The 142,500-nt window shown below is 40.4% G+C and overlaps 3 protein-coding genes, 1 long non-coding RNA gene and 1 pseudogene across 5 annotated transcripts in view; 2 read left to right on the top strand and 3 right to left on the bottom strand.

Annotated features, from left to right (window-relative positions):
* Positions 1-8,768, top strand: part of cxcl12b (chemokine (C-X-C motif) ligand 12b (stromal cell-derived factor 1)) — a 9,674-nt gene extending 906 nt beyond the window's left edge. Inside the window, exons 2-4 of the mRNA XM_027168731.2 lie at positions 2,529-2,646; positions 5,083-5,166; positions 6,820-8,768. Coding sequence (XP_027024532.1) covers positions 2,529-2,646; positions 5,083-5,166; positions 6,820-6,850 — 233 coding nt within the window. The 3' untranslated portion in view covers positions 6,851-8,768. The remainder of the gene's footprint in view (positions 1-2,528; positions 2,647-5,082; positions 5,167-6,819) is intronic.
* Positions 8,769-52,578: 43,810 nt separating this feature from the next.
* On the bottom strand, positions 52,579-79,417 carry LOC113657032 (B-cell receptor CD22-like). The gene is made up of 12 exons (XM_047812384.1): positions 79,174-79,417; positions 78,338-78,670; positions 77,988-78,209; positions 75,737-76,084; positions 75,442-75,657; positions 74,522-74,857; positions 74,224-74,442; positions 73,863-74,119; positions 69,875-69,881; positions 52,898-53,322; positions 52,748-52,802; positions 52,579-52,666 (listed from the first exon to the last, which is right to left on the bottom strand). Exons 1-10 carry the CDS (start codon positions 79,226-79,228, stop codon positions 52,979-52,981), a joined length of 2,337 nt encoding a protein of 778 aa, XP_047668340.1. The 5' UTR covers positions 79,229-79,417; the 3' UTR covers positions 52,579-52,666; positions 52,748-52,802; positions 52,898-52,978.
* Positions 79,418-82,175: 2,758 nt separating this feature from the next.
* On the bottom strand, positions 82,176-94,001 carry LOC113656954. Its single transcript, XR_007140428.1, has 5 exons — positions 93,505-94,001; positions 85,386-85,735; positions 85,073-85,291; positions 84,780-84,857; positions 82,176-82,199 (listed from the first exon to the last, which is right to left on the bottom strand). It is a non-coding gene; the product is annotated as an uncharacterized LOC113656954 (long non-coding RNA).
* Positions 94,002-97,786: 3,785 nt separating this feature from the next.
* Positions 97,787-119,731, bottom strand: LOC113657027 (annotated as a pseudogene).
* A 6,228-nt stretch (positions 119,732-125,959) lies between these two features.
* LOC125141051 lies at positions 125,960-129,132 on the top strand. 2 transcript variants are annotated; one of them, XM_047812595.1, is made up of 3 exons: positions 125,960-126,223; positions 126,391-126,451; positions 127,016-129,132. In XM_047812595.1, exon 3 carries the CDS (start codon positions 127,391-127,393, stop codon positions 128,300-128,302), a length of 912 nt encoding a protein of 303 aa, XP_047668551.1. In that variant the 5' UTR covers positions 125,960-126,223; positions 126,391-126,451; positions 127,016-127,390; the 3' UTR covers positions 128,303-129,132. The 2 variants fall into 2 exon arrangements, with proteins under 2 accessions (XP_047668551.1, XP_047668546.1); XM_047812590.1 differs by having other exon boundaries at positions 126,391-129,132.
* The last annotated feature ends 13,368 nt before the right edge of the window (positions 129,133-142,500 follow it).

Raw genomic sequence — 142,500 nt, 5'->3', positions numbered from 1 at the left:
TACACAACTTGATATCATTTAATATTTCGACTTAATGACTCCTGATTTGTTATTTTAAAATGTGATCAAATTTCTCAACATTTTTATTGAGAAATAAAACACACATTTTTTAAAATTCTGTAAGAAATCAGCTGATAATTCTAAAAATTAGTTTTAAGTTTCTTTGTTCTAGTTTTCTTTACTTTAGCTCAATAATAATTAAAAAACAATTTGTAGTGTTTACATTAAAATAATAAAATATTTCAAAACAATTCTGTGGAAATGAGAAACTCAGTTAAAATATTGCAGAAACATTCGTTATGACACTGAATTAAATACGAAGTTTCTTTCAAAACAAATAAAGTTTAAAGTCAGATTAACTTAAATAACAGACAAAATCTTATCATAGAAAATTAAAAGTTTTGTAGAAAGTCATAAGTTTTTTAAATAGCATTTTCTTTTTTATGGTTATAATGCATTATGAATGAATATGTTGTGTTAGTTACACGTTACATATGTGTGCTTTAGGTTACAAGATTCAAGTATTCGAATAAAACCAGCCCGGATTTGTGTATTTCAATAAAAAAGTGAATACATTTATATATTTATTTAATTCATGTGTAGACTGTGATACTTATAACCTTGTTATAACTCCTTATAAGTTGTGTTTGTCAGAAATTCTGAACCAAAAAAAAAAGCAAAAAAAAAAAAAAAAAAGATGTATTTATTCTTAATGCCCTACTGGTGTTGAAAATAAAGCTTATAATGCATTATAATGCATGTTAATTGATAATCCTGAATTGAGAAACAGTTATCCCGATGCGTTTTTTTAACAGCATGTTATGTCAGGAATGTTAACGTTTACCAACTAGTGTGCTAGATTACGTTGAGGACTACAAATGGCTCGAAGGTACAGAAGGTAAAACTGAAACAATAAAAATAAAGTAAGGCGTTTTTCGGCTAATCAGGATTCGCAGAAGAAGACCAGGACGACACTAAGAATGCACTTCAGCCTGTTAATCAAACACGTGCGCGCACACACACACACACACACACACACACACACACACACACACACACACACACTCAGATACGAACACAAGGCTTGGGACCTGGTGAGAGAGAGCATGGAAACCCTTCAGAGCATCAATCAGAACCTGGAGGATGGTGTAGTATAGCGTGAGGCTCCTCAATGCAGCCTGGGTAACTTTAAGGGCTCTTGACGACAGTAGTGAGCAAGAAATCCACTTTCCTCATGTGGGAACAAGAGACCAAGAGCAATGGCTTAATCTCATTTTAATGATCCACGCTCACAGGTGGAATGGGGTGATGGTATACTATCGCTTTATGTCGACGATTCCTTTTACGAACGTGAAGACGGATTGATCCGGAGTCGTAAAAACTCTCGTCACCTCGTCTCGTCTCGTCACACAAAAAAAAAATTCTAAATTTTGAGCAGCGATACAATTGATGGATTATAACATTACGATGGTCACATAACATTATAAGTGTCACGGTGTGGCATTACGATCAGCGTACGATTACATTACATGTTTTATAGCGTTAAGATCTTATAACTGCAAATTATATATATTATATATCTGTTATAAAGAATTATAACGTTATGATCATTGTATTAAAGCGTTACGATCCTATCTTAGTGTATTCTATGTGTTATAACACATTATATATGTATTATAGCCTATTAGAACCATACAATACTACAGTGCCTTATAGCGCATTATACATGTATTATAGTGTGTTATAAAATCATGGTCTTATTATACGGATTGTAGAGCATTATATAAGTATTATAACACGATTGCCATGTTCCAGCATTATTATTATTATTATTATTATTATTATTATTATTATTATTATTATTATTGTCATAGCGCACCATTACAAACCGCATATATGATGATGATTACGTACGTATTATAAGGTATTATAAAATTACCATCCTAACACGCTAGAATTCTACACGCATTACAGAAGATTGTGACATAACGTTCAACTATATAATGTTCTGATCCTATTAGAGGGCATTATGAACATTTTTATAGCGCATTATAACATTCGGAACCTATTCTAGATGCCATTAGAGTGCATTATGTATGCAATATAGAGTATTATAACATGAGGGGTTTTGTATTCTAACACATTATAACACATACATAATACGAATGTTCTAAGATTACAATCCTATTAGAGTGTATTGAGTGTACATGTTATAGCATAAGATCACAATGGTCATGTTGTTGCATCACAGTCGCTGCATTATGACATTACATTTGTATCGCCAGCTCATTGTAACGCTTGCTGTGTTACAGCAGAACCTTTTCAGAACCTCGTCAGGACTGCAATATAACTGTACATTCACCGTACAGTGTATAATCACACTTACGATATGACATCACAATTGTCATTTCTTCTGAAACCATAGTCACTACAGTCAGACACAGGACTGTTAAGCTACGCCCGGCATCACAGTGATGCAGGTTTTCCTGTCATAATGTGTCTTAAAGGTCGAACCCTCTGTTTTACAGCGAAGCCCATCAGCCTGTTGGAGAGATGCTGGTGCCGCTCGACGCTCAACACCGTGCCACAGAGGAGCATCCGTGAGATCAAGTTCCTCCACACGCCGCACTGCCCTTTCCAAGTCATGTAGGTCACTAACACATGGAAACACCTCACAAGTCACAGGGGTTCATTAAAAATACCACCACGTATCATAAAATTGCCATTTCACTGTGTATAAGAACATTACAGGAAGCTCTAAGGAGTCAGAGAGTGTGTGTGTGTGTGTGTGTGTGTGTGTGTGTGTGTGTGTGTGTGTGTGTGTGTGTGTGTGTGTGTGTGTGTGTGTAAGATCCTTATCTTATCCTTAGCTTGAGATAAAAGGAAGTCACTCACTGAGAGACAGCATGTGTGTGTGTGCATGTGTGTTTTCTTCTTCTGGAGGAAATCTTCATCAAGGGTCAAAGTGATTATGATTGGATTTCTACTGACCTTCTTAGATATAACCCCCCCCCACCCCCCGGCACTAATCTCTTTAGCCGCTAACATTTGGTATCATTTTGCTAACCTGGAACATATTAATGTAAAAGCAAAGCGGTTACTGTTTCGATAAAAGGGCCCGCAGGGGTCGTGGCGAGTCGGAAGGTCAGATCAGGACAGAACTTTAGCCTGAGGGGGGGTTTCTCTTTCTCTCACTCACACACACACAAGCCAAATAGTGTTTATTTAGGAATTTAGCCTTGAATCTCAAGGATCTGGAGCTTTAAAGACAGATGAAAGACAGACAGCTGAAACACAAACTCTGTCCAAACCCACACACACACACACACACACTCTTGTTTGCTGTTGGTATTAGCCGGCTGTGAGGCACTTACTACCTGCTGTTCCTGTCTCCCTGTGCAGACATGCTGCCGGCTGACGAATTAAAGTCTGGAAAACGTGCATAAAGCCATGAACACAAACAGAAACGAAACAAACACAGCAATAATTTAAAGCAACAAACACATAGATCCAATTACGCTAGAAGTTCGTTCGTGTTAAATGGGGATTTGAATTGCCTGCTGGAGAAGACCATTTGGTCCCAGACCACAGGAGTGTGTGTGTGTGTGTGTGTGTGTGTGTGTGTTTATGCTTGTGTGTGGGTTAAGCTTAGTGTGGATGTGGTTAATTTGCAAAGCGGTGTGAGTCGTGGCCCCTCTGAGCTGTTAATTCTCAAACATGACCTTTTGGCACAAAGGTGCGATATGCATATATGTGTGTGTGTGTGTGTGTGTGGGAGTGAGGCAGACACACAAGGAGGCAGAGAGGGAGAGAAAGCATGTGTTGCAGTTGTGGCATGTGTGTATGTTTGTGTGTGTTTGTGTGCGAGTATCAGGGATGGAAGTAAAAATTGATGGAAATTTCAATTAACACAAAACAAAACCTGTTTCCTCAGAAAGCTTCATTTAGTCTCCAAGTTTGCTGCTCACATGGTAACAAGTGTTCAGCAGTTAGCTAATCAAGTAATCGGAACTTAAATGATCCTGTAAATGACCGATTACCCATAATGCACTAGGTGTTTCACTAGTTAATACATCACATCTACTTCTGTTCTAATTTCGTAAACCAGGCACGCCAATGTGGGCGGAGCTAAATGCAGTACAGATGACTGATTGGTCGAATACCCAAAGGTTTTGTTTTTTTTTATATTTGAGTTAAAAGTTAATTTCATGAACTTTTTCTCCTTGAAACTCCTTTTTTTTTCTGGAATGTTTAATACTTGATTTAAAAAGAAACACATCAGTAGCTTTTTTAAGTAGCTTTATTTTGTTTTTTTGTTTTTTTAATTTTAACACATCAGTAGCTTTTTTTTAAAGCTTTTTTTTTTTCCAGAAAACTTTTTAAATGCGAGTCCTTTTTTTCTGTGGGACTTCACCCAGAAAATTCACTCAGAAAATCAGGAAAGCATTCGGAGACTGGATGCTGGGAAGGTCCTCTAGTGGTATTTATGCATAGGGACAGTTTCAATCAATGCATCAGTTGGTCCTATCAATGCCAGGTTCTAGATAATTGCTTATGTGTGTGTGTTATGTGTGTGTGTTATGTGTGTGTGTGTGTGTGTGTGTTGCCCTGCATGCACTCTGTAATGGACTGAAGCGTCTCCTACGCCAGTCTAAGGGTGTAATGGAGCAGCAGCACCGATCTGATAACACAGAGTTCAGGGCCTCAGAGGGAGAAACACACACTCTTTCATTCATTCTCTCATTCTTTCGTCTAAACCCGAATCCCTCGCTTTAAAGTGACTTACCTGATCTCATTACCAGTGCAAAGCCAAAACCCAACAGCATCAATTACATACCATACTCTCTGTCTCCCTCAGCATCTCTTTTTTTTTTACTCCTTTGCTTTATCTACCAGAGAGAAGGGAGCCCTACATGTAAATCTCTCTCCCTATCCCTCCCTCCCTCCCTCCCTCCCTGTCTCTCTTTTCATTCTCCACCAAATCCACATTGAAGAGCCAAATTGACTCCCTTCCTCCCTTTCTCCTCTTTTGCCCTCGTTATCACTCTGGTGCGCTCACTCCGACCTTTCTCTCGTTTTCAGAGCCAAGCTGAAGAACAATAGAGAGGTCTGCATCAACCCCAAGACCAAATGGCTGCAGCAGTATCTGAAGAACGCTATTAGCAAGTAAGTAAGAGCTTCTGGAGACAAAGGCCAATGAATTGAGGTGTTCCAAATTACCAAGATCTATTGACGATTATAGGGAACTGAAGCACAAGGCATTGTGGGTATTCGGTGGAGGTTAGAGTTTATCAACTCGTACACCACCTACAGGTTCAGATTATTTGTGATTAGTTAAAAAAAAAAAAACTAGTAGAAAACATTATGAAACACAAATTGGAACAATAATTCTCACCAAATTACTTCTAATTTTTAACCATTTAGCTCCACCTACTAACATCAGACACCACCCCCCCCCACCCCAAAAAAAAAGGTTAAGGCTCATAACAAAACAATTAATTAACCTAAACACCCTCCGCCACCCCACTCCTGCACATGGCATTTAAAATAAATACATAAATAAATAAATCACAAGGCTGCTTACATTATTAAAAGTAGCTACTTTACTTTTCCAAATTGGAAAAACTCCGTTCTGTAATTTAAACATACGGAGGTCTTAAATTCAGAGTTCTGACTCACAGTTTGAATGCAGCATAGCTACGCTCCGATGGAAGTTAGTTAGAAAAAGAAATTTTTATAAACAGCAACGGAGCTACACGACATCGCAAGCAACTCGAGGCGAGTGTGTGATAATTTAATACGTCACTACGATCTGACTTTCAAAAAAGTAAAACTGCGTTTTAAAAAGATTAGCAAAGATTTTGAATTTCTGAAATATCAGAAATTGCATTTTGTGGCTAAAAAATTTGAAGTTAGAATTAAAAATTCTACCAATTCAAAGACACATTTTCAAAGAAGATTCATCACTGGCTGAAACGTTGAACGTTTTGAAGATGTAAATTTTAAATTAAGTTGCGTCACCATTATCATACTGTATAAATTCTAAATTTCTTCCAGGAAGAATGAATTAGAAATTTTGCACACGTGTAATTCAAAAAACTTTTTACGATCCACATTTCAAATGGACGGTGGATGCATCCACGATTTAGACCATGCAGCATACATTTAGCCGTTACATTAGCTATGTGTTACAAATGATTTTTAACTAGATTTCGCCTTAAGGCTCGTTCTTCATTGTGTACGTTCATTATCCACACAAACACCTGGTTGGAAAACTCTGATTCAAAGGTGTAAAACGCAGACATCTTGCCCGCTATATAATCGTTTCTGCCATGTTAATAGCTGTAATGAGGCAGCGGTTTGGTGTTATGAGTCTCCCGTGGAGCGAGGAGCAAAGTCAGAGTAGTAAAAACTTCCCTAAGCGCCGTCTCTGATTAAACAACTGAAATAAATATATTTAGATGATGTTTTCAAATTCCCCCAGTTACACACACACACACACACACACTCACACACACACACATAATGTAAATTAAATTACAGTAATGTGACTTTAATAAAGAGTTTCACTAGATAAGACATTAATGTGTGTGTGTGTGTGTGTGTGTGTGTGTGTGTGTGTGTGTGTGTGTGTGTGTGTGTGTGTGTGTTTGTGTGTTTTACAGAACAACTGAATTTGAATTTATGTACAATTGTTTCTGTTCACATGGGAGTCATTAAACAGATTTTTCCCCAATAACAGCACATTAACTGAGTATATTATTACAGTTTATAAACTCAATTGCTTCACACTCACATCTCTCTCTCTGTTTATTGCAGGATAAAAAAGACAAGACAAAATGAAAACTAAAGGCGGCGGTTGGTGTAAGAGGCCGGCCCGTGACTCTGACCTCTGTATTGCATGTACACACCTCCCTCCCACACAAACACACATACACACACACACACACGCACCATCTGTCCCTGTGTGGACTGCTTGCACAAACAGCACTTCGCCTATGAATGCCTTTATTCCTGCACCAGAAACCCACCAGACACACACACACACTGCACCATTTTGCCATTGTGAGATTTCGGGTTTCTGCAGGTCTGTATACTGAACTGAACTGAATGGCTGAATATGGATACAAATATTTTTGTGTGTTTTCTGTATGCATTCGCTTTGTGCCTTTTTTTTTTCCAGAAGTTGCTGATAAGTGTCATGGTGAATTAAGAAGGAAAAACAAAACAAAACTGGGTAGCAGTTACACTTAAAACTTAAACCAGATTGAACAAAAATTAAATGTTTTTTTTTCCAGGAAGCCACAGTATGATGCTAATGTAGCTAACACAAAGTGTGTATAGCTACCAGTTTAGCATCGTGTGTAGATCATCATTCGTCATTCAGCATCCAGACTTAGAGAAAGTTTTTGAAAAAAAAAAAAAGAGTCACCCAGACCACCATGTGGCTCAAGTGGCTTACAGTTTGAAGGCAAAGCTTTGATTTAGTTATTCAGCTAAACTCTGCTAACTACAGTATATGTTAGCAACACTAGCTCTCTTAGCTCTAAAAAAAAGCAACTACAAGCTAAAAACCACACAAGGCACAGGAATCTGCTCGCTTAAGACAGTTAATAAGGGAAATCTTTTATGAGGAAATGAATCACGACGACACTTTCAGTGACTTCAGTACAGTAAGATTCTAGTTTTTCTTTCTTTTAGAGTCACAGGATGATCTTCCCTGCACAGACATAATTTTTTTTTTTTGCTAACATTTTCTATGAGGCCGTATTCACGTTAACGAATCAGTAGAATTCTTGGATTTGGTAGCATCATGTGTAACACTTGCTGTTAAAAGTGCTGACACCCGGATCCTTCCATTAGATTTTCAATAAACGGCGTGAGGTATTTCCAATATACTTTACCACATGGAAGCTGTTAGTATAGAAATCATGTTTTAGATAAATTATAAATCAGATAAATTATGTGAGAAAAACATTGTTTGCGTAGCAAAACATGTTATAAGAAACTTTCTTGACTTGTAAACATGCTTACAATGAATTATTATGACATAACTGGCTTCCTAGAACGTGTTAGCATTATATATTTGCTTAAAAGAAGACATAGTTTGTTTGTTTTTTTTTCTTTTTTTTTCAATAATGTAACTTTCACATCAATGCAATCTCTATTGGCAGCTGCTAGTTTTATTATTATTATTATCATTATTTCCAAATCCTGTGCTCATGAAATATTATATACGTATCTCCTAATCTCCTTCCAGCCAGACGTGTTCTTCTGTTGTGTTTGCACACCTGATCATGATGTAGGATTGTGGTTTTGTCGTAAAGGGTTGGATCAGTAAACGGAGACAAATTTCAATCCTTTGTGGAAATAGAATTAAAAAGAGTTAGAGGAATAGGATTAAAAAATATGGGGGTGGGTGGTGGGTGGGTTTACCACACAAAAAATCCATCAAAATAATGAAATGATTTTAATGAACTTTTTTTATTGATCCAACTTTTTACTTTGACCATGTATTGTATAACAAATACATCATAATTATGGACCAAACATCTGATTCTCAACCTGTAAATAGTCAGAGAATCAGGTGATGATGTAACATTTGGCATCGTATCATGTCAAGAGGCTTCCATGATTATGAACATATTTAGTGCTGATTTACTATTTACAAGAATTATCTCACTTTAAATACAGTTTATTTTCGTAAAAGAGAACCTACGGGGGACGTTTTGTTATATGGAATCATACAACTCATGAGGGAACAAAAATTACCCCCCCCCCCCCAAAAAAAAATCTAATCACACGTTTCCAGAATAACAGCCGCAATTGCGCCAGATGACGAGCAACTCCTAAAGCCCAGCTTATTAACCGTGTAATTGTAACGGGATAATAATAACATGTGGATATGATTTCCGAGGGAATGAAACGTGTTTTTTATCAGGACACTACAATAAGCACTTCACTGCTGTACGTTGAATTTCACTTTACTTTTATAAAATAATTAAAAAAAATTTAAAACACACAAAATAGGACTATTAAAACTGCTGTTTCCTGTAGGGACTGAACCGTAAAACATGAAAAATTTTAGAAGGAAAGTGTGTCTGCTATAAAAGCTCTTTACTACATTTATTAGGTTTTTTTAGAAGCCGTTGTTCCTGAGGCGTCCACATATATCCCCAAAAAATGTCTAATAAAAGATAAATAAAATATCTAACTATATAAACGGTCATTTTTAATTATTGCAACTAAAAGCATCAAATTAATTTATATTATTTAATTTTTACTCGACTTCCATATAACAAAGTTTTAGGAATTGGATTTACAATTCCTTTTAACTTAAAGTAAATTCAAACAATATAGTTATCTAGGTGTAGGAGTTTTATTTTGTTTTGTTTTGTTTTTTTTGTAATTAACTCACTTTTTAGAGACTTCAACAGTCTCACAGTAGAAATGACTAAATTCGTGATTCATTCCCATGTGCAGAAACTTAAAATTTAGAAAATGTACTGAAATTTATAGATTTTTTTGCCTTTGAAAAAGAAGCCTTTACAAATGTTCAGCAGTTGGAGAAAGCCGTTATTTATTACAGAGCACATTTCAGCAGATAACACTAGGTCTCAGTTATCAATCTTAAGATAAATTGTACAAAAACTTCAAAATAGTTAATTTAAAAAAAAAAAAAAGCAGCGCCTAAACATTTCTAATGATGCAGCTGAGCCAATTTTTCCAAAATATTTGGAAATTTGGTGTGTTTTTGAAATTAGCGATTTAATTAGCGATTTAAACATTGTCGTCTAATCCGTATAAAATTTCACAGTGAATCATCGCAAATAAAACAAAATCAAAGTTCACAATACCGATTCTATGTAAAGATAATTTTAACAATTAAATTATGTAAAACTCATGAACTCTTGGGGGCTACAACCTTGTTCTCAGATTGAACAAAATTTACAGGTTTACGGATAAATTTGTTCTCCAGGCAGATTGACAAACGAGGCCTAATGTTCTCAAATCTTTATTCTTCTAAAGAAAAACTTGACGTTACTGAAATACACACGCATCAACTTTTTTTTTTCAGGAATTTTGTTTTATTCTGTGAACTGAATGTCTGTGAAGGTTCTCTCTCATCAGCTAACCTGAATGTGTAGATGTAGTTCTATTAAAACTAACATGGATTGGACCGTCACCTGTGGAAAAATGATGAGATGCAAGAATTCATTTCCGAACCTGCGAACATTCCCACATGGTTTTCCAGCCGTGATGCAAAAAAGCGATAAGGTGCTATCGAATGTGAAGTAGACTCTATGAGGCAGCTCTCTGCATAGGGATCTCCATGTAGGATTTATTATTTTCTTATGGTTATATTTCTATAAGCTCACTGTTTGTAATAATGTATTGAGATGAATCTATTTAGTCACTTTTTTCATTAAAGTTATTAAAAATGAAAACAAAATCAAATGCGTTGCCTTTGTTTTATTTATGGTAAAAAAGAACTATATGAAAATTTCCACAATTTCCACAGGATTATAGTTAAAGGTCAAATTCTGTGTCTGTAGTTTTCTTAACTAAATTTTGTTTTGTTATTTTGTGGTATTTTATTTTATTTTATTAGCTGATGTTGTTCCAATAACCTTTAGCTAATAAGAGAAAAGTAACATTTTTACCAATTTTAGTTTTTCAAAATTTTAAAAACAATACACAAAATTAATCTATAAAATTATGCTGAATTTTTTTCATAAAATTAAGTTTGTTCAAATAAATTTAAAATAACGTGTGTAATAGCTAAGAACACTACCATTTAACAAAAAATGCCTTTCATAGAAGGAATGATTTATTTCTTGTTTTGAAATAAAAATATAAAAGTTCAATTCAATATATAAAAGAAAATATATATAGAATACTAATACGAATAAAAATAACAATAAAACAAAATAAATGTGTATATACATATTTATGTAATTCATAAAATATTCATACAATAATCAACAAACTTTATTGTCATTTTATGAAAATATTTTTTTTTAGGAAAAGATTTTGTTTTTCAAGAAAACTTCCTGCAGTGATACCACTTTTAACACAAAATGTCATAGTGTCAAATTCCCGATTAATTCGGTTATTTCAAAAGAATTAAAAAAAATAAAAAATCATAAAATTGATTATGCATATTAATTTTATTAATAGATTTACATTAACATTAGAAAAAAGGCATTGAATAATGGCTAATGGCATAAGCTGTAGGTATTTACTTTAATAATAAATGTAAAATTCATACATTTTTATTACCTATAAACATACAAATCCATGATTATTTTACATAAATATTTTAGATGTTTTTTTTTTCAAGTTTTCTCAGATTTTTTATTATTCAGTTCCATTCAGTTTTATTTGTGTAGCCTCTTTAAAACAAATTCATTTTCTACCGCTTATCCGAACTTCTCGGGTCACGAGGAGCCTGTGCCTATCTCAGGCGTCATCGGGCATCGAGGCAGGATACACCCTGGACGGAGTGCCAACCCATCGCATGGCACACACACACACACTCATTCACTCACACACTACAAACAATTTTCCAGAGATGTCAATCAACCTACTATGCATGTCTTTGGACCGGGGGAGGAAACCGGAGTACCCGGGGGAAACCCCCGAGGCACGGGGAGAACATGCAAACTGCACACACACAAGGCGGAGGCGGGAATCGAACCCCCAAAATTGGAGGTGTGAGGCGAACATGCTAACCACTAAGCCACCGTGCCCCCTACTTCCATAAATATATACATTCTAATTATTAATTTTAAATTCATCCCTTATGAGTGAGCAAGAGGTGATAGTGGTGAGGAAAAACTTACTGACATGATATGGGAACCCATCGCCATCTGGGTGACACCAGAGACTGTGATTATAAATAATTTCTCTTTTATAACTGTGGACTATATAGTCACTGTCGGGGGACCTGAGAGAAAACTGTTCACATAGAACTACTTAGAACGCATAGAGACGGTTTCTCCAGGGTTTCTAATCTACACAATCCTATGTATCGCCAGGCTGTCCATGTGATGCCAAGTGATAAGACCCCAACCAGAAGAAGGCCATCAGGATGAACCGGGTAGTTCCATAATTAATCTTTTAAAACAGTCACATTAAAAAGAAACCCCTAGAAACTCTTGTACAGTACGAGTGATTCCAATAAGATCCAAGCTACCAGTAACTGCACACCACATGCATCACTGTAATCAATGTTACAGTATCGGACAAGTCAAGGCACACATCTACAAATATCTTTTTTTCCCCTCAGAATTCCCAGTAAAAATCTCCAGACCTCATACTGATCATCAGGTAGCTAAAATCAGAATGGATCTTTTAAAAAATTAAACACAGGGTTCAGTGCTTAATTAGGGTTCAGTGCCTAGTGTTACAGTAGGTTTCCTGTTACTGTACGAATCGGAGCATGTTAAATAGGACTCAACACTCGTGCAGGGAAACAAATGCTTTCTAAAGCGATTAGAGTCCGCCTGATAAGCTCATGAAGACGACTCCCGAGTCGGCAAGGCTAATAATCGTGCAGGGATTTCATTTCTAGAATAATTGAGCAGCTCTGAGGAGACGAACATGTTGAAATCGACCCCGAGACCTCCCATTTCGCTCTCCCATCTGTCTAAATCCAGACTCTAATTACTCCACACACACACACACACACACACACACACACACACACACACACACACACACACACACACACACACACACACAGGCTTGATGATATCCAGTCTAATGACCTCTCTGAGTGAAATCAAGCACTCTCTCTCCCTCTCTCATTCTCCATGCCCAGTATGTAGTCTGAATCAGTACAGGAAGTGAACCACACGCTCCTGATCACAGCACTGCTAAGTCGGTCCGAAAGACCTCAAGGCCATATCGAGTGATTCAGAGACATTTCATAGACATTAAACCGGCACCTGAGCACTAAAAGGAACCAGACAGACCTGCAAATCCAACTGTTGTGAAGTCTGACTCACGGTCAATTGTTCACACAGACTTGAAATTTGTAACCTCCTTCTGTACATGTTTGACTGTGAGAACCCAACAAGAAGATCCACACCTAAGGATAAGATCATTCCCAAAACCCAGAAGAAGCTAGGAGAGGATTTATAGAGGATTTATAGAGTAGGGATTATTGAGAAAATGCATATACACATCACAGAGACCACTGCCTATTGTACCTTATTTGGTAGCTTGTTAATATCTTGATAGCTTGTACGTGAATAGACTGGAATAAATATTCAGGCATCAGACGTAAGTGCAAACTGAAGCTCTGTGCAGAATTCATGCGAGAGTTAAAACAAGTGGGGTGGAGTTTGTTGAAATCAGCATGTCTTAGTTATGCACAATTGTGACCTCAAACTTAATTCAAACTCAATTTTTTTCTGCGATATCAGCTAACATTCTTAGCTCGCTTATTTTTAGACATCTACTGTATGTCAATGGGATCCTGAACGGTCACGAGATCTTGCAGCCACCCGAGAGAAAGGATCGATGGAATGGACAGCATACTCTAGGAAAAAAAACATTAATTAAAGAGATTACATTAATATCGACTATTACCTCTTTCATTATTCAGAATTTTCACATATTCTTTAATAACTCCCAAACTCCAAGATCCAATCCCAGACACTTTATTGTAGTCTCACTGGGCCTTTGTTTGCCTCTCATTGAATAAGAGCGGTAACTGGCATAAGAACAAAAAAAGCACTTGTCTACACGTTTCTTTGATTAGACACAGGAACGAATCTTTAATGCACAGTAACTCATTTGGCATGGATCACTATAATCCCCTGTATCCTTCCAGTACAAACCGGAAAACATTCACCATATAATATAGCTTCCTCTGACACTTCCTCCATGTGCACCATGACTATGCCACAGATCTGACCTCAGAGTTCTGGTATTTCCTATGATTAGGAATTCAATCAGTAACCAACGGACAGGTGATTAGAATTATTTTCTAACTGTATACAATATTAAACACTAAAAACTTTGATTAAAACAAAGTCTCAGAGCTACTAAATTGTAAAATGAATCATTATTTTCAGAAGCAAGATCACAGTGTCAACGCTCTTTACAAAAAGCTATTTAGGAATTGAGCCAAGTGAAATTTCTCAAGCGGGTGGGTAACATCAATTTTGCAAGAGGAGAAGGTTGGACCGCTGTGTCTTTGAGAGAAATTCCATAACCCATTATCTCACTGGATAGCTTCATGGATACAAATAGTTTCCAGACTTCGGACCAAATAAATCCATGTGTTGGTCAAAAACCATGAGTTTCTGTTTAATCTGTCATAACAAACTAGCAAACACTCTTCAGACTACTGCATCAAATTTAGCTGTGAGTTAATAGCCTGCTAGCTAGTTAGGGAAAATTAGCATATGGTTGTTATCAAGTGTATTATCTTTACACTTTTTTTGTTCTATGAACCTTAATATATAAGAACCTTAATATAACCTTGATATCGGTCTTAAACTTAGTTAGTAGGGTTGTGCAGCATAAGCTACTGTAGCATCAAACCACCAATGGCTAAACTGATGAATCCAAGTGTGTTGATTCAGACAGCGTTATCAAGTTATGACTAGCAGGTGAATAAATAGTATTTGTACTAAAAATGCAAAAGCACAATGTTATATTTTCGAGCTAGATTTGTTGTGTCATATATTTATTTTTAAAAATGAAGTTGCATTCAATTTTCCTGTTGTGATTAAAGCATTGTATTTATTAAAGAAAGTCAGCGTATCATTGTCTAAATCTGTGAAAACAGTGAAGAAAACCCATCACACTATATTTTTAAAGGATATAAAAAGGTCTATGATATAAATATGGAACCTAGCATGTTAACTATGAAAAACAATATGAACAATAAGGTCCATGATGCTAGGAGGGCCAAAACAAACTGATAAAAAAGTGCAACACAATACAGGTGAACACATTAGGGTAGTCAACTAATGACAGTACTGAGGTTGAGACCAGAAACAAAAATCAAATTGAGTGAATTCAAAACAAAAACCATGACAAAATCTCAGAAAATCAAGAAAAAGGATTGATAAAGTTTCTCACAAAATTGTAGCTTTATAAGAAGCTAGTTAATAACGTTTGCTATCACAACATAGAATACAGTGTGTGAGGAACAAACAGGACATGGGTTAAAATTTGAAGTTCCTCAGATGTTCACACAAAAAATAATGCAAAATATTTTAGGATTTTTTTTAAAATCATTGTTTATTGTTCAATTTAGACTCCACTCTGCAATACAATACTATTTAGAGTATCCAATATCCCAAACTCCACCATCCAATCCCAGACACTTTACACTCACTGGGGCTTTGTCTACTCTTAGTGAAGTGAAGAAAAGTACAGCTACTGCTCCGGCAGATCCCTCAGGTCCAACAAACAGCAGCTTCACCTAACGTAACTGTAAACAGATCCGGAATGTTCCAGTTCTTGATGTTGCCTTAACCCAGAGAGGGCAAGGGGAAGTCACAGCTCTACCATGAGGCATTTTTTGCTCTGTATTCACATTTCAGTTCATGGACTACTTCAAATAAAAAAGAACCACAGGTTGACAAGAAGTAACAAAGGAGAGAAAGAGAGAGAGAGAGCGAAGGTGAACAGAGCGAGATGGTTTGATTTAGCCTCCGAGTCCTTACTGATGAGATTTTAACGAGACGATTCGTCACCAGCCGAAGGCCGTCCTGTTTTTCTTATGCAAACCCAGGAGCTTCCTATTACCTGAAAGGTTGAACATTATTCATGTGATCATTTTTTATTTTAATAGATTAACATCTCAAGTTTACGTATGTGTTCAGTCATTTGGGCTATAAATCTTTTGCTACACATAAATGTTCCTTTGTAAAGAACTTAAACAAATTGGTGGCCACTGAGGTCACAAGACTAAACTGAACTATAAAAGACACTATTGCTACTTCTCTAAATTAACTAAATGTATAAACAAATCTATGTTTTGTCAGGCTAATCATACAAGAGGCCCACATCACCAGATAACTTTAGCCATTAATAAAGTTAGCAAAACTTCTGAATCCAGTTATTACAATGATACTCTCTTACACATTTCTTCTTTTGTTGTATTGTGTTTAATGATAGCATGTTAGCATTTAGCCTAGCAAGATAACTGAAATTACAACATGACTAATGTTAATTGATCTAAATTTGTAGCTAGCTAAATCAGTGTTTGAGAAATTAGCAATCACTTTTCAGCAGCCATCTTTAAAGCGATAAGTGATGTCAAATAATGGGAACCAGTGTTAGTTATTGAAATAGACAAAGGGATCTTAGATTTTTACGATTTTAAGATTTCGATTTTTACGATTTCTGATACTTTCCTGTCTTCACCTCATTTCAATTCACTTAAATATTTTCCTTTTTTTAATATTGTTCAGATTTGTTTTCTTTCTGAATATACAGTATATTGAACTGAAATTTGTACTGTGCTACCTAGCAGCTAGCTGCCAATCTGAGTGTGCTGATTCTTGCTAGCCATAACTAGCTAGTGGTTGATAAGCCAGCTACAAAAAGTATAAAAGCACAAGGTTTTCTTTTCTACTGATTATTTGGTCACACGTATACTCAATACATATTGCAGAATATTGCAGGAAGTTTAGCATGTTTGCTGGCAGAATATTACTGTAGATTACAGAACAAATGACGATGTTAGAAATGTCCAACATATAAAAAAAATCCACAAATGTCTTTGATCTAGAACATATTTATAAACTAATAAATAGCAAGTGAGTAAAATTGTGCACTATACCTATATCTATATCAGAGTATTCAAAGAGTGCATATTTACTTTAGAAACTAAGATACTTTTAAATAAAGCAGCCCACCCAGCCTTTGTTGGTTTATGACAACAATGAAGAAAAACATAAAGATGCCTAGATATTTCAACATACGTCTGGATTACATCGTTCTGCACATATCAGAGTGTTTGGAACAGACCGTCAAGCTGACCACTTCAGATGATGTCCTGCCAAGGTTGAAAAACCTCTAAACATCTGGACATTTACTTGGCTCGCTCAGCCAAATGTGTCCTTCTGAAGTTCTTCTGATTTAACACTGTGAGAGGTATTGTAGAGGAATTTCTCCCCACTCAATTGAGGAGAAAAATCAATATAGTTTGCAAAATTACCCCTAAATAAAAATAATAATAATAATAATAATAAAAAAGCTAGCCTCATCACCATAAACGCTACATTTGGTGGAAACCTGAACCTGTGTTGATAATATTCTTATGTAGCATCATGTTAAAGTATAAAATTCATTTCAGTATGACACGTTGCGTTTGTGTAGATTCATGACTATTAGATCCATTTCAGTTCCATATTCAAGGCACTGCATTTAGAGGAAAAGATTCTGGGTGAAATTCTTGATTGAACTATATATGGGGCAAGAAAAACAAACTGCACATATTTGGTCTTTCTCTGAAGCAAGGTTGAAATTTGGAGTGCAAGATCAGTGCCAAAATATATGCTAACATCTTGCAAAAAAAATAATCATTTCATCCTGTTATACTTTGTGGTAAAGCATTTAGAAAGGGTCCAAGACACAGAAGATCATTTAAATGGTTTTATACATGCTTTATATTGACCTTGAACTAAAACACTTAACAGTTTTGTCCATGACAGGCCTTTCAAGGCAAGTCAATTTCACAGTTCATAACAGAACCAATAGTCCAGCACAAGATACATAAAAGCGCTTGTACTGTACACTCCAATACACTAGCTATTAATCCTATAGCCATATAACTGTAGACCCCCTTGCAGAAGAAAACAACCTGCTGTGTTTTTACATTTTTGCCTCCCGTGGATTAAGGGGAAGTTATTTTTGGAGGCGCTTGCAACCATGAGCTCTCGGCAAGGGTCTCGTTTTGTGGTCCCCTTATCTCTGTGGGGACATTTAGTCTCCTGCAAGAGCAATTACACAGTGGATAAATCATCCCACACACAGATCTGTGGACCTTTAGTAGTGCCTGGGGAGCCGATATTAGCAATTTTTCTCTGGGGTAGGGTCCAAGAGTTTAAATTCACTACCAGAGACAATAAGTAATAATGTTATGCTAGTATACATTTAAAACAAATTATTCCATCATTACTCAGTGCTATATTAAAGACAAAACTAATCTAAAGCAAAACTCTAATTGTTGGTGGTTACAAGAGGTGGCACAAGAGGAGAAACAGTTCAAATAACAACCGACTTTAGAGTAATAAAAGTAATTTAATTTCATCAGTCCTCCTAGAGATTTTTTCTCCCTTACAATATTCATGTTCAATAAATAAAACTTCGCAAACGTAACACCCAAAATAAACGAGATTATTTGAAACAGTGGGTCGACGGGTGACACCCAGACAGAGCATGCTCAGGTTAGAGGTCATGTGATCCCAACCTGGGCAGCATGATGAATCTTTTCATTCCCGACAGCCCCAGGGTACGGCAGAGAAGAAGGGGAAAACGTGCCATAGATCATGCAAAGGAAAGTCAAAACACACACTCCTCAAAATTCTATGTCCAAACACGGAAAAACCTCCCTGTCTCTAAGAAGATTTAGTCCTGACCTGAAAGTACAATCGCAGACGAAAGAGGAAATAACAACAGAGAATAATAAGATAACATAAAATATAGTCGATATTTCATTAAATCAAATGATCAGTTATTTATGCATAATTTAACATACAGTCATGTTTACAGAGACCGAGACAGCTGGATGAAAAAGAGGGTTTCCAGCATCAGCTCTATAAAGAATAAAAAAATCATTCTCATGCATCTTAGTTCACTACGAATGATTTAATTTACTCATGGAAGACAAATCTCTTAGCATTCTTTAACAACCGTAAAGCCAGCCAAGTCTCACGATCACAAATCTGATGGCTGTTTATTCATTCATTTATCTTCAGCTTGGTCTGGGACATGGGGATCTTCGGACACTGGACGCAAGGTGGGAATACACCCTGGAGGGACACCTTGCACATACGTTAACAATTTACCATAGACAATCCAAACACTAGCATTTTGGCAGGTGGTAAGAAACCAGAGAACCCAAAGGAAACCTAACTGTTTGTAGAAGAAAAAGAAAAAATGTGTATTTGTCACACATATTTAATTCTTATATCGTAGCTTAGGAAGTCAGAGAACAGAGAACTATGATACAGTGCCCCTGGTGCAGAGAGGGTTAAGGGCTTTGCTCAAGGGACCAAAGGTGGCAGCTTGGTGGCACTGGGTTTTGAACCCCTGACCTTTCACTCAACAAACCCTGTTTCAGTCAGGACCACTTTGTCAAATGAGCATTTATTAGGTGATAGCATACAGTTAGTGTTGGCGGTATGGTTCTGTTCTGGGCAAAAATCCACGCGCCCGTCTGAGCGCATGCATGGACAGAGCAGGGAGAGCAGCAACTAGAAAATAGAATAGACCCCCCGTATAACAGAACCATTAATCATGCATAGTATTAATATGCTCACTTACATGTTTTGAAAATAAATAAATAATTGAAGTAGAGAGGGACAGAGAGAGAAAAAAACTAATACGTGATGAAGATTTATAACGTAAATTGGTACAACAAACATGGGTTCCGGCTGGGTGGAGTCGGGGTTGGAGGAGGAGTTTAAATCGCGGCAGCAGCGATGCGATAGAAAGCTGCTCAGTGAATGGGAATTTAAAGGGTTGGATAATATGGATGTCATAACCGGATTGGTGCGCGTCATGAACAGTTGATTATGAGCTGATGCAGCTTGACGACATGACCTGCCTGAACTAACGCGATGCTTGATTTGTGCCACTGAGCTTTGCTTGCTTTATGATAAAATTACTCTTTTCTGCTTAAAATGATATCTCTGCCACTAGACTTTGCATAAAAATTTGTATACTTGAAAAATAAGGACACAAAAATAGATACAGAGACATCTGATGATTGGGTAGGACACAGTACCAACAACACACAGTTGAGATAAACTAGCAAAAGCAATTACTGAAAACTCCAAGACAGACACAGCATGCAGTTTTATGACAGAACCTGTAATTCAGATGCTTAGTAGATGATTTCTGCTTGCTGTTGTACATGGAAATCTCATGAGATCAGCAGTTTCTGAAATATTTAAACCACTCCCATCATGCCACTGTCAATGTCAATGGGATCAGATTTTTCCCATTCTGATGTTTCATGTGAATATTTACTGAAGCTCTTGACAAGTATCTTCATGATTTTATGCACTGTGTTTCTTTCCACATGACTGTCTAATTGGATATATGCTTGACTGTGTAGGTTAAGAGGTCTGCTGAGTGCATGTACCATATTTATATTTGTACTCTCCTTTATAACGGTTCTGCTTTCTATACTGGAACTTTCTGCTGCCCTCACAAACATATGACCTCTAATGTCCCTAATTACATCAGGCTTGGCTAAAATTTGTACTTCACTATTCATGGCGCAGATCACTGATCTGATCTGGCTAAAGACAATTTAGCAACCTAACAGTCTATCAACCTCACACACTACAGTATATAATAATTAGACAAATGTCAGTATCTTGCATAAGCACCATATCCATGTAAACATTTCCACATTTTGGAATACAACCAAAAAATTTTTAAAGTATTTTCAGTTACATTTTAAGATTCTCATTCAGATTTACATCTGAGCTTTGGTCATGCACACATTCAGGTTCTTGGTTCCACTGTCACTTTGGGAGAATGCTTATTGTCATGGTCGTGTTGTAAGGTAAACCTTAGACCCGGTCTCAAGTCTTTTGCAGACTGCAACAGTCTTTTTTCTTCTAGGATTTTTCTCCCTTATTTGTTTCCTAGTTCCTGCTGATGAAAAGCATCGCCTTTACATGATGCTAACACTACCATGCTTCACAATGGGTATGGTGCATTCAGGGTGATTGAACCTGTTAACCATGATACAAAGCCCTACATTTGGGTGAAATGCAAAGAACCCTGACTTTGGGTACATGCTACAGTTGTCATGTAAACCATCTTGAGATCTGATCTGTGGATCTTTCCAGCTTTTTCCCTTTGGTTCTTTTCTTTACTCTCCCACACAACCTTTGGTGGACAGCCTCCTAAGCTACATCGTGTCCCAAGCCACAGTGCTTATTATCCTGAGACCACCATCCCTAGTGAAGCATGGTGATGATAGCATCATGGAGAGAGTTACATTTGGCCATTCATTGCTTCTCCGAATAACCCCCTCTTTACCCAGGCACTCACTCTTAACGGTCATCCTTCCTGACCGTCTTCCAGGAAGAGATGCCTGACGCCTTTTTTTGGGTACGAGGCAGTGGACACCCTGGATGGGGTGCCAACCATTTGTTGGGCACAATCACACCCAAACCATGGACAGATTAGCCTACAACACAACTACAATCAGACTACAACCCACATTTAGACAGTGGAGGAAACCTGAGTACCCTGAGGAAACCACCAAAGCCCAATTAGAACAACCAAACTCCGCACACACTGGGCAGAGGCGGATATCTAACCCCCATGCCTGTAGGTATGAGGCAAACATGCTAACCATGAAGCCACCCTGCTCATGAAATATAATCCTATTTACTTGTCAAAAGCTATACAAAACCATGACAGAGATTGATTGGGGGAAAAAAGACAATATGGCCTTTTTAATCCTGGACTTGCTGTAGTTTCCAAAGCCAACATTTCAGCATTCACCCAAACTCAATGTCCCATCAGACTAATTTCTATTCAGAAAAGCAGCGTGTCATCTGATAGTAACCAGAACACAAGTGAACACAATTTTCACAGAGCTGCATAACAAATCTGACTCCTTATACATATATAGAACCGTGTATGGTCATTTGTTTGTCTCATCTTTGTCGCCAGTCTCTCTTTGTTGCGTTTTCTCTCATTTTTTTCCCAGGTCAATTAGATAGCAATCACATCAATCATGTCTTTAAGCGTGATGGTGCATGAACATTTTTGCATGACAAAAACAGGCATTTTTGTGTCATGGTATTCTCCATGTGACTTCTGTGACATCTGGATGAACACAAGTCTAACATGTGGAGAGTTTCCCTGCCAGAGCGGTGTCACTATGCGCTGATAAATGAGGGGTTAATAGCTTGGCTTGTTTACAAAATTTCAGATTCGAGCTGTATCCCAAACGCCTACAAATAACAGTTGTCAAGAAAATGTAAGTTTGAGATGGAGTAGAGAGAACCTTTTCAAGAACACCGGAGCTTTAGGCCTGTTTTCTTCATCCCAGGAAAACCACAGGAATGTTTTTGTTCACAGAGTTAACAAATAAAATTGTCCAGGCTCTATAATATGTAGTGAACAAACGCCAGGTTCTTTATTTCACTGGGTCTGCGAGAGGAACATATTACACAGAGTCAACTGTTTTATCTCTAGCTACTTTTAATATGTCAAATTTGGCCTGAAACTTTCCCTACTGAGCTTTTTTTGCTAAACAGGGCTGGTTTGGGATATGTTAGCTAATCACTGATTTTCCAGACAGTGTCAAAAAATCCAACACATTTCCACTACTAACAAGTGTGTTGTCTTAAGCACTGCAGAATTGTTTTGCCTCATAGAGACTACTTACACTTATTCAGGGCTCCGAAGTTTTGAAGACAGGCAAGCGTGACAATTGTTAACAAACAAACAAATAAATAAAAATCAATAATTGTATAGTTGTTGTGTTTGGTAATGATCACTGACCACATTTTAACCAAATACAAAGTATTTTTTAATTTACATTTATTAATGTGTGTGTGTGTGTGTGTGGGTGTGTATGTGTGTGTTTGTGTGTGTGGGAGAAAGAGAGAGATTATGACTGGTGGTGTTTATTTTAAGTGTTTGTTGCCTTTTTGGACTCCTTTATCATGTGTAATGTTGCTCCCATTTAAAACAGTTCAGCTCAAGCCCAGACATTTTTAGGGTCATGATTGAGGACAATGTCCCGTCCAGAGACAAACTGTTTCGTGTTGATACCCTTGCTAATGAATTTTTTTGTTGTTTATTGGTTGTTGCGTTAAATCTTTCCCAGATAGTGCTATTTTCTGATTGGCTGTTGTGTAGCCTCTTTTTTTTTGATTGGCTGATAAGTGTCAGGCTCGACTAAGAACTGAGACGCGCTTGATTCCTGCCCGGTTCCATAGAGACAGCGGTGTGGACTGATACATTTTGGGTGCTGCGGCTTATTAAATATATGATAAATAGTCAAAAAGTTTTTCTGCATGAGAAATACTGTATGATGTGTGGCGGAAGAGCTTGACAAAAGAACAAAATGCGTGACTGTCACTCTCAATGCGTGACACTTGACAGCCCTGACTTACACTTATTAATACACAGATGAATAATAATGCAAAGTTCAGAATGAAAGTGCTTCACTGAATCCACCACAAAAAATGTTCAGAAACGTCTCTAGGTTACGACCGTAACCATAGTTCCCTGAGGAAGGAGACGCTGCGTCGAAACGCTATGGGAACGCCCTCTGCGTGACCGCGCTCTGAACCACGTGTGTAATCTGACCAATAGGCTTTGGAGCGTGACGTCATCGGCGGGTGACGTCGCGTAAACAGGAAGCTACAAATGGCTGCGAGATGGACAAGACGCTAGCTCCTGTGAGAGAAGGTAAGCGCCGCAGGGATGCAGGGAGTGTGGCACGGAGTTCCTCAGGGAACTATGGTTACGGTCGTAACCTAGAGACGTTCCCTTTCAGAACTCGAGCTGCGTCGAAACGCTATGGGAACGAGTGTCCAATCACGCCACACTGACCAGACCCTGCTTAGAGAGTGAGGGCCTCCGCACCTGCACGTAGAACAGAGGAGCCCGGGGTGGCTCTGAGGTCAAGGACATAGAACTCGACAAAGGTCAGCGGGGTGGACCAACCCGCAGCGTCACAGATGTCTTGGAGTGCCACTCCAGCGGACCAGGCCGTAGAGGCCGCCACACTCTGGATGGAGTGAGCTCGGACCCCGAACGGTGCGGGGAAGCCAGAGGGCTTGGGAGCCAACAATCGCATCCGCTATCCATCTGCTCAACGTCTGCACAGCGGCCAGGAAACTCTTACTTTTAGGGCCGTAGCAGACGAGCAGCTGCACCGATTCTCTCCATGGACTCGTCCTGCGGAGGTAAGTGACCAGTGCTTGCACTGGACACAGTCGGTTCTGTCGCTCCTGTTCGGGGGCTGTAAATGGGGGAAGCTCTGGAGCGGAGAAGGGTCTCTCCTACCTCGGTAGAGAGACCAGCCGCTATGAACTGTGCCCCCTCAGGGGCCACAGCCACAGCCTCCACAGCTCTGGGTGGGGGGTGCACCAGGGTTCCGCCCGCCTGTGAGAGGAGATCCCTCCTGGGAGGAATTTCCCACGGAGGGCCCTCGAGTAGGGACACCAGATCCGCAAACCATGGCTTGCCCGGCCATCGAGGTGCTACAAGGAGGAGACGAACTCCATCCCGGCGAACTCTCTCCAGAACTCCAGGGAGCAGTGCAATCGGAGGAAAGGCGTACAGGCGTAGCCTCGGCCACGACTGCACCATGGCATCCAGACCTAACGGGGCTGGGTGAGAGAGAGAGAACCAGAGGGGACAGTGCGAGGTTTCGCAAACAGATCCACCTGGGCTCTGTAGAACCTCCGCCATATGAACTCCACCACCTTGGGGTGGAGACGCCATTCCCCAGGCCTCGGCCCCTGCCTCGACAGGGCATCTGCTCTGACATTCAACCGTGCCGGGATATAAATGGCCCTCAAAGAGAGGAGTCTGTCACGAGACCACAAGAGGACCGCCCGTGCTAACTTGTACAAAGGGCGAGATCGGAGGCCCCCTTGGTGGTTGATGTAAGAGACCACCACAGTATTGTCCGTGCGGACCAATACATGGCGATCTCTCAGGTCCGGGAGGAAGTGTTGTAACCCCAAAAACACCGCCATCATCTCCAGGCAATTTATGTGCCACGAGAGACGTGGGCCGCTCCACAGACTTTGGGCGGAGTGGCCACTCATGACCGCACCCCACCCCGTGAGGGAGGCGTCCGTCGTTAGCGTCACGCGGCGACATGGAGCCCCCAAAACGGGGCCTTGGGACAGAAACGTTCGGTTTTCGAAGGGCACGCCGCGAGACCTTGATGGAACGATATGGGTTTCCCCTAAGAGAAAACCCCCTGCCCCGGAGCCACCACTGGAGGGGCCTCATGTGCAGGAGGCCGAGCGGGATTACGCTGGACGCCGCAGCCATGAGCCCTAGCAGCCTCTGGAACCGCTTCATAGTGAGTGGCTGGCCTTCCCGCACTCTCCTGACTGAGGTGAGGATGACTTCGACCCGAGCAGGTGACAACCGTGCCTGCATCCGGGCCGAGTCCCAGATCACGCCCAAAAAGGTGGTTCTCTGTGCTGGAGAGAGCACGCTTTTGCTGGCGTTTAGCCGAAACCCAAGCACCTTCATGCAGGCGAGGACGACATCTCGATGACGTAATGCCTGGCACTCCGACTGAGCCAGAATCAGCCAGTCGTCGAGGTAGTTTAAAATGCGGATGCCCTGGAGCCGCAGCGGGGTCAGTGCTGCGTCGACGCATTTCGTGAAGGTGCGGGGCGAGAGTGCTAGGCCGAACGGGAGGACCCGATATTGGTAAGCTTCGCCCCCAAAAGCAAACCTCAGGAACCTCCTGTGTGCAGGAAGGATGGAAACGTGAAAGTACGCGTCTTCCAGATCTATTGTGACGAACCAGTCCCCTGACCTGATCTGAGCCACGACCTCCCTGAGGGTGAGCATCCTGAACCTGAGCCTCCTGAGAGAGCGGTTCAAGGAGCGTAGATCTAGAATGGGACGCGACCCGCCATCCTTCTTCGGAACGACGAAGTACGGGCTGTAAAAGCCTGACTCTCGAACCGAGGGGGGGACCACCTCAATGGCTCCTTTCCTCAGCAGTGTGTGCACTTCTTGTTCCAGGACCAGAGCCTGCTCGGGTCCCACCAGGGTGGGACACATCCCATTGAAACGGGGAGGAGAGGACGCGAACTGAATCGTGTAGCCGTCCTCTATGGTCCGCATGGCCCACCGGGAGACTCCTGGCAGCTCCTCCCAAGCTGTCAGAAAGTTCCTCAGGGGAACCAGCCCCTCAGGGCTGGCCTCTGACCCACTCAGAGCAGCTGGGGCAAAGCCCTGCAGCTGATGGTGCCTTGCGAGAGGCGGCGGACCCTCCCCCTCCACAACGAACCTTCGGGTGGAAAGGTGGGGAGCGAACCACTGGAGGGAAGCTGCGCCCTGAAGCACATCTTGTGGCAGGGCAGACAGACCGGCCTCCATGACCCGAACGGCCGGAGCCACGTACTGCGGCCGTTGAGACCTCCTGAGAGGCGGCGGGCCTCCCCCATCCGTACAGAGACTTTGGTCGGAAGTGGAGGGAGGTGCCCGCTGGAGGGGGGCCGTGCTCTGAAGCACATCCTGAAGCACAGCCTGGTATGACTCAACACACCCATGGTGTGGAGGCAGTCCGCGGCCTGACGTAGCACGTAGCGGCTTAGTAGGGAAAACTGGAGCCTTTAGCGACGATGCTACGTTAGGGGAGAGATAGCTAGCCAGCGTTTCTTCCACACGTGGAATTGCCCCGTAGCCACACGCCTTAGCCCCAACCACATTCGCGTAAAGCGAGGAGTGACTAAGCGAAGTGCGCATAGAGTACGGGGTTTTCCAGGATCTGGACACCTCGGCGTGCAGATCGGGAAAAAATGGCAGGCTCTGGCGCCGAGGAAGTGAAACAGGGCGCAGGAAACGCTCATCCAGCTTACTGGGTGTGCGCTGCTTCTGCTGCTCCACCGGCCAATCTAAATCCAGTTTGGCTACGGCTCGTGTCACGACCTCGAGGAGCTCCTCATACAGCACAGGCTGTGAGGAGCCCACGGGCTCGCTAGCATCCATCAGCTCTCCTTCCTCATGTAATGCCGTGCTGCTCGCACCGGGAGAAGAAGCAGCCATCGGGCCTGCTTCTCCGCGAGAGCCGGAGCTCGATTCAGCAGACGAGGCTGAAGAGGACTCATCCGCCTCCAATCCCGCTGCTAAATTGGCCTGCGAGCCCCATGAGCGCCGGCGCCGCTTTGCCTCGGCAAGAGCGGGACCGGAGCCGCGAGGGAGAGCGCTCTTCTCGAAGAGCGCTCTCTGGTAGCGAAGCATGCGCATAGCCATGCGGCTGCAATGCGAGCAATTGACTCCCTCGAGAGCCGATTGTGCATGTTCCACTCCCAAGCAAACAACACATCGATCGTGCGAATCCTTCCCGGTAATAAAACGGGGACATGGAAAAACACACTTTTGGAAGTTCTGTCTGCTAGCCATCACTCGATCAGAAAAACACAGTATCAGAAAACAGCGCTTACCTGAACGAGCAGAAGCTAGCGTCTTGTCCATCTCGCAGCCATTTGTAGCTTCCTGTTTACGCGACGTCACCCGCCGATGACGTCACGCTCCAAAGCCTATTGGTCAGATTACACACGTGGTTCAGAGCGCGGTCACGCAGAGGGCGTTCCCATAGCGTTTCGACGCAGCTCGAGTTCCGAAAGGGAACTTTAGAGCTATTATCGTCACAGGAACCTTGTGAGAAACCCACACATTTCAGGGACCCATTGAATTCTCTGATACTTTTACTCCAGGCCCCTTTTACTTCTTGACCAACCAGGACCTTCAGCATTTTAATTCTTCTTTGACTTTGTGACAAATTTACAGGAATATTTTCGATAACTTTTGACACCATGAACCCTTTTAGTAACCCACTGCCTTTAAGCACATTTCTATGGTAACAGAAACACTGTTTTCCCTGAAACACTACATACGCTACTCCCTGACACACCTAATTCATCAGCTACAGTACTTAGCAAGTCCTCCATCAGCTAAACCGGGATCTTCCAGCAAGAAAAAGCTTACTCAGTTCTCCTTGTCTCTGGCATGTACAGTAACTGCACAGATAAAGAAAGAAAAGTCTGTAAAAACAAACAAATAATAATAATAACTTGGGGTTGTGGTATCCTGAGTAGCAAATCGGCTAAATCTGCATGCTTAGCTTAAACCTACAAAACACTGTGATGCTAAGTGAATAAGACCCCTACACTGGGGTGTAGGTGCACGTCTTGCACAGTTTTATCATTTCTGGGAACTCAAGAGCTAAAAATAAAGTAAACTTTTGGCTATGTTTCCACAAGAAAAAAACTTTTTTTAGCAGCTAAAACCTGAGGCATATTTCTATCACAAGATCCTTTTGCAGAATTCAGAAAATCACAATATTTACTGCAGGTATTCATTCATTCATTCATTTTCTAGCGCTTATCCGAACTTCTCGGGTCACGGGGAGCCTGTGCCTATCTCAGGTATCTGGACGGAGTGCCAACCCATCGCAGGGCACACACACACTCTCATTCACTCACACACACACACACACTACAGACAATTTTCCAGAGATGCCAATCAACCTACCATGCATGTCTTTGGACCGGGGGAGGAAACCGGAGTACCTGGAGGAAACCCCCAAGGCACGGGGAGAACATGCAAACTCCACACACACAAGGTGGAGGCGGGAATCAAACCCCCAACCCTGGAGGTGTGAGGCGAACATGCTAACCACTAAGCCACCATGCCCCCCTACTGCAGGTATATTCACTTAAATTATGAAAGGATTTCAAAAACCCAGGAACCTTTTCAGAGTCTTTAGCCATGTTTTCACATCAGTAGCACTTTTAAAATCACTGGCACTTTTAAAATGTTTCTTTTCAGAAATCAAGAACTTCCTCCAACTTTGACAGAAACTTGTACAATAATTTGATACAACAAAGGAACTTTTTTAACGAACTTTAGCCATACTGTATGTTTATGTCAGGAACCTTTTTAAGATCCCATAATCTTTAGTCGGGAATTTTTTTCATGTTTCATTTCACAGGTTTTCTTCCACTCAGGTCTCACACCAGGAACTCTTTTAGAAAGAAACTTTAGACATATTTTCATTTTTGTTCACGGTCCTCAAATGATGTGTTGCCCAGGTCATGTCACTTGAGTTATTTTATAAAATAATCACCTGCTGTGTGACAAGAAAAAACTGCCCATAATCTGTCAAGCACTTTTTCAGCAGTGTCCAGTCTCTTTAGTTCCTAGCATAGACATGCCTTTTAGTGTGCCCTTGAACTTCTAAGACTGCGCTCGGATACACCTAATTCATCGCTCTGTTTAGCAAGTCCTCCAACAGCATCTTTGATTAAAGTCTTGATCCTAGACTCCAGTCAGCTTTCTTGGACTCTGGCATGTAACTTTTCCATGGGAAATGGACAGATCTTCATTCACTGAGAAAAATATGTTTGAGATACTAGCGCTGGAAGGTCAACGAGAACTGTACAGACACTAATGGATGGTGGCAGCGGACCTGCTATCCGACATAGACAAGTCGTCATGTAAAACATGAGAAAACAACTGCACTCTTGGACCCCATCAATCCACAGCTCAGAAAAATGAGGGTCATTTAATGTACAGAGAGAGAGAGAGAGAGAGAGAGAGAGAGAATGACTGAGAGCTAAATAGATCAACATCAACATTACCAACATAATACCTCGAAAAACACCAGCCAAAATATGACTAATACAAGATGTTGAAAATGAGTCAGAGTCTACAGAGAGGCTTTTTTTCTTTTTTGGCAGTGACTCGTAGCAAAGTACTATGCTTTAAAAACCTGAAGAAAGGCACAGTTTTAAAATTTAGTCTGTTTAATATTTTCCAATCATGGTGGCACTAACAATAACGGCACGCACTTCCCTGGCCATATCCTGTTGAGTCGAGCTCGTCATGTCTCCGAAGTTATCCCAGAAAGCTGGAAATGTCGTAAAAATAGAGAGAGAAAGACAGAAAGAGAGGGAGAGAAAGGGAAAAAACAGTTCAAAGTCCGTGGGGGAAGGAGAATGAAGAATGAAGGCGAGCATCACTACAGCAAAAACACTCCTGATGACACTCTCGAGCTTTTCCTTTAACTAAATCACCTCCTAGCGTCACATTACCACACGATAAATCATAGCTTAAGTAGAAAAGCTCATATCTATCAGTCTTTCTAATGTGACGGAGAGATAAGCTATGACAATGATCGCTCTCGAGCACCTTCTCTATAGTCTTTTATGTCGAAGTCTATCAATTTTGGACAATTCTAGACATTTTTGTTGATTTAGTGGCACAAAGTAAAGTCATTTCCTGCACAGAAACACCTACTAAACCTGATTATTAGCTGATAAATATGCTAAAGACGGAGAAAGAAACCTCACAGAATCCTGGACTCCAAACACATATCTGAGAAACCGCCAATTTACAGTGTTAGCGTCTTTCTGATTTAGCCAAGATAAGCAGAAGTGTTTTAGAATTAATGGACATTAGTAGAGTTGGATTTGTTCATTTCTTACAGCACTGTTAATCTAAAACCTAAACACTATTTACATGAAAATAAATCTGGCCGAATAATTGCAAAAGCCTTTGAATTAGTGCCCTTTGCCTCCCGCTTGTCAACACCGCGATAAAAATCAAATGTTTTCCCGATTCAGTTATATGATTCGTTCTGTTTTAAATCTCACAGCCTCTATCGGGCTAATTTCGATGATGTTACGACGGTATGAAGCCAAGCCAACCTGCTAAATTAAGTTCTAAGAGGTGTGTTTACTTTGGAGGCAACACAGCACTAGCAATTTAAAATCAACAAGAGCGTGGCCTCAGACCCAGCCGTCATGGGGAGGCGGTGGGGATTGAAACGGATTCAACTTCCCTTTGGAAGTACTTCATTTATCCAATTTATTGTAAGAGGAATCGTGTGATGAGGAGACATCTGACTGACAGGCGCGTTATGCTAATTATGTGTAGCTAGCGCTTTGATCGTCTCATGGAAAGAAACGTGATACGCTAATGTCTTTTTATTTGAATCCTTTTCAATGGAGCAGCAGTTTTGAAGTGAACTATTTAAGTGTCTAGCTAAAGAAGAGGATACTGAATGCCTTTCTGTCTGATGTTCTTTTGAGCAGTTGCCAAACTTGCAGAAACCATGATATCCTACGATTTAATCCACTGTGTGTAGTGTCTTCTGTATAACATGTGGAGCAAGATTCAGGAAAAGTCTCATGGTTTCTTTTAACATTAATTCTTTTATTGTTTAATAATTGCTCACTAACTGCCTAGCTAGCTCTAACTTGTTTTTTTCTTTCGATGAATTAGCCATTATATAATAAATTACTTCCAATATGTAAATGCTCAGATGAAGGACTGCTTTATTTTGACTAAAACTACATGCTATGAAGGCACGAGGTAGCGGTAAAAGAGCCGACAGGCTAATAGAGACACAGCGTTTGCATTCTAAACTGAAAACATCAACGTCTTAGACTATTCTGTTTATTATTATTATCTGTAGCTAAATGTTATTTACGATTTTTTATCGAATCAATATTTTTTGATCGAAAAATTCACAGTTTAGATAAATGAACTACACTTCGAACTAACCGGAGAGTTGAGTTTTATTTTCAAGGCAGTCTAATTGTGTTTATGGTTATATAATAATAAATTCTGACTATACAGATTATGGCTACATTTCTTCTCGCTACGTCAGAACCTTCTGCTACCTCAAACTGTTCTGTGTTGATACATGATTTAATTTGCTCTTGATTTGATCTATTTAGTAGCACGAACTATTTATTTTAAACTGGAGACTTATTTTAGACTGTTGAAGGTTATGAGTGTCATGTTGTTGTCGCACTGTGGGTTTTTTTTTATTTTATGTATAGTGCACATGATTTTTTTTTACAGTATATCCTTAATAGAATAGAATAGAACGGGGGCATGAAAGCCTTTAATATCGTCTCATATACAGTACATTACAGCACAATGGAATTCTTTTCTTTACATACACCAACTGAGGAGGTTGGTTTCAGAGTGCCCCTTGGGCAGGGAGGGTTGAGGGCCTTGCTTAAGGGCCCAGCAGTGGCAGCTTTGCTGTGCTGGGCTTTGAACCCCGATCCTCCGATCAACAACTGTTTTCTATCAGTTGATTCTTGAATTTCTAGCAATATATCAGCTCAGAAATCTTCCCCCTGCACATTCAGCAAGCGAGTACTCGGTTAAAATCACTTTTTGAGCTCCAAATTCTTCCTACGCAAATAGCATATAAAAATCCCAGATCCTTGATTGTAATAAAACCCAAAGGATCTGTTCATTGTAACCCATGCTGGATGTCTAATACTTTCCTGCTCCATCCGAAGCCGAACCGTGGATGGAATACGGCGTGATGGACGCCTGTTGGTTCAGGATATCAATATCTAACATACTGTGAACACACACTCTGGAATAAATCAGAGAGAAGGAAACTGAGGGGGGATAAAAATTAAGAATGACGAGTCCACCACGTCCAGAAACTAGTCGAAAGAGCAAGTGTTTCCTTTGCGCTCTGCCGTTACGTCCCTCTGCGTTGTTCCATTTCATGACAAGTCCATATGGTTCCCATACATCACCGAGCCCATCACTGAGCCCACTGCAGTCACATGGGCTACGTTCGTCCCCTGGATCAGATTTAAGCTACATGACTACACAAACAAGACAGGTGATATTCAATACAGCTACAATGATACACTTATTACTAATTTGTACAAAGCCAAGTTGAACTTTAGCTTTAGCAGGAAGTCGTTTTTGGCTGCAACGTTTTGAACCATTGAGGGGAATGATTGACTCGCTGCTGGGTTCTAGCTGAGGGGAAAAAAAGGAATTCAAAGACTTTGATTTCTCTCCAAACTGCAGGTGGCGAAGCAACATATTTATTTATTTTACTACTTCCAGATAGAGTCGGGAAAATGTTAGCCCGATGTTGGATATTAGTTTAGATGAACGCAGAGGTTCAGGAGTCAGCGATAAGGGGATCTTGTTGTTTTTGCAAATTTGAACAAAAACATGAATTATAATACAAAACAGTAGACACTAGACTTTATTCTCGAAAATCCAACATACGGTCGGATCTGAATCAATATTGTTTTCTTGCAGTTCATCAGCTATTGAGAAATAATATGACAGATGATTAAACACCATTTATTTTGTTTATCAATTATTATTTGTTACATATTAATAAATGTAATAATTATTTAAAAAACAAATTATTTATTTCATAGCAAATTACACGACACTATATATCTAGTCCTAACACATAGAAATGAAGGTGAATAGAAAAGCCATTACAAAGTGCTACAGGAATAAAATAAAATATTGGTAGAGAAATTTCGGAACTCTCCTGATTTTTAATGCCTTTAATTATTTCTACTTTTGTAAGGTTTGATATTAAAGCAAAAAAAAAAAATTACTACTAAAAATATTATTATTATTATTATTATTATTATTATTATTAAAATTATTACTAAAAAAAATAGCTACTGTGACTGTGATTTAATCCAATGTATGTATTTGAATTATTTCTTTCTTTATTTCTGTTACACTAATAACCCAAGAGTCCAATAGTAAAAACAAAATCCGTTTTGTTCTATCTTAAGTTTTTTTTTTTTTTTTTTTTTTTTTGTAAATTTGTCTCTTTATAAAATGTTTAAACGATGAGTAATGAAGCGCCCTTCTGGAGGACCAGAGCCAGATTTTTCTGCCGTGTGTTTCCACCGGACACGGCGTTAAATTCACTCGCAGCTGTACAAATAAACTGTGAGGGGTCAAAGGGCATAAAGGAGAAAGTGCATGGGGGGGGGGGGGGGAGTGATGGAGAGCCGGAGACAGACGGTAAAGTCGAGCGTTAAGACTTCAAATTGAAGTTCAAATTTAAATGTGGAGTACCATACAGTATAACCTATGGTAATACTTCAGTTTTCCTCCAAGCCATTGTGAGGATTTGATTATATGCTTTGGCTAAAAGTGTTTTTATCTTTTAGTATGAAAACTACTTTTTCATACTAAATGTTTTGGCACATTTCGAGCAAAACGCAACATCTGGAAACACATGACATAACATTAACAATATAAACGAAGTGTGACATCGGCGACGTTCTAACATCTCGTACGAGCCAGATACGCATGTTGCGTAAGGAGGCTGGAGCTGTGAGAAGGGTGGACAAAAACCAGGGACCAGAGACCCACTGAAAACACAATCAGAGATGATTGCTGAAATAGTATTATATTTAACAGATGTAACAGACTGCTTACACCAGCAAGACGGAGAACAAACATCGTGTACGATGAAGCAGATGGATAAACAACGTGTTATAATTAACTATTCAACACTCTTATAGCAATTCGCCAAAACTAATAACCGTTTCAAACAGGAAGAACGTGAGAAGCAATACATGATATTTGGAGGATTTTTTCTCCAAATGAGTTACATTTAGACATGACCATGGTGGTTTTACAATCCTCCCTCTACCTCTGTTTGTGTGTGTGTGTGTGTGTGTGTGTGTGTGTGTGTGTGTGTGTGTGTGTGTGTGTGTGTTATTTATTTTCTTGACTATAAGTATGACTGGGAAGTTGTGTGTTTGCCTAGACCGGGACAGGGCCGTGTTTACCTGTCCAGTGTTTATCAGGGAAAGGCCTCGGTCTCATGAGACACGATCATTCAGACATTGTTTTGGGAAAAGAGACACAATAGGATATAGTGTGTGTGTTGAACTGACTGTACTGTGTAGATGAGTGTATGTACCAGTAACTAGGCAGTATGGGGCTATGAGCACGGCATTACGGAAACAATGGCGACGGCAGAACGGTGACAGCAGGAGACAGGAATACACAATAACACAGGAACACCAGCACGCATGCACACTCACACACACACACACACACACACACACACACACACACACACACACACACACACACACACACACACACACAAATATAATACACTCAAACTGTTCTACATCAGCAAATAGGTCTAAGTGTGTGTGTGTGTGGGGGGGGGGGGATAATGGACACACACACACACACACACACACACACACCTCAGCACACACATTCCTGGACTATAAATCTGTTCCATTTCCAATCCTGTTGTATTTTAGGAAGCTATTTATGTGTCAAACACAATAGAGTTGTGCGATTGTACATGCACTGGCTACACAACAAATATTACTGGTATTGTACAATACAGCTCAGGAATCCTCAGGAAGCTCACACACACACACACACACACATACACACATATATACACACACGGAGACCGGAGTGATTCTGTGCACATGCATGGGGCCGAGGTAAGAGAGGGAAAGTGCGTTAAGGGGGATTTCAGCGAGTCCGGCTCTATTGTGAGAGTGTGTATCGCTGATTGCAGATTAGCAGCAGGAGTTGGAGCAGTGGGAAAGCCCCCAGTGAACAAAGCAGACAAATCACCTGGCAGAGACAGAGCAGAGAGTTAGAGCAAGGCGACAAGGGAACAGGGGACAGAGGTTAAGGGCAGTGGTCACTATTCCACCATCCTGAGGTATTTTCAGCCCCAGACTGGATGTATTGAGTCTGAACCCCCTACTGAGACAGACTCCTGTCTAAAGCTAGAGGATTCTCTCAGGACACAGAGGACTGGCGACAAACAGGTTTGGATCTGCGTCACGTCCTACAGAATAGAAACAACACAATGCCACTTACTGGACATGAACTCCAAAGCTAGGGTCCATTCCTTATACATACGTGTGACCCACCAACACTAGAGTCGTGAGGTATATTTTTTGAGCAAATATAATACATTTATTATATAGATTCATTCATTTTCTACCGCTTATCCGAACTTCTCGGGTCACGGGGAGCCTGTGCCTATCTCAGGCGTCATCGGGCATCGAGGCAGGATACACCCTGGACGGAGTGCCAACCCATCGCAGGGCACACACACACTCTCATTCACTCACGCAATCACACACTATGGACAATTTTCCAGAGATGCCAATCAACCTACCATGCATGTCTTTGGACAGAAGTACCCGGAGGAAACCCCCGAGGCACGGGGAGAACATGTAAACTCCACACACACAAGGCGGAGGCGGGAATCGAACCCCCAACCCTGGAGGTGTGAGGCAAACGTGCTATCCACTGAGCTGCCATGCCCCCATACTAAATAACATTTTATATAATATATTTTTTTTGCCAAATATTTACAGTTAATAAATATTTACAGTTAGTAAATAAACTTCCAAAATGAACCAGTTTCTTATCGATCTTTTATCTTGGTAAAAATCCGAACCCGACTGTGCAGCAATAAAGTGTTTGTTTTGTTTTGTTAAAGAAAAAAAGAAATGCCTACATTTGCAAAGCAACTGCTCTAACGGCATTTTCAAGAGAAACACCTCGGATGCGTGATCGTACGTTCTTCAGTTCCTGAAGTCACATTCCTTCCTGATGAAGTGGCAGAGGGTCAAGAGTTCCATCTTTTGATGTTATGACCCACAGGGTTAGAGGTCACTAGTGGGCAACTCAGGCTTGTCTACAATTATGTCTTTGCCACTGTCTGGCAACCTTGGTACATGACCTGCTGGAAGCCAACAGTCTCCTCGCTTCACAAAGGGTGGATTAGCAAGATGAGAGCTGCCAAGCCGAATCAGCTTCCTGGAACACGTTACGTTTATTTGGCGAGCGGACGGCGGTCTGGTTTATAGTTTACGAACAGCCACATGCTTCACGCCAGACATTACACTGCAGAATGTAAGCTGTCTTTTATTAGACTGATCAGGAAAGTGACAGTTTAGGCTCAAATTGAAACCGTTGAATTTCTGTCAGTTGCCTACAAGCTTCCTGTCAACAAAGAAACACAAAAAAACAGAACACAGGGCACATAAACCGTCACCTTTCAGTTGTGCGTTTTACACAATTTCCTTTGTTTTGACAACATGAACATGAAACACGCTTCCTTATTCAGCTCAATGTTGTTTTAGGGCAATTTTAAAAAATACTTAACGACGTGTTCAGACTTCGCACGCCGATCAGACGCCAGCGGTTTCAAAACGCTCCATTTTCTCTCATCTATGATATAACGTGATAATTCTTATTGAAAACTAGAGTTTTTCCTGTGGTCTGATGTGCAGTTTTAATGCAGATAATAATACAAAAACGGTTCATAATTCAATCCTCAACTCTGATTGGTTAGAAGGTAGCGATTAATATTCTTTAACAGCAAAGCTGACGAGATCTATTATGTTACCGTTTCCGTAGTAACAGCAAGTTCAACGGGAATCATAGAACACCACACATCAATCTAAGCTGAATAAGAACATTTAAGTAAACACATTTTATAAAATATTATTCTGTTATTCGCTGCGGTGAACTTTTTTGGAAAATGTTTATTCTGTATTTTTGAAAATTCTGTAACATTTTTTTTTAACATTTTACAATATATTTTTTTCCCATAAGACAACTTTTTCATTCATTCATTCATTTTGTACCATTTATCCAAACTTCTCGGGTCACGGGGGAACCTGTGCCTATCTCAGGCGTCATCGGGCATCGAGGCAGAATACACCCTGGACGGAGTGCCAACCCATCACAGGGCACACACACTCTCATTCACTCACACACTCACACACTACGGACAATTTTCCAGAGATGCCAATCAACCTACCATGCATGTCTTTGGACCGGGGGAGGAAACCGGAGTACCTGGAGGAAACCCCCGAGGCACGGGGAGAACATGTAAACTCCACACACACAAGGCGGAGGCGAGAATCGAACCCCCAACGCTGGAGGTGTGAGGCGAACGTGCTAACCACTAAGCCACCGTGCCCCCCTACACAAACTTTTTGTTTGGAATTTTAAAAGTTTGAAAAAAACATTGTTGGGGAAGTGACTGCAGCTTTAATTTGTGATTAAATGGGTTACGTTTGTGGTAAATGGAGACTGAATAAGTGTTAGTTTTTGAGTAATACATGTATCACCCAAAGATAAACAAAAGTAAAGAAAAAAAAATGACCTGAGAGTAAAAGAACAAAGAGGAAATAAAAATAAGACTATAAACTCTGCCATACAGGTAGCATAGGCTGTGTGTGAGTCTCTCAATCTTGGACCATCACACAGCGTTTCTCATTCTGTAGATGCTATTTTCATACATTTTTACTGACTTCTCCAGGGGCTGCATTTTACGGTACGTCCAAAAATATCGAATGAGAAAATGAAAAATGAGAAGCTGTCTATGAGAATATAGATCCTGAAAACATTCCTCACTTCTATTATCACAAAAAAAATAATAATTCAAGTGCACAAACATCTAAGAATATAAAGCATCAGATTCTCAAGCTTCCAAATAAAGTGCTGCGGAGTTTCCCAGTGTGTATCGAACGCTCCGAGAGAGGGGTCTCCGTGTGTCCCCGTCAAAATGCATGCGTGAAATTCGGTCAGCCATATAAGGAGGAATGATAGGACCTTTCCAGCTCATAAGAAGATAAAATTTTCCATAATGCACAAACGGTATTCTGATTCCTTGGTGAAAGTTTTCCCTGGAGAGCAACATGTAAAAAATTATAAATAATAAATTCCAGAAACAAAGTTCACAGGCAAGACTATTTGGGTCCAACCTACAAAAAAAAAATTCCTCAGATTAGTTCTCATAATGAAATCAAGTGTTTAAGCCGACCCACCCAAATGGAAATCAGGCTTTGGAGTACAAAAAAGAGCCAGGTGCAAAAAAAAACACAAAATAACCGTGTTCTTCGTACGAAAAAGGCCCACAGAGGTTCTTTTTTCCCTGAGCAACTCCAACTGAAGTAGAACCTGGCAATAGGTCTGGACTGATTGACGTATTGAACGCCAGTTGGGATGTTTTCAGTTTATTCTCCAAAAAATGGAGCAACTGAAGCAAAACCACTTGATCCAACATGGAGAACAGTTTTATTGGTCCACCAGATCCTCGATCTGACATGCAGCGTCCAGGAAAAAAGTGTCCACTTGACTAATGGGCTCCAGAACAGAACAGCGCCTTCGATTCCCACTCCAAAGCCGTGTTTCATTATGGCTTTCGTTATTAGTCAACTTAAAGATATGTCTCACCTACTTCAGCCAAGTGACCTCGGAGTGGCGTGCAGGAACGATCACTCCACTTAAAGTGATTTCCTAAGAGCCCAATTCCTTCAAAACAACATATTGGCGTATCGGCGTTGCTAATTCGCTAGCGGAGGAACGTGAAATGTTACATCAGACACCGTGTACAGATGGAGTGACCAAATTGAGAAACACAACACAGCAAATTTATTGCTTAATGTAGTGTGTGTTCTGCTCCTGAGGTTTATAGTAGTTGACTCAATGCCTCAGTGCCACTGAGTTCCAAGAAATTATCTAACAAGTTTCCCCAAAGCTCATAAAGTGTAGGAAAAGCTTTTAGAAGTGCAACTGAGATACACACAAAGTGAAATGACTAAAGAACCATGAGAAAACCTTTTCTTCTAGAGCCACATCTACAGTATGGAACCATTAATGGTTCCTCGAAGGTAAACTGTAGAAGCTAAGTCTCTGGACTTTTGTAAGCGTTTACAATTTTTGTTTCTTAAAGTGACACTCTGACTTTTAGTTGAACCTCTGAAGCTTCTACATGCCTTTAAACACCACAGTGTTGTTATGCATCACAAATTATTATGCTGTAAGTATTCTTCTGATTTCTAAAACATCAGTTCTTCTAGCTGACGCACTACACACCAGCTACAGTATATAACTGATCGGGTGTGCACATGTTCATGCTGAGACGTAGCTGTTTTCAACATTCAAAGTCTCCAGATTTCACCAGTATGCTTCAAATTCCGTTTTAAACGGTGAATTTTGTTATGCAAGAATTTAAATACAATTTTCACTAAAAGGCTTAACAATATTTCGTACCAGTTACTGTGGTGTTTTTGTTTTAAACAAGAAACAAAATTGCGTTTTAAATTTCAAATTTCCAAGTATAACAATTTTTTTAAACCTCCTTTTTTTAATCCCTTTTTTATTTTCCTTTTCTTTATACCCCTTGAGCTATTCGTGTTTTTACAATTAATACGCATTTTTGTTGTCGAAACAAAAGTATTTACATATTTATGATCCTAGCTAGCTGGTGCAAAAATCTGATAACGATATTGTGGGACTATTTGAACAAAAACATACATGACATAATGCTGGGTTCCATTTTAATCAGTCGTGTGCAAATGTCAAGTTTGTAAATCTGTAATTCAGATTTTTTTCTTACTCGCAAACACATGCTGAAGAAAGCTGATTTAACATGCAGCTCATTTGGCATTTAGTGATGCCCACAAAACTCCAATATAAGGAATAGATCACAGTGACTTGAAAATATGATATGAGAATTCAACAAAAAAATGAATAAAAATCAATTTTAATTCACATCTCAGCCAATGGGGGACACAGTGGCTTATTGGTTAACACGTTCACCTCACACCTCCAGGGCTGGGGGTTCGATTCCCGCCTCTGCCTTGTGTGTGTGGAGTTGTGCATGTTCTCCCCGTGCCTCGGGGGTTTCCTCCGGGTACTCCGGTTTCCTCCCCCAGTCCAAAGACATGCATGGTAGGTTGATTGGCATCTCTGGAAAATTGTCCGTAGTGTGGGAGTGAATGAGAGTGTGTGTGTGTGTGTGTGTGTGCCCTGTGATGGGTTGGCACTCCGTCCAGGGTGTATCCTGCCTTGATGCCCGATGACGCCTGAGATAGGCACAGGCTCCCCGTGACCCAAGAAGTTTGGATAAGCGGTAGAAAATGAATGAATGAATCTCAGCCAATTAAAAAATATATAACCGAGCAGCATACTGACTAAAAGGTGAATAAGATGTGAATTAACAGAGGTGAAAAGGAAATGGTTTGACGTGACTGTTTTTTTTCCCCCCAGATGAACAGAATTGTCACGAATACTACATTTATTCTGTTCGAACGATATGCGAAGGAATTTCATTTGATAAATGAGGCTTATTATTTTGATCAAGATTTGATTTCATTTCGTTCCACTTTCTCATGTTCCCAGGCTACTAATTGTGATTGCACAAGATTTTGGCATAAGAAATTCACTGCCAATATTTCTCTTGTGATTTCAGGTGAATTATGTGTAACCAGGGAAAAAAAAATCTGCTTTTTTTTTTTTTTTTTTTTTTTTTTAAAGGTGGTCAGCCAGAAGGAAATTGAAGCCAATAAATCTGACATTGTTGCTTTTAAACAACTCAGTGATGTTTAAATAACTAAACTCCAACAGCGTGTACGGAGGCGGTATTATCTGTGCCGGGTAACAGGTCAGTAATCATTTTTCCGTTTGTTTTCTTGTAGTTTAGATGATGAGAAAGCAGATGATGGGGTAATGTGCTTAAAGTGCAGAAAGAAGAATTTGAAGAAGCTTTAAAGAGATTTTGTAAAAAAAATAAAATAAATTCTCTCACTGTCACAGCCTTTCAATCAAACATTAGTTTGATTTAAGCAGGAAAAATCATAATTTAATTGACGTATCAGTTATTTAAGCTACTGGAGAAGTACCTTACCACAACGCAGATACATCGTTCTTAGATTCCGTTATCACATTATTACTAATTCACAATGCTGCGTAGTTTCACTGCTACGTCGCAAATATGACAGATTGACGTTATTGTGGAGTTGCATTGTCACAATTTGATTGGTGAAGATCGTAGATTGACTAGTACAAGTTCATGTGGTTGTTAGTTTACTTTATCACAACTTGATTATTATTACTTCACAATGTTGTGGAAATTTGTTTACACAATGTCACAATGTTGTGGAAATTTGTTTACACGAAGTCACGATGCTGTAGAAATTTGTTTACACAAAGTCATGATGCTGTAGAAATTTGTTTACACAAAGTCACGATGCTGTAGAAATTTGTTTACACAAAGTCACGATGCTGTAGAAGTTTGTTTACACAAAGTCGCAATGTTGTAGAAATTTGTTTACACAAAGTCACAATGTTGTAGAAATTTGTTTACACAATTTTACTATAGCGCTGATACACAATGTTGTAGAAATTTGCTTACACAATTTTACTATAGCGCTGATACACAATGTTGTAGAAATTTGCTTACACAATTTTACTATAGCGCTGATACACAATGTTGTAGAAATTTGTTCACACAAAGTCACAATGCTGTAGAAATTTGTTTACACAATGTCACAATGTTGTAGAAATTTGTTTACACGAAGTCACAATGTTGTAGAAATTTGTTTACACAAAGTCACAATGTTGTAGAAATTTGTTTACACAAAGTCACAATAGCGCTGATACACAATGTTGTAGAAATTTGTTTACACAAAGTCACAATGTTGTAGAATTTTGTTTACACAAAGTCACTATAGCACTGATACACAATGTTGTAGAAATTTGTTTACACAAAGTCACTATAGCACGGATACACAATGTTGTAGAAATTTGTTTACACAAAGTCACTATAGCACTGATACACAATGTTGTAGAAATTTGTTTACACAAAGTCACTATAGCACTGATACACAATGTTGTAGAAATTTGTTTACACAAAGTCACTATAGCACTGATACACAATGTTGTAGAAATTTGTTTACACAGTCACTATAGCACTGATACACAATGTTGTAGAATTCCGCTGCCATGTTGTAACTATTGCCAATTCAAGTTGTTGCGCTGTTGCTCTAACACGACGTGACTAATATTGATTCACATTCTCACAGTGTTGACGTTGTATTCTTATAGGTTATGTCAACACAACACGACTAGTGCTAATTCACAATGCTGTAGTGAAACAATGCCTTAAAATGACTAGTTTCTGTTTGCAAAGTTCAAGAGTTACGTTGCCAAAACCACACAAGTACCAATTCACAACATTGTGCAGTTTCATTGCCACACCGACCAGTGACCATTAACGATTCTCATATTTGTAGAATCCTGCTGCCTCGGTGTGACCGTTAACATCAACACCACCATCACAACGTTGCTACAACTTTTGATTTTAGTTCTCACATCATAAATGTTTTACATTTACGTCATTTTTGCCAGACACCTTTCTTTATCCAGAGTGACTGACAGAAGTGCTCTGAAGTCTCTATCAATCAATACATCAGTACTGGTTCACTGGGTCACAGACTAATACCGTCACTCTGTTTTTAAGTAGTTCAGGAAAAGGTAGCTGGTTAAACATCATTAAGTTATTATGTTGGGGAACAGTAATGTAATGACCGTGTCATTCGGTGTTCTGGCCTGTCACTTGTGCCAGCTGTAATATGTCTGATCTTAATAAAGACATATATCATGAAGATGGTTTAAGTGACAGATGTTTTTGGAATTCAGTTCCAGCAAGAACTAGCCTGAAAAAGAACAGTGTGAAAATAAGCAACATGAAGAAACAACCCAATAAACTAAAGCTACTAAAACCTACATTCTACTCTTATTACTTCCGGACAGGATCATGGGGGTTGATTTCGGTATGAAATTCACTCCAAAAACGTTTCAGTATAAAAAAAGGTTTTCAAAAAAAAAACTTTTTTCAGGCATAATTATGAAAATCAAGATTTCTGAGACATTAAATTCTGTCATTGATTAAAAACAGGCAATTTCATCATTAAAATCTATTAAAGAGACTTGTTTATTAAAATGACTCTGAGTTTGTGTTTCCAGTAATTCCATCTCCATGGAAAAACACCCTCAAGTCCAAACTGGATCTTTCACAGAACAGACATTTTTAGCCATTTTGTGTCATTTATCCAAGTAAAGACCTCTCCTGTATTTTCGCCAACTGGCGCCTGACGAGCCATTGTAGGCCGCGGTCTATCGGGACACTCAGCCTTCGAGGCACCGGCAAATCCGTTATTAGACTATTGTTTTGTTATCGTTAGCGCCGGTGATTCAGACAGAGTGGCTACTTTTCCATCCATTTCTCACTCTCCCACCTGTGATCGGTAATGACCAATACAGCAGGCGGCAGCTTAGCGTGAACACATTCCTCTCTTTGTTATGTGGACATTTCCTCCTTAGCGCCATGCCGAGCCTGTTTCCAATTTACTCGGGCCGGGTGGAGCGGCTGCCCTCACTGTAGCCATCCTGTTCTGAGAGCTAATTACTAATAGATGGTTTGCTTGGCAGGTCACTCTGACCCGAGCCATCCGTCATAATTCTCATACAAAATATATTGTAAACTTCACCTTATGATTTAAACGTATCTGAATTATTTTGAAATAAACGTTAGGTTTTTGGCTCCGGCTTCGCATGTGGCATTCAGTGCCGAGTTGAGTTACATGGCAAGATCTTCAGCAGCTCTGACAGAAGTGTGACAGCAAATCACAGCTTTTTTTCCAAATGTTCACATTTCACTGTCAGATTCTCGCAAGGCATGATGGGAATCCCTATGATATCTTGTATTTATTTCCAGCAGTGCATGAAAATGTCATTTTATAAGTTAATAAAACTCAAAACAAACTCCCTGATACATGAGAACGTGTTTCCTTTTTCTCCACGGCATGAGGCGTACAGGACGGTAAATAAAATCTCTCGCTCTGTAGGAGGTAAAGATAAGAAAGACGAAAAGGTCACGAAAGTTTTGGAGACAATTTTGTGGATGTAAAGGAACTCATGCTAATGTCGGTTTCTTCTCTACAACATTAGAAGGATTCGGCCATTTTTGTCCACACAGACTGCCCAGGTACTTGTTCAGTCTCTTGTCATTTCTAGACTGGATTACTGCAATGCACTGCTGGCAGGTCTACCTATGAACGCAATCCGTCCTCTGCAAATGATCCAAAATGCAGCTGCCCGGCTTGTTTTCAACCTGCCAAAGTTCTCGCATACCACCCCGCTACTGCGATCCCTCCACTGGCTTCCGGTAGCTGCACGCATCCGGTTCAAAACACTGATGCTGGCCTACAAAGCCAAAAATGGACCAGCCCCCTCTTACCTCAAAGCCCTCATCATTCCTCGCACTGCACCCCGTAACCTCCGATCTACCAGCACTGCTCGACTGGTTCCACCATCTCTCAGGGTAAGAGGCAAGTATACTACAAGACTCTTCTCTGTACTGGCACCAAGGTGGTGGAATGAACTTCCCATAGAGGTCCGGACAGCCGAGTCACTGGCTATTTTCAAGCGGCGGTTGAAGACCTACTTATTCAGGAAGCACTTCAACTAGCACTTCTTTCCTTATCCTTTGCATTTAAAAAAAAAAAAAAAAAAAAAAAAAAACTTTCATTGTAACTTTGAACATATGTTTTAAACTCATGGTATCTTAAGTATGTAACCTAGTGAACCAGCATTAATGTATTCAGTGTTAGAGATTTAAGCACTTATGTACGTCGCTCTGGATAAGGGCGTCTGCCAAATGCTGTAAATGTAAATGTAAAATGCTAATGTAATTGTGTGTTTGTGTTTAGTTTCAGTGATTTTTAGATCATTTCAGTGCTTGAGTCTGATGATTAGAATGAAATAACATTTAAACTATAGTATAAAAGACTGACTGGAAAAACTTTTCCCCACTGTGATTTTGCGTCAAAGCTAATATGTGTAGATTTTTAAAATAAAAATGAACTCATTATTGAGTCAGAGCATGGAGAAATTCCTCTATAACACATTCCTGAGCTTTGAGGAGTCAATCTTGAAATACTGCGTAAAAAAAAGTAATTCACAGTGTGAACTGAAATTGGCAGGAATTTTTCCAACATCCCATTCCAGCTCACACCGGGCACATTTGGCGATTGCCCTTTTCCAGATAGACTTACATTTTATACAGCTGAGCAATTGAGGGTTAAGGGCCTTGCTCAGGGGCCCAGCAGTGGCAGCTTGGTGGATGTAGGATTCGAACTCACAACCTTCCGATTGGTAGCCCAACACCTTAACCACAAGGCCACCACATCCCTATTTGCACTACGTCCCGATACATGGATCAATGTTTTGTGTGAAAGACGAAACCTAAGCAGGTTGCAGAAGAATTCTTTTACCTGAGGGAGTAAAATTCCTAAATCTTACTTACAGCAGCTTTAAAGATGAGAGACTAATAAACAGCCAGAAGCTTAGTATTCAGTGGGCACGGTGGCTTAGTGGTTAGAATGTTCACCTCACTCCTCCAGGGTTGGGGGTTCGCTTCCCGCCTCCGCCTTGTGTGTGTGGAGTTTGCATGTTCTCCCCGTGCCTCAGGGGTTTCCTCCGGGTACTCCAGTTTCCTCCCCCGGTCCAAAGACATGCATGGTAGGATGATTGGCATCTCTGGAAAATTGTCCGTAGTGTGTGAGTGAATGAGAGTGTGTGTGTGCCCTGTGATGGGTTGCCACTCCGTCCAGGGTGTATCCTGCCTCGATGCCCGATGACGCCTGAGATAGGCACAGGCTCCCCGTGACCCGAGAAGTTCGAATAAGCGGTAGAAAATGAATGAATGAATTAATGAATGCTTATTATTTAACTATTTCTAGTATTCCACACTGCTGTCAATGTCTCAGATATGAATGTGTTTAACTTTTTTGGATTGTGGAGTGGAACGATCAGAGATTATTTCATTCATTCATTCAGTCTCATTACTAAGCTCTTTATCCGTGTCACGATCGTGGTGGATCTTGGGGAACACTGAGGCATTACATCACTTCAGATTGGACCATGAGATCACTGACCTAATACCCACCCTGTAAATGTATTTAAATTGTTTGTTATGGAAAACAAAGGGAAATCCTACGAGACAACAAGGTTTATTTCCCCTTTTGGAAAAGCGAGACACAAAGTTGTTTTGCCAAAAATAACTGATCCGCAAACAATGCAGGGGACGAAATTCTTGAACGGTGGACACGTTTTATCTTTCACACTGTTATTATTCTGATTTGAATCGGTCACCATTTGCACCGAGTTTAGTGAGTCCTGAAACACAGGTTGAGAGTAAGACTGGGTTTACGCTGATGGCTATCTTTATAACAACAAAAACATTATACATATATATTTGGTCACCTGTATTGCATCAGCTTCTAAGAGAAGGTGAGTAGTTCATGTGACGTCTCCACGTGACTCTTCGCTCTTTATATGAAACATATTTATAAGAGGATCAGTGAGGTTTTATTACAGCTACAAGTAAAAAGCCAAATCTGTACTAGAAAGAGAGAGAACACAAACAATAACAGAAAAAATGATAAGGAAAGGAAGCTTCATATCATGATAAGAGGAGATGAGGTGGGTTTCACCTGAAGCCTTATCTGCTGTGGCACTTCTCTGGAAGAGATTCTCCCAAAATGGAAAGATATATTCACATACAGGCATGTTTGGGGAAAAGCTTTCTGGGATATTATACAGGAAGTTACAAAATACAGCTCCTCTGATCAGGTTCCGCATTTAACACTATGCTCTTGTTGATGATTCGCAATGTGTTTGATGCTTTCTATTTAAATTCTCAGGTAATTTGCATAATATTTGTAATCAACCTGGAATTATTGGCAGGTTTTTACAAAATTGGTGTCAATAAACACCTCAATAATTAGCCCAAGAGAACATGACTGAAACACAATGATGAAAAGTCCCTTCAGTGTGTTACAGAGAAAAGGGAAGGCAATCCTGAACAAATCAGATCTGATGACTATGTCTGAAGTGTAGACTGTAAAGTAGTAAACAATTTAATTTTTTTTTCTTTTCGTATTTATAGTGAAGTGAAAAATGTTAAAAATGAGATTCATTTTGTTTATTTTTGGAGTCAAGGGGAAAAAAATTCCTTAATTTAGTTGATTTAAAATAAAAAAATATAGAATTTTTTTGAAAATTTAGCCAATAGAATGACTAAAAAAATGTTATTATTATTATTTAAAAATGAATAAATAATTAAACCAGCACAATTTTTTCACAGAATTAGTCACAGGTCTTTATTTTATTTTATTTTATTTTATTTTTTTTATAAAAATGGACATTTTAAATATTTTGTCTAGATTTGGAGATATATTGTAAAACCTTTTGTACGCTACAATTTATAAAAATGATTTTATATTTGGACAGATTTCTCCCACTTTATTAATATGATCCTCTTTGATAATGTAGGGTTATAAGCAAATAGTGAGATATGTAATATTAAACATAGACGAAATTTATATGGTTTTATACATGGCCTTACGTACGTATTTACCCCCTGGGGCAAGGCTTGGTCAAATCACTTTTGTCTACATATACATGGTGCACAATTACAATATTTCTAAACTTATATAATCCTTATCTAATACTATATATTAATGCTAATTCAAAATTATATCACATAAGACAATGGACAATAATTTGTGCTGGTAAACACACTTTACAAGATACAGGCTATAAATGAACAATTAAATCATATCATTTGGTGCAATAAAATGTAAAGGAAAAAAAATTACATTGTGCCATAATGTGCTATTCATAACACACACAGTCTCGTAATCACTCTGGAGTCCAAAAAATGTCGATACGCATAAACACAGGAAATTGCATTGAATATAAAACAGCATGGCAGCACACTCGAGGTCAATGCAATATTGTTGATCAAAGGAAGCTCTTCCTTCAATGCACACTTGGAGTGTACAAAAAACAGGTCAAAGTGCACTTCCTAGTGCAAGAGTACTCGGTCACCACCCGGAGTCACATAAAGGACTATAAAAGTGCCAGGACACGTTTCAATACTCGGACATTTTGGAGGGGATACGCAGCTTTGTTCTTTTGTCTGATTCACTGATCTGAAGGTGTGTCTTATACCCAGCACATGTGAGGGCTGATTTATTCTTCTACAGTGTGGGACCATGTCAAAGGCTCACCTATAGACATATAACAACACACTCCTGCTTTATCCATCACTACAATGCCAATCAAGACAGTGGCATGATCACCCAAAGATAATTGTTTAGTTTACGTATTTAGAATATATAGAGGTTTTCCACATTTGTAGATTAAATATATAGTGAAGAGAGAGAGAGAGAGAGAGAGAGAGAGAGAGAGAGAGAGAGAGAGAGAGAGAGAGAGAGAGAGAGAGAGAGAGAGAGAATGAATGAATGAATCATCTGGTGTTCGTTGCCATCTGCTGTTGCAATTACACATTTAACATCAGTCCAACCACAAACGCGCCCTTCCGCGCCCCCTAGTGGTTCATACCTGTTGTACAACTACAGAGAGCCAGTAGTCTGAGACTTCAAAGTTTCTTTACACAAACACGCCCATTTTTTTAGTACAGCTCCTTTGTTTCTGGTCTCTGGTGCAAAACTAGCAAGCAGAAATAAGACACTGAACTATTTGTTTCATCATAAATACTACAATGCTAAAAGAATAGATATTATGAAGTGAATGGATAAGCTAAAGTTGATCTGGAAAGTTAACTGCAAAGCACCATGAAACTGACTTCTAGACATAATAAATATTACACGGTTTATTTATTTGTTTTGGACCGGTAGTTTTTTGTTGTTGATTTTTTAAACCTCTTTTACCTTTATATTTAAGTAACTGACTCGACTTATAATCTCTAAGGAAAAACATTATTTTAAAGCACACTTACAATACTGTTTAGTTTGGACTGAATGAGCAGCAACCCAAACACTGTCCAAGTCAAGACCGAGACCCTTTGGAGGTCTGAGCTGAGACATTTTAAACTAAATTAATTAACTTCAAGCTCAAATATACCTTTTCATTTGGTTTCAACAATGCTACCAGGTATGAAGAAATTAAATATTGTAAGTAAATTCAAATAAAATAAAATAAAAAGTGTATTCAAACAACAAATGAACCAACACTTCCCTCCATTACACTCTTGTCTATTCTCTGTGATCCAGGTAAACTAATGTCAGTCATGACATTAAAGTATTTGCTTTATGATCAGAGACACAAAAACTAATTCTGGCCTAAGAAACGTAATAAAAAAAAAATCTCAATCATTTCCTGAAGACAGTCAGTAATTAAAGAAATGTGTAAGAAATACTTTGATCATTGTTAAAGCTACAAATATTCCTATATTCCTTTTGTGTAACATTAACAACATAGGCAGCAGCAGATATATAACATATTGATACACATATTTTTCTGTTTACCGTATTTGAAGACATATCAGATTGTGTTTAGATTAATACACGACAGATAAGATGGACATCAAGCGCAACAACCGTAAAAAAAAAAAAAAGAACTTACTCGCACGTGGCCTGAGAGGTGGTTTTCTCTGCCCACGCAATTGAGTTCCCGTTCTCGGCCTATTGCACTTTTAATTAACTCATGCCTCTCTGTATTTTCTTCATTGTCCATTTTGTTTACATCCTTAACATTACGTTTAATATGTTAAAATGGGTGGAAAAAAGAACATCTACCTGTCTTTGATCTTCCTCTTAACATGTCGACGTCATTTGAAACTCTACCCTTATATTTAAGTTGCTTTGTGCAGTATGTTGATTTTTGTTGAATGTCTGCATGGAGTTGAAAGTTTTGTGGATCACATTATGCTAACTTAATAATCGATGAGGTTTAAAACATTCTTAAAACTCATATTGTGTAACGCGCTCTCCATACAACCTCACGCAGGTACGTCATGCGCTAAGGAAAAGAATCAATCACTGGTTAATTTCGGATGTCAATCAAGTCATCATTTTAGATAAAAAAAAATTGTGGAAAAAATGAGCTACTGCTACTACTAATAATTAACACTGGATCCAGTCAATAACTACTTAGCTGCATGAGACTGAATCAAAATGACGTCAAATCATTAGAAATTTTAGGTACTTTTTTAGGTGAGATTTAAAGGGAATGAAATTCTAATTACAAATCAGACAGGACTTGACAAGAAACCATAAAAAGTAAAATATGACCAAGTTCTGGTATAAAAATTAAATATAACTATTATACCCTGTAACTGCATTATAAGGAAATGTACAAACATACTATTCTCATCCCTTTTCCTGCAGTGAAGGTATGTTCGCACACTGGCAGTACCTTGGGTGGTACTGCCACACTGACGTTTTGTCTTATTAAACCACCTTTTGTTAAGATTTGCCTTAACTCAATCAAAACATTGTTTGAAAATAGGGCAGCATAATTTCTGCCCCTTTTATCACCCACTAGCTCTTTCTGCCTCTCTTATCACCCACTAGCTCTTGATCTCTGTGCCCTAATAAGTCTATGAATATAAATGGGACAGTGAATATGCTTCATCTCTCACACATACTGTATATTGTGAACCCTCTCTCATTCATGAAAATAACAGGGTGCCAGTGGCAGACCTGCCAATTCTGGTGTTCAGAATTCGAGCTACACACTGATGGGGTGTAAAATAATTCTCACCAAAGGATGTCAGGCCTTTATGCCAACCTCATGGATGGAGTCTGTTACTGACTGTTTAGTAAAAAAAAAACATGAACAAGACTTGCCTGCTGGAGGTCATTTTGTAGGGCACCAGCAGCACCCCTCCTATACCTCCTTGCACAAAGGCCCTGCTGGTGTATCGTTGCCCTTCTACAGCACTATCCAGATCTCCATGTGTAACGACCCATCTACCTGTGTCTTCTCAATACTCTTGAAACTCAACAAACCTCCTTGCAACAACAGATATGAACATGTATGTGGCCACCATTTATGACATTTGGCCTTCTCCAGAGCAGTTTGCATTTTTTTGTACTGGGCAATTGGGATTTAAAGGCCTTGCTCAAAGGCCCAGCAGTGGACATTTGGTAGACCTGGGATTCAAACTCATGCCCTTCCAATCAGTGGTCCAATAATTTATCCACTAGTCTAACACATCCCACATGGAACCACTTAAAGTGAACATCTGTTCATCACAGTCTAACACCATCACCCAACATCTAAACACCATACTCTACATACTATACCTAGTTTAGAATCCTGGTAAGTTAGGATGTCGAGGAAGATTTGTTTTTATTCGGTTCATGATCTCGGCACACTTTCAAAAACTTCAACAAATGTCAAAACAGTTCAACAGAAACATTCACAGTTTCCTATCCATGCTCAGCTGATTCTCCCCATTGTGGGAGAGTAATCTGCTATGACCATCTGCACCCCTTGGCTGTGGGCCACCTCAATTTAAAAAAATTCAGAAACCAACGAGAGATCTGAATGTTGACATACTTTCTGCTATGAAGCCACTTGAGCGGGGCAAGATGATGGCCAGAAACACTGTCTTCTTTCTTCATTTCACTTGTCCAACACATCAGATTGCAGGACAAAAGGGAGAGAAACGTCAGGTGAATTTAAAAGCGTGCCAACAAGTATAAACCTTTGATAACAGCCAGCCAGACCCAGGAACTGCCTCACACCTTATTTGTCTTGAATATTGATTATCAATTTGGAGATGCCCTCATATGTTTTAAAGGCTGTTGCCAATAATTAGACAGCATGATTCGGGGATTAGGATAACTTTACGGACAACCTGAAAGAAATTGTATTAAACTGATGTAATCCAAAAAGTGTGGAAAATGCAATTTTTACAAGGGAATCTGTCAAGCCTCTTAGGTCAAGTCCAGTGTCAAATTAAAGTGAGCTGCACCTAACAAACTGACACAGTATTGACACACCAAAACTGACCGACCCCTTGGCCTTGGGCACCAAAACCACTAGACTGCTCACATTGAGTATAGCTTTTAGATTTAGGTGCTTTATGAGGTGCAATTGATCAGCAAGAGGCAAAAACATAGAAAATTCCCATTTTAATAATAACACTGGCGTAGTGACCGTCATCCTGTTCGTCTGAGACTCTTCTGCTATGGTTTGAGGCTGAGATAATTTCATGCACTGCAGCAGACTGAGGCTGAAAACAAACACAGTATTAAGTTTAATTCTGAACATGTCACATGACCAAACAGTCCCTCCTCCTTTCAACCACACTCACCTGTCCACTCTCACCAGTGTTGCTGTGGCCATTAGCTGAGCTCCGCTTCCTCTTCCTGAGAAATAACAAGCATGTGTTCAAACCAATTGTACATAATAATTTAATTGTAAATTATGTTTCAAAAATTCAGTATGTTCACGTTTTACATACCACATCCACAGAGCTCCTGGGATGAGTGTTAATGCCAAGAAGACAAATAGTCCCAACATGGTGAATGGTAACACACTGTTCTTAGAGCCTACTTAAAAATTTAAATAAAATTAAATACTTTATACAGCTACATAAATGTTTTATGCTGCACTTACTGAGCACATCCAGGTGTGTTGGTGTATAGTTGTGGTGTCCCAGCTCGTTGTGAGCAGTGCAGTAGTACAGTCCTCTGTGCTGGGAGCTGATGTTACTGATGCTGTAATTCTGGCCTGTTATCAGCAGTGTGTCTGCAGCTGAACTCTGTTTAAACCAGGAGTAGGTGAGAACAGAAGGGTTTGCATCACTGCTACAGCTCAGAGTCACTGAATCCCCCTCCACTGTGTCTCCAGAGGAAAGAACCACTGCTGTGGGGTTTTTAGGGGAATCTGAACAGAAATAAAACACCTGAATCAGCTGCTGTGTGTTCAGGATCAGTGTTTGATAGAGATGTAGATGGACTCTGAATGAGGAGTGTAAAAAGAGAGGAGACTGTCATGGCCTTCAACAGCACAGCTGTAACTGACCGCACCACCGACTGCAGCTACAGAGCAGGAGGCAGATTTACACTCAGACACACGCTGTCCGTTCTTGTACCAGATGTAAGTGGGTTTGTTAGACAGAGTGCAGGTGGTGATGCAACTCAGATCAATTTGTCCGCTACCCGAGTCTGATACTGTAACCTTCAGATCTGCAAATATTAAATTAGATTGTAATTACTTTTATCTGTAAAACTGTAGATAAATAAATGTATAATAGTGTGACATTACCTGTGACAGACAGATAGACTCCAGGTTCTCCGGTGTATTTTCCTGTAGGATCATCAGTGTATAATGTGAACCTGTATGTTTGAGCGTCTCTCTCTCTCTCAGGTTAGTGATTCTCAGACTACAGTAATTCTGGGAGCTCTGTGTGTACTGCACTCGGCCCTGATACTCCTCATCTTCTCTCACATCCTCCAGGTCTTTAATGAACCACATCGCTTCTGTGACCTTGTATTTATTAGGGAAGGTGTAATAACTGTGTATGTCCACTGATGAGCCAATCAGAGAACAGACACTGGGTGGAATAAGTCACACTCCAGCAGCTCTTCTCATCAGGAACACCTGAAACACACAAAATCAGTTAGATTTTAAAAAAAAATGATTTGACTTTATTGCTATCTATTGGGTTTCAGCCAATTGTAAAGAATAAAAAATAAGTTTGGATATTTTACAAAATCTAGCAGAGTAAAGTATAAACCTGGCAACCCTACAGGCATTGTGTTTTATCATGATGCCCACTCTGAGAGGGCGGGGCAATTGGCATAAGAACAATTACGTTTATGATTTCTATTTAGATTTAACATTTATATATACCATTTAAAGTTAGTTTTAAGATTGATGTAACTTTTAAATTAAAGAGTTACTGAATGTTTAATGTTTACATAAGATTTAAAATGTACACTTAAAACTATTATTTGATGTGTTGCTCTTTACATGAAATGAGAGATTGAGTGAAGTTTAAAGTGAGTTCTTACAGACAGCAGGAGAGTGAAGTTCCTCATGTCCTCTTACAGCACAGGAGAAGCTGCCTGCATCCTCACTGCTGACATCCAGTTCTTTTCTGTCTTGGTCAGTAACATGCTGTCCGTTCTTGTACCAGATGTACAATGTGATGTACATTCATTAAATCATTGTAACTTTTTATTTCGAGACACATGCTTGTTAAAGACTATTCAGGAAAAGGTCAGAGCAAATTATTTCTTCATTATGTCTGAAAATACATGTTCTATTATGCATTATAACAGGGTTATGCACTATTATGTATGGTCAGTCACACAATATATAAAGCCTCTAAAGTGACAATCTTTTGACATAAGTTTTACACAAATCATACAGCACTGCTTAATGCGAGATTTATGTAATGCTAATGAACATGTTATGAAGGCCATATGCAGCCACCCTTTAGATGTAATAAATTTTATAATGCTTCTTAAAGACTAAACTCATCAGCCAAATTTCAGGCACAATTGTTTCTGCATTATCTCTGAAAATTACGCATCATAACTGGTTTATTCATGTTATAAGAGACTCCAGGTTCTCCAGTGTGTTTTCCTGTAGAATCATCAGTGTGGAATCTGAACCTGTAACCCACATGTTAGTGATTCTCAGACTACTGTCATTCTGGGATCTCTGTGTGTACTGCACTCGGCCCTGATACTCCTCATCCTCTCTCACATCCTCAGGTTCAACATTAAGCTGCACTTTAATAAACCACACTGATTTTATCACTGTGAGGCCTGCAGGATATTTATAAGAGCAGGAAAGATCAACTGATTTGTTTTTCAGAGCACACACATGTTCAGCAGTGTAAGTCACACCACAACACTCTGTACCCAGTACACCTGAAACACACAAAGACGTACACACAGGAAGGAAGAAGTCAGAACTGCAAATTTTATATCTTTATAAACATTTAGTTTATTCTGTGTCATTGAAAGTGATGTAAATACTGTGAGACAGAATTGTGAAATGAAGCGATGTGTTTAGATTACAGTTGAACAGCACCAACAATTTATTGTAGGATTCTTAGAGCACCATCAGAATAAAGAACGCTGTTCCAGGGACAAAGAGTCAGGAATTCTGATTATATGGTCATAGGAGCCATAAAACCTCAAAACATCACTCACTGACACTGGAACCAGTTAATTATTGCCGGTTTGTGGCCATCTAACTTCAGCTGTCCTGTGAACTACTGGGAGGGTGTGAGAGCAACTCTGACCAAGGGAAGATTATTGTTATTGCTAATTAATGTTGTAAGTGGAGAATATGACTTACACCGTGCCTTAAGACAACAACTGACCGGAGAAAACATTTTGAGTTTGGAGAAAACAGAAAGGGTCAAAACCCTATGACACAAATACATCAAGGAGTCGAGTCGAGTTAATGAATCAATCCAGGGAGAGGAGTCGATTCTGTCAACATCACAAGAAGTTCACACAAAGATTCAGACTCCAGGCTCTTTTTTCATAGACTTTAGTTCAGCATTCAACACAATCATCCCTCAGCACTTGATTGGGAAGCTGAGCCTGCTGGGACTAAACACCTCCCTCTGCAACTGGTTCCTGGACTTTCTGACTGGGAGACCTCAGTCAGTCCGGAATGGGAACAGCATCTCCAACACTACCACACTGAACACTGGAGCTCCTCAGGGCTGCGTGCTCAGTCCACTGTTGTTCACTCTGCTAACTCAAGACTGTGCAGCAATGCACAGATCAAACCATATCATCAAGTTCGCCGATAACACAACAGTGGTGGGTCTCATCAGCAAGAACGACGAGTCAGCATACAGGGAGGAGGTGCAACAGCTAGCTGCCTGGTGTAGAACCAACAACCTGTCTCTGAATGTTGATAAAACTCCGCTGAACATTGACGGATAATCGGTAGAGATCGTCAAGAGCACCAAATTTATCGGTGTTCATCTAGCAGAGAACCTCACCTGGTCACTCAACACCAGCTCCATCACCAAGAAAGCCCAGCAGCGTTTCTACTTCCTACGAACGCTTAGAAAGGCACATCTCCCTCCCCCATCCTGACCATGTTCTACAGAGGGACCATTGAAAGCATTCTGAGCAGCTGCATCACTGTCTGCTTGGGAACTGTACGATCTCAGATCTCAAAACCCTGCAGGGGGTAGTGAGGACAGCTGAGAAGAACATTGGAGTCTCTCTTCCCTCTATCATGGACACTTACACCACATGCTGCATCCGCCATACACCCCTCACACTCACTCTTCACCCTCCTGCCGTCTGGAAAAAGGTACCGAAGCATTCGGGACCTCACAACCAGACTGTGTAACAGTTTCTTCCCACAAGCCATCAGACTCCTTAATAACTGAACTGAACTGTACTGAGCACAACATACACACACATCATCTGTATGGACTGCACAGACCTACACCACATACACACACTTCTAATATACATCAATCAAACTTGTTTACATGCTGCTTACATTCATCAGACTGTTTACATGCTTACTGTTTACAAACTGTTTACATGCTGTTTTGCACACTTTTAATTTTTTGCTCTTTGCACACACTGTAACATTTCATTATTTCACTCATTGTGCTCATACTGTACAATATTTCAGTTGCTGTTTTTGCACAATCTTATACACTATCTCAGGGAGCTGCTGCAAAGAAACTGTGTTCATTCGAGTATTACTGCACGCAATATTGTCTGAACTTACAGTATTTTCATACACTTGACACTGGTCGGTCGGCGCTATTTTCTGTTTACTGTCTTTTGTGTACTGTCTTTTTTGTATTTTGTGTATTGTCTTGTAACCTTTTGTCTGCACCGTCTTGTCTGTCTTGTCCTGCACTGTCTTGTCTGTCTTGTTTGTATTGTCCTCCACTGTCCTGTCTGTCTTGTCTTGCACTGTTTGCACCAGGTTGCACAGATGCACTTTATGTGGCTAGGACTACTTACTAAGTCCTAGCCCTGTCTTTGTTTTTATGTAGCACCATGATCCTGGAGAAACGTTGTCTCATTTCACTGTGTACTGCAACAGCTATATATGGTTGAAATGACAATAAAAGCTTCTTGACTTGATGACTTGACTTGACAGTAGTGTATGATGTCTCCACATGCCTGTATGACCTCCTTACAACGCCTGAGCATGCTCCTGGACAGTCTGTGTGGCGTTGGTGGATGGAGCGAGACATTTACATTTACATTTACAGCATTTGGCAGACGCCCTTATCCAGAGCGACGTACATAAGTGCTTAAATCTCTAACACTGAATACATTAATGCTGGTTCACTAGGTTACATACTTAAGATACCATGAGTTTAAAACATTTGTTCAAAGTTACAATGAAAAAGTGTCAAAGGTTTTTTTTTTTTTTTTTTTTTTAAATGCAAAGGATAAGGAAAGAAGTGCTAGTTGAAGTGCTTCCTGAATAAGTAGGTCTTCAACCGCCGCTTGAAAATAGCCAGTGACTCGGCTGTCTGGACCTCTATGGGAAGTTCATTCCACCACCTTGGTGCCAGTATAGAGAAGAGTCTTGTAGTATACTTGCCTCTTACCCTGAGAGATGGTGGAACCAGTCGAGCAGTGCTGGTAGATCGGAGGTTACGGGGTGCAGTGCGAGGAATGATGAGGGCTTTGAGGTAAGAGGGAGCTGGTCCATTTTTGGCTTTGTAGGCCAGCATCAGTGTTTTGAACCGGATGCGTGCAGCTACCGGAAGCCAGTGGAGGGATCGCAGCAGCGGGGTGGTATGCGAGAACTTTGGCAGGTTGAAAACAAGCCAGGCAGCTGCATTTTGGATCATTTGCAGAGGACGGATTGCGTTCATAGGTAGACCTGCCAGCAGGTCATTGCAGTAATCCAGTCTAGAAATGACAAGAGACTGAACAAGTACCTGGGCAGTCTGTGTGGACAAAAATGGCCGAATCCTTCTAATGTTGTAGAGAAGAAACCGACATGAGCGAGTCACATTTGCAACATGAGAGGAAAAGGACAGTTGATTGTCCATGGTTACCCCAAGGTTGCGAGCTGTGGCTGAAGGGGAGATCAGATCGTTGTGCAAGGATATAGCAAGATCGTGACCTGGGGATGTATCACCTGGGATGAACAGCAGTTCAGTTTTGCTAGGATTGAGCTTTAACTGATGAGCAGTCATCCATGATGAAATTTCTGCCAGACATGCTGAGATTCGGTCAGAAGCTGTGGCATCTGAGGGTGGGAAAGAGAAGATAAGTTGTGTATCATCAGCATAGCAGTGGTAAGAGAACCCATGTGATGAAATAACTTTCCCAAGAGAGTGAGTATACAGGGAGAAAAGAAGAGGACCAAGTACTGAGCCCTGTGGGACGCCAGTGGAGAGTCTGCGTGGAGCAGATGTCACTCCCCTCCATGTTACTTGATATGAGCGTCCTTCCAGGTAGGAGGCAAACCATTCCCAAGCTGATCCGCAAATCCCAAGACTCTTGAGGGAGGATAAGAGAGTCTTGTGGTTGACCGTATCAAACGCTGCTGAAAGGTCAAGGAGGATAAGGACGGATGATAGTTTGGCTGATCTGGCAGTATGTAGTTTCTCAGAGACATCCAAAAGGGCTGTCTCTGTAGAGTGAGCTGCTTTAAAGCCAGACTGTTTGGGATCTTGGAGGTTGTTCTGTGAGAGATAGACAGACAGTTGATTATAGACAATGCGTTCAAGAATTTTTGAAAGAAATGAGAGAAGTGATACCGGTCTGTAGTTACTGATGTCTGATGGATCCAGAGCAGGTTTCTTTAGGATGGGAATAACCCTTGCTCTCTTGAAAGTAGTTGGTACCTGACCAGATGCTATGGATCTATTGACGATAGTGGAAATGAAGGGCAAGAGGTCTTGTGAGATGGTCTGGAGCATAGTGGTAGGGAGTGGATCCAATGGGCAGGTGGTAGGATTGCAGGACTGGATGAGTTGTAAAATCTCTTTTGCTGCCACAGTTGAAAAATGTGACAACGAAGGTGTAGGGGAATCCATACTCTGAGATGTAAGTGCAGTCGGGGCTGAAGTGAAGGTCCGGCAGATTTCCTCAATCTTCTCCTGGTAGAAAGAAGCAAAGTCTTCTGCAGTCAGGGAGGATGAAGAAGGTGGAGCCGGGGGGTTGAGGAGAGAAGAGATGATGTTGTGGAATTTCCGAGGGTCATGTGAGGAAGCTTCAAGCTTTTCCTTGTAGAAGGAAGTCTTGGCAGAAGTCACATCTGAGGAGAACTTGACAAGAAGTGTTCTGTAAAAATCAAGATCTGCATCAAGTTGTGATTTTTTCCACTTTCTCTCTGATGATCTTCGCTCTCTTCGATTGTTGCGCAGCACATCTGAAAGCCAAGGAGCAGAACAAGAAGTTTTCTTGGGTTTAGTGAACATAGGGCAGAGGAAGTCCATAGTTGAGGAAAGAGATGAGAGGAAAGTATCTGTGGCTGAGTCTAAGGGTAGTGAGGAAAAAGACTTAGCATCAGGAAGGGAAGAAAGAGTGCCAGAAGCTACAGATGAAGGTGAGACAGAGTGAAGGTTGTGGCGAGTAAGAGCGAGGGGGTGAGAGGTAGTTTTAGGTAAGATAGGTAGAGTGATGGTGAAGGATACCAGGTGATGATCAGAGACGTGGAGTGGGGTAGCAGTCACATCTGTAGCTGGAGAAGGACGGGTGAAAACCAGGTCCAGGACATTGCCTCCTTTGTGTGTGGGGATGTAGCTGTTGAGTGTGAGGGAGAAAGAGTCGAGAAGAGACAGGAGGGAAGAAGAATGTAGCTTGTCAGAGGGGAGGTTGAAGTCACCAAGCACTGTCAGGGGGGAGCTATCGGAAGGGAAAGCACTAAGCAGTGAGTCCATTTCTTCCAGGAAGTCTCCTAGGGGACCAGGAGGGCGGTAGACAACAATGATAACAAGGTTGATAGGAGAGGTAACTGAAATGGCATGAAATTCAAAAGAAGAGATGGTTAAATTAGAGAAGAGTAGAGGTTTAAAGCACCATTTCTTTGACAACAATAAACCTGTACCACCACCCCTGCCTGTTTCTCGTGGTGAGTAAGAGAAAGCATAGGCAGAGGATAAAGCAGCTGGTGTAGCAGTGTTCTGTGGGGATATCCAGGTTTCTGTTAGAGCAAGAAAATCAAAGGAGTAATGGGAAGTTAAAGCAGAGATAAAATCAGCTTTCTTTACCGCAGACTGACAATTCCAGAGCCCACCTACCACTACTGTTTGAGACTTACACAACAGAGGAGGGTAGATGAGGCTATTGGGATTGTGACCTCTGCTTTGTGGATGAGAGCGTCTGCGAGAGTAGGCCTTGAGTACAGAGATGGGTTTAAGGCACATATTTGTAGTCAAACAAGAGTGAGAATTGAGGTATGGTAGAATATATCAAAACAGTACTAGACACTAATGTTAGAGAGAGAGAGCTACTAACAAACCGTCTGTAGCGGAGAACCTTCAATTTAAATAGGTAATGAGACATGATGTCCCAGATGTGCTCAATTGGATTCAGGTCTGGGGAATCCATAGCATCAATGCCTTCGTCTGCTGACACACTCCAGCCACATGAGGTCTAGCATTGTCTTGCATTAGGAGGAACCCAGGGCCAACCGCACCGGCATATGGTCTTACAAGGGGTCTGAGGATCTCATCTCGGTACCAAATGGCAGTCAGGCTACCTCTGGCGAGCACATGGAGGGCTATGCGGCCCTCCAAAGAACTACCACCTCACACCATTACTGACCCACTGAAAAACCAGTCATGCTGGAGGATGTTGCAGGCAGCAGAACATCTGTTACATGTGCTCAGTGTGAACCTGCTTTCATCTGTGAAGAGCACAGAAAATCAGTGAAGATTTTCATTCATTTTCATTCTGTCAATTCTTTTACTTTTATTATCTGTTATTTCCTTTATCATTAATTATGTTTACCATCTGCTCTATGTTTATGTTCTGTAAAGCTGCTTTGAGACAATTTCTATTGTAAAAAGCGCTATACAAATAAACTTGAATTGAATCGAATTGAACTGAGCAGTATATATATATATATATATATATATATATATACCTATAAAACAATAACGATATGTATCACTATAGACACGTGATTGATATCAATAAAAATGTGTTCTATAAAACGTTCAATATTTTTTATGCTTCGTTGGAAGCGTGCAAGTTTGGTTGCATTAACAAAGGCACCTAGAAACGTAGGGAGTGACACGCTAACAGCCGGGATGAACTTATATCCCTGAAAATAAGTGCATCATCGGGTAGGCGTGGCCTATTTGATAATCTAACCCTAACCCTAACAGTAGTTTTTGGTTGTTTATTTGTTTTCAAAAATTAACTGTAAGATAATAAAGCATAATAGATATAAAATATAAAATCTACCTCTATGACTGTTTTTTCCTTCATTATCCATCGTAGGTATGCTCTTTTTTTGAAAAAGGGCGTTTTTCCAAGACCTCCAGAAACGCCCACTTTACGTTGCGTTAACGAAATCCCTGGAATTTAGTGAATGCCCTAGCAAGCCAATCATGTAACAGTATCAAGTTTGGTTGCGCTATATCCTTGTCTCATGCTGGTCTTCTGGATTCCTCTTCAGTAACCGGCGACTGATAAGCAGAAAATGAGCCGCAGTGAATGAGGAAATTGTAAATAAAAGAGGAAAAGTCAGCTCGCCAGTATGGCAGTTTTTGGATATTATAAGTCTGACGATAGTCAGACCAATGTCATCTGCAAATTATGCGAGACCGTCATCCCTGCCAAGACGGGTAATACCACGAACTTGATTTACCACCTTTGCCGCGCTCACCCTTTGGAGCACAGCCGTAATAAACCAACAACCTCTGTAGCTGCAACACTGTTCCAAGAACAAAACCTGGATTGCAAATATACTTGAATAGTTCAACTTCAAGTATGATTAGAGTAAGAATAACTTGAAGAGTTAGTTTTTCATATTTCAGCAGGTTTTATATTTCAGGTTTTATCTGTAGGTTTTAGTTAGCACAGCTACCACGTGGATAACATAGCAACCACCTACTGTAGCAAAACATGCTAGCAAACCACTGGAATATCCTAGCAAACCACTGGAATACCATAGCAACCACCCTATTAACCAAGAAGGGTCTCCATCCTTCCCTTGCTGAGACAATAAGGGAGACGGTTTGTCCCATATTCCTCCTACACATTGTTTCATACACACCAAGTCTTCTTTGTGTTGACAATAACACAATGGTGAATGGTGAGTGTTATGGGGCAGAGAATGGTGGGATACGTGTTGTGTGAGTTTGTACGTCAGCGTCATCACTGAATAGAAGTCAAACTGTACACTTTACCTCAGAGGACACAGGAGGTGATTAAATGTAGGTAAAAATTAAATCCTCACATATCCTCCTCAGGGGAAGTCTGAGGTAAACCTTACTGAGGGATTTCACACTGTTCTTTTTCTACATCTGATTGAATAATTACAGTTTCATTAATAATCATAAAATGGCATCAAATTGAAATGAAAAACATAAACTGGGCAAGGAAAGAGGAAGAAGAAGAAACCAAAAACAGTATAAAAAAACAAAGATAGCAATATACAAAGAAACACTGTGTTTAAAGCAGACAATCTTTCTGAAAGCACGGTTCATCTCGCCACACGTATATTGTAGGGGCGCGGCTTTTAGAGACTTAGCGGTAATAGTAGTGACTTTACCGCTAGAATAGTAGTGACTGAATTATAGTGACTATGTAGATGAATATCTTCCTAATTCTACAGTAACATTAATTTTTCTTTTTTTCTGGAGTTTCCCCCATCATTAAAATTTAAAAATTTAAAAAATGTTTATATATCAAATTGTTTTATATTTATTTATTGTTCTGTGCTGTAGGAGCTATTACCGCTAAGTATCTAAGAGCCGCGCCTACAAAACTCAGATCACTCCAGCATGACCTACTCTATGCTCACAAAAATTTTTTAATTTAAATGATAATTTCATAATATATTACAGATCAACTAAATCTTTAAAATGTCAATTCAAAAATCTATTAAATTTGATCATTTGATTTCAAAATAGGGGGCACGGTGGCTTAGTGGTTAGCACGTTTGCCTCACACCTCCAGGGTTGGGGGTTCGATTCCCATCTCCGCCTTTTGTGTGTGGAGTTTGCATGTTCTCCCCGTGCCTCGGGGGTTTCTTCCGGGTACTTCGGTTTCCTCTCCGGTCCAAAGACATGCATGGTAGGTTGATTCGCATCTCTGGAAAATTGTCCATAGTGTGTGATTGCGTGAGTGAATGAGAGTGTGTGTGTGCCCTGCGATTGGTTGTGACCCGAGTAGCTCGGATAAGCGATAGAAAATGAGTGAATGAGTGAGTGATTTCAAAATGTCAATTATATTGAAACATTGACAGTGAGTTTGAAGAGCTTTTACTTAAAAATCGCACATTAAATTGCTTGAGTTTTATTGTGAGCATAAGGGACAGCGTTCTTAAGTGATTTGATTTGGTTTGATCAACTAACATCTAGAAATGTTATTATTATATAATAGATTAATTTTGGCTTCTGGTCAAATTAAATTAACAGAAATATTAAATTTGAATAAAAATGACTACCGAATTCCAGAGTAGAATTGTGTGTTCTTCATTGCAAACATAAAGCATAGACTAAGTCATTGTGAAGTGATGTGATATGGTTTTATTAAGTTAAATTTAAAAAATTCATTTTTATATTGGATTAAAATGTACCACCAGGTGCAATTATATTGCCAGACATTGTGACTTTCAGAGGGAACTGTTTAAAAATTCCAAAGTAAAATTGCTTGGTCATTAGAAATATTTTGAAATCTAAATTTTATAATCAATTCAATAGTGCCTCCTGATGCAATTTTATTGACAGATATGGTGACATTAAATAAATGTTGGCTGATATTTATTTTGCTCATAGTGTCGGTTATGCTGAAGTGACATGAGATGGCTTTACCAACTAACATCTTGAAATTTTAAGTTTATAAAAAATTAACATATTGATTCCAGCTGCAATTATAATGCCAGATATCATGATTTTGAATAGGAATTATTATGAAATTCCACAGTAAAATTGGCTCAACTAACATTTTAGAACTTTCATTTATGATGGATTAAATGTGCACACTGGCGCGATTATATATTTACACATATGGTGACTTTGGATAGAAAATACTAAAAGTTTCCAAAAGTAGAATTGGCTGATATTTCTTGTGAGCTTAGAGTAGGTCATTATAAAGTGATCTGAGTGTTTTATCAACTAACATTTTGAAATGTCCATTTTATAATGGATTGAAAAAAAATCTCCTAGCACAATTATATTGCCAGATATCATGACTTTAAAGAGGGATTATTCAAAAATTCCACAGTAAAACTGGTTGAACTTTATTTTATCTATACATTAGGTCATATTTTATAATCAATTTTAATTATGTTGGCTTTGTAGAAGCCAACATTCTGATTTCCGTTATAAGCTTATTATTATTATTATTATTATTATTATTATTATTATTAGACAAAAATGTATTTAAAAAAATGCGGCCTAGGGCTTTCGAGCCACATGCACCAAATTCGGATATGTTGTAGACCCTGGTCTGAAGTTTGTTGCTCCTATTTTTCTAAGCGATCGGCATTCCCGATACGGAAGCTCAAAGTGGCCTTTTTTACCATAGACTTCCATTATAAACTTTTGAGGTTTGTAACTCGCCAAGTTTTCGAGCGATTTACACCGAACTCGGACAGGTTCTTTAGGACCTTACTCCGGACAAAGGTTTTATTTCGGAGTTCCGACGGAATTTTCGGTTTTCCCGTAGTCGACGATCGAACATCCCATAGACTTGAATGGGGATCTCCGAAAAGTCCTCTAAGCTCTCACACACACAATACATTCAACATTAAGAATTGCATGTACTGTTCTATGCAGTATAATAAGTAGAATCCCATAATGACTGCAGTATTGACATGAAATGTCCAAACCCTCAGTAGCCAATTGTTGCCAAAAGTATTGGCACCCCACCAATTATGGTATTATGGTGACGTCACTCGACACCACGTGACGTCACGTGTAGCCCCGCCCCCAAAACAAGCGAAATCATGGACATGTGACATATCAAAACACTCAGCACAATGAGGGGAACTACCCCATGGGTATTATGGTCACGTCACGTGAGGTCATGTGAAAATTAAAAATTTGCACAACATGGACATGTGACATATCAAAACACTCAGCACACTGAGGGGGACTGCCCCACGGGTATTCTGGTCATGTCACGTGACGTCACGTGAAAATTAAAAATTTGCACAACATCGATATGTGACATATCAAAACACTCAGCACAATGAGGGGAACTACCTCGCGGGTATTCGGATCACTTCACATGCTTATGTCCGCTCACCTCCAAAGGTATTGGCACCCTAGCGGTCCAGTAGCTTTCACAATCTTTCTGTCCACTCGCCTCCAAAATGCACCGGCCTTTGCGAATACTTGCACCGTCAAAGCCAACATCAAAGTTTGTCGCGACGAACTTTACAAATCTAGTTAATTTTACTTTTTCTTTATGCTCCCCACTTTTAACATGTAATCTCATAAATACTATGAGTTGTTTTGCATCCTTTTTGTCACGCATTTATTTGAAATATATAGTTTTGTATTAATTTATTGTTCTGTGCCATAGGAGATCACTACAGGAATATTATATTTAAAAAGAAATTCAAAATAGTTTAGCATAAGTCCTTCAAGGTTAAAAGGTTTATCCAAAAGTTTATTATTAAACCAATTCCCATGAAATAAAGATTTAGATTTATACAAGATTTGCTTATTATTGCTGATAAAACATTTATTTGGAGAAAAGTTGTGTTTATAGATTAAATTCCAAGAAAGAAGCATCAGTTTGTGACAATTATATAACTTTAAAGGAAGTTTGGCTATATCAGAGCAATAAGAATTGAAGTCCTGCATTTGTAAGTCTTGAGATACCCTCTGCATTCAGGATCAATCCTCTTCCCCTTGAAGATCTCTCAGTAACCACTAAGACCGCTTTCTTTGTTTTATCAATAATTGTAGAAAAATTAAGATCACATCTTTCCTCTTCATAGGCCGATAAATCTCTGGGCCTTTGTCGACTCGGGGGCGGCTGGAAATTTTATTGGTTTTGTATTAATTTATTGTTCTGTGATGTAAGATCTTGCGGACGCTCTCTTTCCTCTTTCAGGGCTATTAACACTAATTATAAAAGGCTTCACCTGTACAGGGTTTATACCTTCAGTCAGTTTAACTGTCTATCAGAAACAGCTGGATTAACAGCAGTAGGGTCACTATATTGTCTTCCACGGTAAAGATGCAGACATCACAGCCTCCTTCTTAAGTGTCACACACTTGTCGGAAGGATGTTGAAGCTGAGTCCATTATCACCTTCCACCTTCCACCTTCCATTATCGGTAACAATCTCCAGAGGGTTACCTTTTTGGCTGAACACTGACCTCAGAAAACAATTAATGGTAGATGCAGTCACATGAGGTGCAAAAGCAACCTCTGGCCATTTTGAATGGTAGTCAATCAATGTGATGGCGTATCTACAACTAGCAGGGCCAATGTCAAACGGATCCACCACGTCAATACCCAGTTTCTGCCACGGACCTACTGGATAGTCGACTGGGGTAAGTGGTGCATGTGTTGTTTTAGCAGTTTTATCATTAAGCTGGCATGTGACACAGGTTGCAATTGTGGACTGTACCTGCGAATCCATCTTAGGCCACCAGTATAACTCCCTAAGCCGTTGCTTGGTTCTCACAATACCTTGATGGCCATCATGAGCAAGGGTGACCAAACGTGAACGTAGATTACGTGGCACAATCAGTCTGTGTGGTCCTCTTAGCACATACGAGTCCAAAATAGACAGTTCATCTCGTATTGGAAAGTAACTGAACACGTCAGGTTGCACGAAGTTGTGGAGGAATGACGTAGTTTGGCAAGCTCAGGACATGCGGCACTTTCAGCTGCGAACTCAGCCACAGGAACAGCTGACAAAAGTGTAGTGATAGCAGCAATGGTTTCAGGTTCAGAAGCAACATTAGAATCAATGTCATTTGGCAACGGAAGACGTGAAAGACAATCTGCTACCTAGTTGTCAACCGCCCGTTTATACTACATAGTATAGTTGAAGCAGAGCAGCCTGGCAGACCAACGTGCTACTCTCAGTCCAGCTCATCCCATACCTTTAGTAGTTAAAAGGGTAGTTAGGGCTTGGTGGTCTGATCTTAAGGTGAAATGTTTGCCCCACAGGTATGTTCTCCAACGCTCAATGACCCACACACAAGCAAGAGCTTCTTTTTCAACCACAGAGTATTTCCGTTCCGCAGATGTCAAGGTTCTGGAAGCAAAAGCCACTGTCCTTTCTGACTTATCTGGATGAAGCTGAGTCAGGATGCCACCTATGCCGTAGTCTGAGGCAACTGTTGCAGACCTGCTTCTTGTAGTTTGTGCAGCACTATTTTTTAGATGAGCATCATGGCTAGTAACTGAGTCACCAAACACAATTATGTCGTCCAGATAACACTGAACACCTGTAACACCCCTGAGAATAGTAGACATCAATTTTTGAAACGCCGCTGGAGCCGATGCTAATCCGTAGCAAACTCTCTTGAAACGAAACAAACCATCATGTGTTATAAAGGCAGTGAGGTCCCTACTGTCCTCATGTAGTGGTACCTGATGGTAAGCATTCGCCAGATCGATTGTAGAAAACATAACAGCACCTCTCAACTGTGAAAAGAGTTCTTCAATGTGTGGAATGGGGTAGCTGTCCACAACGATTGCTTTGTTGGGCTCCCTGAGATCCACACACATTCTGATGTCACCGAATTTCTTTTCAGTAACTACGATGGGTGTACCCAAGGCGAAGCATCCACTCTTTCAATAATATCGGCTGCTAGTAGGCGGTTCAGCTCTGTAGACACAGCATCACGTACAGCAAAAGGTAGTCTGTGTAGCTTCTGTTGCACAGGAATAAAATTTTCATGCATTTTTACTTTGTGTACAAAGTTCCTTGCACAGCCAATGGATGGCATAGCAGTATGAGACACTTGTTGCACTCGCTGTTTGGAGGTGAGTACTTTATTTCCCGTTATGCACAGATTTAAGGAATATATTAAGTCCATACCCATAAGTGCATTTCCACTTTTCACAATATAGAATGTGGCAGGTACTGAATGTGCACCATGTCATGCAGACGTCTTAATACATCCCAGCACTGGAAGGTCATCCTTTGAATATGTGACAAGACGCACATCTGATTGTTCCAAGGGTAGTTCAGAAAAGTATTGCTTATATATATGCTCTGGAAGCAAGGATACGGATGATCCAGTATCAACAATTAGTTCTTGCATCGTAGTACCAGCATATGTACCCATTTCAATGTCACATACATTTTTGTATGCAGCCAACGTGTTAGTCATGTACAAAACAGTCAGTTCAGGAACTTCGATTTCTCTAACGTCCTGTCTCCGTCCAGAGCGGCACACTTTTGCAAAAAATATCCCATTTTACCACATGATTTACACGTCTTATTTAAAGCAGGGCACTGCTTGGAATTTGCTAAATGGCAACTGGAATCACAGCGATAACATTTGCGTGCAGAATGGCTCTGAGTTTTACCTTGTGAGGTCCCACGCATGGTGGTTTCTTTTTTCTAACATATAGCCGTTGAACTGGTAAGTCGGCAGGTTTTGTAAATTCACTTGCATTAGCCATGGCATTTTCCACTTGAACAGCCACTTGTACTGCTCTATCTAACGTCAAATCCGCCTCCAGTAGTGCGTTCACGAATTCGACTGCTGTGTACTTTCTCTACGATTTGATCTCTTAGCATTTCATCCTCTTTGTCACCAAATGCACATAATGACACCATATCACGAAGTGCAGCAACATACTGGAGTATATTTTCGTCATGTCTTTGCTCCCTTTGACGAAATTTATGTCGCTCAGCAATGGTATTTACTTTTGGTACAAAATGCGTCCTGAGAGCAGTAAGAGCAGAATCATAGGTCGTACCCGTATTAGGAAGAGTGTAGAAAATTCTCTGTGCTTCTGTGCCCAGGCAGTGAAATAGTATAGCACGCTTGCGAGTATCAGGCCAGTCATCTCCCTCGGCATGAATCGCCAACAAGTAGTTCTCAAACATTTGCGTCCATATCCCAAACGGAAATGCAGGCTCACCCGGACACTGTAAGTATGTAGGAGGAAGATGAACTGCCATCCTCGTCGCCAATTTGTTGTGTATTTGCGTGAAATAATAAGGCCATACACCGAGTACCAAACAGGTTTCTTTTACTGAACATTAGCAACATCACTTCTTCTCTCCTGCTACCTTTCTAGCTATCACACACTAACTCCATCTAGTGTACATCTATTAATTAGCAATGTAATGAGAACACAACACCTCGACACATTCTTTTTGCTTTTAATTTTTCCAATTACAAAAAGGAAATTTAATGACAGTTTAGGGATGGATATTCGACAGATGTTCGGTCAGTTAATTCAAAATAAAATCAATTCAATTTATTTGTATAGCGCTTTTAACAATTTCCCATTGTCTCAAAAGTAGCTTTACAGATATGGAAAGAGAATAGAGAGAGAAAAAAATATATGAATAATAATAATAATAATAATAATAATAATAATAATAATAATAATAATAATAATAAGAGATAAGAGATAAGGATAAAAATAAATAAAAGAATATATATTTTTTATATAATTTTATAATTTTTTTAAAGATTAAAATTAATTTAAAAAAGCCTGAACAAGAAAAGCCCCCTGAAAGGACATGAGGAAGAAACCTTGAGAGGAACCAGACTCAGAAGGGAACCGTCCTCATTTAAGGGACCGTCAATAAATTACCAGTGAATGCGGAAACTTCTCTGACAGACGAGCTGAAAGATTTTTATGTTCTCTTCGAGGCTGCAGCTCACAGCTCTATTACAGATATCACACACAGCTGCACACATCTGCACTCTATTCACAAGAGTCATACTGTTCTGTTCACCATCAGTGTTCAGATTTATTTATTTATATTTGTATATAATTTCTGTGATGGATTTGGCTAAAGTTATTATTGTTTATTACCACTAGATGGCACCCTCGGGTGTATGTGTTATTATGCTGCTAATTGATTGAGAAAATGAAGTTAGCTTTAATAAGTGATGGATATTATCACTATATCGGTATATTGATACACAAATATAACAAAACACTTTTCCTGTACATGTAATTCTATTACTGTTTTTACTGTAAATATTTTATTCTATTATTTTCTTACTTTTATGACAGATTGTGGAGAACATTTCATTACGTCATACCGTGTATGGTTGTGTATGTGACATAAGATTTGAAGTGTAATATAAACATGAGATGATATTGTGTTACTGGTGATGTGTAACTTTAATATACATTGATATTGTATGATATTGATATTATATTGAATCGATTTCTACTCAATGGGTTTCAGTCTCTACTGATACAGTTTACTGAATACATGTTAAAATTCTTATGTTGTGATTACAGATGGAACAAACTGTTTATGATTTCATGGATATAAATTATGTGTTTTATTTTGTATTTCTACTTAATTCTGTTCTGTTCACATTTTTGAATAACCAGGATTGTTCTCTAGATTATGTAAAGAAGTTTGTACTGCTGTTTGAAAAAAGATAAAATAATAAAATAAATAAAACACCACAACATAAATGCTCATGAGCTCAATTTTATTTTCATAAATAGAAACATTTTAAAGATTTTACAGTAACAGACCCGACATATAATAAAAACAGATGTAGATGGCTACATGTTATATATGTATGTGTGTGTATAATATATTAAATGTACAAAAAGATAACTGATAAACAAAAGAAGCTGCCTGAATAACAATCGAATGACGATTAATTAAGACAAAAATGAGTTAATTGGATTTAAATCTAACGCTAAAACATCATGATGCTGAATGTAAAGTCACTAAATAATCTCAGCTATTAGTGATCAGTCTTTAGTTCTGCAGTTCTTCTCTTTGCTGAAGCCACATTCTGAAATAAAAAAACATCTCATTACAAACTGTAATAAACACAAACTGTGACAAATCCTAAACATCTGGATCAATCTAATCGACAGGGCTGACGAGACAATCTGGAAGATAAAATTAAATGAAACATCTGTACTGTTTAGTGCACATTATTACTGCTTAGGAGGAAACAGTCTAGTTTTGATTTTGGTCAGTTTTGATCACACACACACAGAAACAGACACACCCACACACCCACCCACACACAAACACACGCACACACACACACACACACACACACACACACAGACAGAAAGACCGTATACTTACTTGCTCTTGTAACATTAAAATAAACCGTGTTTAATTTTTTTTTCCCAAAATTTGCGTCATAACCGCCGACTTGCGAAATCCGACACACAGAAGTAGGCGCATTTTTGGTTTGCTGCAGCCGGCAAGTTTAATTTTTTATGTCATGCATGGCTGTGAAGTGCCACACATTGAGAGTGACAGTCACGCATTTCGGTCTTTTCTCACGCTCTCCCGCCGCACATCGTATTTCTCACGCAGAAAAACTATCATATATTTAATAAGCCGCAGCGCCCAAAATGTATCAGTCCGCACCGCTGTCTCTGTGGAACCGGGCAGGAATCAAGCGCGTCTCAGTTTTTAGTCGAGCCTGACACTTATCAGCCAATCAAGAAAGAGGCTACACAATAGCCAATCAGAAAATAGCACTATCTGGGAAAGATTTAACGCAACATCCAATGAAAAAAAGCGAGGGGTTGGAGATGTCACGCTTGCCTGTCTTCAAAACTTGAGAGCCCTGGTCATGAATACGAAGGACTCAATTATACATTAAACATTTTATTTGAAGGTAACCTTCAACCCAGCGTCTTTTTTCTTAAGGTTAGTTCAAACTGTTCAAAATATTTTTGATTGCTTGCAGAAATAAAATTGCGTTTACTCGGTAGCAGTTAATTAATTTCATAAATGCAACACACTACAGTTTTTTCTATAATTTCCATAAAGGTAAAAAACGATATATGCAGTGTTATCTTCATTTTAGATGTCAAAAGAATTTTGTGGCTCCCTGTGGTATTTTTTCTGTGGTAAACGGGTCCAAATGGCTCTTTGAGTGTTTAAGGTTGCCGACCCCTGTCTTAGGAGGAAACAGTCTAGTTTTAATAAGGTGCACCATCGAGTGTCAGTCTTGATCTCTCTCACACACACACACGCGCGCACATTAAGGGTTAAGGGTCTTGCTCAGGGGCTCAGCAGTGGCAGCTTGGTGGACCTGGGGTTCAAGCCCATGACCTTCCGATCAGTAGCCCAACACCTTAACCACTGAGCTACCACATCCCCCACACACACAAGTGCGCACACACATGCAGAAACACATACACATACCCTCAGCACATCATAATCAGAGGACATGGTTGCAGGGTTCAGAGTTGTGTAAGTGTCATTGGAAGAGCTCTGAATATTCTAGGGGGACATGACAATTTAAAGAATTACATACACACACACACACACACACACACACACACACACACAGGCAGAAAGATTGTATACTTACTTGCAGAGTGTCATAATCCGGGGACATAGACATGAGGTTCAGCCCTGTGTATGTGTCATCTCCAGGTTTTGGAACACACTGAGAGAAATAAAGAGAAAAAGTCTTTAATTTTTATTTAATAACAGATTCACAGGAACTTCATGTAGAGCTTTGTGAAGATAAAGACATGAAGTGAAAACTTCTGAGTACCTGAATGTTTCTCTCTGCTCTTTTCTTCCTCCTGTTCACACAAAGGACATAAAAAACAGGCTGTTCAATCTGTCCCTGCTTTATTCCGCTAATGTTTAACACCGGATTAATATCACAGTAATTTAAGGAAGATATAAAGAATTCAGTCACTCATTTAACACACAGGAAGGCAGTAAGAAGGGAGAGAAGCAGAGCAGGAACGAGTGCAGCAGCAGCTCCCCATACAGCATGCAGCTTCCACACCTCAGCTGAGATAAAGAAAAGCTTTCAGCTCACATACAGAGGACAAAACTATTTACTGTGGAAAATAAACTATTTTTATACAACCATGAACCGAATGAATCAAATCCTAATAAAGTTTAAGAAAATCTTTGGTTGCTGAAGTTTGTGCTTATATTTTATACAGTATTAAGGTCTTTTTGCTAATTGGTTTAGGCCTTATACACCTGTACATCAGTAAACACTAGCACTGAAGTTTTATTCACTTAGAAAACACTCAGGAAAAATGCTGTTATATAAAAATAATCAACTTCAGGGTGGTAACAGTAACTGAGGAGCGACGGGGTGGTGCGAGTGCATTAATATAAACACTTACTGAGCACATCCAGGTGTGTTGGTGTAGAGTTGTGGTGTCCCAGCTGGTTGTGAGCAGTGCAGTAGTACAGTCCTCTGTGCTGGGAGCTGATATTACTGATGCTGTAATTCTGGCCTGTTATCAGCAGTGCAGCTGAACTCTGTTTAAACCAGGAGTAGGTGAGAACAGGAGGGTTTGCATCACTGCTACAGCTCAGAGTCACTGAATCCCCCTCCACTGTGTCTCCAGAGGAAAGAACCACTGCTGTGGTGTTTTTAGGGGAATCTGAACAGAAATAAAACCCCTGAATCAGCTGCTGTGTGTTCAGGATCAGTGTTTGATAGAGATGTAGATGGACTCTGAATGAGAAGAGTAAAATCCACACTCACACACTGGAGGAGAGAGGAGACTGTCATGGCCTTCAACAGCACAGCTGTAACTGACCGCACCACCGACTGCAGCTACAGAGCAGGAGGCAGATTTACACTCAGACACACGCTGTCCGTTCTTGTACCAGATGTAAGTGGGTTTGTTAGACAGAGTGCAGGTGGTGATGCAGCTCAGATCGATTTGTCCACTACCCGAGTCTGATACTGTAACCTTCAGATCTGCAAATATTAAATTAGATTGTAATTACTTTTTTCTGTAAAACTGTAGATAAATAAATGTATAATAGTGTGACATTACCTGTGACAGACAGAGAGACTCCAGGTTCTCCGGTGTATTTTCCTGTAGGATCATCAGTGTAGAATCTGAACCTGTATGTTTGAGCGTCTCTCTCTCTCAGGTTAGTGATTCTCAGTCTACAGTCATTCTGGGAGCTCTGTGTGTAATGCACTCGGCCCTGATACCCCTCATCCTCTCTCACATCCTCCAGGTCTTCAGTGAACCAAATCACTTCTGTGACATTGTATTTATTAGGGAAGGTGTAATAACTGTGTATGTCCACTGATGAGCCAATCAGAGAGCAGATAGATTGGGTGGAGTAAGTCACACTCCAGCAGCTCTTCTCATCATAAATGCCTGAAACACACAAAATAAATTAGATTTAATAAACAAACAAACAAACAAATAAATAAATAAATAAACAATGTGAGTTTTTTGCAATCTAATAGGTTTGAGCCAAGTGTAAAGAATAATTTTTTACTATCTTTAGAAACATAATTCATTTGACATCAGAAGGGGGAAAAAAGACTTCCTTGGCTTCTGAAGAAAAAAGAAAAGTTTTTGTAAATTGGAGCATGTTTTTAAATCAGACCAAAATGCCATGAGCACACCTGCTATTTACATCCTTTTGTTCCAAAATCTAGCAGAGTAAAGTGTAAACCTGGCAACCCTACAGGCGTTGTGTTTTATCCTGATGCGCACTCTGAGTGCGGGGAAATTAGCATACCAACAATTACATTTAAGATTTTATTTAGATTTAACATTTAAAGTTACCATTTAAATTTAGTTTTAAGATTTGTGTCACTTTTAAACTGAAGAGTTCCTGTATGTTTAATTTTTACATAACATTAAGATTTAAAATTTACATTAAAACTTAAAATTATTAATTGATGTGTTGCTCTACAAGCATTTACACATTGAGTGAAGTTTCGAGTTCTTACAGACAGCAGGAGAGCAAAATTCCTCATGTCCTCTTACAGCACAGGAGAAGCTGCCTGCATCCTCACTGCTAACATCCAGTTCATTTCTGTCCTGGTCAGTAACACGCTGTCCGTTCTTGTACCAGATGTAAGTGGGGTTGTTAGACAGAGTGCAAGTGGTGATGCAGCTCAGCTTCTTATTCCAGTTGTCCAAGTCTGATACTGTAACCTTCAGATCTGCAAATATTAAATTAGATTGTAATTATTTTTATCTGTAAAACTGTAGATAAATAAATGTATAATAGTGTGACATTACCTGTGACAGACAGAGAGACTCCAGGTTCTCCGGTGTATTTTTCTGTAGAATCATCAATGTGGAATCTGAACCTGTATGTTTGAGTGTCTCTCTCTCTCAGGTTAGTGATTCTCAGACTACAGTCATTCTGGGAGCTCTGTGTGTACTGCACTCGGCCCTGATACTCCTCATCCTCTCTCACATCCTCAGGCTCAACATCAATCTGCTCTTTAATGAACCACACTGATTTTATCACCGTGTGGTCTGCAGGATATTTATAAGAGCAGGAAAGATCAACTGATGTGTTTTTCAGAGCACACACATGTTCAGCAGTGTAAGTCACACCCCAATACTCTCTACCCAGTACACCTGAAACACACAAAGACACACACAGAGTTCTTAGATTCTAGTTGTTTAGATTACAGTTAAACAGAACCAACAATTTATTGTAGGATTCTTAGAGCACCATCAGACATTCTGTTTTCCTATTTAAGCTTAGACAAAAATTTATCAACAGTAACTGCTCCTAGGGCTTTCAACTTACATGCACCAAATTCGGATATGTTGTAGACCCTGTTCTGAAGTTTGTTGCTTTTAATTTTCTAAGCGATCCGAGTACCGGTACCGGGTCTCAAAATGGCCTTTTTTCCCCCCATAGACTACCAAAGTTTATAATGGGAGTCTATGGGGTGGGGGTGGGGGGGGGGAGGCCACTTTGAGACCCGGTACGGGAAGTACCGGTACTCGGAGAACCTGCGACACAATTCCCCACATTGGGCTAAGTGTCTTGATATGTCACATGTCCATGTCACATGTGCTAATTTTTTTATTTTCATGTGACATCATCAGAATACCCGTGATGAAGTTCCCCTCATTGTTCTGAGTGGAACTTCATCACGGGTATTCTAATGATGTTACGTGAAAATAAAAAATTAGCACATGTGACATGGACATGTGACATATCAAGACACTTAGCCCAATGTGGGGAATTGTGTCGCAGGTTCTCGGGTGACATCACATGCTCGTCTCCACTTGCCTCCAAATGTTTTGGCACCCTAGCTTTCTGTCCACTTGACTCCAAAAGTAACACTGACCCTTATGTCCACTTTCCTCCAAAAAGCACCGGCCTTTGCAAATACTTCCTTTGTCAAAGCCAACATCAAAGTTTGTTGCAACAAACTTTACAAATCTAGTTGCTAATCAATGTCATAGGTGGAGAATGTGGCTTACACCCTGCCTTAATACAGCGATTGACAGGAGAAAACATTTTGAGGTTGGAGAAGACAGAAAAAGTCAAAACCCTATGACACCAATACATCTAGGAGTCAAGTCGAGTCAACAAATCAATCCAGGAAACTGAAAGACTCCAGGCTTTTGCACTGACATGAACCACATCATCATTCTTCAAGCACATTCACTTCATTCACCTCCTGACTGGTCTCCTGAAACGAATAAAATCCACCAGTCAAAGGAACAAATGAAGGATTTCCTCGTCCAAACACACCACACAAACACAAGTACAGGACCTCTAAATACTCTGTGAACTGGTGATCTTAAACACAAGGTTTAAAGCCTTAGAGAACTAAGTTCCTAAAGAACTAAAAGAAGCTTAAACTGATATGATGGTTTGTTCAGTTCATGGTGTGAGATCTACCATACGTTACTAGAAACATGAATTCATTTCTAACATTTATTTCATTCCCATCTCTCTTCTAAATCCTTCTGTGTTGACCTTTGTGTGTGTTTATGTGTTAGTTTAGTTCTGTGTATTAGAATAGTGTAATAAAGTCTCATCAGTGTTTAAATGAAAGTGTCTTGTGTTTCATGAATTTACTGTGTTAAGCTTTCGATCCTGTTACTGTACTATTAACACAGTGTTTTCACTACATGTAGGATTTTATCACCGGTGACCACGGAGGCAACATCACATGCAGAATTAATAAATAAACTACATTCATCTTAACGAATAGTGAATCAGCTGTGGAAGTATTAAGTTTGTAATATTTCTCGCTCTGAGCCAATCAGACAGTTTCCCATTACATGTACTGGTGGAGAATGAGGCAGTTCAGTATAAATTGCAAATTTCCCATCAATATAAAATGTAATGTTATTTATTTATTTGATAACTCATTAATTAAAGTCCTAAATGATACACACCATCACATCACTGATTATTAAACGTTAAAAAATAAAAAAAATATATCAGAAACAATGTAATATGAGCTACTGGTTTCAGTTGGATGCTGAAGGACAGATTTTCTCTGACACTTACACACTGGAGGAGAGCGGTGTTTACTCTCATGCACCTGACAGGAGTAGCAGCCTACATCAAATTTACTGGTGGAGTCAAGTACAATGGAGGCGTCTTCTGTGTATTTGATATAGTCATTCCAGTACCAGTAGAAACCATGTGTGTTGAGTCTGCAGATGGACCTACAGGTCACATTCACTTCTCTCTGTCCTACAGTGTTAGGATCCACCTTCACTTGCAAGTCTACACACAATTATGGACAAAATTACTGTGAATGCATACTACATATTACACAATAAAGTGTGTGTGTGTGTGTGTGTGTGTGTGTGTGTGTGTGTGTGTGTGTGTGTGTGTGTGTGTATGTGTGTTACCTGTAATATTCAGTTGAACTCCAGATGAAGCTGATATCCAGTCACTGCTCTGTGTTTTATATCTAAAGTTATAAACTCCAGAGTCACTCACTCTCACATTACTCACTGTCAGACTACAGTCAGACCCCCAGGTGTTTACATACACACGTCCTGAATATTCTGGATCTTTGCTCAGCTCTTTTGGTTCTCCTTCAGAGCTCTGGCCTCGATACCACTGTCTCTCTGTGAGTTTGGAGTGATCAGGTGTAAATGTACAGGGGATTTTTACTGTAGATCCAATAACAACACAGAGACTCTGAGAGGAGAAAGTTACACCGTGCTGAGACTGAACTCCTGGAACACACACACACACACACACACACACACACACAGACACACATGCACACGCAGACACACACGCACACAGACAAACACTTCAAGCACAAAGTAAAATAAGTTAAGTACATAAAGTAATAACTCTTGCACTGACCAGCAAGACTGTAACCACAGTGTTAACTGCTGATGTTGCTGTTCTCAGTCACACACAGCAAAATGAGGAAGTGTGAAAATGATAAAAATAAACATCTGTGTGAAAAAGCCCATGATCTTCATTACGATTCTGATTTGATATGTTTATGTTTCAAAAGAATTTGTAATAATTAATTCTTTCTTGCTCCATAACTCTTGTCTTTTACTCTCCAACATCCTACAAATTTTCTTGTCTGCACCCAAATCATGTCAGATTTATAAAACACTTCCAAACACACAGACATGTGGAGAGCTTTTTGTGAACTGTTGCAGTAGAGACACAACAGCACAGTAAAACAGTAGAGAGCTGAAATATTTGAAAAGTTTACCTGTCAGTAACATGAGGATTGTTACTGTAATATTTCTCGACATTCTATAAAACATGGTGACATCAGCCTTCAGACAGACGACACTCGAAGATCCACCATGTGTAGAATTTACACCTAAATTATCCTTATAAATATAAAATAAATCTCTTACTCTTTTAATAAATATTAACGGTCTTAATCAGCCTGTTCCTCCTTCACTCGTACTAGACTCATAAGCAGTTATGAGCTTCGTTATGACTCCAGAAGTAAAGACACGGAAGTTGAGAAGCACATTGTGCCATCACACCTCTCTAATTTAGCTTAGTCTCTTCCTTTACTGTATATCAGAAGAGATATACTGTACACATGTGATGAACATCTTTTTCTTACACTGGTTCCCTTTAATTTGTGCTAAAAAAGAAAAAACACAGAGATGGCACACCTTCAATTGAATTTATTTGTCTCAAAGCAGCTTTACAGAAGTATAGAAAGATACACACACACACATATACATATATATATAATGTTCTGTAAATTGTCCTCTAAATCTTTTATGTCTGGAATCTTTTATTAAGTCCTGCAAGACCTTCAGATTATTCCTGACAGTAATGGTGTTATGCTTCCTAATTAAGACAGCGCAGACCACAGTGTGGTCATTGAGGTAGTGTTTTGCAAATGCAAATGTTGCAAATTCCTTCAAACTTTTGTCTGTGGTTTTTCTCCCAAATGCCTCAGAGACAGCTTTAAGCACATGTGCAGAACATATGTGTAGCACTGTAAATGCTCTGATATCCTTCCAGTTTTATCTTCAGTTTTGAACAAATGTCAAGAGCCCTGTCCAAGTAGTTGACAATGCTCTCCCTGTTAAATGGCAGAACACCACTTTGGAGCAAAGTCCAGCTATAGTCTGTTTCTACCTGGTGCACTCTTAATTTTGTGTACTGTGAAAGTATTCGGAGGAACTGCATTATCCAGAATGTGATTTGTGGAATAGAGTGTTCATTTGTCAGCATCTCACCGACAGGGAGGGGAGGAGCATTCTGACCACATCCAGGCAGAGTGAGAGAGTAGTAAAGGACTCTTTTGGTCTGACCAGGTACTTTTGATGCAACATTTCCTGTATAAGGTCCTGTATAGGTATATGGTCAGTGAATTGTTTCCATGTACATATGTACACTGATGGGGACACTTGAAAGTTCTGTATGTACCGAGACATTTTGTGAAACTTTGTGTAACATTCCTTCATGATATTTTGAGAGAGGTACATCTCCATGAACATGTCATCATAAATTGTTTTACTCTCTCTAAACTTTAGTTCAGGAATGGGTGTTTTTTTAAGTTTACTGTGAGAGAATTGGCTAACTTCTTTGTCTAGGGCTCTTGCACTTCTCCCTCTTCTTTGTGTTTGTTGCTGGTCTGAATTTTTGTTCACTTTTTGTGTGTGCAATTTGTCCTCTTTGTAGCACAGAGATCTTAACTGGGTTGTCTGCCACTGGCTCCTTTTTCCTTTTAAAGAAGTATTTTGCACTGCAAGAAGGGAACATACAAACTGCTGTAATATTTAAATACGGACTATTAATTTTCCGGCTGTGAGGAGTTTTAATATGCTGGCTCTTGAAGGAAAGGGTACAATAGGAATTTTTCTTCCTGAAACTGTTGTACAATACATGGGTCCAAGGTTGTCTCAGTTTTGTAGAACCGTGCAGTGGAACAACTGTTTGCCATTTCTTTCTGGTCACTGTAATTATGAACCTTTTTGAACACACTGGCATCTTTCTCCATTGTTTTTTGTTCCCTCTTTTTCCATGTCCAGTTTGGACTCCACTCTGCAATGACACATTCTCTTGTTCATCTTCTCCATCACTTTGGTCTAATACTACCTCAACATCTGTGATGGCTTCCTCCACTTGAACTGTATTTTGCAATGTCACATTCTGTTGTTCATCTTCTGTACCCTGTTTTTCTTCATCATTTTTGTCTGTCTTGAATACTGATGGCTCCTCAGTTTTACAATCAGTTGCTTTATTATTCATTACCCGAGGATCATTTGTCTGTTGTTTAGTAACCAAGTCCCTTACTCCATTTCGGTTTGTGGTCCACATCACCCATACCCAATGACGGTTTTACTTATGATCTTGATCAAACAGACTCTGAGAGAGTTCAGACCAGATTTTGGAAGAGTAACCTGTATTTGTCTTTGAAATGTTAACACTCCTCATTGTTCTGACCAAAGCATCCATGCCACCAACCATTGCACACAAGTCTTTCCTCTTCATTCTCTGTCCTTTTTTAACTCTACCCATTTTGAGTCAAATTTTCTCTCTGAAAAAGAAAAAAAAGGAATAAGGGAACAGACAAATCTTCAAACCTTTCGGCAATATACATTCAGTTTGTGCAATAAAATGTTTTTGCAATAAGAGAAGTAGGCGCTACATATGTAAAGCCACAGTTCTCACTTTAAACAAACACTTAAAATAAATTAATTAGGGCTGTCCATTCATTACAATTATTCATCAGATTGATTATATTTCTTGTTACTTAATTAAATGTTGATAACTCACAAGTAATTTCATATAGATATTTGCTAAAAGAACTTCCCAAAATATTATAAATTGCATTATTGTTGCAGACAAAACCATTTATTTACCACAGACAATTCTCTTAATAAGTTAATATCAAATGTTATAATGATAAATCATAATTGCTCATACATAGGGTGACCATATGTTATATTTTTATACATATACATGTATGTGTATTAATCACCTGAGTATTAATAAGCACACCCTATATAAGCCACTCTCAGTCACTCACTCTTTGTCTGGTCTCGTATGTACTAACGTGATTTTCTCTGCAGTCATTCAAGCTCCAGACTCACGTTTGTTTTATAGCAATCGGCTTCCCTTCCTTCGTCCTCACTTCCGGAGAGACAGGATTCGCTCCTATATCATCTTCATCTTCATCTTCTTCTTCTTTCGAGTTTAATGGCGGTTGGCAACTCATCTTAAAGCTGCATTACCGCCACCTACTAGACTGGAGTGTGGGCACTAGAATGACAAAGGAGAGAGTTAAAAAAATACATTCCTAATTCATGCTCAAGTGTCATGCTTTGTCCATCCATGTATGGCTTTAACTCTGCCTTATCTTCTCCATATTTTTTACAGTCTAACACAGGGCTGTCAAGTGTCACGCATTGAGAGTGACAGTCACGCATTTGGGTCTTTTGTCACGCTCTTCCGCCACACATCGTATTTCTCATGCAGACTTTTTCCCTGGAGTTCTTAGTCGAGCCTGACACTTAACAGCCAATCAAAAATAGAAGCTACACAATAGCCAATCAGAAAATAGCACTATCTGGGTAAGATTTAACGCAACAACCAATGAAAAAAAAAAAAAACATATTCATTAGAGAGGGTATTTTCGATGGTCGGTTTGAACAATACCTCAACACGAAACAGTTTGTCTCTGGACGGGACTCAATCATAACACTAAAAATGTCTGGGCTTGAGCTGAACTGTTTTAAATGGAGCAATATTATAAATAATAAAGGAGACCAAAAAGGCAAGAAACACTTACAATAAACACCACCAGTCATAATCTCTCTCTCTTGTATTTGGTTAAATTGCGGTCAGTGATCCTTACCAAACACAACAACTCCCCCATTATTGTTTTTTTGTTGTTGTTGTGGTGGTGGGAGGCGCTTGCCTGTCTTCAAAAATTGTGAGCCCTGTACTGTAGATGCATAATGAAAATTCACAATAGTTCATGAAGTGAAAAATAGTAAATAAATAAATAAATAAAATGAAGCAAACACTTCAGTCAAAATTAACATATTGTTACACTAACCAGAAACAAAACTAAACAAGTTTAACACACACTACACTGATTTATCTTTTGGTGCCACCCCAAGATTTGCTGTGGCCTCCTCTGGCCACCCCTATTAAAAGTTTCTGGGGGCGCCACTGATTCATTTGTATAGCGCTTTTAACAATTTCCCATTGTCTCAAATCAGCTTTACAGAAGTATGGATACAGAAGAGAGAGAAAAAATATATATAAAAAATAATAAGAAGAGATAAGAGATGAGGATAAAAATAAATAAAGGAATATCTAAATATTATATATATATATATATATATATATATATATATATATATATATATATATATATATATATATATATATAAAAGTATTAAAGTTTAACATTAAAGTTTAAGATAATATATATCTTTCCCTATCCCTATTGAATAAGCCGAGGAAAGAAAGACTCCCTGAAAGGACATGAGAAAGAAACGTTGAGAGGGACTCAGACTCAGAAGGGAACCGTCCTCATTAAAGGGACCGTCAATAAATTACCAGTGAATGCGGAAACTTCTCTGACAGACGAGCTGAAAGCTTTTTACGTTCGCTTCGAGGCTGCAGCTCACAGCTCTATTACAGATATCACACACAGCTGCACACATCTGCACTTTATTCACAACAGTCATGCTGTTCTGTTCACCATCAGTGTTCAGATTTATTTATTTATATTTGTATATAATTTCTGTGATGTATTTGGCTAAAGTTATTATTGTTTATTACCACTTGAGGGCACCCTCGGGTTTATGTGTGATTATGCTGCTAATTGAGAAAATGAAGTTAGCTTTAATTAGTGATGGACATTATCACTATATCGGTATATTGATACACAAATATAACTTAACCCTTTTCCTGTACATGTAATTCTATTATTGTTTTTACTGTAAATATTTTATTCTATTATTTTCTTACTTTTATGACAGATTGTGGAGAACATTTCATTACGTCTTACCGTGTATGGTTGTGTATGTGACATAAGTTATGAAGTGTAATATAATCATGAGATGATATTGTATTACTGGCGATGTGTAACTTTAATATACTTGTTTTATATTGAATCGATTTCTACTCAATGGGTTTCAGTCTCTACTGATACAGTTTACTGTATACATGTTAAAATTCTTACTTGTGTTGTGATTAAAGATTAACAAACTGTTTATGATTTCATGGATATAAATTATGTGTTTTATTTTGTATTTCTACTTAATTCTGTTCTGTTCACATTTTTTGAATAAGCAGGATTGTTCTCTAGATTATGTAAAGAAGTTTGTACTGCTGTTTGAAAAACCTCTAAACAGATAAAATAATAAAATAAATAAAACCACAAAATAAATGCTCATAAGCTCAATTTTATTCTCGTAAATAGAAACATTTTAAAGATTTTACAGTAACAGACCCGACAAATTAAAATCCATCTTGACTTTGGTTCAGAATTCTTTGCTTTAACAGATCAAGCGAGTCAAGAGACGATGAGAAAAATCAGAATATAGTAGAAAATGTGCAGTATTTCTGCAGGCGGCTACACGTTATATATGTATGTGTGTGTATAATATATTAAATGTACAAAAATATAAGTGATAAACAAAAGAAGCTGCCTGAATAATAGTGCACATTATTACTGCTTAGGAGGAAACAGTCTAGTTTTGATTTCGGTCAGTTTTGATCACACACATACAGAAACAGACACACCCACACACAGACACAGAAACAGGACCCCCCCCCCCCACACACACACACACACACACACAGGCAGAAAGACCGTATACTTACTTGCAGAGTGTCATAATCCGGGGACATAGTCATGAGGTTCAGCCCTGTGTATGTGTCATCTCCAGGTTTTGGAACACACTGAGAGAAATGAAAAAAAAAGTCTTTCATTTTTATTTAATAACAGATTCATTGGAACTTGATGTAGAGCTTTGTGAAGATAGAGACATGAAGTGAAAACTTTAGGGGAATCTGAACAGAAATAAAACCCCTGAATCAGCTGCTGTGTGTTCACGATCAGTGTTTGATAGAGATGTAGATGGACTCTGAATGAGGAGAGTAAAATCCACACTCACACACTGGAGGAGAGAGGAGACTGTCATGGCCTTCAACAGCACAACTGTAACTGACGGCACCACCGACTGCAGCTACAGAGCAGGAGGCAGATTTACACTCAGACACACGCTGTCCGTTCTTGTACCAGATGTAAGTGGGTTTGTTAGACAGAATGCAGGTGGTGATGCAGCTCAGATCGATTTGTCCGCTACCCGAGTCTGATACTTTAACCATCAGATCTGCAAACAGTTAGAATGGTTTTGTGTTATTTTCAAATGTAGAATATGTGTAACTCTTTACCTATAAGAACAAAAGTTTCTCATGCAGCATTACCTGTGACAGACAGAGAGACTCCAGGTTCTCCGGTGCCTTTTCCTTTAGGATCATCAGTGTGGAATCTGAACCTGTATGTTTGAGCGTCTCTCTCTCTCTCAGTTTAGTGATTCTCAGACTACAGTCATTCTGGGAGCTCTGTGTGTACTGCACTCGGCCCTGATACTCCTCATCCTCTCTCACATCCTCAGGCTCAACATTAACCTGAGCTTTAATGAACCACACTGATTTTATCACTGTGAGACCTGCAGGATATTTATAAGAGCAGGAAAGAACAACTGATGTGTTTTTCAGAGCACACACATGTTCAGCAGTGTAAGTCACACCCCAACACTCTCTACCCAGTACACCTGAAACACACAGAGATGTACACACAGGAAGGAAGAAGTCAGAACTGCACATTTATGAGCATATCTTTATGAGCATTTAGTTTATTCTGTGTGTCAATGAAAATGATGTAACTCTTTAACAAACCTACTGATTCATGTCACTGGTCAAGAACAGTAAAGATTCATGTCACAGGTCAAAATTCATGTCACAGGTCAAAGAACCCAAGAGATAGAACCCAAGACTCCTGACGCTTTGATTGTTCCCATAGGCACACAGAGTTCCCCATGCTCTAACCACTATTCATACAATCCACAGAACTGCTCTTTAAACAAACACATCAGAACTCTCTACAGTCTAAAGTCAGATATTCAATTGGCAGCCTGCAAGGTAATTTGTTCCAGGACTTAAAAGTAGCCTATTGTGAAAAATAAATCTCTAGAATAAATTTAGTTCAGTCAGACAACGAGAGTTATGAAGTGCCTCTGTTCCGCTCGGCAGGGGCCACAGTCACAGCACAGAGCAGGAGTCATGTGACGTTAGGTGAGTGGCGCGAGCCACTCTCTTGTGAGACGTGATGACTGACAGTGACAACTTTTGTTAGTATCATTTCTTCTGTTCATTTCTAATTTCAGTTTTTTTTTTACAAAATAATCGGGACAGTTGGTGAAACAACATTAAACCTACTCTACTGCTCTAGTTCTAATCACACATGTGAATCATCACTCACACGAGCAGCATTAAAACGAGTAATCACACATCCCTTACAGTCCAGCTTCTGCACCTGTGTGTTGTACTGACAACATATACACTCGATTTCACTGCTCTTGTGAAATCTAAAATAAATGTAATTTCTCTCAATAGAAGGCAGCTTAAATGTTTGACAATTATTAAGATGGCAGTTGTAGTTTAAATAGACAAACTAAAATAATTTACTTTGACAAAAAAAATACGATGAAACAATGATATTTTCCATATTGTGAAATTTTTATGTGCACTTAAGTCTTAGTTAAATGAGATATATTCTAAATACGTGTTATATGGCTCTCTGATTTACCCATTTGAAGGTAGAAAAAGCCTAATTGTGTGTCTTATGGTGCAGAAATACAACATATGGGCTCCTATATTGTGGTCTATATCTCCAGCCCTCATTTGGGATGCGTCTCATGAACTGGCCCCATGACAATCTAATTGAATAGCCCTGGTTTAGACAGTCTAAAAGGACACTGACTATAAAAATAATTCATGAACTACTGTAATCACATGTTTTCAATTCAATTCAAATTTATTTGTATAGCGCTTTTTACAATTGGCATTGTCTCAAAGCAGCTTTATAGAACATAAACATAAAACAAAAGGTTATTATAAAGAATAATAGAAAGATTAATAGAATACAAAATTAATAAGATTAATATTAGATACAGTTAAATGTGTTTGTATTGATTAGATAAGATAAGATTAGATTAGATTCAACTTTATTGCCATTGTGCAAGGTACATGTACAGAGCCAATGAAATGCAGTTAGCATCTAAGCAGAAGTGCATAGATAGCTTATTTACAAGTGGCAGTGTAATAAATAAGGGTATGAGGTTATACAGAAGGTGTAGTAATATGTACATATAACTGAATAAGGGTATATATAGTGTGGTATTTATATAAATATGATACGAGTGATATGAGTGAAGTGGTATGACAGATATAGCTGTACAAAAGGAATGCCCTTATGAATATATACATCTATCTATCTATCTATCTATCTATCTATACATTTACATTATATATCTATATAAATATAAATATATATATATATATATATATATATATATATATATATATATATATATATATATAGAATAAACAGAATAAATATGGATGGACATACGGAAGTGTAATGATGGGTTCATTCAAAGTTTTTGGGTGGTGCAAGGATGCATGATTTTAAAGTGGTGCAAAATAGTGCAAAACACAGAAGAAAAGTGACAGTGCAGTGGTGATTGTTGGGATGAGAGGGATCTTTGATGATGCCCCTCACCCTTTGCAAACATTGTTTTGTCCCCGATAAGTAAGTCTGAGGTGACTTAGGTGACTGTGGCGAGGAAAAACTCCCTTGAATGGTAAAGGAAGAAACCTTGAGAGGAACCAGACTCAGAGGGGAACCTCATCCTCATATGGGTGACACTGGAGGTTTGATTATAAATATACAGTCTGATAAATGTTGTATTGATGCAAAAGACCACATGCAGTTGCGTCTCCTCTTTAGTATCGCAGAGTCTAACTGCAGCTGATAGATCACTAGATGTCTCAGGATTCTCACAGAGTCGGCCTCATCTCAGTGGAGGTTCACTGAGTCTTTATAGCACAGAAGACAATCAGCTGGTACAATTTCTGGATGCCTCGGGATGGGTAGAGAGAGAGAAGTAGTGGAGAGGAATTAACATGGCTGTTGTTCATAATATTTGCAAGCACTAGATGATAATGTGCATTTGGTCAGTTGTATTAGAGCATCATATTATGGGATGTATTATGTGTACCCCTGACTAAAGAGATGAGTTTTTAATCTAATTTAAACTGGGAAAGAGTGTCTGAGCCCCGAACACTATCATGAAGACTATTCCAAAGTTTGGGAGCTAAATATGAAAACACTCTACTGGCTTTAGTGACAGTTGTCTTTTCCAATGATCAGTATGGTATTATACCTACCTTTTTCGGTTTGTCTGAATCATTGCATGAAACACATTAACAAATCCGGAAACACAATGACAATCCAGTCAACCAACGGAAAAGGTAGGTATAGTTTGTGAATGAAAACTTACCGATCGTCGGACAAGACACCTGCCATTCAAGATATACAGGTGAATGAAAGGTGTCTCATCCGATGATCTGTAAGTTTCCATTCACAAACGATACCTACCTTTTCCGGTTTGTCTGACTTGTCATTGTGTTCTCGGATTTGTTAATGTGTTTTTGGATTTTTTAATGCGTTCTCGGATATGTTAATGTGTTTTCAGATTTGTTAACGTGTTTTGCACTTCTCGGCCACCATACTAGTTAGATACATGGGAGCTAAAACATTAAGTGCCTTGTATGTATGTAGCAGCAGTTTGTAATCAATTTTAAACTCAACAGGTAGCCAGTGTAGAGATGATAAAATTGGGGTTTTTCTAAGATGGAAGAAGGCTGTTCTCACACACAAAACTCATCTCAGTCAGTCAGGTGTACACGTAATACATCCCATAATATTGTGCTCTATTACATCTGACCAAATGCACATTATCATCTAGTGCTTGCGAATATTATAAACAGCAGCTACGTTAATTCCTCTCCACTGCTTCTCTCTTTCTACCCATCCCTAGGCATCCAGAAATTGTACCAGCTCTGACTGTAATACCGAGCAATGAAGATTTTAGACCTCCACTGAGATGAAGCCAACTCTGTGAGAATCCTGAGGCATCTACAGATCTACCAGATCCAGTTAAGACTCTGTGATACTAAAGAGGAGATGTGAACTCCATGTGGTCTTTGAGGACAACAATCTCCTCATCAGTACATTTATCAGACTGTATATTTATAATCACACCCTCCAGTGTCACCCATATGAAGATGAGGTTCCCCTTTGAGTCTGGTTCCTCTCAAGGTTTCTTCCTTTACTATCTAAGGGAGTTTTTCCTCACCACAGTCACCTGAGTCACCTCAGACTCACTCATTGGGGATAAAAACAAACATTTAAATATATCTAATATTAATCTTGAATTTTGTTCATCCATCCATCCATCTTCTACCGCTTATCCGGGGCCGGGTCGCGGGGGCAGCAGTCTAAGCAGGGATGCCCAGACTTCCCTCTCCCCAGACACTTCCTCCAGCTCTTCCGGGGGAATACAGAGGCGTTCCCAGGCCAGCCGAGAGACATAGTCCCTCCAGCGTGTCCTGGGTCTGCCCCGGGGTCTCCTCCCGGTTGGACATGCCCGGAACACTTCCCCAGGGAGGCATCCAGGAGGCATCCGATACAGATGCCCGAGCCACGTCAGCTGACTCCTCTCGATGTGGAGGAGCAGCGGCTCTACTCTGAGCTCCTCCCAAGTGACCAAGCTCCTCACCCTATCTCTAAGGGAGCGCCCAGCCACCCTGAGGAGGAAACTCATTTCGGTCGCCTGTATCCGGGATCTCGTCCTTTCGGTCATGACCCAAAGCTCATGACCATAGGTGAGTGTAGGAACATAGATCGACTGGTAAATAGAGAGCTTCACCTTGTGGCTCAGCTCTTTCTTCACCACAACAGATCGGTATATCGACCGCATCACTGCAGAAGATACACCAATCCGCCTGTCGATCTCCCACTCCATCCTTCCCTCACTCGTGAACGAGACCCCAAGATACTTAAACTCCTCCACTTGAGGCGGGAGCTCTCCACCAAACTGAAGGGGGCAAGCCACCCTTTTCCGACTGAGAACCATGGCCTCGGACTTGGAGGTGCTGATTCTCATCCCCGCCGCTTCACACTCGGCTGCAAACTGTCCCAGTGCACGCTGAAGGTCCTGATTTGAGGAAGCCAGCAGGACAACATCATCTGCAAAAAAGCAGAGACGAAATCCTGTGGTCCCCAAACCGGACTCCCTCCGGCCCCATACTGTGCCTAGAAATCCTGTCCATATAAGTAATGAACAGGACCGGTGACAAAGGGCAGCCCTGCCGGAGTCCAACATGCACCGGGAACAAGTCTGACTTACTGCCGGCAATGCAAACCAAACTCCTGCTCCGGTCATATAGGGACCGGACAGCCCTTAACAGAGGGCCCCGGACACCATACTCCCAGAGCACCCCCCACAGGTCACCATGAGGGACACAGTCGAAAGCCTTCTCCAGATCCACAAAGCACATGTGAACTGGTTGGGCAAACTCCCATGAACCCTCCAGCAACCTGGCGAGAGTATAGAGATGGTCCAGAGTTCCACGACTGGGATGAAACCCGCATTGTTCCTCCTGAATACGAGGTTCAACTATAGGCCGAATTCTCCTCTCCAGTACCCTGGCATAGACTTTTCCGGGGAGGCTGAGGAGTGTGATCCCCCTATAGTTGGATATAGGTCCCCCGGTCCCCCGGTCCCCCTTCTTAAACAGAGGGACCACCACCCCAGTCTGCCAGTCCAGAGACACTGTCCCCAACCTCCACGTGATGTTGCAGAGGTGTGTCAACCAAGACAGCCCCACAACATCCAGAGACTTGAGGTACTCAGGGCGGATCTCATCCACCCCCGGTGCCTTGCCACTGAGGAGCTTCTCAACTACCTCAGTGACCTCAGCTTGGGGAATCGACGAGTCCACAACTGAGCCCCCGCCCCCTGATTCCTCAGTGGAAGACATGTCGGTGGGGTTTAGGAGAACCTCGAAGTATTCCTTCCACCGTCCAAGGATGTCCCTCATTGAAGTCAGCAGATTCCCACTCCCACTGTAAACAGTGTGGGCAGGGCACTGCTTCCCCCTCCTGAGGTGTTCAACGTGAGCGTTGAAGTCCCCCAGTAGAACGACGGAGTCCCCGGTCGGAGCACTTTCCAGCACCCCTTCCAGACACACCAAGAAGGTCGGGTACTCTACACTGCCATTTGGCCCGTAAGCACAAATAATGAGTGAGAGACCTATCCCCGACTGAAAGGCGCAGGGAAACGACCCTCTCGTTCACCGGGGTGAACTCCAACACATTGTTGCTGAGCTGGGGGGCTATGAGCAAGCCCACACCAGCCCGCCGCCTCCCACCATGGGCAACTCCAGAGTAGTAGAGAGTCCAGGCTCTCTCAAGGAGTTGGATTCCAGAGCCCAAGCTGTGTGTGGAGGTGAGCCCAACTATGTCTAGTCGGTATCTCTCAACCTCCCGCACCAGCTCAGGCTCCTTCTCCCCCAGCAAGGTGACATTCCATGTCCCTAGTGCCAGATTCCGTGTCTGGGGATTGGGTCGCCGAGGTCCCCGCCTTCGACTGCCACCCAATCCACATTGCACCGGCCCCTTACGGTTTCTCCTGCAGGTGGTGGGCCCACAGGAGATCGGCCCCACGTCGCTCTTTCGGGCTGAGCCCGGCCGGGCCCCGTGGGGCAAGACCCGGCCACCAGGCGCTCGCATGTGAGCCCAAAACCCCGGGCCTGGCTCCAGGGCGAGGCCCCGGTTGCGCCTTACCGGGCAAACGTCACGGACCTTGATTTAACTTTTCTCATAAGGGGGTTTTTGAACCGCTCTTTGTCTGGCCTGTCACCCAGGACCTGTTTGCCTTGGGAGACCCTACCAGGGGCAAAAAGCCTCAGACAACAGAGCTCCTAGGATCATTCAGGCATGCAAACCCCTCCACCACAATAAGGTGGCGGTTCAAGGGGGGGGGGGTTTGAATTTTGTATTCTATTAATCTTTATTTTATTCTTTATAACAACATTTTGTTCTATGTTTATGTCAATTGTAAAAAGCAGTATACAAATAAATTTTAATTGAATTAAATTTTCATAACTAGCATTGCTGCCACTGTTTGATTATTTAACATGTGTTATGGTCGTCATGTTATCAGTGTATTAATATCCTCTATGTGTCTTGTTTGGTTTGTTTGAGATCGATGAATGATTTCCTGAATGAGAACATTTCATTATACTTTATCCATGTTACAAAATTCATGATCAAAATTCTTAGCTTACTTCAGAAAAAGTGTGAAACCGTGTAATTCAGAGACTAATATGCTAATTAATGTCATAGGTAGAGAATATGGCTTACACCCTGTCTTAAGATGACGATTTACAGGAGAAAACATTTTGGGGTTGGAGAAGACAGAAAGGGTCAAAACCCTATGACACCAATACATCTAGGAGTCGAGTCGAGTCAACGAATCAATCCAGGAAACTGAGACGAGTCGATTCTGTCAACATCACAAGAAGATCACGCAGACTCTGAGATCAAGACTCCACATCAAGACAAGTTCACACAAAGACTCAGACTCTAGGCTTTTGCACTGATATGAACCACATCATCATTCTTCTAGTACTTTCACTTCATTCACCTCCTGACTGGTCTCATGAAACGCTACTGAAAAGCCACCCAGACAAATAAAATCATCTGAAAATCCACCAGTCAAAAGAACTAATGAAGGATTTCCTCGTCCAAACACACCACACAAACACAAGTACAGTACCTCTAGATTCTCTGTGAACTGGTGCTCTTAAACACAAGGTTTAAAGCCCTACTAAAGAACTAAAAGAAGCTTACTGATATGATGGTTTGTTCAGTTCATGGTGTGAGATCTACCATACGTTACTAGAAACATGAATTCATTTCTAACATTTATTTCATTCCCATCTCTGTTCTAAATCCTTCTGTGTTGACCTTTGTGTGTTTATGTGTTAGTTTAGTTCTGTGTATTAGAATAGTGTAATAAAGTCTCATCAGTGTTTAAATGAAAGTGTCTTGTGTTTCATGAATTTACTGTGTTAAGCTGTCGATCCTGTTACTGTACTATTAACACAGTGTTTTCACTACATGTAGGATTTTCTCACCGGTTACCACAGAGGCAACATCAAATGCAGAATAAATAAATAAACTACATTTATCTTATCACTGTATGAATAGTGAATCAGCTGTGGAAGTATTAATAAAAGTCCTAAATGATACACACCATCACATCACTGATTATTAAACATTAAAACATAATAAAATTACATCCCCTTTATCAGAAACAATGCTATGAACAAATGATGATGTATTAATGACAGTAATATGAGCTACTGGTTTCAGTTGGATTCTGAAGGACAGATTTACTCCGACACTTACACACTGGAGGAGAGCGGTGTTCACTCCCATACACCTTACAGGAGTAGCTGCCATCATCAGATCGACTGGAGGAATCAAGTACAATGGATGCGTCATTTCTGTATTTTATATAAAGGCCATTCCTGTGCCAGTAGAAAAGGAGTGTGTTGTGTCTGCAGGTGGAGCTACAGGTCACTTTCACTTCTCTCTGTCCTACAATGTTAGGATCCACCTTAACCTGCAAGTCTGCACACAATTATGGACCAAATCACTGTAAATGCATACTACATATTACACAATAAACTCTGTGTGTGTGTGTTACCTGTAACAGTCAGTTGAAGTCCAGATGAAGCTGATATCCAGTCACTGCTCTGTGTTTTATATCTAAAGTTAGAAACTCCAGAGTCACTCAATCTCACATTCCACACTGTCAGGCTACAGTCAGACCACCCAGTGTTTACATACACACGTCCTGAATATTCTGGATCTTTTCTCAGGTCTTGTGGTTCTCCTTCAGAGCTCTGGACTCGAAACCAATGTCTCTCTGTGACTCGCTGAGCCTGAACTCCTGAAACACACACACATACACACACAAGCACAAGCACACACACATACACAAAACAAAGTAAAATGAGTTGAGAACATAAAGTAATAACTCTTGCACTGACCGGCAAGTGTTAACAGTGTTAACTGCTGCTGTTGCTGTTCTCAGTCACACACAGCGAGATGAGGACGTGTGAAAACGACAATAAAAATAAACCTTGGTTTGAAAACGGCCATGAACTTCATTCCAATTCTGATTTGATATGTTTATGTTTCATAAGAATTTGTAATAATTAAATTTCTTTCTTACTCCATAACTCTTGACTTTTACTCTCCTACATCCTACAAATTTTCTTGTCTGCACCCAAATCGTGTCAGATTTATAAAACACTTCCGAACACAGACATGTGGAGAGCTTTTTCTGAACTGTTGCAGTAGAGACACAACAGCACAGTAAAACAGTAGAGAGCTGAAATATTTGAAGTTTACCTGTCAGTAACATGAGGATTGTTGTTACTATAATATTTCTCGCCATTCTATAAAACACGGTGACATCAGCCTTCAGACAGACGACACTCAAAGATCCACCACGTGTAGAATTTGCACCAAAATTATCCTTATAGATATAAAATAAATCTCTTTCTCTTTTAATGAATATTAACGGTCTTAATCAGCCTGTTCCTCCTTCACTCGTACTGCACTCGTAAGCAGTTATGAGCTTCTTTATGACTCCAAAAATATAGACACGGAAGTTGAAAAGCTAGTCTCTTCCTTTACTTTATATAAGAACAGACATACAAGTGTGATGAAGGTGTTTTTCTTACACTGGTGCTCTTTATTTTGTGCTAAAAAAACACCTCATTAACTCGATTCTTTTTTCTCGACAGAAAATACTGTTCTTCTTCTTAGATCCAGGAAACTATACAGGAATAGTGAACCTGTGCTTTTGGGAAAGATCGGAATTACAGATGGACTATAATGGGAACCACCTACAAACACCATAGTAACTGACTTAGTTAGCATAGCAACCACCTAGCAACACCATAGGTAATACATAAAACATGCTAGCAAACCACTGGAATATCCTAGTAAACCATGTTTACCATAGCAACCACCCTAGTAACCAAATAGGGTCTCCATCCTTCCCTTGTTGAGACAATAAGGGAGACGGTTTGTCCCATATTTCTCCTACACATTGTTTCATACACACCAAGTCTTCTTAGTGTTGACAATAACACAATGGTGAATGGTGAGTGTTATGGGGCAGAGAATGGTGGGATACGTGTTGTGTGAGTTTGTATGTCAGAGTCAAAATATAAAAAGTCAAGTCAAGTCAAGAAGCTTTTATTGTCATTACATCCATATATAGCTGTTGCAGTACACAGTGAAATGAGACGTTTCTACAGGATCATGGTGCTACATAAAAACAAAGACAGAGATAAAGACTAGTAAGTAAGTCCTAGCCACATAAAGTTCAACTGTAAAACCTGGTGCAAACAGTGCAGGACAAAAGACAAACAAGACAGTGCAGGACAAAATATTACAAGACAAAACACAAAAGGTATTGTAAAGGATTGTGCAAAACAGCTAACGACTGAAATGTGAAACAGCATGTGCAAAGATCAAAAAGTGTGCAAAAACAGCATGTAAACAGGTTGATGGATGTAAATTGGAAGTGTGTATATTGTGTAGGTTTGTGCAGTCCATACAGTTGATGTGTGTGTTGTGCTCAGTACAGTTCAGTTAGATATTAAGGAGTCTGATGGCTTGTGGAAAGAAACTGTTACACAGTCTGGTCGTGAGGGCCCAACGGCAGGAGGGTGAAGCGTGTGTGTGAGGGGTGTGTGGCGTCATCCACAATGCTGTTGTCTTTGCGGATGCAGCATGTGGGATAAAAAGCTGTTGCACCTCCTCTCTGTGTGCTGCCTTATCATTTTTGCTGATGAGACCCACCATGGTCGTGTCATCGGCGAACTTGATACGTGAGATGAAAAACAAACTGGGCAAGGAAAGAGGAAGTTGAGGAAACAAAAACAATATAAAACACGAGAATAGCAATACACAAAGAAACACGGAGTTTAAACCAGACGATCTTTCTGAAAGCACGGTTCATCTCGCCACACGTATATTACAGGGGAGTGGCTTTTAGAGACTTAGTGGTAATAGCACTAATCCACAGTAAAATTGCTTGATCTTTATTGAGAACATACAGGTGCTGGTCATATAATTAGAATATCATCAAAAAGTTGATTTATTTCACTAATTGCATTCAAAAAGTGAAACTTTTGTATTATATTCATTCATTACACACAGACTGATATATTTCAAATGTTTATTTCTTTTAATTTTGATGATTATAACTGACAACTAAGAAAAATCCCAAATTCAGTATATTAGAAAATTTGAATATTACTTAAGACCAATACAATGAAAGGATTTTTAGAAATCTGGGCCAACTGAAAAGTATGAACATGAAAAGTATGCCATATACCAGGAAGTTTTGAGATCACTTCATGCTTCCTGCTGCTGACCACCTTTATGGAGATGCAGATTTCATTTTCCAACGGGAATTGGCACCTGTACACAGTGCCAAAGCTACCAGTACCTGGTTTAAGGACCATGGTATCCCTGTCCTTAATTGGCCAGCAAACTTGCCTGACCTTAAGCCCATAGAAAATCTATGGGGTATTGTGAAAAGGAAGATGTGATATGCCAGACCCAACAATGCAGAAGAGCTGAAGGCTACTATCAGAGCAACCTGGGCTCTCATAACACCTGAGCAGTGCCACAGACTGATCGACTCCATGCCACACCGCATTGCTGCAGTAATTCAGGCAAAATGAGCCCCAATTAAGTACTGAGTGCTGTACATGCTCATACTTTTCATGTTCATACTTTTAAGTTGGCCCAGATTTCTAAAAAATCCTTTCTTTGTATTGGTCTTAAGTAATATTCTAATGTTTATATATAAACAGAATAGTTTAGCATAAGTCCTTCATGGTAAAAAAAAAAGTTTATCATTATCAAACCATGAACCGCCTTTGTAAGGTCATGCCACAGCATCTCAATAGGATTCAGGTCAGGACTTTGACTAGGCCACTCCAAAAGTCTTCATTTTGTTTGTCTTCAGCCATTCAGAGGTGGACTTGCTGGTGTGTTTGGATCATTGTCCTGCAGAAGCCAAGTTCGCTCCAGCTTGAGGTCACGTACACTCTCTCACTCACTCATTTTCTACTGCTTATCCAAACTACTCGGGTCACGGGGAGCCTCACACCGCCAGGTGTTCGGGGTTCGATTCCCACCTCCGCCTTGTGTGTGTGTAGTTTGCATGTACTCCCCGTGCCTCGGGGGTTTCCTCCGGGTACTCCGGTTTCCTCCACCGGTCCAAAGACATGCACGGTAGGTTGATTGGCATCACTGGAAAATTGTCCGTAGTGTGTGATTGCGTGAGTGAATGAGAGAGTGTGTGTGCCCTGTGATGGGTAGGCACTCCGTCCAGGGTGTATCCTGCCTAGATGCCCGATGACGCCTGAGATAGGCATAGGCTCCCCGTGACCCGAGATAAAGCGGTAGAAAATTAATGAGTGAGAGAGTGATTTCTACTCAATGGGTTTCAGTCTCTACCAGGGGCAATTCTAGAATTTTCATTTTAGGGGGGCTCAGCCCCCAGGGTAGGGTTGTATACTACTAACCTTATTGCAATCCACTATTCCATTGTATTCCCTGTATTTCACCGTAAAAAATATGAAAAATTTAGATGTGACCAGTCACTAGAAAATTTTGAGTTGTGAATGTAGTTTTTTTTTTTTTTTTTTTACAATGAAGACTTCCTGATTCATTACTCACTGTACAAACACACGTATACACGTTTCCAGTACAAACACATTTTACTGTTTGCATTTCTATGCTCACATAAAAACCTCAGATAAGGAAATTTAAAAAAAAAAAAAAGAAAGAAAATGACAAACTTTGACTATGCATATCAGCAATATAAACAACACATGTATGAGGCTGGACAATGGACTGTGGTTAACTATCAGACGGAATGAAAAACAAGCGAAAATGAAGCAGCCTGCTCTGACCCGTTGTTCTCCTATCATGATACACTAATGATTCATATATATAATTAAAATTATGTTTAACAATACAAAACAAAATAACTCCACATGATGTTTCTCTCTCTGTGCCATTTAGTGCTTTCAGACAATATAATGATGTGTGGCTTTAATCATTTCTGTGCACGGCTGCATAGTTGTAATGCCGAAATACACAATATGTGTTACATTTTAAAAGGTCAATTAAAATAAATCATGGTCGTTTTCTAAAGTATGTTTTCATGGGTGTTAATCGCTTTATTTTTGTTGGAAGAAAAAACAACTATCACACTGTGATAAGGACTGAAGTTGAACGCAGCGAAGACGCATTGGATGAGAAACCGAACTGTGTATTGGTCCAGTAAACTGCAATTACAAGAACTGCACCGATGCAGATGACATATCATAGCAATCCATCACTAAAAACACACACACCTTGTACTCTCTGATGTTTGCTCTGCTCGGCGTCCCTGCGGATTTAAAAACGCGCTGAATCCACGCACACTCAGTTCAGGGGAAGAGCCGAAACATGACGCAGCTTGTCGCCGCTTCAAATGCGTTTTTAAAGGGGACTGCAGCGATCAAAAAATAATTAATCAAATAATTTTTTAGGGGGACTGGGCAAAAGTTTAGGGGGGATAAAGCCCCCCTAAAAAGGGCCTAGTGACGCCCCTGGTATCTACTGATACAGTTTACAGTATACATGTTAAAATTCTTACTTATGTTGTGATTAAAGATGGAACCAACTGTTTATGATTTCATGGATATAAATTATGTTTTATTTTGTATTTCTACTTAATTCTGTTCTGTTCACATTTTTTGAATAAACAGGATTGTTCTCTACATTATAAAGAAGTTTGTACTGCTGTTTGATAAACCTCTAAAAAGATAAAATATTAAAATATATAAAACTACAACATAAATGCTCATAAGCTCAATTTTACTCTCGTAAATAGAAACATTTTAAAGATTTTACAGTAACAGACCCGACATTTTAAAATCCATCTTGATTTTGGTCGGAATTCTTTGCTTTAACAGATCAAGCGAGTGAAGAGAAAGATGAGAAAAATCAGGATATAGTAGAAAATGTGCAGGATTTCTGCAGGCGGCTACACGTTATATATGTATGTGTGTGTATAATATATTAAATGTACAAAAAGATAACTGATAAACAAAAGAAGCTGCCTGAATAACAAACGAATGACGATTAATTAAGACAGAAATGAGTTAATTGGATTTAAATCTAACGCTAAAACATCATGATGCTAAATGTAAAGTCACTAAATAATCTCAGCTGTTAGTGATCAGTCTTTAGTTCTGCAGTTCTTCTCTTTGCTGAAGCCACATTCTGAAATAAAAACCATCTCATTACACACTGTAATAAACACAAACTGTGACAAATCCTAAACATCTGGATCAATCTAATCGACAGGGCTGACGAGACAATCTGGAAGGCAAAATTAAATGAAACATCTGTACTGTTTAGTGCACATTATTACTGCTAAGGAGGAAACAGTCTAGTTTTAATAAGGTGCGCCATCTAGTGTCAGTCTTGATCACACACACACACACACACACACACACACACACACACACACACACACACACACACACACACACACAGGCGCACACACACACACACAGGCGCACACACACACCCAGGCGCACACACGCAGACACACACACGCAGGCACACGCACACACACACAGGCGCACACACACACACAGGCGCGCACACACACACACAGGCACACACACACAGGCGCACACACACACACACGCAGGCACACACACACACGCAGGCACACACACACACGCAAGCACACACACACGCAGGCACACACACACACGCAGGCACACACACACACGCAGGCACACACACACACGCAGGCACACCCCCACAGGCAGGCACACACCCACAGGCAGGCGCACCCACACAGGCAGGCACACACACACACCCACAGGCAGGCACACACACACACCCACAGGCAGGCACACACACACACCCACAGGCAGGCACACACACACACCCACAGGCAGGCACACACACACACAGGCAAGCAGGCACACACACACACAGGCAGGCACACACACACACAGGCAGGCACACACACACACAGGCAGGCAGGCACACACACACAGGCAGGCACACACACACACAGGCAGGCACACACACACACACACACACACACACACACACAGGCAAGCAGGCACACACACACACACACAGGCAAGCAGGCACACACACACAGGCAAGCAGGCACACACACACAGGCAAGCAGGCACACACACACAGGCAGGCAGGCACACACACACACAGGCAGGCAGGCACACACACACACAGGCAGGCAGGCACACACACACACACACAGGCAGGCACACACACACACACAGGCAGGCAGGCACACACACACACACAGGCAGGCAGGCACACACACACAGGCAGGCAGGCACACACACAGGCAGGCAGGCACACACACACAGGCAGGCAGGCACACACACACAGGCAGGCAGGCACACACACACAGGCAGGCACACACACACAGGCAGGCACACACACAGGCAGGCACACACACACAGGCAGGCACACACACACAGGCAGGCACACACACACAGGCAGGCACACACACACACACAGGCACGCTCACACGCACACAGGCGGGCACGCACACACACGGGCAGGCACACACACAGGCAAGCAGGCACACACACACACACACAGGCAAGCAGGCACACACACACACACACAGGCAAGCAGGCACACACACACAGGCAGGCAGGCACACACACACAGGCAGGCAGGCACACACACACACACACAGGCAGGCAGGCACACACACACACACACAGGCAGGCAGGCACACACACACACAGGCAGGCAGGCACACACACACACAGGCAGGCAGGCACACACACACAGGCAGACAGGCACACACACACACAGGCAGGCACACACACACACAGGCAGGCAGGCACACACACACACAGGCAGGCAGGCACACACACAGGCAGGCAGGCACACACACACAGGCAGGCAGGCACACACACACACAGGCAGGCAGGCACACACACACACAGGCAGACACACACACACACAGGCAGGCACACACACACAGGCAGGCACACACACACAGGCAGGCACACACACACAGGCAGGCACACACACACAGGCAGGCACACACACACACACAGGCAGGCACACACACACACACAGGCAGGCACACACACACACAGGCAGGCACACACACACACAGGCAGGCACACACACACACAGGCAGGCACACACACACACAGGCAGGCACACACACACACAGGCAGGCACACACACACACAGGCAGGCACACACACACACACAGGCAGGCACACACACACACAGGCAGGCACACACACACACAGGCAGGCACACACACACACACAGGCAGGCACACACACACACAGGCAGGCACACACACACACAGGCAGGCACACACACACACAGGCAGGCACACACACACACAGGCAGGCACACACACACACACAGGCAGGCACACACACACACAGGCAGGCACACACACGCAGACACATGCAGACACAAACACATGCACTTACCTTCAGCACATCATAATCAGAGGACATGGTTACAGGGTTCAGAGTTGTGTAAGTGTCACTGGGAGAACACTGAATATTCTAGGAGGACATGAGAGTTTAAAGAACTAAACACGCACGCGTGCACACACACACACACAACACACACAGAGAGGCAGAAAGACCGTATACTTACTTGCAGTGTGTCATAATCCGGGGATGTACACATGATGTTAAGCCCGGAGTATGGGTCCTCTCCAGGTTGTGGAACACACTGAGTGAAATGAAGAGAAAACCTCTTTCATTTTTATTCAATAATAGATTCATAGGAACTTCATGTAGAGCTTTGTGAAGATAAAGACATGAAGTGAAAACTTCTTTGAGTACCTGAATATCTCTCTCTTCTCTTTTCTTCCTCCTGTTCACATAAAGGACATAAAAACAAGGCTGTTCAATCTGTTCCTTATTCCGCTAATGTTTAACACTGGATTACGATCACAGTAATTTAAGGAAGAAATAAAGAATTCAGTCAGTCACTCACTTAACACACAGGAAGGCGGTAAGAAGGGAGAGAAGCAGAGCAGGAACGAGTGCAGCAGCAGCTCCCCATACAGCATGCAGCTTCCACACCTCAGCTGAGATAAAGAAAAGCTTTCAGCTCACATACAGAGGACAAAACTATTTACTGTGGAAAATAAAATATTTTTATACAACCATGAAATGAATTAATCAAATCCTAATTAAGGGTCAAAAAATCTTTGGTCACTGAAGTTTGTGCTTATATTTCCTCCAGTATTAAGGTCTTTCTGCTAATCGGTTTAGTCCTTATACACAGTACATCAGTAAACACCAGCACTGAAGTTTTATTCACTTAAAAAACACTCAGGAAAAATGCTGTTATATAAAAATAATCAAATTCAGGGTGGTAACATCAGCGACAGGGTGGTGTGAGTGCATTAATATAAACACTTACTGAACACATCCAGGTGTGTTGGTGTAGAGTTCTGGTGTCCCAGCTGGTTGTGAGCAGTGCAGTAGTACAGTCCTCTGTGCTGGGAGCTGATGTTACTGATGCTGTAATTCTGGCCTGTTATCAGCAGTGTGTCTGCAGCTGAACTCTGTTTAAACCAGGAGTAGATGAGAACAGGAGGGTTTGCATCACTGCTACAGCTCAGAGTCACTGAATCCCCCTCCACTGTGTCTCCAGAGGAAAGAACCACTGCTCTGGTGTTTTTAGAGGAATCTGAACAGAAATAAAAACACCTGAATCAGCTGCTGTGTGTTCAGGATCAGTGTTTGATAGAGATGTAGATGGACTCTGAATGAGGAGAGTAAAATCCACACTCACACAATGGAGGAGAGAGGAGACTGTCATGGCCTTCAACAGCACAGGTGTAACTGACCGCACCACCAACTGCAGCTACAGAGCAGGAGGCAGATTTACACTCAGACACACGCTGTCCGTTCTTGTACCAGATGTAAGTGGGTTTGTTAGACAGAGTGCAGGTGGTGATGCAGCTCAGATCGATTTGTCCACTACCCGAGTCTGATACTGTAACCTTCAGATCTGCAAATATTAAATTAGATTGTAATTACTTTTATCTGTAAAAATGTAGATAAACAAATGTATAATAGTGTTACATTACCTGTGACAGACAGAGAGACTCCAGGTTCTCCGGTGTGTTTTCCTTTAGGATCATCAGTGTAGAATCTGAACCTGTATGTTTGAGCATCTCTCTCTCTCTCAGGTTAGTGGTTCTCAGACTACAGTTATTCTGGGAGCTCTGTGTGTACTGCACTCGGCCCTGATACCCCTCATTCTCTCTCACATCCTCAGGCTCAACATTAACCTGCTGTTTAATAAACCATAACATTTTCATGACCTTGTATTTATTAGGGAAGGTAAAATAACTGTGTATGTCCACTGATGAGCTAATTAGACCACAGATAGTCTGGGTGGAGTAAGTCACACTCCAACAGCTCTTCTCATCAGGAACACCTGAAACACACAAAATTAGTTAGAAAAAAAAAATCTATAACTAAAGCATCACTCAGTTATGTATCACTACATGTGATTTTATTGTAATCTGACAAAAGTGAGACAATGACAAAGTGAGTGAAGTTTAAAGTGAGTTCTTACAGACTGCAGGAGAGCGAAGTTCCTCATGTCCTCTTACAGCACAGGAGAAGCTGCCTGTATCCTTACTGCTGACATCCAGTTCATTTGTGTCCTGGTCAGTAACACGCTGTCCGTTCTTGTACCAGATGTAAGTGGGTTTGTTAGACAGAGTGCAGGTGGTGATGCAGATCAGCTTCTTCTTCCAGTTGACCTTCAGCTCTGCAAATATTAAAATTACATTGTAATTACTGTTATCTGTAAACCTGTAGTTAAATAAATGTATAATAATAATAATACATTTTATTTATAGGCGCCTTTTTGAACTTTCAAGGTCACCGTACAAAAAAAACAAAACAAAAACAATCTGAATCGAATAGTTACAAAGCGATACAAATTAGACCAGCAGTACAAATTATGATGTAGAATAAGCTAAACTAAACAGACGAGTTTTAAGCTGAGATATAAATAACGAAAGAGAATGAATATTACGGAATTCAGATGGAAGGGAGTTCCAGAGCTGAGGTGCAGAGCAACTGAAAGCTTTATTCCCCATAGTTACAAGACGGACAGAGGGAACAATGAAATGAGTCAAACAAGAAGATCTAAGAGTGCGATTTGGTGTTGGAGTATGAAGAAGATCAAGAAGATATGAATGTGCAAGATTGTGGATAGCTTTAAATGTTAGAAGAATAATTTTATACTTAATACGAAAAATAATGGGAAGCCAGTGTAGCTGTTCCAGAACAGGTGTAATATGATGGATAGAGGAAGTAAGAGTGATAATGCGGGCAGAAGAATTTTGAACGAGTTGCAGCTTATGAAAGGTTTTGTGAGGAAGCCCAATAAGAAGGTAATTACAAGAATAGTGGTTGATTGAGTCGTGAGAAAGGAACGAAGCCTATCGTTATTCCGAAGGTGAAAGTATGCAGCCAGACTAACATTATTTACATGAGACGTAAAAGAAAGGGTACCAAAAGATGACACCAAGAATCTTAACCTGAGATGAGGGAGCTATGAGAGATTAATCAATGGAAATAAGAAAATTTGAAAATTTGTTAAGCACAGATTTTGTACCTATAATGAGAAATTCTGTTTTATTACTATTGGTCTGGATTTTCCAAGATGGCACCGTTGTGTTTGGCCTGCCACTTGCTCCTCTGTTTTTTCATGTTTGCTTTTTCTACCATCTCGTCGTTTACTGTGTATGATCGCACCACGCTGATAGAACTGCGTTGTACAACTAATCGCCTCTTAAATACCTAGTCCTTTAAACCAGGGGTTCCCAACCTTTTTGTGCCAGGGACCAGCTTATTCATAACCAGTTTTACCATTTTTAATGCCTCAATTTTAAGATGCATCATTTGGAACATATCACTGTGTAAAACAGTAACAGCTTATCATTTAATTGCATATAATGAACATGGTGGCAACAAACTTGTAGGAATATACCAATCTTTTTAAACTTTCAGACCTGTTCGCAAAATGTTTCCCTTTTTTCCCATACAATTAGGTCTACTTCAGAAGCAACTTACACAGCACTCACTCACTAGCAGGTGGCAGTAATGGCAAATTTTATGAAAATACCAGTCCATTTCACCTGTCAAATCTCTCCAGAACAACTAAAGACAATCACTTCAACAGCAACTTAGTGTTTTCGCTCACCAACAGGTGACAACAAAGGCTAATTATATGAAAATAAGAGCCAGTTTCAACAGTCAGACAGTTTTAGAATACAATAGCAAACACACAGTGATTTCAGCCAATAATTTTTAAAAGTATAAAATTAGAGATTAAGCTTTAACCTTTAACAAAAAATACCAGACCAGACCAATGAGAACAGAACATGAACTGCTTATTGATATTTCTATAGCCTATTTGTTCTTCCTGGGCATCCATAAAAAACATATATGCATCCAAAACAATGCACACAAATTCCAGGATACAATAAAACGAAATTTGAAAAGGTCTGCTTCACAAATATGAACGAAAACCAGCTTACAGTCTGATATCCATATCAGTGAGGCCCATGGGATTGCTTGGCAGCCACAAGAACATCATAACTCCTCCGTTTTGTCTTTGAGAGTTGGGTGTTTGGTGGTTAAGTGCCGTCAAGTTGTGACGGCTTCATTGCAGAGTTTTTCACCACAAATAACACACAACAAATTTGGTGCCACAGAATCGCCTGTTGTCGTAAATCCATACCTAATGTATGAGGTATCGTATTTACGATTCAAGCTTGACTTTATTTCTCTCTTGCTATTTCCGAGTTGGTCATCGCCTTTTCTTTTACCAGAACTGCCCTCAATGAAATTAGCCATTGAAGTTTGCTGAGGCCCGCTCATCTCTCCACGTACTGTACTTCGGTCACTTCAGGTGCACCGCGCTTTTTTTGCAGTCCGTTCAGATACAACACGTTGCTAAGCAATCGCAAGGCGCTCAAAGAAACACATTTTAATTTATTTATTGTTTATGTTTTGGTTTAAATAACATGACATGCCATAGCACTTAAAAAAGACAATTATTATTATTATTTAAAAAAATTCGGCACTGGTCCGGGGACCGGGGGTCGGGAATCACTGCTTTAAACCACCACCGCCACTGTTGACATTAATTCCTCCTTTCCTGAGACGCCCTGTCTGTCTGCTACCAGGCAGGAAGCGCCACAGAAGACGCGGTCGGAGAGGCGGGTTACATGTCAGGCTGAGGACTCACCTGGATTCTTCGTCTCCGAGGGGTCAAGATCAACCAGGATTTGGCAATGCTAGAAGATCGTGGGAATGCTACCGATGGCTTTGGCCGGTTGGCTCCAACACTGGCGATCCGTTTCCGTGTCCCCGCCGCATTGAAACATCCACCCGGGGTTGTGTCCAAGGAAACCTCCGTCCAATTCCTCGTGTGACATCGTCGCCTGTCAACTTGTCCATGTTCCGCATGGCACTTTGTAACACCAGATCGCTCAATAACAAAACATTTGTCCTCAATGAGGTCATCTCCTCATACAATCTGGATCTGTTTATCCTCACCAAAACTTGGCTTCCCCCAGGTGACGTCAGCGCCTTTTCGGAAATCCTCCCCTCTGGATACCTTTACCTAAACACGCCGCGGATAACCACCATACATAGACAGTCCTTGAAGTTCCACCAGTTGTCCACTAGAGGGTATTCCAGCATCGAGTTACAAGTATTTGTGCTTACACTACCCTGTCCGATTTTATGTGCAGTAATCTACCGGCCGCCCAAATTAAATAAAGATTTTTTTAATTGAGTTTCTAGCAAAGTTTGACAATATTCTAATCAGTGGTGACTTTAACATTCATGTTTGCGGTCCCTCTGACAAACTTGCTAATGAATTTAAGGCACTTTTAGACTCGCCTCTACTCATTAGATCTGGCTCAATCCATTTCCTCTCCCACCCATAGGTTAGGTCACACTCTTGACCTTATTATCTCTCATGGGGTGATTGTGTCCACTTGTGCGGTCATGGATTTTCCCATCTCTGACCATTCTCTCATATGGTTTGACATTTGTGCTTTTCCACCTGCACCAACGTCTATTGCCCCTGATCGCCGTCGCATTATTACCTCATCTACAGTCGATGATTTTGTTGCTGCCTTCTCGGTTTCTAATCTCGACTCTACTGATGAATTGCCATTGCCTCTTTGCCCGGACCGTTTCCTCACCTCCTTCCATACCACCTGCTCCCAGATTATGGACTCTGTTGCGCCCTATAAGGTAAAGTCGACCAATGGTCCATTGGACACCGGGCTCAATGATACTACTCGGGCCCTCAGGCACCGGTGTAAACAGGCTGAGCGAAAATGGAAGAAGGATAGGCTGCAGGGGTCACTGGAGATGTTTAGAGACAGTCTTGCCACCTATCAGAGTGCACTGAAGGAAGCTAAAGGACAGTACCTTTCTGCTCTCATCAATAGCAATAGCCACCGCCCTGGAATTTAATTCAGCACCATCAATTCTGTTATAAATCCGGTGTCTGTCACCTTGAATGACGTATCTGTAAACACATGTAATGCATTCAAGCAACATTTTTTGGACAAGGTTTTGTCTGTTAGGCAAACCATTACACAAGTCCCCGTTGTTGCCATGTCTACTCGTGCGGCGCAAGGCGTGCTAGAGTACTTTGATGCAGTTACTCTGGTGGACCTCAAAAAACTGTCCACGAGTTGAAGCCTACCACCTGCCCTCTAGATGCTGTTCCAGCCAGGATTTTGAAGGAGGCTGTTGACATCATAGGTCCCATCCTTGTCCCCTTCATAAACAGCTGTTTTAGGGTGGGTACTGTTCCCGCTGCTCTCAAACACACTATTGTTAGACCGTTGCTCAAGAAACCCAACCTTGATCCCTCCATACACTCAAACTTCCATCCTATATCTAACCTGTCATTTCTGTCTAAGTTGATGGAGAAGCTTGTTGGCTTTCCCAGAACTTCCTACATCTGAATGAAGAAAAGACTGAGTACATCCTGTTTAGCCCAGATTCACCCAGCAGTTCTATTAGTTTTGGTCCTCTAACACCTCAGTTTGCACCTACCGTGCTTAACCTGGGTGTTATCTTTGACAAAAGTATGCACTTTGATAAGCAGATCAGTGCAGTAGTGAAGGCGAACTTTTTCCCAGCTAAGACTACTCAGCAAGGTCAAATCATTCTTGTCCCAAGCTGACCTTGAAAAAGCGATACATGCCTTCATCAGCTCGAGGATTGACTACTGTAATGCTCTCTACATTGGACTTAATCAATCACTTCTCAATCAGCTCCAAATGGTACAAAATGTGGCAGCACATCTTCTCTCTAACACCTCCAAACGCTCACACATCACTCCTGTCCTCCACTCGCTTCACTGGCTTCCTGTTGTGGTTTAGGGTGGAGTATAGGTACTTCTTTTTGTGTTCAAGGCCATAAATGGTCTGGCCCCAGCCTACCTTGCCGAATTAATAAAGGTCTACCAACCAGACATACCTCTCTGGTCACTCCCAAATACAAATATATGAAGTTTGGAGGCCGGTCATTTGCCATCCAGGGACCAAAGCTGTGGAACGCACTTCCAACACACTTACGATCCATCACTGTGCTGTGTTTTTAAATTGCAGTTGAAAACTCATTTATTCACACAAGCTTTTAACACGTAGCCCCTGTTTCAACTGATATTTTATGCTATTTTATGTTCATTGTGTTCTTATATTTTTATTGTTTATTGTTGTTTTACTGGAAAGCACCTTGTGCTCCTTTTGGCTGTTGTAGGGTGCTCTATAAATAAAATTTGATTGATTGATTGATTTAGTTTAAAAAAGTTTGCTGAAAACCATGATTTTATATTAAGGAGACAATCAGAAGAGCAGATGGAGGGAGATTGGAATGCGATTTTAAGGAAAGGTACAGCTGGGTGTCATCAGCATAGCAGTGAAACTTAACCTGATGCTTATGAAAAATATGTCCAAGTGGTAAAATGTAAGTAATAAATAACAAAGGTCCAAGGACAGAGCCCTGGGGTACACCAGTGGTAACGGAAACTACTGAAGAGGTGAATGACTTTAGTTGAACTGTGTGCGATCAGAGAGATATGAATGAAACCATTTCAAAGGTGTGTTGGTGATGCCAATATTGGAAAGCCTGTCTAAAAGAATATTGTGGGAAATTGAATCAAAAGCTGCACTCAGATTAAGGAGTAGGAGGATGGATAGCAAACCAGAATCAGCTGCTATAAGCAAATCATTTGTAATATTTAATAGAGCCGTTTCAGTGCTATGAAATGGGTGAAAACCAGATTGGAATTGTTCATATAGATTATTGCCAGACAAATGAATATGAAGTTGAGCAGCAACAACTTTTTCCAAAATTTTAGAAATAAAAGATTATTAAGGTTGTTGGTATCCAAACCTGGTTTCTTTGGAATACTGTTTTCTTTAGCAACTGTTTTGAAAAGAGAAGGAACAAATCCAGTGGTAATTGAAAAATAAATAATATCCATAATAAACGGGGACAGAGATGAAGCAGTAGCCTTAACAAGGACAGTTGGTAAATGATCAAGAACACAAGTTGAAGATTTAGATTGATGAACAAGTTTTAAGATATCATCAATTGAGGGTAGAATAAACTCAGAGAACAGTTGTGTAGGAACAGGTAAAACTGAGACACGTGGAGTAGAAACAGGAATGGCCATAAGTTTAGGATGAATGCCTTCGATTTTTGAAGTAAAGAATGATGCTAAAGTATTACAGAAATCAGATGAATACAAATGAGAGGAAGTTTTTCAATAATGAAAAAAGATCCCTTGAATTCCCTTCATTTGAACCAATTAAGCCAGAATAGTATGTAGATTTAGCTTTAGCAATAGTGTCTTTATAGTGAAACATATGTTCTGAATACATTTCCTGTGCACAGTAAGGCCAGTTCTGGCCCCGGATAAGCAGTAGAAAATGGATGGATGGATGGATGGATGGAGACTATTATTATACTGAGAGACAAAGTTATCTGGAGTGGAAGAGCTGTCAGCCCTAGAAAGACTTGCGATGCTTAAAGGCAAGCTTCCCAAATTAATGTCCTTGATTTTCTGAAATAATATCATACATGTAGAATTCGATTCGAAGAGTGAAAGATTTACCTTAAAAGACAGTAACAGATGATCAGTAAATGGAAATAAGTCTGCATTAAGGTTGTCTGGAGAGACACCTCAACAACAGATTAAATGCATAGTATGTCCTTTAGTATGCGTGGGAAAATTCACATGTTGAAGCAGTCCATAACTATGCAGACAAGACGTAAATTCTTTAGTAAGATTGTTGTTAACATCATCCATGTGAATACAGTGATGCCTCGAGATACGAGTGCTTTGACATACGCATTTTTTGAGATACAAGCTGTGATTCGACCAAATTTTTGCCGTGAGATACGAGCAAATTTTTGAGATATAAGCATCCGAGCAGCCGCCGCCAAAACAAAGATCCCCAACAACCACGTGTGAGATACAAGCATCCGAGCTGCTGCCGCCGAAACAAAGATCCCCAACAACCACGTGTGCTCTGTTTCCCCCACCTCAGCTTCCCGCGTCTCACTTGGTTAAAGCCGCCTTTCCACTGCACACGACAAACAACGGCCGATAAAACGGAAGTCATTAATTTCCTATTGAGAGTCGCAAAGGCGCTGCGTGGGGTGCCGACCATCTGCGGATCCGTAATTTTCGTTTTGAGCGTTGGATCCGTTAAAAAATTTTAACTTGTGCGACTACACAGCAGCTGATATGCCGACAAGTTTTTATTAAAACGACCGGCAGATATTAGTGAGGAAAGAGTGACAAAAAAGGCAAAAACAAGTGAAGAGAAAAGCGATGAAGAAAATTAAGCAAAATTAACGTAAAGAAAACTGAAATTGTAGCAATTAAGTTAAGAAAATTTCAGTTACGTTCGTTAATTTTAGTGAAGTTTAGTTAAGTTCCATTTAAGTGTAAAGTAGCATTAAGAGTAAACAGTAGCGAGTAAGTGAACGAAAGTGAAAGTGTACGTACGAGACAAAATTCCGCCTGTTTAAGCCTCCTGTTTAAACCTGTAGATTTTTTTTTTGTTGCACACATTGGCCAATTGGGGTCCCTTAACATGCTCAAAAACTTGAAATTTGGCACACACGTCAGAGTCGTGCGACGCTAGGCGTGGGCAAAGGCTGGAATACGGGCGGGGCAGGGGGGCTCTGTAGTGCCCCCTGTAATGCAAAAACAAACATTTGTGCACAGATCGGCCAATTATGTACGCACATGTACAAGAGTTGGTACGCATATAGATCTCATCGACCCGAACAACTTTTGCGCTCTAAACTATGAACTCCGTCCAACAGGAAATCGGCCATTTTGGATTATTTCATAATTGCATGCGGTGAACTTTTAAGTAGTCCTCCTAGGGAATTCATGCCATTGACATCAAACGTGGTGAACATGATGGTGAGACATTGCACTTGCTAAATTCCGAAGGGATTTTTGATATCTCGAATGGTGCTGTGTATGTTCGGCCAAGGATTCCGATCGCATCAATGTGCTTATTGTGAGTCCCAGGTATAGCGCCACCAACAGGCCCCAGGAAGTTTGTCAGTCACAAAGGTGGATTTTTTCACAGTTGCATGCAATGAATTTTTAAATTGTCCTCCTAGGGAATTCATGCGATTGACATCAAACGTGGTGAACATGATGCCAAGACATTGCACTTGCTAAATTCCGAAGGGATTTTTGATATCTCGAACGGTGCTGCCATGGCGAGGTGACTAAGTTATGGCAAATTCAGAGAAACAGGAAATGTCTAATATCTAAAGCAAAAAACGTCTTATTGGGATGACACGCGGTGTGTATGTTCGGCCAAGGATTTCGATCGCATCGATGTGCCTATTGTGAATCTCGGACATAGCGCCAGTAACAGGTGCCAGGAAGTGTGTCAGTCACAAAGGTGGATTTTTTTCACAGTTGCATGCAATGAACTTTTAGACACTCCTCTTAGAGGATTCATGTGATTGCGAACGGATTTTTGATATTTCAAACACCGTTGCCATGGCATCATGTCAAAGTTCACTTTTATTTCAGGCATATTTAAGGCTTTTGGCTTGCTTAGATTACCTCGAAATTTGACACATACATCACATTTGTCGGCTGTTAAGTGTGGACAAAAAGGTCAGACAAAGGTGTGTCAATTAAGTGGCTTCATAGCGCCACCGTTTGTTTAAAATGTGGGGTTTCATTTAACTACAGTCCCCAAATGGGTCAGTAACAACATAAAATAATCCACGGATATTTACACACTTCATGCACTTGCCGACCGTGATAAAAAAAATGTACGAGGGCCCACCATCGCTGCTTGCAGCTATATTTACTGTATGTTTTTATACAATATTTGTCATTTATAAATAGATTTTCCATATTCAAAACACAAACAAAACAACTGGAGTGGAATTTTGCGAGCTGGAACGGATTAATGGGATTTCAATTCATTTAAACGGAGAAAATTGTTTTGAGATACGAGCAATTTGAGATACGAGCAAGGTCACGGAACGAATTAAACTCGTATCTCGAGGCATCACTGTATTGAAATCCCCCACAAGAACTATATTTGGTGAGAGTGTAGTTTTTTAATTCAAAAAAGCAGCAAAGTCAGGAATAAAATCCTTGTTAAACTTTGGTGGTCGATATACAGTGCTGAGAATACTTGGAGTAGATCCAGAGAGCTGAAAAACTGCAGCCTCAAATGAGTGGAAGGCAGAACATTCAAAGACATCAGCCTCCATTCCTCATGGTAGATTATCGCCGGACATCCTCCTCGACAAGAATCACGTGGCTGAGAGATGTAAGCAAACCCTGGCAGAATGGCGTCATTGAGTGCAATAAAGTCATTTTGTTGCTGCCATTTTTCGTTTAAAAAGAGAAAATCAGTCTTGCGATTTGCAAGAAGATCCTGCACAATATGCCCCTTACTCATAAGTGAACGGATGTTAAGAAGACCAAAACTGACAGTGGTGTTGTTGCTTGGTCTGGTAACCAAGTTAGCCAGGTTCGCCAGCACACGCTGATCGGCGCGGTGACCGCCGTTCCTTGGTGGGCGTCGAACAGCTGACAATAGTGAATTTATATCACTGGATTTATTATACCAGAAGTTTCGCCGAACGCCACAATGAATATATTTCTGTCTTGGCAGATATAAGATGTCCAGATGAGCAAGCAGTGCAGGAGGTGTTGAATCATACAAACACGGAGCCAGTACAGTCCAGACAAGCACAGTACAAGCCATAAACAATAGATCCTCACTGTAGTCTACACAGTGTAATTGATGTTAATAATTATTGTTATCGGGGGGAGCAGCGGCAGCCAAGACGTGCCAGCGTTCACACTAACCCGGAAGTGAGTAAAGCTTAGTAGTAATAGCATAATAATGTGACATTACCTGTGACAGACAGAGAGACTCCAGGTGCTCCAGTGTATTTTCCTTTAGGATCATCAGTGTGGAATCTGAACCTGTATGTTTGAGCGTCTCTCTCTCTCTCAGGTTAGTGATTCTCAGTCTACAGTCATTCTGGGAGCTCTGTGTGTACTGCACTCGGCCCTGATACTCCTCATCCTGTCTCAAATCCTCAGGCTCAACATTAACCTGCTTTTTAATGAACCACAATGATTTTATCACTGTGTGACCTGCAGGATATTTATAAGAGCAGGAAAGATAAACTGATGTGTTTTTCAGAGCACACACATGTTCAGCAGTGTAAATCACACCCCAACACTCTGTACGCAGTACACCTGAAACACACAGAGACACACACACAGGAAGGAAGAAGAAGTCAGAACTGCAAATTTTATATCTTTATAAACATTTAGTTTATTCTGTGCGTCAATGAAAATGATGTAAATACTGTGAGACAGAATTGTGAAATGAAGCGATGTGTTTAGACTACAGTTGAACAGCACCAACAATTTATTGTAGGATTCAAAGATCTAAATGATACACACCATCACATCACTGATTATTAAAAACATTAAAAGTCCCCTTTATCAGAAACAATGCTAATGACAGTAATATGAGCTACTGGTTTCAGTTGGATGCTGAAGGACAGATTTACTCTGACACTTACACACTGGAGGAGAGCGGTGGTTATTCTCATACACCTTACAGGAGTAGATGCCTTCATCAGATAGACTGGTGGAGTGAAGTACAATGGATGTGTCATTTGTGTATTTGAGGTAATGGTCATTCCTGTACCAGTAGAAACCATGTGTGTTGAGTCTGCAGGTGGAGCTACAGGTCACTTTCACTTCTCTCTGTCCTACAGTGTTAGGATCCACCTTCACCTGCAAGTCTACAACACAATTATGGACCAAATCACTGTAAATACATACTATATATTACACAATAAAGTGTGTGTGTGTGTGTGTGTGTGTGTGTGTGTGTGTGTGTGTGTGTGTGTGTGTGTGTGTGTGTGTGTGTATTACCTGTAACAGTCAGTTGAACTCCAGATGAAGCTGATATCCAGTCACTGCTCTGTGTTTTAAATCTAAAGTTATAAACTCCAGAGTCACTCACTCTCACATTCCACACTATCAGACTACAGTCAGACCCCCAGGTGTTTACAGACACACGTCCTGAATATTCTGGATCTTTTCTCAGGTCTTGTGGTTCTCCTTCAGAGCTCTGGCCTCGATACCACTGTCTCTCTGTGACTCCGGAGTGATCAGGTGTAAATGTACAGGGGATTTTTACTGTAGATCCAATAACAACACAGAGACTCTGAGAGGAGAAAGTTACACTGTGCTGAGACTGAATTCCTGGAACACACACACACACACACACACACATGCAAGCAGACACAGACACAGACACACAGACAGAAACACAGACACACACACAGACACCAGTAGCAAAAAGGAAAATGAGTCAAGGGCTGTAGCTATCGAATTTTTCAGTCATCAAGTATTCTACCGAAAATTTCCTCGAATAATTGAGTAATCGGATAAAATGTGTTTTTGCTTTATTAAATATACAAGAGAAAATAAGACAAGTCTCTTAAAATTAACAACTAATTGGTTTCCTTTTTTAAAAATGTCAAGCATCGCGTTAGTTCAGGCAGGCCATGTCTTCAAGCATGCATCATCTCTCTTTTGGCTCTCAATGAAGGCGGTCGCATTTTCTCTCCCTCCCTTTTTTTTACTTTCCCTGCTTTGCTCCTCTCGTCTCGTCTATTGTCTTAAGCCCTATTCGGACGGGATTAGTTTTACGTGGGGACGTGGAGTAATGCAATTTTACCTCAGGACGTCTGTAATATTAATTGGCCAATTCACATGGGAGAAGACATCTCAGTAAAACTAGCAGAAGTGGGAGGGGTAACTCGCTTTACGCACCACAGTAACCTCCTTGTCGTCATGTGCGTATGACGTTGCTTTCTGTTTCAAGCACCTCCATGCTTGCAAAATGCGCCAAAAACTTTTAAACAGGAAATGACGGAATTTTACCGTACATATTTACAGCGGGTCTATTCGGACGGGATTAGTATTACCTGAGGTAATTTTTCCGGACCTTTTTACAGAAGGTAAAAGTCGCCGTAATCTTTATTGACATTGTTCTTAATGATTACCGAGATGGCACATTCGGATGGGACTAAAATCACAGAGAAGCTCTGGTAATAATTACTTTACCCCCACGTCCCCACGTAAAACTAATCCCATCCGAATAGGGCTTTATACTTTGAGAGACTCTCTCTGCTCTGCTCTCCAAACTAAAAATCATGGACTAAACATCATGGATTTGATAAACTGGTCTCTCAACGAAATTGACACTATCTTCTCGAGAAGCTTGGGGGAACCTGACTGCCCTGCCAGAACGTTCGCAGCTGGCTATAGGATGGGAGAGGTGGCGAATAGTGTGTCTGGCGGCTCTTTCCGTGGAGGACATTGAAGATATCTACCTATTTGGAACCATGATAACAGGAGTTTTGCTGATTGGATTAGGCATTGCCCTGGTTTATCGAGGAAATCAGAAAAGGTGACAGCTGTCCAAAACCTCCCAAGGCTGCCCGTCATGATTGATGCAGTGGGCAGAGCGGTCAGCACTGATGCTGGGACTATTAACCGCAAAATGGATAACATCACGGTGAGGCTCACTGCTTTGGATACTGTTAACATCATGGAGAACTTTGGAAAGAAAAATGGATCGATTTGGAGACCAGAATGGACTAAGAGAGTAGTCGTTTAAATTGGAATGCGTCTTCTCGCCCGAAGACCAAACAAACCCAATCTTATCTGCTTTCGGCTCCCCTCAACCAGCATTGGCCTCGGCCAAGGCCACTGCTGGAACAACAATTCCCCTGGAAGAGCACTGGAGCGAGACGCTCTTGCTTTCCTTCCCCATTTCCATAGACACCTCCGAATTGTTGACTCTGTCTGGGACCTGATCAAGGCTGTCTCCATGGCAACTTGCTGTGTATTGCTATGACAATCTTGCGGACTGAGGCACCGAGATTTGATGCTGGGAGCAACGACTCTCCAGGCGTATACATACATACACACACACAAAGATATCCCACGCCTTCGCCGCTTTGTACCGCCAGTCTGACAAGCGGGTCTGTGACTAGCGCCGAAGATAAAGGCTGCAGGACCTGATGGCTGCTTGCCTGTGCGGGATTACCTCCACCCCCCACTCCCCTCCCCTGTTGCAAGTCGTGTGTTTATGGCATACTGTTTATGTGCTTATGTTGCTGAGGTGTTTTTCCTGTTCCCACACTGTACTCCCCACTGGAGCATAGTCTGGGGGTTGTTTTTTTTCTCCTCCCTTCCCTCACATTATGCTGTATTTCTTTTCATTCCCCTGTCTTCCTGTCCTGTCCCCCCCCCCCCTTGTCATATTGTATGTATTATATGTATGGACAGGTTGCTGATAAATCAGCTGTTCATGACACGCACCAATCTGGTTACGACATCCATATTATCCGACTCTTTAAATTCCCATTCATTGAGCCGCTTTCTAGTGCATCGCTGCTGCCGCAATTTAAACTCCCTCCTCCAACCCCGACTCCACCTAGCCAGAACCCGTTGTTCGTGTACCAGTTTACGTTATAATTCTTCATCATGTATTTGTTTTTTTTCTTCTCTCTCTCTCTCTCTCTCTCTCTCTCTCTATTTATTTATTCCTTAAAACATGTAAGTGAGCATATTTAATACTATGCATTATTAATGGTTCTGCTGTTATATGGGGGGTCTATTTTATTCTCTAGTTGCTGCTCTCCCCGCTCTGTCTACACATGCGCACGGATGGGCGCCTGGATTTTTGCCCAGAACCGAACCATACCGCCAACACTAACTGTATGCATATCATCTAATAAATCCTCATTGGTACTGACTGAAATGAACTTTTATTTTTTAAATGCATAGTATGCAATGCATACAACAATATTTTCTAACAAAAATAAACATTTAGATATTACCCATTGTTTCTCTGTCTGTATTGTCAACAATGACAAAGTTGACTGAGAAGAATTAAGTACATTTAAGTGCCAAATTAACCCTTTTCTGAAATGCAAAAACAAAAAAAATAAATTACTTTCAAATTACTTGTTTAATGTATCAAAACTAAGGCATAAATTCAAACAAACAAACAATCAAACAAACAAATAAATAAATATTACAAAAATATTGCCTTTAAGTCATGCAACTTAACTTTCAGAACTAAAATATTCTAAATCTACAGCTCAGGCATAACATAAGCCTTTACTGTCTTCTTGGAATGCTTTGTGGTATTTAAGAGGCAAAAAACGTGGACAGGAACTTGGAACCTAGTTCAAGCATATATATAGGGATGTGGTAGCTCAGTGGTTAAGGTGTTGGGCTACTGATCGGAAGGTCATGCGTTCGAACTGCAGGTCCACAAAGCTGCCACTGCTGGGCCCCTGAGCCAAGCCCTTAACCCTCAGTTGTAAGTCACTCTGGATAAGGGTGTCTGCTAAATGCAGTGTGTATATATATATATATATATATATATATATATATATATATATATAATTTAATCAGAAAGTCTCTGTCTCTCTCTCAAAATATGTGGTTTAAAAGTCTTTAAAGGAGCATGTGACTGGAATGAAGAAAAGTAAGCATATCAACATGCTCAGAATTGAGGCTTTCCCAGTGCTTTGAAGCAATGTTTTCTGCTGCTGAAAACAGACAGAAAACAAACTCTGATGGTGTCCCAAACCTTAGACATTTTCTGTCGTTTTCTCCTGTTTGTTTCTTCTCTTTGCTCATTGCCATTATTTGCTCATTGCCCTTCCATTTTGCAGCCCGCACTAGCACACGCCCTCAAATCAAAAGACCGCCAACTCCTCGTGTCTCCTTCCGCTTTGATGTAAGCGGAGCGTCACACAGACATGCACGCATGCACACACACACAATAATTGCACAAGAACATGACGTGAGCTTTAAAATGAATTAAAAGAGGCTTCGAGGCAGAGGAATTTGCCTCGATGAACATTTGTAAGAGTTACTTGAATTATTCGAGGAATCGTTTCAGCCCTAGTTAAGAACATGAAGTAATAACTCTTGCACTGACCAGCAAGACAGTAACCACAGTGTTAACTGCTGCTGTCACTGTTCTCAGTCACACACATGATTATGTCACATAGGAGATGAGGAGGTGTGAAAACAGAGATAAAAATAAACCTCAATTTGAAAAAGCCAATAAACTTCATTCTGGTTTTTAGACTTCACTCACACAGAAAAAGAAAGTGCAAGATTTAACAGATTAATAACAATATAATATTTGACTTTCAAAAATAATAATTTTAGATATTTATGTCTCAAACCAATTTGTAATAATTAATGTTCTTTCTTCCTCCATAACTCTTGTCTTTTACTTTCCAACATCCTACAAATTTTCATATCGTGTCAGATTAAAACAGCACAGTAAAACAGTAGAGAGCTGAAACATATGAAAAGTTTACCTGTGAGTAACATGAGGATTGTTGTTACTGTAATATTTCTCCACATTCTATAAAACACGGTGACATCAGCCTTCAGACAGACGACACTCGAGGATCCAACACATGTAGAATTTACACCTAAATTATCCTTATAAATATAAAATCTCTTACTCTTTTAATAAATATTAACGGTCTTAATCAGCCTGTTCCTCCTTCACTCGTACTGCACTTGTAAGCAGTTATGAGCTTCTTTATGACTCTAGAAATAAAGACACGGAAGCTGAGAAGCGCATTGTGTCATCACACCTCTCTAAATTAGCTTAGTCTCTTCCTTTACTTTATATCTGAACAGACTTACAGGTGTGATGAACATCTCTTTCTTACACTGGTGCTCTTTATTTTGTGCTAAAAAAACGTATCTATAAGGCCATCCTTAATAATATTTTTAAAACATATAAAATATATTTAAAACAGTTTTTTTTTCAAGTTTCAATGTAAAAAAAAAAGTACAATTTTGGTGATGGTGATTACGTAGGTATGAATTTAAACAAATTAGCATATCGTGAGGTCACTGACTGGGTCTTCAACCCGTGCCTTCGGGCGCATCATTGCAAACCTCATTTTGATGCAGGCTATATAGACCACAAACAAATTGAAATCTTTGTCAAAAACATGTTTATTGCATGAATTTCAAGTGCATTCATTTGAAGAAAAAAAATTAGGTAGAATCAAGAAATAAAGAAGCCACTAGATTTCAGAAGTGTAGGCCTATCTCATCACGCTACAGACTGCAGTGATAACCGCCTAAACAGCTGTATTCTTTAAACACCTAATGTAACCTTACTCTGAGAGCTAATCTTACTTACTATAGTTAACCTATCTCTGTAATATTACTCCTCTCTATTAGTGATAACTAACCCTTAAACATGTCCGAATTTGGAAGGAAAAACCAACTTACCTGAGACGATGAGCAGTGTTGTAATATAACAGGAGTAAAAACACTTCATTACTGTACTTAAGTAGAAATGTCACATATCTGTACTTTACTTCGCTATTTAAATTTGTCAACTTTCACTTTTACTCCACTACATTTCCTAGATAAAATGTATACTTTTACACCGTTATATTTCCACTAAGCATCTTCGTTACTACAAAATAGAATCAGAAGAAATGTGTGTGACTGCAATAAGAGAAGTTTGGTACTCCTAGATTGCATTGCACGCTGTACGGAGAAGCACAGGTACGCGCAGCGTGCACGCGCACTCAGAGCTGGGGGCGTTAATGTATAACGTTAATCGGAAAGCTGCAAATACAGCAACCAAAAGCAGTGAAATGTCACTATTCTTATTACCAGAGTTGTAGCACAAACACAATATTACTGCAAACAATCCATACAACACTAAATAAAAATAACATTTATTGATTTGGTCTTTGTGAATATTTGTTTATTAATGGCGTCATTCATTTGACACACTGTTTGTAGAGAATGCACACATACGTGAACTGATTTGATTCAAGACTGGCATCATTACATCATGCATAAAATTTGTGTCCACTTTTGCCATTTAATAATACCATAACTTTTGGCTTACTATGTAGTCATATAATATAAAACTCTTCTTGTTTTAAATTCTCACTGAGGGCTAAAACCCCTAAAAATGAAATCCTAGAACCGCCCCTACTCTTATACCTACCGAAAATCACTGAAATTTTACTTTTACTTCAAATACTTAAGTACATTGGATATCAGAAAATGACTTTTGATACTTAATTACAGTAAATATCAGATACTTTAAGACTTTTACTTGAGTAGTATTCTAAAAGGTGACTTCACTTCTACCAAAGTCTTTTTCTAGTATGATACTTTACTTTTACTCAAGTAATGCTTTCTAAAACTTTATACAACACTGACGATGAGTGAGCGCTTGGCTGCTGATCCGCCATTTCGGCACCAGTGGTTTAAAAGAGGGCGGGGCGCAAGCTCACTTCGTGGAATCGATTCATCTTCCCTCGGATAGTAATGCCTGTGAACGTGATGACGTATTTTTGACAGTTGTTTCACAGACCGTTTTCGTATGTAAAAAAGAGGTGTTGTGAAAACAAGCGTTGTGTGTGTAAACTGTCATAGTCGTACATTTCGGAGTTGTATTTGAACAAACACACAAAATCTCGTATCTGTAAACTGTCGTGGCCGTAAATTTTGGGATCCAACTCCGCAAAATTAAAATTTACACACAAATGCTTTGAATTACTTACGATTATTATTGACAGTGTTTTTATTCCATACTTTTCCGCGAACCGGTTCTTTCGGACAGTTCGATTTAATGAACCAGTTTAAAAATCCAGTTCACCAGTTCTTTTACGTCCTTCCGTAATGACGTCATTCACAATGACGTATGACGCAAATTCCATTATCCCGCTGCCGGCAGATATTAATACTATCAATTTAACACATTCAAAAAGTTCTTTGTAATCATAACTTTAGTCGAACACGTTTCTTACATTTAAGTTTTGCAACTAAAACACGCAGAACAGGCATTTATGTGCAAACGTGGATGTTTTACGTGTCTTAAAGTTAATAAACTAATCATCAATTTACAAAAAGCGGCATATAAAAATGCAGACTAACCTGCACAATAGTCAATAGTAAAATTAACTGACATATATTGAGTGACATATATTGATTTTTTTTTTATAAAAATGTTTAATTGCTTATGACTAGTTACTATGCATATCCCAATATGTATAATTTGCTCTGAAGGTTTACGCATGCGCAGCATCATCAGTATGTCGGACGCGACCGAAACAGTTCTTAGTTCAGTGTATTGATGATTCGCTGTACTAGTTCATCGGTTCTCGGACGCGTCCGAAAGACACAGTTCTCGGTTCAGTGTACTGATGATTCGCTGTACCAGTTCAGTTATTCAAGCATGCGCAGTATCAACAGTTCATCGGTTCTCGGACGCGTCCGAAAGAAACAGTTCTCAGTTCAGTGTACTGATGATTCGCTGTACTAGTTCATCAGTTCTCGGACGCGTCCGAAACAAGCAGTTCTCAGTTCAATGTACTGATGATTCTCTGTATCGGTTCAGTAATTCACGCATGCGCAGTATCAACAGCTCGCGCTCACAGTTCTCTCAGCACAACATGTCAGTTCAGTGTACAGGAGTTACATATACTCCGGGATATTAGTTTATTTAGAGTCGGACCGACTGTCAGGCATGACCGAAAGTGAGTAACTTTAGTAACTTGTGGATCAGCGCTGACTCAAGTCGCGAATTGTTTAGAACGAATCAGTCCAATTTGGTGAACCAGTTCATCCAGTTCACCAAAAAGAACTGGTTCAAAAGAACGATTCGTTCACGAACTGGCCATCACTAGTCCAATCGATTCGTGCAATAGATTTTCGAACATAAAGTGACAGTTCCATAAGAAAAGGTTCCAACCAGCAACTAGCTGTCATCGTAAGCCTATAGCACAACTCCATGTATTGCCTAATCCTTGGTAATGACCATTAATAATTTCGAATAATGCTCGCCTAAATGTTGGCTCATACATACGTATTTCACAAGCATATCTCAAAATTCTCCATCGCATATACTATTGAAGTTAGCTTCTAACGTTAACAGGAAGGCTAGTAGGTTATGCATGCTAGCTTTAAATAAAAAAACCTGCTCTGCTACTCAAGAATGCAAACTCACCATTATTGCAGGAATGGAGGATCGGGTCCTTCTCGGGCTTTGCCTAGCCCATCATGATGGAAAATGCATTCCTTGTGTTTTTGGGTGGTGGAGTCTCAATTTGAAATTTCAATTTAAAAGAAACCACTTTGATTTGTGGGTCAAATTGTAGCACGTTAAGTCAGTCGACATGGTCAAGGTTAGACTAGACGGTAGAAGGGATGGAAAAAGATCTGGGCACAGTTTTTCTAGAACTTTGTACCAAGTTAAAGCGGTGTCGAGCTGTTTTAATTAATTTTTTAGATGTATTATGGTGCCCGAACCAATACTTTGAACGGTGACCGCTGACAGTGAATGAGAGTATGAGACGAAGCTAATGCACAGTCCATAGTGTGACATCCATTAACCAATAGCGTAAACATAGATGACGTCATGGGTTTGTATTAAAAAGAAAGACAGTAGCCTTTGTTTGTATGTAAGCCTAGGCAATTTATATATTCACAATACTTACTAAAATATTATTATTTTATTGCTTTTGTATTAGTTGTTTGAAGAGAGTATCATCAGAGAGAAAGTGGAAGAAATCACAACTTGATGCAGATCTTGATTTTTACAGAACACTTCTTGTCAAGTTCTCCTCAGATGTGACTTCTGCCAAGACTTCCTTCTACAAGGAAAAGCTTGAAGCTTCCTCACATGACCCTCGGAAATTCCACAACATCATCTCTTCTCTGCTCAACCCCCCGGCTCCACCTTCCTCATCCTCCCTGACTGCAGAAGACTTTGCTTCTTTCTACCAGGAGAAGATTGAGGAAATCTGCCGGACTTTCACTTCAGCCCCGACTGCACTTACATCTCAGAGTATGGATTCCCCTACACCTTCGTTGTCACATTTTTCAACTGTGGCAGCAGAAGAGATTTTACAACTCATCCAGTCCTGCAATCCTACCACCTGCCCATTGGATCCACTCCCTACCACTATGCTCCAGACCATCTCACAAGACCTCTTGCCCTTCATTTCCACTATCGTCAATAGATCCATAGCATCTGGTCAGGTGCCAACTACTTTCAAGAGAGCAAGGGTTATTCCCATCCTAAAGAAACCTGCTCTGGATCCATCAGACATCAGTAACTACAGACCAGTATCACTTCTCTCATTTCTTTCAAAAATTCTTGAACGCATTGTCTATAATCAACTGTCTGTCTATCTCTCACAGAACAACCTCCAAGATCCCAAACAGTCTGGCTTTAAAGCAGCTCACTCTACAGAGACAGCCCTTTTGGATGTCTCTGAGAAGCTACATACTGCTAGATCAGCCAAACTATCATCCGTCCTTATCCTCCTTGACCTTTCAGCAGCGTTTGATACGGTCAACCACAAGACTCTCTTATCCTCCCTCAAGAGTCTTGGGATTTGCGGATCAGCTTGGGAATGGTTTGCCTCCTACCTGGAAGGACGCTCATATCAAGTAACATGGAGGGGAGTGACATCTGCTCCACGCAGACTCTCCACTGGCGTCCCACAGGGCTCAGTACTTGGTCCTCTTCTTTTCTCCTTGTATACTCACTCTCTTGGGGAAGTTATTTCATCACATGGGTTCTCTTACCACTGCTATGCTGATGATACACAACTTATCTTCTCTTTCCCACCCTCAGATGCCACAGCTTCTGACCGGATCTCAGCATGTCTGGCAGAAATTTCATCATGGATGACTGCTCATCAGTTAAAGCTCAATCCTAGCAAAACTGAACTGCTGTTCATCCCAGGTGATTCATCCCCAGGTCACGATCTTGCTATATCCTTGCACAACGATCTGATCTCCCCTTCAGCCACAGCTCGCAACCTTGGGGTAACCATGGACAATCAACTGTCCTTTTCCTCTCATGTTGCAAATGTGACTCGCTCATGTCGGTTTCTTCTCTACAACATTAGAAGGATTCGGCCATTTTTGTCCACACAGACTGCCCAAGTACTTGTTCAGTCTCTTGTCATTTCTAGACTGGATTACTGCAATGCACTGCTGGCAGGTCTACCTATGAACGCAATCCGTCCTCTGCAAATGATCCAAAATGCAGCTGCCCGGCTTGTTTTCAACCTGCCAAAGTTCTCGCATACCACCCCGCTACTGCGATCCCTCCACTGGCTTCCGGTAGCTGCACGCATCCGGTTCAAAACACTGATGCTGGCCTACAAAGCCAAAAATGGACCAGCCCCCTCTTACCTCAAAGCCCTCATCATTCCTCGCACTGCACCCCGTAACCTCCGATCTACCAGCACTGCTCGACTGGTTCCACCATCTCTCAGGGTAAGAGGCAAGTATACTACAAGACTCTTCTCTGTACTGGCACCAAGGTGGTGGAATGAACTTCCCATAGAGGTCCGGACAGCCGAGTCACTGGCTATTTTCAAGCGGCGGTTGAAGACCTACTTATTCAGGAAGCACTTCAACTAGCACTTCTTTCCTTATCTTTTGCATTTAAAAAAAAAAAAAAAAACCTTTGACACTTTTTCATTCTAACTTTGAACAAATGTTTTAAACTCATGGTATCTTAAGTATGTAACCTAGTGAACCAGCATTAATGTATTCAGTGTTAGAGATTTAAGCACTTATGTACGTCGCTCTGGATAAGGGCGTCTGCCAAATGCTGTAAATGTAAATGTAAATGTAAATGAAGAGTAAAAAAAATTGGGTTGGTCTTAACGCAAATTTACAACCAGCAAGTCGGTCGGTCGAGTTACGGCAAACAAGAATATTTTTAAGGATGGCCTAACCCAAGTATTTTTTCTTGACAGAGATGGTATACCTTCAATTCAATTTATTTGCAATTATTTTAAGTAGCTTTACAGAAGTATAGAAACATATATATATATATATATACACGTATATGTATATGTACGTATATATATATATATATATACACACACATATATACGTGTATATATGTGTGTGTATATATATATATATATACACACATACATATATATATATATGTATGTATATATGTAACTGGTGTAGAAAGTAAATTTGTTAATTTAACCTGACCTGTCTTTTTTTTCTCTGTTTCTTTAAAAAAAAAAAAGAATGGTTTAGTGAACTCCACAAAATGTTGTATATAATTATTGTTCATAGATTATAATATTAAAGTAGCGGAACCTCTCCTTGGGAATTTGTTTGGGAGGGGATGTTATTGGTGAGACACTTTGGTGGGGCTCCCTCGTGTGTGCCATGCGGTTGCCTCAGTCCGTTTCCGGATGAGGCCGATGACGCATGTCCTTCTCGCTTCTCCCTTCAATATACAAATATTGTGGTAATATTTCTTCTCTAAAATGCTTTGCCGCTAGGAGAATGTGATTTAATACCATAATGATTGATTGCATTAGTTATGTTAAGGATGTTTTGGGTAATGTGTTTTTTTCTTTTTATTATTTAACGAAATATACCATGTTGCTAACTGTTTAGCATTGTGTGTACTAGTGTGTACTGGTGAAGGAGAAGCTGACGCCCCGTGTCTCATCTTTTATTTCTTTTCTTACAGGTATGTTTAACAATAAGTTCTGGTTCAGTAGAAAAGATGTTTAGCTCATTGATCATTAATACTAGATGTGCATTGAACAGAGTGTGTTATAGAAGTGTTGGACTAAATGTATGTTGTCTGTGAGGCACGTGAAACAGACTGCACATGGTACGGTATCGAATACATACATATATATATAATGTGTATTCTGTTTTATTCCATTCTGATATGTAATGTTTGGAAATATGGGTTGCACATTTATTATTATTATCATTATTATTATAAATACAGTATTATTATTTGTTTCATTTTGTGACATATAAATGCTTGAATTGATGTCCGTTAATATAACATAGATATTAATGTGCTGTATTAGAGAATGTCAGATTTATATACTATAAGTTGTATACTTTATTTACATTTATAGCATCTATCTCTGTTATTGTATAATGGTCAGTCCGTTTCCGGATGAGGCCGATGACGCATGTCCTTCTCGCTTCTCCCTTCAATATACAAATATTGTGTGTGTACTGGTGAAGGAGAAGCTGACGCCCCGTGTCTCATCTTTTATTTCTTTTCTTACAGTAAAAAAAGAGCTGAGTTTCATTGATTGGTGGTGTGGTCTTTGTATGTGTGTGAGAGTGACCGGTCCAGACACGTTACATAATTTGGTGCCGTGACCCGGATTCGCCGGATCTGCTGTAGCCGATTGCTGGGGTTCGACAACACAAGAACACAACGCTTCTGCAACCTACCGATGAAGGATCTTCGTCATTGATGTTTTAATGGCGTCGTCTGGACATTGAACTGAACTGAGTAACTACACCATTGATTCACATCACACACACATCGAATGTTACACTTTGTGCATTTTGAGCTGTCCTTTCAAGAACACAGTAATTGTGAAGTAGCTTAAGTTTCTCTTTTGTGAACTTTACTCTATTGCTTGGAATTTACATCATGGCCGAAGGGGGATTGAGTGAAGATTTAGTGACGCCACGAATTGGCAGGGGGCGTGGGTTGTTTGGGGTATCTGAGCCTGTAGTCGGCAAACCACGTATCTTGTTCTACGACTCCGCGACTGACCCGACCCTGCTGAATAATGAATCTATTGAGCCAAATTCCTCCACCCCTGCCAATGCTGGTCCTGACAATGTTACGCAGCAACTACGTGACCTCATTGGTGAGCTTGGAAGCCAGATAGGTGACTCCATTGTCACACGACTGTCGTCAAACCAGACTTTGCCTGGTCCCGTTCCATCATTTGAGCGGCAACCCTCGACCACACTGCCCTTGTGTACGAGCCTTGATCTGTCCAAACTAAATCTCATAGTCAAAGCCGACATTAAAGAACCGCAAATGTTCAGAGGGGATGGTGGTGACAAATGTTCCATCCTAGAGTGGATCGAGCAAATGAATATGTATTTGTCCAAAAGGGGTTGCGGCAAAGTCGACGGGGTAGAGGAAATGCTGAACCATCTCTGTGGCCGGGCAAAGAGCATTGTCAAGGTTAAACTAAAAAATAGCCCGGTTGCTGTACTTAGCCCTGAAGTGGTCTATGGAGTTCTGCAGCGCTACTTTAGTGAGAGCCCTGGCTCGTGCCAGCCGCTAGCCGATTTTTATGCGACCCAGCCGAAGCTTAACGAACACCCCGTTGACTATTGGGTAAGATTGAATGAGGCAGCCGAGCTAGCAGACGTTCACCTGCAAAGATGTGGTAGCAAGATGGCAAATATGAGCTCTGAGATTGCAATGATGTTCATCAGGAACTGTCCCAATCCTGATCTTTCAAACGTCTTTAGGTGTAAGCCCATAAGCAAATGGTCGGTTGAGGAGGTCCAAGAGGCCATCGATGAACATGAGCGAGACTAAGTCACGAAAACCACTTTTGATTGCGCCCGAAGTCACAGTAAATCAGGCTGTTGTTGCCGAAAAGCCCGTCAGCTCGCAGGTAGCAACAGGACACGAAAGTGTAGGTGTAACCTCTGCAGCGTGCACTGCAAGCCCACACCCTAAAACGGGCGAAGCTGCAGAATCCGGCGCCTTAGAGCGTGTGTTGAAGATGTTAGAAAAGGTGTTAGAGCGCACAACCCCTTCGGTTTCAGAACCAAAGCCTTGTACGTCACCGTGGTATCGAGCATCCCCGTGTGCAGTGTGCGGGGACCGATCTCATTCAACCCGTTCACACTGCATGAGAGAAAGAAGATGCCTTGATTGTCTAGAGGTTGGACATCAACGTAAGCAGTGTCGCAGGTCTGTTGGCGAGGGTGTGGGCCTGAACGGTGAAAGTCAGGGAAACTAGACCACTCACACAGGGGAGAGGGCAGTGTGAGTGTTGAGAGTCAGCCTCTCACCAGTGAAGATGATCTGATGGTCATCTATAGCAACCATTGTCGGGTTGAGTCAGGTGGTAGTGTCGTTTTGTTCCAAAATATTGCGAAGCTAGAAAAAGCTGATAGTTTGTTTTACACCGGTGTGTTGGTGAATGATACGGTTGCTTGCCGAGGCTTGTTAGACACTGGTTCTATGGCATGTACCATTAATGAAGAAACTGAGCGCAGGCTACTGGATGCATGCAGTATTCTTGAGCCTGTGCAACCCCATACCGATGTTTTACTCGTAGGGTGTGGTGGTGTTCGGGTCAAGCCCAAGTGTATCCATCGGCTAAAGATGTGCGTGTATGGGTATTCAGTCTTGGTGCCCACCTTAGTTGTACCAGGCCAAAAAGACCAGTTGATTGTTGGTACTAATGTCATCAAATATGTTCTAAGTCAACTCAGGCAGTCTGAAAGTTATTGGCGTGTTCTGTACCAGCCAAACTCAACAGGAGAACCAGAGATCCAGAGGTTTTTGTGTATGCTGTCAGGGCATGACAGATGGGAAGGTGGTAACATCCCAAACGTTGTCGGTACCACAAAGCTCACTCAAGCCGTCACGCTTCTACCTCAGCAGGAGCACCTTGTGTGGGGTAGACTCCCGACCAGTTCCATAATCTCTGTGGGTAGTGCCGTACTAGTTGAACCACCCAGGGCACAAACTCATAAAAAAGGTGTTCTCGTCGGGCGTGTTATAGCCACATTGCCTGGAGACAGATGGGTGCCGATCAAGTTGATTAACCCATCCGATAAACCGGTCACTTTGAGACGTAACACTAAAATAGCAGATGTATCTTCTGTCCTAGCAGTTGAAGACCTGGACGTGCAGCCCAATCGTGACGAGGGGAGCACTGTGAACACGCAAGACCAAATTGTCTCCTCTAGCGCGGACGCTGGGGTTAGCTCTCAAACTGGTATTCGCGATGCACTGCAGGAGCTTGGTCTTAGTGATCTTGACATAGAGTCCTGCGAGGTGACTCCGTATTGGAAAGACCAGCTTTTGCAGTTGATTCAGAAGCATCAAGATGTGTTTTCTAAACATAAGCTAGACTGCGGTAAGGCCAAAGAGTTTGTCCACAGGATTCATCTGTCTGATGATCGACCGTTTCGACTTCCATATCGACGCGTTCCTCCGGCTCAGTATCAGACACTGAGAAAAGTGCTCTCAGAGATGGAAGAGCAAGAGATAATCCGAAAGTCTTGTAGTGAATGGGCGTCTCCGCTGGTCCTGGTATGGAAGAAAAGTGGTGATCTTCGTGTTTGTGTTGATTACCGCTGGCTTAATGCCCGGACCATCAAGGATGCTCATCCCTTACCTCACCAAGCAGACTGCTTGGCAGCCTTGGGCGGAAATACAATCTTTAGCGCGATGGATCTCACCTCAGGGTTTTATAATATTGCAATGGCAGAAGAGGACAAAAAGCTTACTGCCTTTACAACGCCAATGGGGCTTTTTGAGTTTAATCGCTTACCACAGGGGTTGTGCAATAGTCCTGCCAGTTTTATGCGCCTAATGACAAACATCTTTGGTGATCAAAATTTCCTGACGTTGCTTTGTTATCTGGATGATCTTCTCGTGTATGCCCCAAATGAGAGCGAGGCAATTAAGAGGCTTGCGTTGGTGTTCAGTAGGCTCAGGAGAAGCGGAGAAGGAGAAGCGTGCGGTTTCTGGGGCATGTCATTGACAGTTCAGGGGTAGCGACAGACCCAGATAAGGTTAGCGCGATTGGAGCAGTGACTGAGGCTGACTTAATGATGGAGGATGGGGCAACCCCATCCCAGAGAAAGATTAAATCGTTCCTTGGCATGGCACTCTATTATCAGAGGTTCATCCAAAATTGCTCTACCATTGCAAAACCTCTGTTTGCTTTGACAGCTGCGCCGAGGGGTAAGAAGCCTCCGAGGAAGGGTGCCGCTGTGTTCAGGAAGTTGAGTCCTGGTGACTGGAGGGAGGAGCACAGTAGGGCCTTCCAGCAGTTGAAAGATGCTCTAATCAATTCTGTGGTACTTACACATCCTGATTTTAATCGGCCATTCATTCTGTCCACTGACGCGTCCATGGACGGTTTGGGTGCTGTGTTATCACAGGTTGCAGAGGGTGAGACTAGAGCTCGTCCGATTGCTTTTGCAAGCAAAGCCCTTACGCGCGCTCAGGCCAGGTATCCTGCTCACCGCCTGGAGTTTCTGGCTTTGAAGTGGTCCGTCTGCGACAAATTCAGCCATTGGCTGAAAGGCCATGAGTTTGTTGTTTGGACGAACAATAATCCCTTAACTTACATCCTTACGAAGCCCAAACTCGACGCCTGTGAGCAGAGATGGGTTTCCAAGTTAGCACCCTATCGTTTTAGCATCAAGTATATACCTGGCAGTAAGAACGTGGTAGCTGATGCTTTAAGTCGCCAACCCTTTGTCTCTAACCGGGTCAGTCAGAGGTTGTTGAATGAGCCTTACAGTGCATTGCTTAAGGAAGCAGAGCAGTTTGAGAAAGACACAGTGCAGGACGCATTCAGGCTTAGTGCTGGTGCCCAGAGCGCTGAGCCTCTTCCTTGTGTAACAGCAAATCGTTGCCCGCTTTCCTGTGTTGAGGTGTCTGCGTTGTTGGCGGGTCACAGTGACTGGGAAGCAGGAATCGAGTCGAGAGCAACCTCTTGGATTACCCAAGACACCCAGCATTTGTCACCACTGGGGCAGTGCCCGTTACCCGTCTTGTCACTAGACGAGCTTCGAGACAGACAACAAAATGATCTTTGTCTATCCAGGGTCTTGTTTTATCTTAACAGGGGCAAGAGAGCCTCACGTCGTGAGCGTGCTGGTGAGACCTATAAAGTACTCAGGGTTTTGAAACAGTGGGACAAACTGAAATTGCTTGATGGTGTACTGTATCGCGTCAGCAAAGATAACCTGACAGGAAAGAAGCGGTTACAGTACATTGTTCCATCTTCTTTAATTACGCAGGTGATGACAGGCGTTCATGATGAAGCGGGACACCAGGGCCAAGGTAGAACTATGCACCTGGCTAGGCAAAGATTCTTTTGGATTGGGCTTGAGCAAGACGTGCGTAGGTACGTTAAGTGTTGTAAGCGTTGTGTCGTAAGTAAAACACTCGAGCCCGAAGGCAGGGCCCCGCTAGAGAGCGTAAAAACATCAAGTCCAATGGAGCTAGTATGCATTGATTTTTGGACAGCAGAAAATTCAAAAGGCCGCAATGTGGACGTGCTGGTTGTGACTGACCATTTTTCTCGGATGGCTCAAGCTTTCCCGTGTCGGGATCAGTCTGCGAGGCAGGTAGCGCGGAAATTGTGGGATCATTATTTTTGCGTGTACGGTTTTCCTGACAGGATCCACTCGGACCAGGGGGCCAACTTTGAGAGCCAGCTGATCCGAGAGTTGCTGCAGGTTGCCGGTGTAAAAAAATCGCGAACAACTGCTTATCATCCCATGGGGAACGGAAGTGTCGAACGGTTTAACAGAACCTTGGGCAACATGATTAGAGCACTCCCGCCAAGGTCTAAAGAAAAGTGGTCACAAATGCTTCAGACCCTTACCTTTGCGTATAACTGTACCGCGCACGAATCGACTGGCTATGCTCCTTTTTACTTAATGTTTGGCAGGATCCCAAAGCTACCCGTGGATGTGATGTTCAGCAACATTGGGAGAGACTGTGACGTTGTCGATTACGACAAATATGTAAAGAGGTTAAGAGATGACCTTAAAGAGGCACTTACGGTCGCTCAGAGGAACATTGATGCCAGTCAACAACGTCAGACTGAGTTGTACAATCAAAAGGTGAAGGGTTGTAACATTGAGTTGGGTGACCAAGTTCTGCTGGCTAACAAAGGTGAGCGTGGGAAGAGAAAATTAGCTGACAGGTGGGAGTCCACGCCTTATAGGGTAGTCGCAGTTAACCCGCAGTGCCACGTTTACCGCATACGTAACACCAACACGGGTCAGGAGAAAACGGTTCATCGAAATTTGTTGTTACAAGCGAATTTCTTGCCACTTGAGCTAAAAGAACCTGAGTTATCTGAGTACAGTGGTGGATCTGCCCTTAGCAGCAGAATTACGTCTATGGATAATGTTGGTCCTGCATCTGAGTTGTGTTCTTTGTCTGATCGGGTTGCTAGTTGGGTGGAAAGGACTGCAGCTTCTGATGATCTTCATGGATTGTCCAGCAGTGCCGATAGCGCTGTGTCTCTGGACACGCATTAAAACAGGAACAATCTGGGTCACAAGATGATCAGGCCAAAGAAAGCAGCAATGCAGTCAGCCCAGATGAAAGTTGTGATTCTGTCAGTTTGCTTTCTGAGACAGTTCATGGGAATCGTTACATTTTACCGTCTGAAGTTGTTGAACGACCTCCTGGCCAAAGGGGAATTAGAGTTCAGACCAGAGCGGGTAGAATGGTGAAACCAGTCAACAGGTTGATAGAGAACATGTCTCAATCTATTAAGTCCCTGAACCAGGTTGGTGTGGTTGTAAGATCCTTATTGAAATAAGAATGTGTGGGTTTACAGCTTTTATTTTTTTTCTATCATTTTGAGTTTTAGACTTAGATGTCAGTGAGTTATTGTACATCAATACACCATCGTTCCAGATTAAAGATGAAGTTCATCTAAGATGAATGGTGTTTAGGGCACCTTTTGCGGGTGATAACATTAGGCCTGATCAACCTGCTGTATTCACCCTTCCTTGCAAGCGGGAAGACATATTTTGTTGCACTATGTTCTGGGCGATCCCTGTAATAGCCAATTTTGTGAAGTTCAGGGGGGAAGATGTAACTGGTGTAGAAAGGAAATTTGTTAATTTAACCTGACCTGTCTTTTTTTTCTCTGTTTCTTTAAAAAAAAAAAAAGAATGGTTTAGTGAACTCCACAAAATGTTGTATATAATTATTGTTCATAGATTATAATATTAAAGTAGCGGAACCTCTCCTTGGGAATTTGTTTGGGAGGGGATGTTATTGGTGAGACACTTTGGTGGGGCTCCCTCGTGTGTGCCATGCGGTTGTCTCAGTCCGTTTCCGGATGAGGCCGATGACGCATGTCCTTCTCGCTTCTCCCTTCAATATACAAATATTGTGGTAATATTTCTTCTCTAAAATGCTTTGCCGCTAGGAGAATGTGATTTAATACCATAATGATTGATTGCATTAGTTATGTTAAGGATGTTTTGGGTAATGTGTTTTTTTCTTTTTATTATTTAACGAAATATACCATGTTGCTAACTGTTTAGCATTGTGTGTACTAGTGTGTACTGGTGAAGGAGAAGCTGACGCCCCGTGTCTCATCTTTTATTTCTTTTCTTACAGGTATGTTTAACAATAAGTTCTGGTTCAGTAGAAAAGATGTTTAGCTCATTGATCATTAATACTAGATGTGCATTGAACAGAGTGTGTTATAGAAGTGTTGGACTAAATGTATGTTGTCTGTGAGGCACGTGAAACAGACTGCACATGGTACGGTATCGAATACATACATATATATATAATGTGTATTCTGTTTTATTCCATTCTGATATGTAATGTTTGGAAATATGGGTTGCACATTTATTATTATTATCATTATTATTATAAATACAGTATTATTATTATTTGTTTCATTTTGTGACATATAAATGCTTGAATTGATGTCCGTTAATATAACATAGATATTAATGTGCTGTATTAGAGAATGTCAGATTTATATACTATAAGTTGTATACTTTATTTACATTTATAGCATCTATCTCTGTTATTGTATAATGGTCAGTCCGTTTCCGGATGAGGCCGATGACGCATGTCCTTCTCGCTTCTCCCTTCAATATACAAATATTGTGTGTGTACTGGTGAAGGAGAAGCTGACGCCCCGTGTCTCATCTTTTATTTCTTTTCTTACAGTAAAAAAAAAGAGCCGAGTTTCATTGATTGGTGGTGTGGTCTTTGTATGTGTGTGAGAGTGACCGGTCCAGACACGTTACATATATATATATATATATATATATATATATATACATACATATATATATATATACATATATATATATATATATATACACTTATATGTATATGTACGTATATATATATATATATATATATATATATAGAGAGAGAGAGAGAGAGAGAGAGAGAGAGAGAGAGAGATGGGTTTCATACATTTACAATTTAAAATTAATTTTAAAATACTATATATCTCTAACATCTGTCCTAATCCTAATGCGCCAGCCAAAGGTGACGGTTGCAAGGAAAAACTCCCTGAGATGATATGAGGAAGAAACCTTGAGAGTAACCAGACTCAGAAAGGAACCCATCTTCATTTGGGGAACACTGGACAGGAAATAATAATGTCATTTTTACAACAGTTTTAATAGGTCAAACGAAAGGAACTAATGGGTCAGCGCAAACTCTGAGATCAGCACAGACCCAACAAACAGCTGACTGACGCAACAATGGTTCAAAGAAGGCATGACAGTCTCCAGACAGCCCCATCCACAGCAATCTCATGAGTCACTGGCTGACCATACTGGTCAATCTCCGGCAGGGTGACCACCGGGTGAGGAGACTCCAACCAGGGCTAGAACATCAAGATTGACGAAGTATGTCCGTAAGAAGAGACGACCAGACAAGGAACTCAGAACACTGGGAGCTCAGGAGTGACGTACTGTTTATAGAGCAGAACAATGGGAGCTCAGGAGTGACATACTGTTCTTCTCCTTAGATCTAGGAAACTATACAAGAATTACAGGAATAGTGAGCATGTGCTTTTGGGAAGGATCGGAATTAAGGTTGGAATACCATGGGAACCACCTACAACACACTAGCAACTAAATACGTTAGCTTAGCAACCAGCAATTGAAATTTAGCAACCAACCAGCCACATGCTAGCAAAACTCTGGGATTGCCATAGCAACAACAAACAAATGGATAGCATAGCAACCAGCTAGCAACACCATAGATAGTGCATGATATAGTGACCAACCAGCAACATGCTAGCAAACCACTGGATTAACCATAATAACCATTTAGCAAACAATCTGGTTAACACAGCTACCACGTGGATAACATAGCAACCACCTAGCAACACCATAGGTAATACATAAAACATGCTAGCAAACCACTGGAATACCCTAGCAACAACCTTGTTTAGCACAGCAACCACCCTAGTAACCAAGTAGGGTCTCCATCCTTCCCTTGTTGAGACAATAAGGAAGACTGTTTGTCCCATATTTTTCCTACCCATAGTTTCATACACACCAGGTCTTCATTGTGTTGACAATAACACAATGGTGAATGGGGAGAATTTATGGGAATTTACAGGAATTTATGGGAATTATTTGGAAATATAGGGCAATTTATATAAACTATATCATATACAGACATAAATAAACATTTTGTTTGGTCATAAGTAGACATGCATGCAAGGTAATACCAAGTTTAAAAATGACATCTTGACTGATTTAATTGTAAGTAGAACTTTAATTGATTCTTTCATTAAGTATCAGTGAGAAGTTGAGAACACTCGTTTAAACAGACCGCTGCTAACTATAACACACCGTTGCCATGAAAAATAGAGCACTGCCATAGACACACAGGATTCTAACCGTGGAGACGGAGCACACTATTTTCTTTAACGGAAGCAATACAATTGTTCAGCAGTTGAGACCTGTAACGAGCAACAGCACCAAGCCGCAAACTCGTTCTGAATATTTTAAATGCGTGACAGCTGATGAAAAAGCAGAGACAATTGTATACGAAAATGAAGAGAGGTTTTATCTTAGTTTTTATTATACAAAACATTTTCGTCTCGTCTTTTTCGTCAACAATAATGCATGCTAATTTAGTCTTAGTCAGCGTTTTTGGACAGTGGTGCAGTCTTGTCATCGTCTCGTCTTAGTCATGAAAAAAAGATTGTTGACGAACATATTTCGTCTTGTCTCGTCTGATGAAATTAACACTACATATAACAGAGGTAGCATTTGTTCTGGCCACTAGTTCAGTGTCCGTCTGCTCGGCATCCATCTTCAACCGTTCCGCGCTGCACACCGGAAAAAGTCACGTCATGACCATACGCGTCACATGTGCCACTGCCTAAACTGAAACTGCAAGATTTTTTTTTAACTACATTTAACCACTTATGTGGTCGCCCCCTATTTTCAGGATTTTCGCCTACATGACCTACCCACCTAAAAAGTGGTACAGCTCCCACATACTTTGACACACAGAGGTGAGCCTGGTGAGCCTGGTCATTGGAAAGGGTTTTGATTTCCGTCCAAGTTGTTTACCTGATAAACTGATTAAATACATTGCTGTATTTAATGATGGGAGGTCATAGCCACATGTCTTGGCTTTCACCAAAAAAAATTTCAAGTCAAAAGACTCAAAAATGGATTTTATATGAATATTTTTCTACAGACATGTCCGTCCGTTCATTTTTTTCTTGTTTACTGTATAACTTTGTATTAAAAGACTGCATGCTCCGTTTAAAAGGCCTAAAACAAAGAGAACCCCTCTGCCTGGAAGCCTGCTGTGAAAAAAGGCCTGTAACCTGACACCCTGAGGCATGAGAGTGAGAAAAGTTTGAGAATTGCGCAATAAAACTATTGCGCAGCCTGTACTGCGCAGCCCACCCTTCATAGACGTGTCATGTTGCATACTGTTGCGAATCGTCTCCTTATTGGCTAAAGAGCAGTAAAGGTCCCGGATCATGAAATCGCTACTGGAGGGAGCAATTGTCAGTCAAAGGGAGGGTGTCCCACCTAGGATGGAGAGACATCATTGGCTTCTCAGCCATCTATCTCTGCACTACAGGTGCCGATTGGCTCATGTGAGGGCTTGTTTGATTCGTTAGGTCCTGGACTACAAATCTGATGCCTCAGTGTAGTTTTATAAGCCTCCTAGGAGAAGTGAGAGCCGAAACAAAGGACGGAAGTGAACTGCTGTTTACAGTTTTCGGTAAGAAACGTGATATTTGTGAGGCGAGCAAAGCGTTTTGGATTAAAAGGCTTACATATTCCAGTTCCTTAGACTCTTGGGGATTTTTTACAAGCATTTGTTTTGGAAAATATTACCCCAGTGAAGAAAGGGAAGCATTTAAATGTAAGTAAACAACTGGACTAGCGCTGCCTAGTTCAGGTGACTATCAACTTGGATTAAATTAGTATGATGTATACTTTGTGTGTGGGCTTAATAAAATCCTGAGAGTCTAAGATTTCAAACAGTATATAGAGGATTTAATGCTTAAAAGCAAATTTTTTTAATTTCCAGTTTATTTCCATATATTCCCATGGAACGTTTCCAGCCTTGAAAATTCCCGGAATTTTGCAACCCTAGTCATCACTGAATAGAACTCAAACTGTACACTTTACCTCAGAGCACACAGGAGGTGATTAAATGTAGGTAAGAACTAAATCCTCAAATATTCTCAGGGGTAGTCTGTGGTAAAAGTTACTGAGGGATTTCACACTGTTCTTTTTCTACATCTGATTGAATAATTACAGTTTCATTAATAATCAGAAAAAGTCATCAAATTATTTAGTGAGATGAAAAATAAACTGGGCAAGAAAAGAGGAAGTAAAGGAAAACAAATACAATGTAAAAAAAAAATAAGATAGCAATACACAAAACACTGAGTTTAAACCAGACGATCTTTCTCAAAGCACGGTTCATCTCGCCACACGAATATTTCAGGGGCCCGGCTTTTAGAGACTTTGCGGTAATATCACTAATCCAGCGTAAATTTGCTTGATCTTTATTGAGAACATAAAGCAGGTCATTATGAAGTGATCTGAGTTGGTTTGATCTGATAACAATTTAATATTTTATTTTATAATGGATTAAATACTGCTTCCAGGCTGAATTATAGTGACTTTGACTTACACTGCACTCACCTACCGCCGTTTTAACACCGACTACAAGCTGAGGGCTCGCGCACACACCGTGTTCACCCGCTTAGCATATTGCTAGCCGACGTCCAGTCTCTGGAAAACAAGCTCGACGACCTCAGGGCCAGGGTTAAGTTCCAAAGGGACATTCGGGACTGCAACCGCCTCTGCTTTACCGCGACACGGCTGTATCCAGCGGTACCGGACCACGCCATCTTCTCGGTTTGGACGGTGTGTCTGATTGTAAACAGCAGCCGTCAGTGGTGTTTAAATTCCACCCCAGGAAGACACGGACACTGTCTTGTGGGAACTACATGAGGTTGTCACTCTACACCAGACCAGTCACCAGGACACTGCTCTCGTAGTGGAGGGGACTTTAACGGCGTCAACATCAAACACGCGCTGCTCAACTTCCTCCAGCACGTCACCTGCACCACCAGGGGCAAAAGGTTCTGGGACCATTGCTACACTCCGTTTACAGACACATACAAGGTAAACACTTGGAAAGTCGGACCGTGCCGCCATCTTTACTCATGTCTGGATATAAACACAAGCTGAAACAGGAAGCTCCGGTTTAGTGGGAGGTCGCGCGCTAGACGGACCAATCGGTGGCCGCGCTTCAGGAAGCTCCTGATGACGTGAAATGAGTCGTGTTCAGTCGCAGCTCTGATGACGTCTTGTGTTTACTGAAGCTGTCTGTGGGAGAGCAGACTTTGTAAACCATATAGTTATAAAAAAAAAAAATATCATAACGTTTTAAAACCACAAATCGAGGGTCAATAAATCCACCCGCGACGCTCTGAGATTTCGCTCCACTGCCTGATATTCGACAGATAATCAGCGGCGTGTAACTTAGGGACCGTCAATAAATAACCAGTTGAACGACACAAAACTAAGAGTATTTTTTTATTGGCTTTAAAGGATTACATCATCAGTCAGAGGCATACTGAATAAACACATGTAAAATCCACACAAACTTACAAGTTAAAATAAAAGATAAATATATAAATAAAGATATAAATAAATAAAGTTAAACGAAAATGCTTACAGATAGAAACAGATTACAGATTTACAGCTTTCTTATTTTTTTTAAACATAATGCATTTAAATATTGTTGAACTGCTTTTAAAATTTATAATAGATTACATAATAAATACATGTATGAACAATAAATTTAGCTTAAACAAGTAGGACATGAGGAAGAAACCTTGAGAGGAACCAGACTCAGAAGGGAACCGTCCTCATTTAAGGGACCGTATAAATTTCCAGTGAATGCGGAAACTTCTCTGACAGACGAGCTGAAAGCTTTTTACGTTCATTTCGAGGCTGCAGCTCACAGCTCTATTACAGATATCACACACAGCTGCACACATCTGCACTTTATTCACAACAGTGATATTCTTCTGTTCACCATCAGTGTTTATACTTATTTATTTATATTCGTATATAATTTCCGTGATGTATTTGGCTAAAGTTATTATTGTTTATTACCACTAGAGGGCACCCTCGAATGTATGTGTTATTATGCTGCTAATTGATTGAGAAAATGAAGTTAGCTTTAATAAGTGATGGATATTATCACTATATCGGTATATTAATACACAAATATAACAAAACCATTTTCCTGTAATTCTATTACTGTTTTTACTGCAAATATTTTATTCTATTATTTTCTTACTGTAAATATTTTATTATTATTTTCTTTTATGACAGATCTTGGAGAACATTCCATTAAGTCATAGCGTGTATGGTTGTGTATGTGACAAGATTTGAAGTGTACTTTAATCATGAGATGATATTGTGCTACTGGTGATGTGTAACGTTTTAATACACTTGTTTTATATTGAATCGATTTCTACTCAATGGGTTTCAGTCTCTAATGATACAGTTTACTGTATACATCGGGCATCACCAAATGGTGAACCGCGGTATACTAAAAATTCTAATATTATCATATTAAGCATCTCCTTATTATAATCTAATATTATAAGATTATAAGCACTTTGATATTAATAAAAAGATAAATCTTTCGTTCATGCGCAGTTAATCTAGTTATTACGACAGGAGCGTCATCAAAAGCCAAGCCAAAAACAGATTGTTTCTGTTAAATACTCCAGAGCAGAAGGTAGCAGTAATACACCCGATTTACGCTGGCAGGACAATTAAGATCCAAACTGCTGACAGGACAGTTACATGCCCATTTCTCTCAGTAGGAACGGAAGATGGAAAGGGGGTAAGGAGAGGTGGAAAGGAGAGAGGAAAAAGGGAGCTTCTCAAAGCTCTGCACTTTTCTTTTATTCAGTAAATTGTTCTATTTTACTTGAAATGTTCTTTTCCCTAAGGTTCCTGTGTTATTAATGTAGTTAATGTTTAAAAAGGGGCAGCTCAAAAGTCTTTTGTTTAATTTTTTTCTTAAAAATTAATTCAAAAGTTTCTAAATGTTTTAAATTACTTGAAATATAGGCCCCAAGTTCAGGCTGCACAAAGCTGTGTTTGCACTTTTTATTTATTTTATTCAGAAGAAATTCAGTGTCTGTTATCTGTTACTTGACATGTAGTAAAGACAACTACAGTATTGTTTTCCATTCAAGTGCCATACTGTACAAGTTCAGACTTTGAAAACAGTTGAAATTTAACAATAAATTATATAGAAATGTATGTGCGTTATTGATTTTATTAACATGAGGGTACACTATTTTAAGTGACAATATGATATTCGGACCTTTGCTGGGAGGAAATTTTAGTAACTGGACCTCTTTGAATTTTAATTGAATACCCCTGGTATACATGTTAAAATTCTTACTTATGTTGTGATTAAAGATGAACAAACTGTTTATGATTTCATGGATATAAATTATGTGTTTTATTTTGTATTTCTACTGTAGCGATTTTGGCTCGTGAAGCAAGGTAAATATTTATGAGTAATTGTGATGTGTTATAGTGACTCTAAATATTTTAACCTAAGTTGAAATTAACGTTAATGGAATTAACGTTACACTTATTTGGACTGTTCGTCCACCGAACAGGCCGTGTAACTTTTATTAATTCTATGAAGGAGGTATCTTCCCGGCCTAGGAAGGTTCACTCCCTTTTTACTCTACACCGGAATTTAAATTGAATTAACTTAATAGAGCATGTAGTTCAAACCTGATGTTGCAGGTACCTTAATTTGTGAGCGATACTCAGAGACAATCACTTATTTGGCACAATTGGGGAAAGGGAGGAAGAGACTGGAAAGAGAAAATTAGAGAAAGGAAGGAAAGGAATGGCAAGCTTAGACTCAAAAATTAATCACACCCTAACTGGGAAATCGTCACAGAAACTTAAATTCACCTTAAGATTCAATGAAAGATTCATACTTAAAATTACGCATCTAAATTGGTTGGTAAAGGAAACGGTTACTTGCATTGGCTTACTGCACAAGAGTCCGGATGCAACAGAGAAATCTCTGAAAAGTCAGTTAGGGTGGGGTCAGACGTTCTTCCAAGTTCTCCTGAAGATCAGAGCAGTTGTCGTTCTTGGAAGTGAAGCTTGCCGGAACTTCTTTGAAGGAAGATGGAGTCGTCTTGAAGCTGTTCCGAAAGTCTGACCACGGATTAGTGGTGTTTGTGACAATTTAAAGGTCGGGAACTCCACCCATCTTTGGGGAGATGACCAATACTTCGGTCAGGATTTTGGAGGGAAAAACTCCCTTTGTTTCAGGTGTCTGTGGGCGTGGTTTAGCTATCAAACTTTTAGATGACTTTAAAGTTTGATCCAGGGTGTATTAAGATGGTATGGCGCCTTTCGTGCTCAAATAAAATACACCAGTGCTTGAAAAATGAGTAATCGATAATTTTG

The sequence above is a fragment of the Tachysurus fulvidraco genome, chromosome 1 (genome assembly GCF_022655615.1).
Source record: "Tachysurus fulvidraco isolate hzauxx_2018 chromosome 1, HZAU_PFXX_2.0, whole genome shotgun sequence".
In the NCBI taxonomy this organism is placed as follows: Eukaryota; Metazoa; Chordata; class Actinopteri; order Siluriformes; family Bagridae; genus Tachysurus; species Tachysurus fulvidraco.
The sequence above is the reverse complement of the archived record's forward strand: the minus strand, read 5'-3'. Positions and strand labels throughout refer to the sequence as shown.

Coding starts and splice junctions, on each gene's coding strand:
- LOC113657032 (XM_047812384.1), bottom strand. CDS start 79,228: ATGTTTTATAGAATGTCGAGAAATATTACAGTAACAATCCTCATGTTA. Junction 75,658..75,736: donor AGTCTCTCTGTCTGTCACAG/GTAATGTCACAC, acceptor TAATATTTGCAG/ATCTGAAGGTTACAGTATCA. Junction 74,120..74,223: donor TCTCCTCTCTCCTCCAGTGT/GTGAGTGTGGAT, acceptor ATTTCTGTTCAG/ATTCCCCTAAAAACACCACA.
- LOC125141051 (XM_047812595.1), top strand. CDS start 127,391: ATGGCCGAAGGGGGATTGAGTGAAGATTTAGTGACGCCACGAATTGGC.